Consider the following 127,713-nt stretch of genomic DNA (forward strand, 5'->3'; position numbering starts at 1 on the left):
GGGACACCCTGGATGACTTATTTATTGCGCCTATTGGTACGAGACACTGCTTCCCTCCAGTTTGACTCTGGACCCCCCTGGAGGATTTACCCCTTACTGTTTGGGCGGTCCCAGCCTCCCTCTGGTTGCTCTACACAGCCCCCGATGGCGATGCAGGAGAGATGCTAATTGGCGGGCCCCAGGACTGCTGCTCGAGTGAAGTCTCCCGTTGGATGGAGGGATGGTGGCCCCAGCCCCTTGCCTGCCGGATTCTCCATGCACCGACCAGGGCTGCTCATCTTTCATCTTGATGTGGTGACCATGGAGGGGAGGAGTTGAAACTTATGGGGTCCGGGTGGTTGCTGGTGTGGGTGCGCTAAAGGACTTGACCTTTCCGCATGTTTTTCCCCTCTCCCTTGCTGCCCCCTTCCCTCCCCCCTTCCCTCCCTTACCTCCTTCCCTTCCGTCCCCCCTTCAATCCCCCCTCCCCCCCTCTTTTCCCCCCTTCCCTCCCCCTTTTCCCCCGGGGTGTGGACGGAGGAGAGGGGGTAAGGAGAGGACAATCTGCCAAAGGGAGAAATGCATTTGTTCGGGGGCTGCATGTACTTTTGGGGTATGGGACGGGGGTGTTGGATCCCATTCTGTGATGCCTTTTCTGTTGTGACGGGCTCCCACATGCATGCCTACATTTAGGGCGAGCTAAGGAGACCCCTCAGCGCTGACAGTTATATGCTCTACCTCTGTTTTGATTATACTATTGTTTTTTGGTTCTATGATTTTACTGATTGTCTTTTATTTGCATACTGGTATCAGACGGGACATTTACCACTGCCGGGACTGGGGGGACTGGAATCCGGGGGCTCCCTCTCCGACCTGTCTACCCACCAACTCAAGTAGGACGGCGCTTTAAACCCAGTGTACATCTGGTAAATGCTATAGCATAATTGTGCTGTTTTAGTATACAATTCCTGTACTGTTGAGTGCGGACAACCCTTAATTTCCCTCTCCCCCTGGGGTTGAGGTGCCCGACCTCTTTTTCCCCTTACCTTTCCTTCCTTTCTCCCCCTTAGTTCCCGCCATCCATTACCTACCCAATACCTACCTTGGTTCAACTTTCTTTGCTTTTCTCTGACGTCCCCCTTCCCCTCCCCTAGGAGCGATGGCAGACTCAGTCAAGGTCACCTCTCTAAACGTTAAGGGACTGAACTCCTCTGAAAAATGGTGGATCCTCCTGTGAGGACTGAAGACTTCCTGTACTGATGTGGCCTTTATACAAGAAACACATTTTAAAAATTCTAGCCTCCCCTTTCTACGGTCAAGATCCTTCACTAAGGTCTGTGTGACCAGGGAATTGGACCTTTATTTCCAAGAAAACTAAACGCAGTACTGCGACTTGGGGATAATTTGGGAGGCTCACAAGTCAGTACTCCGCAGGGTACTTATCAGGCACGGGGGCGCATCAAACGAACACGGAAGGAACAGCTTGCTAATCTGTTTTGTGAACTTGCCTCTGTGGAAGCGAAACATAAACATGCCCCCTCACGGACCTTAGAGATTGAATTGGGGACACTCCGTACCCAGATTACTGACCTACTCCATTATAAAGCGAAAGCGGCACTCCAGTTTTGTCGTAAACTGACGTAGGAGTCAGGGGACAAATGCGGAAAAATCTTAGCCAGGTCGGTAAATGAGTTGAAATCTGCCTCTTACATACCACAGTTGATAGATGAGAATGGCCAGAGGGCCTCTACCCCAACCCAAATAGCCAAAGTCTTTGAAAAATGTTACTCTGATCTCTACAACCTGCCCGATTCGGGGTCCGGACAGGATAATATAGACAGATATGTAACCGGTTCTGGTCTACCAACCCTCTCATCGGAATCACGGGAGTACTTGGAGGACCCGATCACACTGGAAGAAGTCCAGATGGCCGTGGGACCTCCGAAGGTGGGTAAGGCTCCGGGCCCTGACGGATATACCGCACAATACTATAAGACCTTCCTCCCTATTCTCGGCCCGCGCTTGGTGACTTTATTGAATACTCTGAGCTCGAATGGGGATTTTCCTGAGGATACCCTTAGAGCCCACATCTCATTGATACCTAAGGAGGGCAAAGACCCGGGCCTATGAGGGAGCTACAGACCCATTTTCCTCCTAAGTTCGGTCCTAAAACTATTCTCTAAAATTCTCGCCACGTGATTGGCACAGCACTTGCAGTCCCTTATACATATTGACCAGTTAGGTTTTATTCCCACCAGGGAAGATAGGGGCAACACCATTAAGGTGCTTACCCTGGTCCATAAAGCAAAGTCATCTGGGACCCCTTGTCTTTTTGTGAGTACTGATGCCGAGAAGGCTTTTAATCGGGTCAAATGGACATTCATGTTCTCGGTCCTTCGCCATATAGGTCTGAGTGAACGGATGCTGGCATGGATAAGTAAGATATACTCACGCCCTTCAGCTCAACTCAAAGCGAATGGGGTGCTCTCATCTCCCCTTGACATCGGGAATGGGACCAGACAGGGTTGCCCCCTGTCGCCCCTATTATTCGCACTGTCATTGGAACCCTTTCTCTCCACAATTCGACAAAACTCAGACATAACGGGACTCCAAATGGGTACTATTGAGTGCAAGATATCTGCCTACGTGGATGACATGCTGTTCTCGTTGACGAATCTCAGAGTTTCCTTGCCAAATCTCCTTCGGGAATTCCAGATATACGGGATACGTCTTGAAATCAGAGGCCATGGGGGTCGAAGTCCCCCCGCAAACGTTACTAGACTTGCAGTCCAATTTTCGATTTAAATGGACCCATACAGCCCTTAAGTACTTAGGTACTTACATTCCACCGGACATCGCGCGTACGTTTAAGTTGAACTTCCCCCCACCCCTTGTCACTAAGATCTGCAGTTTGCTTCACGGGTGGCATTCTGGCCTCCATTACTGGTTCAGGAGATGCAATCTCATTAAAATGAACATACTGCCTAAATTTACCTATCTTTTCCAAGCTCTCCCGATCCAGATTCCAGTCCCGTTTTTTAAGCAAGCTCAATCCCTGCTCACTCAATTTAACTGGGCCCACAAAAATCCCAGACTTAAGTGGTCACAGCTGACATTGTCTAAACAACAGGGAGGGTTGGTTCTCCCTGACTTGCGACGCTACTACCTGGCCTCCCATCTGAGGCGTGTATTGGACTGGAATGGAAACAAACTTTCTAAGCTCTGGGTGCAACTAGGACAATCTCACTCCCGAATTCCGCTAAGAAGCGCCATGTGGTGCTATAAGGATTTACCCACAGAATTGACGTCACATCCCACTATAGGGGCTTCATTGAAAGTCAGTCACCTGATCGCTACCCAAAACACACTCACGTCTTTGACTTCCCTCCTATTCCCTATACGTGGCCATCCAAACTTTGAACCGGGGACCCACTTAGAAATTCCAACCTAGACCATGCGTCTAAATTCGTCATTGATGGAAAATGGCCTTCTTTCTCAACCCTAACAGATCCGACAGGGCTTTTCCAACTGCCTTTTTGGAGAGCGGCGCAACCACATCATTTTCTCCATTCCATCCCCAATACTCAAACTTTCGCCCGCCCTCAGACGGAGTTTGAGACTCTATGCAGGAGCGAAGGCCCTTTGGTCCACATTCTCTCTCAAACAGATCACCCACACTTAACCTGTCTGTCCAACTGGGAAAAGGACCTTAATTGCTCGTTTTCCCCAGCACAGAGACAACGCATTATCACTTTGGCTCTCAAAACCTTGCTGTGCACGAAGATACAGGAGACAAATTTTAAACTTCTCACCAGGTGGTATTTGACACCATCAAAGCTGCATAAATGTTTCCCCTCTTCCTTGAACATATGCTGGAGGTGTGGAGAAGAAGAGGGCACGTTGCTCCACATTTTTTGGTCCTGCCCCAGCTTGGTGGACTTCTGGACAGAGATCCGATGCATACCACAAAAATTCACAGACTTCTCCATCCCGGAAGAGGCTGCATTCTTTCTCTTGCACCATTCACAGATTCCCATTAAGAAGTACAAAAAATCAATTTTACGACATGTGATAAATGCGGCGAAATCCTGCATCCCTCTCAATTGCAAAAAATGTTCCCCCCCTTTCATTACTCACTGGCTTAGGAAAATAGAGGACATTAAAAAAAATAGAGGACTTGATCCTCACATCACAAGGTAAACAAGAATTTTTTAAACAAACCTGGGACATCTGGAATACCTTTACATTCTCTCTGGAAGGATGTCGCCTGCTATCGCCTTAGTGCTCTGAGCTTTCCTTGACTGGCCCCTTGGACAGTGGCTGCCATCGTATCTCATCCCCTCTTCTCCTTTCCTGATCTTTCACCCCTTCTCTTTTCTGCCTTCCTCCCCTATCTCTCACCCCCTCCACCCCCTCTCTCTTTTGGAAAAAGTGGAAAATTGGGAATGACGGCCCCACACGCCCCTCTGGATGGATTATGCCGGAGGGACCTGGGGTTTGTGTGACCCTGGATCTTGGTACAGTACTTTATCCGTGCCTTGAATCATTATGATTGATGGAAGGCAGACTCCCATTTGCGAATATACCTGGATCAAGTATTGTTCAGGTGCTTTTTGCTCTGTATTTCTCTGTTATATTATGTACTCGGGGGACCGTCTTCCCCTGTTTGGAGAAAAAAAAAAAGAAGCCTACGACACCTGGTATTCCCAGGCGGTCTCCCATCCAGGCATTAACCAGGCCTGACCCTGCTTAGACTCCAAGATCAGATGAAATGGAACAGATTCAGGGTGATGTGGCCGTAGCCAATATCTTCAGGCACTCTCAACTCTCTTGACAAATGCCAAGATGGTCACCTTGGGAACAAGCGGAAAAAAATAGGTCAACGGCAACAACATAACAAGAAGCCTACGGCATCTGGAAATCCCAGGCGGTCTCCCATCCAGGGATTAAACTGGTCCCAACCCTGCTTAGCCTCTGAGATCAGATGAGATTGGGCTCTTTCAGGGTGATGTGGCCGTAGGAGATTTCTTCAGGCACTCTCAACCCTCTTGACTAACGCCAAGATGGTCACTTTGGGAAACAAACAAAAAAAAACAAGTTAACGCCAACAACATAAGAAGAAGTCTACAGCACCTAGTATTCCCAGGTGGTCTCCCATCCAGGTATTAACAAGGCCCGACCCTGTTTAGTCTCTGAGATCAGACAAGGCCCGACCCTGTTTAGTCTCTGAGATCAGACGAGACCCTGTTAAGTCTCTGAGATCAGATGAGATCTGGTGCTTTCAGGGTTATGTGGCCATAGGCAAGCTGGACTCTCAACCCTCTTGACAAACACCAAGATGGTCACCTTGGTAAACAAACAAAACAAAAACAAGTCAACGCCAACAACATAAAAAGAATCCTACAGCACCTAGTATTCCCAGGTGGTCTCCAATCCAGGTACTAGCAAGGCCCAACCTTGGGAAAAAAGACAGGTCAATGTCAACAACATAAAAAGAAGAATACGGCACCTGGTATTCCAACGCCATCTCCCATACAGGTACTAACTAGGCCCAACCCTTCTTAGCCTCAGAGATGAGAAGAGATAGGGCTCTTTCAGGGTGATGCTGTTGTAAGCGATCTCTTTGGGCACTCTTAACCCTCTTGACAAATGCCAAGATGGTCACCTTGGGAAACAAGCGGAAAAAAAAACGAATCAACGCCAACAACATAAAAAGAAGCTTACAATAACTGGTATTCCCAGGTGGTCTCCCATCCAGGTACTAACCAGGCCTGACTCTTCTTAGCCTCCAAGATCAGACAAGATTGGGTGCTTTCAGAGTGATGTGGCCATAGGCAATCTCTTCAGGCACTCTCAACCCTCTTGACAAACACCAAGATGGTGACCATGGGAAACAAGCTAAAAAAAAACAGGTCAACGCCAACAACATAAAAAGAAGCCTACGACACCTGGTAATCCCAGGCGGTCTCCCATCCACGTACTAACAAGGCCCGACTCTTCTTAGCCTCCAACATTAAACGAGATCAGGTGCTTTCAGGGTGATGTGCCTGTAGGCAATCCCTTCAGGCACTTTCAACCCGCTTGACAAACGCCAAGATGGTCACCTTGGGAAACAAGCAAAAAAAAACTAAGTCAATGCCAACAAATTAAAAAAAAAAGCCTATGCCATTGAGAAATCCCAGGCAGTCTCCCATCCAGATACTAACCAGGTCCCAACCCTGCTTAGCCTCTGAGATCAAATGAGATTGGGCTCTTTCAGGGTGATGCGGCCATACTAGATTTTTTCAGGCACGCTCAACCCTCTTGACAAACGCCAAGATGGTCACCTTGGGAAGCAAACAAAAAATCAAGTCAACGCCAACAACATAAAAAGAAGCCTACAGCACCTAGTATTCCCAGGCGGTCTCCCATCCAGGTATTACCAAGCGCGACCCTTTCTAGCCTCTGAGATCAGAGGAGATTGGGTGCTTTCAGGGTGATGTGCCCATAGGCAATCTCTTTGGGCACTCTCATCCCTCTTGAAAAATGCCAAGATAGTCACCCTGGGAAACAAGCGAAAAAAAACAGGTCAACGCCAACAACATGAAATGAAGAATATGGCACCTGGTATTCCAAGGCCGTCTCCCATTCAAGTACTAACTAGGCCCAACCCTTCTTAGCCTCCAAGATCAGAAGAGATAGGGTGCTTTCAGGGTGATGCTGCTGTAAGCGATCTCTTTAGGCACTCTCAACCCTCTTGACAAATGCCAAGATGATCACTTTGGGAAACAAGCGAAAAAAAAACAGGTCAACACCAACAACATAAAAAGAAGCCTGCGGCATCTGGAAAACCCAGGTGGTCTCCCATCCAGGTACAAATCAGGCCCAACTCTGCTTAGCCTCTGAGACCAGACGAGATTGGGTGCTTTCAGGGTGTTGTGCCCATAGGCAATTTCTTTGTGCACTCTCAACCCTCTTGACAAATGGCAAGATGGTCACCTTGGGATAAAAGGGAAAAAAAACAGGTCAACGCCGACAACATAATGAGAAGCCTACGGCACCTGGTATTCCCAGGCTGTCTCCCATCCAGGTACTAACCAGGCCCATCGCTGCTTAGCCTCCGAGATCAGATGAGATTGGGCTCTCTCAGGGTGATTTGGCTGTAGGCACTCTCTTTGGGCACTCTGAAGCCTCTTGACAAAGGCCAAGATGCTCACCTTGGGAAACAAGCTAAAAAAAAACAGGTCAAAGCCAACAACATAAAAAGAAGCCTACGGCATCCGGTATTCCAAGGCGATCTCTCAATCAAGACACTAACCAGGCCAGATCCTTCTATGGCACCTGGTCTTCCCAGGCAGTCTCCCATCCAGGTACTAACCAGGCCTGACACTGCTTAGCCTCTGAAATCAGACGAGATCGGGTGCCTTCAGGGTGATGTGGCTGTAAGCGTTCTCTTCAAGACACACCCAACCCTCTTGACAAACGCCAAGATGGTCGCCTTGAGAAACAAGCGAAAAAAAAAAGGTCAAAGCCAACAACATAAAAAATAGGATTTTTATATACAGCTTACCTGTAAAATCCTTTTCTTGAGAGTACATCACGGGACACAGGAGCTTCATTACATAGTGGGTTATATAGGCACATCTGGTGATTGGACACTGGTTAACCCCCAATTAAGGAGAATTCCTCCCCTATATAACCCCTCCCATATGGGAGGCACCTCAGTTTTGTAGCAAAGCAATAGGAAACCACGTAAAACCCAAGAGGGGTGGGAGCACTGTGTCCCGTGATGTACTCTCAAGAAAAGGATTTTACAGGTAAGCTGTATATAAAAATCCTATTTTCTTGATCATACATCACGGGACACAGGAGCTTCATTACATAGTGGGATGACCCAAAGCAATGCTCAGATTGAGGGGAGGGAGACACAGATCATAATATATAGACCGCCAAGGACCGGAGGACCTAAACTGCAGCCTGCAGTACACTGCGCCCAAAGGCGATATCCTCTTGCCCTCTGACATCCACCTGATATAATCTGGTGAATGTGTGGACTGATGACCAAGTTGCAGCCTTACAGATCTGAGCCAGGGAGGCCTGGTGATGCACTGCCCAAGAAGCACTTACAGCCCTAGTTGAGTGCGCTTTCACTTGAAAAGGAGGGATCTTCCCTTTAACACTATAGGCCTGAGAAATAATCTGTCTAATCCACCTTGAGAGAGTGAATTTTGATGCCACCTGACCCTTCCTAGGGCCTTCCGGCAAAATAAATAAGCAATCAGTTTTCCTTATCTGAGCAGTTGCCTGAAGATAGATACCGATTGCCCTTACCACATCCAAAGTGTGCAAAGATTCTTCTTCTGCGGACTGTGGGTCCGGAAAAAAGGATGGTAGGCTTACATCTTGATTCAAATGGAATCCTGAAACCACCTTAGGCAGAAAGGAACTGTTGGGACGCATTACCACCAGGTCCTTATGAATAATTAGATATGGTTCTTTACTGGAGAGAGCTGCTAGTTCTGACACTCTTCTAGCCGTGGATATGGCTACCAAGAAAACCAATTTTTTAGTCAAAAGAACTAACGAAGCCTGATGCAAAGGTTCAAAAGGTTGCCCCTGCAAAGCTAAGAGAACCAAATTCAGATCCCATGGACATACCGGAGGTTTGACTGGCGGCCTTATCCGCATAGCCCCCTGGATGAAAGCCCGCACCAGGGAATGCGATGCAAGTGGTTTCTGAAAAAACACTGACAAGGCCGAAATATGCACCTTGATAGTGCTTACGGCCAAATTAATTTATAGGCCTGACTGGAGGAAGGCCAAGATCCTGCTAATGACATACTTTCTAGGATGACATTCCCTGAGTTCACAACAGGAAACATATGCCCTCCAGATTTTGTAGTAAATAAGCCTGGAGGCTGGCTTTCTGGCATTGACCAGAGTAGAAAGGACTGGCCCCGAAAGCCCACGGTCTCTCAGAATGTGGGTCTCAGCAGCCAAACCGTCAAATTCAGACTGTGTAAAGCAGGATGGTAAATTGGACCCTGTGAGAGCAGATCTGGCCGGAGAGGGAGGATCCACGGCCTGCCTACTGCCAACTTCATGATCTCTGCATACCACGGTCGCCTGGGCCAAGCCAGGGCTACCAAAAGAAGCGACTTTGTTTCCCTCTTGACTCTTCCCAGGAACCGCGACAGAAGCGGGCACGGGGGGAAGGCATGAATCAAATTGTACTGATCCCAGGGAACTGTCAGAGTATCCGACCCCTGAGCGAGTGTATCTCTTGTCCTTGACACAAATTTGTCCAGTTTTCTGTTGAACCTGGACGCAAACAGATCTACGTCTGGAGTACCCCACCTGCGACATATGTTCCAAAACACGTCGGGGTGCAGAGCCCATTCTCCTGGGCACAACTGCTGGCAGCACAGAAAATCTGCTTGCCAATTTTCCACTCCTGGAATGAAGACTGCAGAAAGTCATGAAACATGCCTTTCTGCCCAGACAAGGATGCGATTCACCTCTTTTTGTGCAACCAGACTCCTGGTACTGCCCTGGTGATTGATATTGGCCACTGCTGTGGCATTGTCGGACTGAACCCGAACAGGGAGACCCCGTAGTCTGAAAGACCAGTTTATGAGAGCCATATAAACTGCCCGGATCTCCAAGACATTTATGGGCAATAGCTTCTCGATCGCAGACCATTTCCACTGCGAGCATGTCTCCTCCAACACTGCTCCCCAGCCTGTCAGGCTGCCATTTGTCATAATAATCTTCCATGGAAGAGGAAGAAAAGTTTTGCCTTTCAGCAAATTCTCGGTTTGTAACCACCAGACGAGGCTCTTGCGTGTCCCTGGGGATAGACGCATAGGAAGATCCAAGGACTGGGGCTTCCTGTTCCAAGCGGCAAGGATGCATCTTTGCAGTTGGGCGAATGGAACGGTTTCGAAGGAGGCGACCATTTTCCCTAAAGCCGCGTACACACGACCAGAATTATGTCCGACAGACTTTCGAAGGAGTTCTGACGGAGTTCCGGCAGAGTTCTGACTGACTTTCCGAATGAGCGGACTTGGCCACACACAATCACACCAAACTCCGATGGATTCGAACGTGATGACGTACGACTCGACTCGAATAAGGAAGTTCATAGCCAGTAGCCAATAGCTGCACTAGCGTCGGTTTTAGTCCGTCGAAATAGCATACACACTAGCGAATTTCTCGGTAGGAACTGGGTCCGGCAGAGTTCTGTCGGAAGAATTTGAAGCATGTTCCATTTCTAAAGTCTGTCAGACTTTTGCGAATCAAAAGTCCGTTGCAGCCCACACACGATGGAATAGTCTGCCGGAATCATTCCGTCAGACTTTGGATGTTGAAAAGTCCGGTCGTGTGTACGGGGCATAACAGTCTCATGCACAACCGAATGGGGGAAGATCTTCTGCCCAGAATTAGGCGCACCAGATCCCCAATGGCCAAGGCTTTTGGCCTTGGTAGAAACACCTTGCCCTGAGCAGTGTCGATAACCATACCCAGGTATTCCAACCTGGTAGCAGGCTGTAGGGACGACTTTTCTAGGTTTATAATCCAACCTAGGCGTTCCAGGTGTTCTAGCGTTCTGGTAACACGGTGGTTCAGGAGCGCTACTGTTTTCTCTATGAGAAGCAAATAGTCTAGATAAGCCATGACGGATATACCCTGAGCTCTTAGGTTTGCCAAGAGAGGGTCCAGAATCTTTGTGAAGACTCGAGGGGCCGTAGCTAGCCCGAACGGCAAGGCCACAAATTGAAAATGGCGCCGCTCTACCGCGAACCTTAGATACTTTTGGTGTGCGGGAAAAATTGGCACATGGAGATATGCATCCTTGATGTCTATTGATGCCATAAACTCTCCCCCTTGCAGGGAGGAGACCACAGTGCAAATTGACTGTATTCGGAAGGACCGGATGCGTAAAAACTGGTTCAGATCCTTCAGATCCAGGATAGATCTGACACTTCCATTTGGCTTTGGAACGGTGAAGAGATTCGAGTAAAACCCTGAACCCTGTTCTTTTGGGTCCACTTCTACTATCACCCTCTGGGATAGTAGTGATCTAAGGCCAGAAATAGCGGTCTTTGCTTTACTGGGTCCCTGGGGATCCTTGACCTTAGAAAGCGAGAAGGTGGAATCTCCTGAAACTCCAGCTTGTAGCCCAGAGATACCGAAGAGACCACCCACTCGTCCCGGATCTCTTCCTGCCAGGCTTCTGCAAACTGCAGGAGCCTTCCCCCCACTTGGCCGAGCGGGGGCGCCCCTTCACAAGGAAGCTTTCGGGCTCTGCTTGGCAGGCTTTCGCCCCCAGGATTTCTTCTGCCCCTGGGCCCGGCCTTGAGCCTTTCTTGGAGAGGGGGGTTGAGAAGGCCGTCGCCACTGCTTAGAGCTTGATGCTCTGGGAGAAAGAGAACGCCTAAATAATGGACGTTTGCTCCTTTTGACTGGAAGGAGAGTAGATTTACCCCCTGAAATTTTTTGGACGAATTTGTCTAATTCTTCTCCAAACAAACATTCCCCTTTAAACGGGAACCCAATCAAATGCTTCTTGCATGATAGCTCAGCTGCCCAATTCTTTAGCCATAGGGCCCTTCGCATGTGTACCAACAGGAGAGACAAACGAGATGCTTGTTGGACAGAATCCAAAATCACATCAATCATGAAACACAGAATTTGAGGTATTTCTGCATAATTCTCCACTTCCTCACTGGGAAGGAGGCCAAGCATCTGCTTAACCTGTTCGTTGAGGAACTGATACAACCCCACAGCTGCGACTGTAGGTTGCACTACAGCGCCAGTCATGGAAAAGGAGGCTTTTTTTTTTTTTATTGAAAAACAAACTTTATTGAAAGGAGCAGAAAACAGGGTAAAAAGCAGACATAGCAAACATGCCATCGGTACAGAGGGTAACATAGGCCAACATGGCCAAGGCAGTATTGCCTATATGAGTACAGTAGATTATCTGTGCTGTAGAAAAATAAACACTCATCATTGGCAAAGTCATTATAGAGCCATTGTGTATCAGCCGGGGTAGGGGGAGCAAGCAGAGAAAAAAAAAAAGAGAAAATTAATACAAAAGTAACTGAAAAGGGGGGGGGAAGGAGGAGGAGAGGAAAATAATAAGAGGAGGCCCAATGGGTGGAAGATACACAGAAAGGGAGAGGCAGAGGGGGGAGGGGGGTAAGGGAGCAATATAGCAGCAAATCAGGTACATGTCTCCCCATCTTCCAACCATCTACCCCAGATCTGCTCATATTTAAGTGGACATCCTCTATGTGCATAAATCAATTTCTTATATGGAAGGGTATCGTTGATCTCCTTCTTCCAGCACTGGACCGTGGGGGGGAGGGCCTGCATCCAGCCACGAGCAATCCCTTTTCTCGCCAGGAACAGCGTTTCATGTAAAAAGGTGCGAAGAGGTTTGTCAGCGTCTAACTCCGGCAACAGACCAAGCAGGCACATCTTCGGGTCAAGGCTAGCAGGAGAGCCCATCCGATCATGGAGAAAGCGAATCACCTGTATCCAGTATGTTTGGATAACCGGACAGGACCATATGAGGTGATAGAAGGCGCCTGGGGTGTGGTCGCATAAGCGGCATCCCGGATTATACATTGGTTTAAACCGTGCTATCCTCTGGGGAGTCAAGTATGTCCTATGAATGATGTACAACTGCGTAAGGCGGTCCGACAGCTTGGGGGAAACTCTCTTCACATCCCCCAAGACTTCATCCCACTCCTCATCCTCAATTATTCCAAAATCCACCTCCCATCGGGTCTTAGCAGCATATGCCAATGTCACGGTGCCTGGGAGACGGATGGTGGAGTAGAGGGCGGAAATCAACCTGGTTGGCTCATCACCTTTAATTATATCAACTATAGGAGGGACTGTCAGGGTTGGGTTGGAGCCGGCGAATTGAGTCTATAAAGCATGTCGGAGCTGTAAGTACCTGAAAAGGACATGGTTAGGGAGTGAGAATTCTTCCTTTAATGTTTGAAATGATTTGAGCCCAGCGTTAGTCATAGTTTGGTGCACGTATAGGATCCCATAACGTATCCAGACCGCGGGGTCTGGAACGGACAACAGTTCGGGCAAATGAGTGTTGAACCAGAGAGGTGTATAGGAATGGACCTGCGGGGTCCCGATTTTTTTCAGGGCCGTCCGCCAGATCCTCCAGTGATGTGTGAGCATGTCTACTTTGTGATGGGGGGAATGTCCTGACAATGGGGCCCGAAGGACCGACTGAAGTGGGGTATGGGCCGGGTCGCCCGGACGTTGGCAAAGTAGTGTCTGGTATCTTGGTAGCTCGCTCTTGTCAAAATGATAAAAGTGGGACAATTAGGAGGCAAGATAGTAATCCTGGAAATCTGGAAGAGCAGCCCCTCCCAATATCGTTGGATTCTTCAGAATTTTCCAAGACAATTTGTGTCTGCTGTGACCCCATACAAATGAATTAAGAATTCATTTGATTGTTTTGAAAAACTTTTGTGGTATGTATAGGGGTGCATGCCACACCAAATAAAGTATCTTAGGTAGAAGTATCATTTTGACCAGAGTGATGTGTCCCATAACACCTAGAGGTAGTCTGGCCCAGGTTTGTGTCTTGTTCTTGATCAGGGTATACAGGGGTTCAATGTTTAGAGGCACGTAGTCTGACGTCTTCTCTGAAGGGTGCTTGGGGAGTAGGAGCCAAAAAGGTGTAACACCATCATGGCTGAGCAGGGGGTAGCTCCGCCCGCCATAGGGATGATTGCTTAAAGTATAGTAGAAAAGGTGTGGACGTCGCGTAGCCTACGGTCTTCCCCAGGCGCTCTGCAGGTATAAAGGAGGCAGGGAGCGCATGCCGGCAAGGTCGCCCGGAGTCGATAAGCATGCTGTAAGAGCCGGAACTAGCGTTAAAGGAATTTCCGGGTTAGCCCCCAGGTTCCGCAAAGGGCCGTCAGTTGTAATGGGCCCATCAACGGCTTAATCAAAAAGTCATGGGCGCCCAGGTAGGGTAGCATGTTCAGTCTCGGTGTTCCCTCTGGTCAATCCAGGTGGACGCCAGTGCAGGATCTTCAAAAAAGAGGGTTCGGCCCTCGTGTTCCACGCGAAGCTTCGCAGGATACAACATTGCGTATTTGAGGTGTAGAACACGAAGGCGTAGTTTAACATCCTGAAACCTGGAGCGCTGCCGCTGTACCTCACTGGAGAAGTCTGGAAATACTGCCACATGCGTATTGGTATGAGGGATATTACCCCTTTCTCTGGTCAGGCGGAGGATTTTGTCGCGGTCCCGGAAATTAAGAAATTTCGCTATCAAGGTGCGCGGTGGGGCTCCCTGGGGAGGAGGACGAGCAGGAATGCGATGGGCCCTCTCCACCGCGAACATCACTGAAAATGCCTCTCTGCCGAAGGTGGAGGTCAGGAGATTTTCAAGGAAAACCGCCAGGTCGCTGCCCTCAGCCGACTCAGGGAGGCCAATAAAGCGGAGATTGCACCTCCGAAGGCGGTTCTCCATGTCGTCCTGTTTTGCGCTAAGCTGTTGCAACTGGCGGCGTACCTCGTCAGTGGTGTGTTGCAGGGGATGTATGATGTCCTCAGCTCTACTGATGCGGGTCTCTGTCTCCGCCACGCGGTCCCGGAGGGTGGAGAGGTCTTGCCGGATGAGGGACACATCAATTTTAACCTCCTCAATTTTGGAGGTGAGCGTGCTCTGGCACAGGGCGATGGCATCGAAGACTTGGTTAGTGGCTGACGCAGAGTGGTCTGCGTCAGAGGGAGCTCTGGCGCCATCCCTGGCCCGGTGCTCCTCCTCATGGCGGCGGTACCTGGCAAGCTTGTCAGCGGCCTCGGCTGACTTTTTAGGAGGGGACATGGTCCAGAAGTGGTCCGAGGTGTTCCAATATGGCCGCTGTGTATTAGGCCAACCTCTTAAATTCCCCGCTCACAGCAGCTGTACAGTGCCGCAATTAAGGTTATGGACTGTGTTCAAAAGGATCAGCGGCTGCAGCGGGAATAAACCGGGGACAGGACGGTCAGGGGGTTACAGATCACTGGGCACAGTACCTCAGCGGGTATAGCAAGATGGCCACTGCTCCTAGGCCCAGGCCGGTCCCACAGGCTGTCCCACCAGTCGTAGGAAGATAAAGGGGCACTTCACAGGTGGTAGAAAGCAATCGGTGGCCACAGCAGAGAGATGCAAGTTTGCAGGCAGTCATAAATGTAGAGGCCGCCTCGGGTGTAGCAAGATGGCCGCCGGCAGAGGGACCAGGCCGAAGCCGCGGACTGTCCCACCGGTCTCCGTCCGAAAAATAGGTCCCACACCCGCGGCCGAGGGCGATCCGGCAGCCGGGAGTGCTGCGGGGCAGCTCTGGAGTAGCCTAGGGGGCTGGGGAGGCCGGAGAGCCGCCGCCGGGTGTAGCAAGATGGCCGCCGCTCCGGCGCCTAGGTTGAAGCCACGGACCTTCCTACAGGCCGTCCCCGAACGGGGAAATCCTACCAGAACGGCTCCGCGCAGCGCCCGAACGGGCGGATGGCTCCAGGAGTATTGCGGGGGAGAAGGCAGGGACGTCCAGGCACAGTACCAAGGCAGGATGTTGCAGGATGGAGGTTGCAGGAGTGTGGATGAGCGGAGCTCCTACTGCAGACGTCCAACTCCATTGCAGCTCAGGCCACGCCCCCCGGAAAGGAGGCTTTTAATAATGTTTCCAGCTTCTTATCAGTTGGATCTTTAAATACCTGAGCATTATCCAAAGGACAGGTCAGGTTTCTATTCACGCAAGAAACAGCCGCATCGACAGATGGGACCCCCCATATCTTTTTTTTTTTATCAGAAAAAGTTTTTATATGAAAACATAATGTCACAAGACATCCACAACAATGACCACACAGTGTACAAATTTTAAACTTCTCACCAGGTGGTATTTGACACCATCAAAGCTGCATAAATGTTTCCCCTCTTCCTCGAACATATGCTGGAGGTTTGGAGAAGAAGAGGGCACGTTGCTCCACATTTTTTGGTCCTGCCCCAGCTTGGTGGACTTCTGGACAGAGATCCGATGCATAACACAAAAATTCACAGACTTCTCCATCCCGGAAGAGGCTGCATTCTTTCTCTTGCACCATTCACAGATTCCCATTAAGAAGTACAAAAAAATCAATTTTACGACATGTGATAAATGCGGCGAAATCCTGCATCCCTCTCAATTGGAAAAAATGTTCCCCCCCTTTCATTACTCACTGGCTTAGGAAAATAGAGGACATTAAAAAAAATGGAGGACTTGATCCTCACATCACAAGGTAAACAAGAATTTTTTAAACAAACCTGGGACATCTGGAATACCTTTATATTCTCGCTGGAAGGATGTCGCCTGCTATCACCTTAGTGCTCTGAGCTTTCCTTGACTGGCCCCTTGGACAGTGGCTGCCATTGTGTCTCGTCCCCTCTTCTCCTTTCCTGATCTTTCACCCCTTCTCTTTTCTGCCTTCCTCCCCTATCTCTCACCCCCTCCACCCACTCTCTCTTTTGGAAAAAGTGGAAAATTGGGAATGACGGCCCCACCCCCCCTCTGGATGGATTAGTCTACAGCACCTAGTATTCCCAGGTGGTCTCTCATCCAGGTATTAACAAGGGCCGACCCTGTTTAGTCTCTGAGATCAGACGAGATCTGGTGCTTTCAGGGTTATGTGGCCATAGGCAAGCTCTTCAGGCACTCTCAACCCTCTTGACAAACACCAAGATGGTCACCTTGGTAAACAAACAAACCAAAAACAAGTCAATGCCAACAACATAAAAAGAAGCCTACAGCACCTAGTATTCCCAGGTTGTCTCCAATCCAGGTACTAGCAAGGCCCAACCCTGTTTAGCCTCTGAGATCAGAGGAGATCGGGCGCTTTCAGGGTTATGTGCCCATATGCAATCTCTTTGGGCACTCTCAACCCTCTTGACAAATGTCAAGATAGTCACCTTGAGATACAAGCGAAAAAAGACAGGTCAATGTCAACAACATAAAAAGAAGAATACGGCACCTGGTATTCCAACGCCATCTCCCATCCAGGTACTAACTAGGCCCAACGCTTCTTAGCCTCAGAGATGAGAAGAGATAGGGCTTTTTTTAGGGTGATGCTGCTGTAAGCGATCTCTTTGGGCACTCTCAACCCTCTTGACAAATGCCAAGATGGTCACCTTGGGAAACAAGCGGAAAAAAACAAACAAATCAATGCCAACAACATAAAAGAAGCCTACAATAACTGGTATTCCCAGGTGGTCTCCCATCCAGGTACTAACCAGGCCTGACTCTTCTTAGCCTCCAAGATCAGACAAGATTGGGTGCTTTCAGAGTGATGTGGCCATAGGCAATCTCTTCAAGCACTCTCAACCCTCTTGACAAACACCAAGATGGTGACCTTGGGAAACAAGCTAAAAAAAAAACAGGTCAACGCCAACAACATAAAAAGAAGCCTTCGACACCTGGTATTCCCAGGCGGTCTCCCATCCACGTACTAACAAGGCCCGACTCTTCTTAGCCTCCAACATCAAATGAGATCGGGTGCTTTCAGGGTGATGTGCCCGTAGGCAATCCCTTCAGGCACTTTCAACACTTTTGACAAACGCCAAGATGGTCACCTTGGGAATCAAGCAACAACTTAAAAAAAAAGCCTATGGCATTGAGAAATCCCAGGCGGTCTCCCATCCAGGTACTAACCAGGTCCCAACCCTGCTTAGCCTCTGAGATCAAATGAGATTGGGCTCTTTCATTGTGATGCAGCTATAGTAGATTTTTTTCAGGCACGCTCAACCCTCTTGACAAACGCCAAGATGGTCACCTTGGGAAGCAAACAAAAAATCAAGTCAACGCCAACAACATAAAAAGAAGCCTACAGCACCTAGTATTCCCAGGCGGTCTCCCATCCAGGTATTAACAAGGCACGACCCTTTCTAGCCTCTGAGATCAGAGGAGATTGGGTGCTTTCAGGGTGATGTGCCCATAGGCAATCTCTTTGAGCACTCTCATCCCTCTTGAAAAATGCCAAGATAGTCACCCTGGGAAACAAGCAAAAAAAAAACAGGTCAACGCCAACAACATGAAAAGAAGAATATGGCACCTGGTATTCCAAGGCCATCTCCCATTCAAGTACTAACTAGGCCCAACCCTTCTTAGCCTCCGAGATCAGAAGAGATAGGGTGCTTTCAGGGTGATGCTCTTTCAGGGTGATGCTGCTCTAAGCGATCTCTTTAAGCACTCTCTACCCTCTTGACAAATGCCAAGATAATCACTTTGGGAAACAAGCGAAAAAAAACAGGTCAACACCAACAACATAAAAAGAAGCCTGCGGCATCTGGAAAACCCAGGCGGTCTCCCATCCAGGTACAAACCAGGCCCAACCCTGCTTAGCCTCTGAGACCAGACGAGATTGGGTGCTTTCAGGGTGTTGTGCACGTAGGCAATTTCTTTGTGCACTCTCAACCCTCTTGACAAATGCCAAGATGGTCACCTTGGGAAAAAAGGGAAAAAAAACAGGTCAACGCCGACAACATAATGAGAAGCCTACGGCACCTTGTATTCCCAGGCTGTCTCCCGTCCAGGTACTAACCAGGCCCATCGCTGCTTAGCCTCCAAGATCAGATGAGATTGGGCTCTCTCAGGGTGATTTGGCCGTAGGCACTCTCTTTGAGCACTCTGAAGCCTCTTGACAAAGGCCAAGATGCTCACCTTGGGAAACAAGCTAAAAAAAACAGGTCAAAGCCAACAACATAAAACGAAGCCTACGGCATCCGGTATTCCCAGGCGATCTCCCAATCAAGACACTAACCAGGCCAGATCCTTCTATGGCACCTGGTCTTCCCAGGCAGTCTCCCATCCAGGTACTTACCAGGCCTGACACTGCTTAGTCTCTGAAATCAGATGAGATCGGGTGCTTTCAGGGTGATATGGCCGTAAGCATTCTCTTCAAGACACGCCCAACACTCTTGACAAACGCCAAGATGGTCGCCTTCAGAAACAAGCGAAAAAAACAGGTCAAAGCCAACAACATAAAAAGAAGCCTATGGCACCTGGTATTCCCAGGCAGTCTCCCATCCAGGTACTAACCAGGCCTGACACTGTTTAGCCTCCGAGAACAGACGAGATTGGGCGCTTTCAGGGTGATGGGGCCGTAGGTGATCTCTTCGGGCACTCTCAACCCTCTTGACAAATGCCAAGATGGTCACCTTGGGAAACAAGTGAAAAAAAAAAACAGGTCAAGGCCAATAACATAAAAAGAAGCCTACGGCACCTGTTATTCCCAGACGTTCTCCTATCCTGGTATTAACCAGGCCGTACACTGCTAGGCCTCTGAGATCAGATGAGATTGTGCGCTTTCAGGGTGATGTGGCCATAGGTGTTCTATTCAGACACTCTCAACCCTCTTGACAAATGCCAAGATGGTCATCTTGGGAAAAAAGTGAAAAAAAAACAGGTCAACGCCAACAGCATAGACCCTGGCGGTCTCCCATCTGACCCTGCTTAGCCTCTGAGATCGGGCACTTTCAGGGTGATGTGGCCTTAGGCGAACGCTTCGGGACATACTCAAAACTCTTGACAGATGCTAAAATGGTCACCTTGGGAAACAAGCGGAAAAAAAACAGGTCAAAGCCAACAATATAAAAACATTCCTACGGCACCTGTAATTAGGTACTATCCAGACCGGACCCTGCTTAGCCTCTGAGATCAGATGAGATCGGGCGCTTTCAGGGTGATGTGGCCGTAGGAGATTTCTTTGGGCTCTCTCAGCCCTCTTGACAAATACCAAGATGGTCACCTTGGGAAACAAGCGGAAAAAAAAAACATGTCAACGCCAACAGCATAAAAGGAAGCCTACGGCACCTGGTATTCCCAGTCGGTCTCCCATCCAGTTACTAATCAGGCCCGACAATGCTTAGCCTCCGAGATCAGACAACATCGGGCACTTTCAGGGTGATTTGGCCGTAGGCACTTTCTTTGGGCACTCTCACCCTCTTGACAAACGCCAAGATGGTCATCTTGGGAAACAAGCGAAAAAAAACAGGTCAACGCCAACAACATAAAAAATAGGATTTTTATATACAGCTTACCTGTAAAATCCTTTTCTTGAGAGTACATCACGGGACACAGGAGCTTCATTACATAGTGGGTTATATAGGCACCTCTGGTGATTGGACACTGGTTAACCCCAAATTAAGGACAATTCCTCCCCTATATAACCCCTCCCATATGGGGGGCACCTCAGTTTTGTAGCAAAGCAATAGGAAACCACGTAAAACCCAAGAGGGGTGGGAGCCCTGTGTCCCGTGATGTACTCTCAAGAAAAGGATTTTACAGGTAAGCTGTATATAAAAATCCTATTTTCTTGATCATACATCACGGGACACAGGAGCTTCATTACATAGTGGGATGACCCAAAGCAATGCTCAGATTGAGGGGAGGGAGACACAGATATATATATATATAGACCGCCAAGGACCGGAGGACCTAAACTGCAGCCTGCAGTACACTGCGCCCAAAGGCGATATCCTCTTGCCCTCTGACATCCACCTGATAGAATCTGGTGAATGTGTGGACTGATGACCAAGTTGCAGCCTTACAGATCTGAGCCAGGGAGGCCTGGTGATGCACTGCCCAAGAAGCACTTACAGCCCTAGTTGAGTGCGCTCTCACTTGAAAAGGAGGGATCTTCCCTTTAACACTATAGGCCTGAGAAATAATCTGTCTAATCCACCTTGAGAGAGTGGATTTTGATGCCGCCTGGCCCTTCCTAGGGCCTTTCGGCAAAATAAATAAGCAACCAGTTTTCCTTATCTGAGCAGTTGCCTGAAGATAGATACTGATTGCCCTTACCATATCCAAAGTGTGCAAAGATTCTTCTTCTGCGGACTGTGGGTCCGGAAAAAAGGATGGTAGGCTTACATCTTGATTCAAATGGAATCCTGAAACCACCTTAGGCAGAAAGGACCTGTTGGGACGCATTACCACCAGGTCCTTATGAATAATTAGATACGGTTCTTTACTGGAGAGAGCTGCTATTTCTGACACTCTTCTAGCCATGGATATGGCTACCAAGAAAACCAATTTTTTAGTCAAAAGAACTAACGAAGCCTGATGCAAAGGTTAAAAAGGTTGCCCCTGCAAAGCTGAGAGAACCAAATTCAGATCCCATGGGCATACCGGAGGTTTGACTGGCGGCCTTATCCGCATAGCCCCCTGGATGAAAGCCCGCAGCAGGGAATGTGATGCAAGTGGTTTCTGAAAAAACACTGACAAGGCCGAAATATGCACCTTGATAGTGCTTACGGCCAAATTCATTTCTAGGCCTGACTGGAGGAAAGCCAAGATCCTGCTAATGACATACTTTCTAGGATGACATTCCCTGAGTTCACAACAGGAAACATATGCCCTCCAGATTTTGTAGTAAATAAGCCTGGAGGCCGGCTTTCTGGCATTGACCAGAGTAGAAAGGACTGGCCCCGAAAGCCCACGGTCTCTCAGAATGTGGGTCTCTGCAGCAAAACCGTCAAATTCAGACTGTGTAAAGCAGGATGGTAAATTGGACCCTGTGAGAGCAGATCTGGCCGGAGAGGGAGGATCTACGGCCTGCCTACTGCCAACTTCATGATCTCTGCGTACCACGGTCGCCTGGGCCAAGCCGGGGCTACCAAAAGAAGTGACTTTGTTTCCCTCTAGACTCTTCCAAGGAACCGCGACAGAAGCGGGCACGGGGGGAAGGCATGAATCAAATTGTACTGATCCCAGGGAACTGTCAGAGCATTCGACCCCTGAGCGAGTGTATCTCTTGTCCTTGACACGAATTTGTCCAGTTTTCTGTTGAACCTGGACGCAAACAGATCTATGTCTGGAGTACCCCACCTGCGACATATGTTCCAAAACACGTCGGGGTGCAGAGCCCATTCTCCTAGGCACAACTGCTGGCGGCGCAGAAAATCTGCCTGCCAATTTTCCACTCCTGGAATGAAGACTGCAGAAAGGCATGTTCCATGCCTTTCTGCCCAGACAAGTATGCGATTCACCTCTTTTTGCGCAACCAGACTCCTGGTACCACCCTGGTGATTGATATAGGCCACTGCTGTGGCATTGTCGGACTGAACCCGAACAGGGAGACCCCGTAGTCTGAAAGACCAGTTTATGAGAGCCATATAAACTGCCCGGATCTCCAAGACATTTATGGGCAATAGCTTCTCGATCACAGACCATTTCCACTGTGAGCACGTCTCCTCCAACACTGCTCCCCAGCCTGTCAGGCTGCCATTTGTCATAATAATCTTCCATGGAAAAGGAAGAAAAGTTTTGCCTTTCAGCAAATTCTCGGTTTGTAACGAGACTCTTAGACTCGTTAGACGAGACTCTTGCGTGTCCCTGGGGATAGACGCATAGGAAGATCCAAGGACTGGGGCTTCCTGTTCCAAGCCGCAAGGATGAATCTTTGCAGAGGCCTTAAGTGGAACTGGGCGAATGGAGCGGCCTCGAAGGAGGCGACCATTTTCCCTAAGAGTTTCATGCACAACCGAATGGGGGAAGATCTTCTGCCCAGAATTAGGCGCACCAGATCCCCAATGGCCAAGGCTTTTGGCCTTGGTAGAAACACCTTGCCCTGAGCAGTGTCGATAACCATACCCAGGTATTCCAACCTGGTAGCAGGCTGTAGGGACGACTTTTCTAGGTTTATAATCCAACCTAGGCGTTCCAGCTGTTCTAGCGTTCTGGTAACACTGTGGTTCAGGAGCGCTACTGTTTTCTCTATGAGAAGCAAATCGTCTAGATAAGCCATGACGGCTATACCCTGAGCTCTTAGGTTTGCCAAGAGAGGGTCCAGAATCTTTGTGAAGACTCGAGGGGCCGTAGCTAGCCTAAACGGCAAGGCCACAAATTGAAAATGGCGCCGCTCTACCGCAAACCTTAGATTCTTTTGGTGTGCGGGTAAAATTGGCACATGGAGATATGCATCCTTGATGTCTATTGATGCCATAAACTCTCCCCCTTGCAGGGAGGAGACCACAGTGCGAATTGACTGTATTCAGAAGGACCGGATGCGTAAAAAACGGTTCAGATCCTTCAGATCCAGGATAGGTCTGACACTTCCATTTGGCTTTGGAACGGTGAAGAGATTCGAGTAAAACCCTGAACCCTGTTCTTTTGGGTCCACTTCTACTATCACCCCCTGGGATAGTAAGTGATCTAAGGCCAGGAATAGCGGTCTTTGCTTTACTGGGTCCCTGGGGATCCTTGACCTTAGAAAGCAAGAAGGTGGAATCTCCTGAAACTCCAGCTTGTAGCCCAGAGATACCGAAGAGACCACCCACTCATCCCGGATCTCTTCACGCCAGGCTTCTGCAAACTGCAAGAGCCTTCCCCCCACTTGGCCGAGCGGGGGCGCCCCTTCACAAGGAAGCTTTCGGGCTCTGCTTGGCAGGCTTTCGCCCCCAGGATTTCTTCTGCCCCTGGGCCCGGCCTTGAGCCTTTCCTGTAGAGGGGGGTTGAGAAGGCCGTCGCCACTGCTTTGAACTTGATGCTCCGGGAGAGAGAGAATGCCTAAATGATGGACGTTTGCTCCTTTTGACTGGAAGGGGAGTAGATTTACCCCCTGAAATTTTTTGGACGAATTTGTCTAATTCTTCTCCAAACAAACGTTCCCCTTTAAACGGAACCCAATCAAATGCTTCTTGCATGATAGCTCAGCTGCCCAATTCTTTAGCCATAGGGCCCTTCGCATGTGTACCAACAGGAGAGACAAACGAGATGCTTGTTGGACAGAATCCAAAATCGCATCAATCATGAAACACAGAATTTGAGGTATTTCTGCATAATTCTCCACTTCCTCATTGGAAAGGAGGCCAAGCATCTGCTTAACCTGTTCCTTGAGGAACTGACACAACCCCACAGCTGCGACTGTAAGTTTCACTACAGTGCCAGTCATGGAAAAGGAGGCTTTTAATAATGTTTCCAGCTTCTTATCAGTTGAATCTTTAAATACCTGAGCATTATCCAAAGGACAGGTCAGGTTTCTATTCACGCAAGAAACAGCCGCATCGACAGATGGGACCCCCCATTTCTTGGTGAAACTTTCCTCCAGAGGATAAAGCATAGAAAACCTTTTAGGAGGAGCAAACAGTTTATCGGGATGTCCCCAATCCTCATACAACAATTTATCCATTAAGGGATTAATTGGAAAGGAAAAGGCAGGTTGTGGCATTTTCCTGACTCCCAGGGAAGAAACAGAGGATGTAGCGATCTCAGCAGCAGGCATTCTGAATGTGGTACGCACCAATTCAGTATAATACTGCACCTGTTTTCTAAGTGCCAGGGAGGAGGGGACTCTCTCCTCTTCCTCTGATTCATCCAACTGCTCAAGATCCCTGCCCCAAGATAGGGATCTCTCCTCATTGTCAGAAGTGTCATCTGAAAGAGGAATCTCAGCAGAGGGAGGGGATCTACCCCTTTTCCTGCTATCTTTCAGGGAAGCTGAAATAAAATTCATGATTCTCCCTTCAAAACCCTCCAATGTAGCCCTAAGGGAGTCCTCAGTGATGTATACCGGGGCTGAAATATTAGGAGAGGCTGCAAATCCTGACAGGGGCACTGTGAGGCTGAATTCAGTCTTGCAGGGGGGGGATGGTAACCTACAGGCATTTTTAGAACCCCTAGACCTAGGCGGTGACTTACCAGTGTCCTTGTTATCTCCCCCTGAGACCCTCTTACGAGGAGACTTAGTCCTAAGCTACAAAGCAGAGGTACTAGTACAAAGTGCAATCACTGTTGTGCTTAAAGTCTCACAATAAATTTATATGCTTAAACTGCACAACCTGATGCTGAGTAGGTGTCTTAGGTTTGCCTGGATCGAATCCCTTGGGATGCTTACTGCCCACAGCTCCTGTGTCTCCACTTACAGCCCCCTGACGCTCTGGGCTGTAAAACTGCCACCTGGCGCCTGCGCAGTACAGCGCCGTGCACACCGAACGACGCGGCTCGCAAACACACTCCCGCCTCCTCCATTAGCACGGGAGCGTGCTTGGCGCGCATGCACGAGGACTGCCGGTATCCAGGGGGAAGGGAATTGCCATCGGAGCTGTCTGGGACCCCCAGACTACGTGGGACCCCTGTATTACCTTCATTGTGGCAGAGATTGCAGTGGAGACATGAGTCATCTGGGAGAACCAGGCTTCTCTGAGCGTGTGTATCTGAAAGGCATGTAAGTATGCATCAGGCTGCTCTTACTCCCCCTAGTTGTGAAAACCAGGTAAGACATACAACTACTCAATGAAGAAATCCATAATATAATTTATACAGGATTAACTTCCCTTACCTGTCCTTGCCGCAGGAATTGCTGAAAACAGACAGATTCCAGCCTTCACCCATCACGGCGGGCAGAGTTGTGCCAACCTTCAGTTTTTTTTGGGGGTTCCTTCTTAGAAGAACCTCCTACCTGGACCTTGTAAAAGACTCTGCCAGAAACTTTCGTGCCACTATGTAAATAGTACAGTAAGTCTGGTTTTCCCAGAGCCCAGTCTTCCAATAGGAGAGGACTTACAGGCAAAACCTCGTTTCTTCAGATGACGAGTCCCGGGTACCATATCATCTTGGGAGTCAAAATATCGGCCCGATATATGGATCCGGTTTGTTGTAGCCCTTAGGCCCCCGCAGGGACCTGCACAGAACTTTCTTCATAGCACATGTTTTACGTGACCAACCACCACTGGCGAAGGAATAAATGAGGTGCCTCCCATATGGGAGGGGTTATATAGGGAAGGAATTCTCCTTAATTGGGGGTTAACCAGTGTCCAATCACCAGAGGTGCCTATATAACCCTTTATGTACTGATCCTGTGTCCCGTGATGTATGATCAAGAAATAAGCATACAGCACCTGGTATTCCCAGTCGGTCTTCCATCCAGTTACTAATCAGGCCCGACAATGCTTAACCTCCGAGATCAGACACGATCGGGCACTTTCAAGGTGATGGGGCCATAGGCGATCTCTTTGGGCACTCTCAACCATCTTGACAAACGCCAACATGGTGATCTTGGGAAACAAGCTAAAAAAAACAAGTCATTGCCAACATTGGAGGCTAAGCAGGGTTGGGCAATCAGTTTCCTTGCCTGAAATAGGCATCTCAGAACTGCCATCTGGCTGCTTCCCGGGTTTCCAACTCAATCAACTAATCCCAGGAGACAATGCTTCGCCTCCATCCTGGTGGAGGTTCCAAACACCCGATCAATGGTTCCTGTCACCTCCGTCCAGTAGCAGATCAACTTCGGGCATCTCCAAAACATGTGCATCATGTCTCCCACCATGTTCCCGCACCGGGGGCAACTTGCGTGCGGCCGTTCGGCCAAATTGAAAAAGTTTACGAGGAGCATAATAAGTTCTATATAATAAGAACAGATGTGACATCCTCTGAGAGGAGAGCCACAATTGACCACAGGCAGTATTCCTGTGGCCAATTATATCTCAAGGGGGTTTAGTACACACCCCACACTATATAAGGCCGCCAGCGAGGCCGCCTTGTATAGTGTGTTTCGGCGGTCAGGGATAGAGGACGATAGGCAGGGACAGTGTCTTTACTGCTTGGGAACCTAGCACTGTTACAGTGGGTGTTATGTGCCTCCTGCACAGTACACACCTGAAGCTACCCTTTATTACTGGTGTTCAATTTTTGCAATACAGGCATCTGCAGTGCAGAAGTTAGAGTGGGTGTTGTGTGCCTCCTGCACAGTATACAGCTGAAGATACCCCTTATTGCTGGTGTTCTGTTTCTGTAATGCAGGAACCTAGCTCTGTTACAGTGGGTGTTGTGTGCCTCCCACGCTTGTCCTTATTTTCGGCAGCTGGACGTGTTGAGCCACATCATGCCGAACACTTTGTCGGATGTGAAAGACCAAGCCCTCCTAATGCTCCTCATCCTCTCTCACCCAGGCTCAGGGTACTAGCCTGTGTTCTGTATAAACTAGGCTTTCTTCTGTATAACCTATCCTCTCTTTATACTCTAGCCTGTCGTTTATGTACACTAGAATCTTTGTTTACCTCATAAATGGCAGTGTATATAGAAGGTAAGCTAGAGAATAAAGAAGACAGGCTAGTGTATACAGGACACATGCTAATGTATACAGAAAACAGGCTTGGTTATAGAGAGAGACTGAGACTATTATATTCAGAAGAAAGCGAGTGTATATAGAGAGGCAGGCTGCGGTATACAGAGAGGCTAGTGAATACAGATAGGGTGATGTATACAGAAATGCTAGTGTATACAGAGAGGCTAGAGTATACAGTTATTCTGGGGTATACAGAGAGGCTAGTTTAAAGAGAGGCTAGTGTATACAGAATACAGACTCGTGTATGCAGATAGGCTTGAGTATACAGAGATACTAGAGTAAACAGTGAGGCTGGGGTACACAGAGAGGCTTGTTTAAAGAGAGGCTAGTATATACAAAGATGTTAGTGTATAGAGAGAGTCGAGTGTATACAGATAGGACAGTGCATATAGAGAGACTAGTGTATACAGAAGACAGGCTTGGGTATACATCAAAGCTGATAGTGTATACAGAAGACTGGGTAGTGTATACAGAGAATCTAGTGGGTACAGAAGACAGGCTGGTGTATTCTAGCTAGTTTTTACAGTCTAGTGTATACAGAACACAGGCTGTGGTATACAGAGGGTTTAGTGTATTCAGAGAGTCTGGCGTATAGAGATGCCAGGGTTTACAGAGAAGCTAGTATATATAGAAGACTACAGCATACAGAAGAAAGGCTAGTGAATACAGAATAAAGGCTGGCTTCTATGGAGAGGTGTATGCAGAACACTATCTAGGGTATAAAGAGAGGCTAGATTATACAGAGAGGCTAGTGCATACAGTGAAGCTATTTTATATAGAAGCCTGCTTAGTGTATACAGAGAAGCTAGTGTGTACAGAACAAAGGCTAGACAGGCTATAACGAGAGACAATTGTTTACAGAGGACAGTTTGGGGTATAGAGAGATGCTAGTTTATACAGAGAGGGCATACAGAAGACAGAAGACGGGCTAGTGTATTCAGAACATAGGCTAGGTATTCAGACAGTCTAGTGTATACAGTCGGCGAGTGTATAAATAAGACTGGCTAGTTTACACAGTGTTTACAGAGATGCAAGGGTGTACAGAGAAGCTGGTATATAAAGAAGACTACAGCATACAGAAGAAACGCTAGTGAATACAGAATACAGACTCGTGCATGAAGATAGGCTTGAGTATACAGAGATGCTAGAGTAAACAGTGAGGCTGGGGTGCACAGAGAGGCTAGTTTAAAGAGAGGCTAGTATATACAAAGATGTTAGTGTATATAGAGAGATTAGTGTAAAGAGAGAGTCGAGTGTATACAGAAAGGACAGTGCATATACAGAAGATAGGCTTGGGTATACATCAAAGCTGATAGTGTATACAGAAGACTGGGTAGTTTATACAGAGAGTCTAGTGGGTACAGAAGACAGGCTGGTGTATTCTAGCTAATTTTTACAGTCTAGTGTATACAGAAGACAGGATGTAGAATACAGAGGGTTTAGTGTATTCAGAGAGTCTGGTGTATACAGTCGGCGAGTGTATACATAAGACTGGCTAGTTTACACAGGGTTTACAGAGATGCAAGGGTGTACAGAGAAGCTAGTATACATAGAAGACTACAGCATACAGAAGAAAGGCTAGTGAATACAGAATAAAGGCTGGCTTCTACGGAGAGGCTAGTGTATGCAGAACACTATCTAGGGTATAAAGAGAGGCTAGATTATACAGAGAGGCTAGTGCATACAGTGAAGCTATTTTATATAGAAGCCTGTTTAGTGTATACAGAGAAGCTAGTGTGTACAGAAGAAAGGCTAGAAAGGCTATAAAGAGAGACAAGTGTTTACAGAGGACAGTTTGGGGTATAGAGAGATGCTAGTTTATACAGAGAGGGCATACAGAAGACAGAAGACGGGCTAGTGTATTCAGAACATAGGCTAGGTATTCAGAGAGCCTAGTGTATACAGTCGGCGAGTGTATAAATAAGACTGGCTAGTTTACACAGTGTTTAAAGAGATGCAAGGGTGTACAGAGAAGCTGGTATATAAAGAAGACTACAGCATACAGAAGAAAGGCTAGTGAATACAGAATACAGACTCGTGCATGCAGATAGGCTTGAGTATACAGAGATGCTAGAGTAAACAGTGAGGCTGGGGTACACAGAGAGGCTAGTTTAAAGAGAGGCTAGTATATACAAAGATGTTAGTGTATATAGAGAGATTAGTGTATAGAGAGAGTCGAGTGTATACAGAAAGGACAGTGCATATACAGAAGATAGGCTTGGGTATACATCAAAGCTGATAGTGTATACAAAAGACTGGGTAGTTTATACAGAGAGTCTAGTGGATACAGAAGACAGGCTGGTGTATTCTAGCTAATTTTTACAGTCTAGTGTATACAGAAGACAGGATGTGGTATACAGAGGGTTTAGTGTATTCAGAGAGTCTGGTGTATACAGTCGGCGAGTGTATACATAAGACTGGCTAGTTTACACAGTGTTTATAGAGATGCAAGGGTGTACAGAGAAGCTAGTATATATAGAAGACTACAGCATACAGAAGAAAGGCTAGTGAATACAGAATAAAGGCTAGATTATACAGAGAGGCTAGTGCATACAGTGAAGCTATTTTATATAGAAGCCTGTTTAGTGTATACAGAGAAGCTAGTGTGTACAGATGAAAGGCTAGACAGGCTATAAAGAGAGACAAGTGTTTACAGAGGACAGTTTGGGACTGCTAGTTTATACAGAGAGACTAATGTATACAGAAGACAGGCTAGGGCATACAGAAGACGGGCTAGTGTATTCAGAAATTAAGCTAGTGTATACCGAAGACAGGCTATTGTATGCAGAAGACCGGCTAGTGTATACAGAGAAACTAGTGTATAACAGAGTGTATATAGAAGACAGGCCAGGGTGTAAAGAAGACAGAGTAATGTATACAGAAACAGAAAACATGCTCGTGTATATAGAGAGGCTAGTGAATTTAGAGGGTAGGCTAAGTGATAACAATAGACAATCTTGGATATACAGACACATTTCATCATTTCATCTAGTTCGCATCTCTAATGGAGTTTGTCTCATTGCCATGTTATGCCTTTTCATTCTTATGCTAAATATAGACTACACGATTTTAATCACCCACATCAAGCATGCAATAAAACTATCATACATCAAAATAAACCATGTACTGCCAAAACAATAACGGCCAATAACTTAAAAAATTACTTATCAGTCAATGACTTAACAAAATAAACTTTGCACTCTTTTGCTCTATTTTGCATATTTGTAATTCTCCACATCAACTGTCACTTTGATATCACCACTGACGACACACCATCCTGACTTATTTTGCTTTATTTATTATTAGAAATAGAGAGTACTATCTCAAAACCAGTTAAATCTATTCACTTCGATGAGGTCTACCGCTAATTGTACGGTAATGCAAAATGTTCACAAAACCATCCATTTGCTACCAGACATGCTGCACATATTATGAGTAATGTAACTATCGCTCGCTAACGATGTAAAAAGTTTTATTGCTTTTCTGACATTAACCGAGTATCTCTGACTTTAACTGAGTATCTCTCTACACTAGGATCATTGCACAGTTAAAACACAGTGACAAAACATTTCTTTTTACCGCAGCAAAATGTGAGAAAAGCAGTGTAAGCCGTCTTTCTGCCATATGCTTCAGAAAATTAATGTACCGCTTTTAAATCCATATCAATTCCACATCCTAATGTAAACTGTCTAAAATTTTAACATTTACTGATAGCAATTACTGATATTACATTATGATTATACCAGTGGAAATGGACCGCGTAATGGAATTGTCAAATTAATCATAATCTCAGAGTTAACTTAGCTGATAAATTTACGATTTACTCAACGATTTACTCAACGATTTAAACTTAGATTTTTTCAGGCTAAGTCAATTTAATCTTAAATAATTTATACTATATTCTACTGTACTCCTAAATAATGTACTGTTTTTCTGTATTTTAGCCGTGCTCATATTTCGTGTTATGTTGCTATTCCGACAATCGGCCTTAATGAGGATATTACTTTGCAACAATCTCTTGATCCCTTTTGTGTATTCACTTTATCTGTATTCATATTTACTGCCTCAATATACTTATTATTATTATATTATAGAGATTACTATCTCTAAATCATTGTAAACGTAACCATAGATATAATGTCTACAGCTAATTTTACGTTAAAGCAAAATTCACACAAAACCATCTTTTTAAAACCTTTTAAAGCCGGCACATTAAGAATAATGCAACCATCTCTCTACCTCTATGCAATAGGATTCTCTTTCTGACTCTATTTTGTATATTACTTCAACTGTCACACTGATAACCATTTGTAACACATAACACTGGCAACACATTTTTTAAAAGCAGCAAAATGCGAGAAAGTGGTTGCAGTAGCAAAGGATAGCAATAAAGTTTGATTACATTAATAACACATAATGCAACTATTTTACATTCACATCAAGCATACATCCTATTGTAAACTGTCTATCACTATTAATTTTCAGGGTTACTGATACATTATGCGGATAACCAGTGGAAACGGAGAAAAGTCAGTGTAAGCCGTCTTCGTGCGTAACAAAATTAATGGAACGATTTACACGTTGGAATTTACAAGCTACGTTAATTTACTCTTAAATAATGTATACCCTTTAGCTGCTTAGCTCACACTTTGCTGTATGTAGCCGCGTTAACTGTATTAATGGTTTCATGTAAGTAACCAATGGGGATTGACATTTCATGTCTATCTCACATCTCTAATGCAATTTGTCTCTTTAAAATTTCATACTTTTCCGGTTATTATACTTTCTCATCCTTAAAGACAAGTTGCTGATATTTTATGATTACAGCAATCATCTCATCTAATTGCTAGTCCGATATTCTAACTTGGTATTACTTTGCAAGGCTCTATTGAACAATGTAAAGGTAAGCTAGATATTTTGTGTATTTCCACTTAAACTCGACCTGTTTATACTGTCTCAATATTATCCTTTCTAATTTTGCTAAATTAGATTATAGGGTTTGCTATGTCTAAATCCACCTTTATTACGTATACTGCTACTTTTAGGATAATACAAAACCATCTTTTGCTTCTTTACACGCTTCACATATTAAGAGTAATGCAATGCTACCGATGTGAACAGTTCAATTGCTCTTCTTACATTTAGCTGGTATCTCTCTGCTATAGGAAACTGAATTTGTATTACAACGATAACTCATCTAATATCAGTCCACTCAGTGCTACCGGGATAACTTTTTCATTTAGAGTAATGAAATGATTTCTCAGTCATTTTGAAGCTACTGCAAAAAACGCTTCCGATCTCTTTTCAACTGCAATACTTAAGCTCTGCAATATAAAGGAATATTTAGCTGCTTAGCTCAAACTTTGCTGTACGTAGCCGTGTTAACTTTATTAATGGTTACCAATGGGGATTGACATTTCATCTCTAATTCACATTCACATTTCTAATGCAGTTTGTCTTTTTGCCATGTCATCCTCTGCCAGTTATTTTCCTTTCTTATCCTTATGCTATATTTGGGGTATATTTACTACATTATTAAAGACACGTAATGAACCCGATTGATAAAAACCTACACACGTCGTTGCTGTCATTTCCTGTATTTCCACTTAAACTCGACTTGTATATACTGTCTCAATATTAATCTGTGTTATTTTGCTATATTTATTATTAGAATAACCAGATTACGATCTCTATATCCTGGTAAACCAACTCACACAAAACCATCTTATTTCTACCTTACACGCAGCAATAAATATTAAGATATTAACATTTAACCGGTATCTCTCTGCAATAGTAAACGGAATGGGTAGATCACTCATCTAATATCAGTCTTCTCAGTGCTACCGGAACAACTTTTACATTTAGAGTAATGCAACGATTTCTCAGTTTTATGAAGCTACTGCAACTAACGCTTTGGATTTCTTTCCTGTTAAATTACGCTCTGCAATATTAAGCCATGTAAATTGTCCTATTGGTCTACTAACAATGCTATGTATAATAATACAAATCTTTCAAAAGCAATATCGTCTTACTACAATACTTACACTCTGCATAATAAATATGATTAATGCGTCTAATGCTAATAATAAAGTCGTCTAAAACTCGGCTATATTTAGAGAGTAAAACTATCTTACATCAAAATAAACCATGTACTGCCAAACCAATAACGGCCAATTACTTAACGTCTATCAGTCAATGACTTAACAAAATAAACTTAGCACTCTTTTGCTCTATTTTTTATATATGTAGCTCTCTACATTAACTGTCACATTTATATCACCACTGACAACACACTACTGACCTTTTAACAGCACCAAATATGAAAAAAGCACTGTAACTCTTTACATGATTTAGATGTAGTTGCATTAGCAAAAAATAAAGTCATGTCTTCTGTACACGCTAGCCTTTCTGTATACATTAATCTTTCTGTGTACACCAGTCCCTCTATATAGACTAGCCTCTCTGTCTTCTGTATACACGTGCCCGTAACCTATATACACTAGCCTGCCTTCTTTTTACAATAGTCTCGGTGTCCCAGCCTCTCTGCATACACTGGCCTCACTGAATTCCCCAGACTCTCTTCTGTATACACAAGCCTATCTGTAAACAATAGCTTGTCATCTGTACACACTAGCCTCTCTGTATACACTAGCCATTCTTCTGTATACACCAGGCTCAGGGGAATAACATTAGCCTATCTGTATTACCTTGTTTGACTTTTCTGATTTCTGTTTCTTTTCTAGGGTCTACCTCGCCGTATACCCAAGCCAATCTTATTACCCCAGCCTCATTCCAATTATAATAGCCTCACTGTATACCCCAGGCAGTCTTGTGTTGGGTTTTTTCAGTCTGCTCAGCCATCTTCTTGTAGGGTTCTTCGGGTCAGCCCTTGCTCCCTTTTCCCCACGTATCCTCTCATTCACAAGAAGTTCATTCTCATGTCTGGGTTACCTTGGGCATCAGGCTCATCCTATCCTTCACGGGACATTCATTTGGGTTTCCTTCTCATCTCCAGGTCAGGAGTCGGTGGGTTCTACTCTCACAGCGGTAACTTAAAGGTTACTTACAGTTGGCGTTTGGGCATATGTCATTTTATGGATGGGATCTTTACCTTCCCTTTTCCACCTATTCTTGTGTTTTTTTGCCCTCTTTTCAGGCATACTGACCATCCAGGCCATGACAATCCTCAGGCCTTGGTTCTTAACCACTACAATACAGGGCACTTTCGCCCCCTTCCTTCCCAGCCCAATTTTCAGCTTTCATCGCTCTAGCGCTTTTAGTGACAATTGCGCGGTCATGCTACACTGTACCCAAATGAAATTTTTATCATTTTGTTCGCACAAATAGAGATTTATTTTGGTGGTATTTATTCACGACTCCGTTTTTTATTTTTTGCGATATAAGCGCAAAAAAGCGGAAATTTGGAAAAAAAACAATATTTTCTTTTTTCTATTTTAAAAGAAATCCAATAAAATCAAATTTTGTCATAAATTTAAGCCAAAATGTATTCTGCTACATGTTTTTGGTAAAAAAAAATCCGTTAAGTGTATAATAATTGGTTTGTGTGATCACGGACATATGTACGCAAATGATCATGTACATATGTGTGCAGGTGATCACGTACATATGTGTGCACATAATCATTGGGACAAGTGATTTTAGTGGGACATATGTGGGGGACATGTTTTTATTATTAGGGACATGTGTTTTTATTTTTTGGGGACATGTATGTTTTGGGGACATGTGTGTTATGGGGACATATGTGGGGACTGTGTTTACACTGTGTGGTGTGTTGTGTGTTTACACTAGACTGAAGATCAGTGAGTAAAAAGCTGTAAAAAACAGCTCATACTCACTGATCATCAGCCGGCTGCAGCAATCTACTCTCCTCTCCTCAGCGATGACTTCTGTGTGAGGAGAGGAGGAGCCGATTGCCTAGCAACCGGCTGTTTGTTTACATCACATGATGGCCGTGATTGGACACGGCCGTCATGTGATCAGGAGGGCCAATCACAGAGCCCTGATTGACATTCCTGAACGTCCTATCAGAAGTAGACGGCTCCCACCCGGCCGTATATGTGCATTGGCCGGGTGGGAAGTGGTTAAGTAATATCGCATTTCCCACTTGAAGACTCCGATTACAAGTGGGAAGGCTGGCCGCAGGCCAACCCGTATTTGTGGGAGGTGTCTGAGGGACTATTAAACCCTCCTCCTCTGTCAGGGCCAGGGTTGGTGTTTTCTAGGGAGAGAGAGACCGGGTTACACAGACTTGCTAGTGTATACAGACGGAATAGTGTATACAGAAGACCAGCAAGTTTATACAGAGAGGCTAATGTGTACAAAAGACAGGCTAGATTATACAGAAGAACGTACTGGATATGCAGAGATGGAGGCGAGGTTATACAGAGGGAGAGGCTGTTTTACACAAAGAGGCTAGTGTGTGCAGACTTGCTAAAGTATACGGACAGACTAGTGTATACAGAGAGGCTATTTTAAACAGAGAGACTAGGGAAAACAGAGAGGCTAGTGTACAGAGACAAGCTGACAGTGAGGCCGGGGTATAATGAGAAGCTAAGTTATACAGTAGACAGGCTAGTTTATATAAAAGACAAAATTGGGTAAACAGAATACAGGCTGGGGTATAATGAGAGGCAAGATTATACATAGAGGCTAGGGTATAAAGATGTATACAGAAAGGCGGGGTATACCGAGAGACTATGTGTATAAAAGACAAGCTAGGGACGGACTAGTGTATACAGAAGACCGGCTAGTTGATACAGAGAGGCTAGATTATACAGAAGAACATCCTGGGTATGCAGAGAGCTCAGCTTCAAGGGATGGCCAACGTGAGTAATATGAGTGAGACTCCTCACCCCCCCCCCCACCTACCAGATCTGACTTTCATCCCCTTGCCCTCTCTGCCCCGGTCATCTGGTGGCAGTTTTATGCACTCCCTGGCCCCCACCCATTCATAATCCTTACCGACCTTTCCTTCCGCTGCTCACAGGAACACACTGGAATACTTGTCTAATTAACCAACTTGTACAAGACACCGCTATCCTCCTGTCTGACACCGGTCCCCATTGGAGGCGTTACCCCTCACTGTTTGGGTGGTCCCTGCCTCCCCCTGGATGCTCCACATATACCCCAAAGACATTGTCGGAGGGGCACCACTTGACAGGTGGCATCTCCCATTGGAGGAAGGGATGATGGCCCCAACCCCTTGGCAGCAGGTTCTTTCATGTACAGACCAGGGCGGCTCATCTTCCCTTCTGGAGTCTTGACCTTAGAGGGGGGAGTTGCACTTTGGGGGGTCTGAGTGATACCTAGTGCGCTGTACTGGAAGGGCTTGACATTCCCGCATATGTGTCCCCTCTCCCTGGTTGCGCCCCTCGTCCCCCCCTCTGGCCCCCACCTACTCTTTGCTGAGATTGCCTTCTGCAGTTTTCGGGGACACCCTGGATGACTTATTTATTGAGCCTATTGGTGCGAGACACTGCTTCCCTCCAGTTTGACTCTGGACCCCCCTGGAGGATTTACCCCTTACTGTTTTGGCGGTCCCAGCCTCCCTCTGGATGCTCTACACAGCCCCCGATGGTGATGCAGGAGAGACACTAATTGGCGGGCCCCAGAACTGCTGCTCGGGTGAAGTCTCCCGTTGGATGGAGGGATGGTGGCCCCAGCCCCTTGCCTGCCGGATTCTCCATGCACTGACCAGGGCTGCTCCTCTTTGATCTTCATGTGGTGACCATGGAGGGGAGGAGTTGAAACTTATGGGGTCCGGGTGGTTGCTGGTGTGAGCACGCTAAAGGACTTGACCTATCCGCATGTTTGTCCCCTCTCCTTTGCTGCCCCTCCTTCCCTCCCCCTTCCCTCCCTTACCTCCTTCCCTTCCCTCCCCCCTTCCCTCCCCCCTTTCACTCCCCCTTTCCCCCCTTACCCCCCTCTTTCCCCCCCTTCCCTCCCCCTTTTCCCCCGGGGCGTGGATGGAGGAGAGGGGGTAAGGAGAGGACAATCTGCCAAAGAGAGAAATACATTTGTTTGGGGGCTGCATGTACTTTTTGGGTATGGGACGGGGGGTGGTGGATCCCATTCTGTGATGCCTTTTCTGTTGTGACGGGCTCCCTCGTGCATGCCTACATTTAGGGCGAGCTGAGGAGACCCCTCAGTGCTGACAGTTCTATGCTCTACCTCTGTTTTAATTATACTATTGTTTTTTGGTTCTATGATGTTACTGATTGTCTTTTATTTGCATACCGGTATCAGACATGACATTTACCACTGCCGGGACTGGGGGGACTGGGATCCGGGGGCTCCCTCTCCGACCTGTCTACCCACCAACCCAAGTAGGACGGCGCTTTAAACCCAGTGTACATCTGGTAAACGCTATAGCATAATTGTGCTTTTTTAGTATACAATTCCTGTACTGTTGAGTGCGGACAACCCTTAATTTCCCTCTCCCCCTGGGGTTGAGGTGCCCGGCCTCTTTTTCCCCTTACCTTTCCTTCCATTTGCCCTTCCTTTTTCCCCCTTAGTTCCCGCCATCCATTACCTACCCAATACCTACCTTGGTTCAACTTTCTTTGCTTTTCTCGGACGTCCCCCTTCCCCTCCCCGAGGAGCGATGGCAGACTCAGTCAAGGTCACCTCTCTAAACGTTAAGGGACTGAACTCCTCTGAAAAACGGTGGATCCTCCTGTGAGAACTGAAGACTTCCTGTACTGATGTGGCCTTTATACAAGAAACACATTTTAAAAATACTAGCCTCCCCTTTCTACGGTAAAGATCCTTTGCTAAGGTCTACCACTCTACTAACCCCTCCTCTAAGACCAAGGGAATCTCCATTCTGATCTCTAGCAGGCTCCCCTCGGTTCTCCAGGATTCTCTGGTGGACCCTGGGGGCCGATATCTTTTTCTTAGGGGCCACATTGGAGAGCTCCTTTTTACATTTGCCACTGTGTACGCTCCCAATGATCACCAAGACACATTCCTCAGAACTACCCTGCACAGATGATGTGACTTTCGGGAGGGCCAGTTGATATTAGGTGGGGACTTTAATGTCCCCTTTCGCCATCGGTTGACACTTCTGCCTCTTGCTCCTCGCTCCTCATTTACTCTAGAAAGCGGATTACTAAGTGCTTACTGAATGACCAATTAGTTGATATCTGGTGTCTGCAACACTCCCGGGAAAGGGACTACTCTTTTTGCTCTTCCCCTCACAAATTATACTTGAGGATAGACTTCTTCTTGATTCCACATGACCAACTGCACTTGGTGAGCTCTTCCTCCATCGGCCATATTACTTGGTCTGACCACGCTCCTGTAGCCCTTACCTACACCCTCTCTAGGAACCCCTCACCTAGGACTCTATTCTGGCACCTTAATGAGAGCCTCCTCCAGATACCGGAAGTTTTAGCAGATGTGACCAGGGAATTGGACCTTTATTTCCAAGAAAACTAAACGCAGGACTGCGACCCGGGGATAATTTGGGAGGCTCACAAGTCAGTACTCCGCAGGGTACTTATCAGGCACGGGGCACGCATCAAACGAACACGGAAGGAACAAATTGCTAATCTGTTTTGTGAACTTGCCTCTGTGGAAGCGAAACATAAACATGCCCCCTCACGGACCTTAGAGATTGAATTGGGGACACTCCGTACCCAGATTACTGACCTACTCCATTATAAAGCGAAAGCAGTACTCCAGTTTTGTCGTAAACTGATGTAGGAATCAGGGGACAAATGCGGAAAAATCTTTGCCAGGTCAGTAAAGGAGTTGAAATCTGCCTCTTACATACAACAGTTGATAGATGAGAATGGCCAGAGGGGCTCTACCCCAACCCAAATAGCCAAAGTCTTTGAAAAATGCTACTCTGATCTCTACAACCTGCCCGATTCAGGGTCCGGACAGGACAATATAGACAGATATGTAACCGGTTCTGGTCTACCAACCCGATCACACTGGAAGAAGTCCAGATGGCCGTGGGACCTCCGAAGGTGGGTAAGGCTCCGGGCCCTGACGGATATACCGCACAATACTATAAGACCTTCCTCCCTATTCTCGGCCCGCGCTTGGTGAATTTATTGAATACTCTGAGCTTGAATGGGGATTTTCCTGAGCATACCCTTAGAGCCCACATCTCGTTGATACCTAAGGAGGGCAAAGACCCGGGCCTATGTGGGAGCTACAGACCAATTTCCCTCCTAAATTCGGTCCTAAAACGATTCTCTAAAATCCTCGCCACGTGATTGGCACAGCACTTGCAGTCCCTTATACATATTGACCAGTTAGGTTTTATTCCCACCAGGGAAGATAGGGACAACACCATTAAGGTGCTTACCCTGGTCCATAAAGCAAAGTCATCTGGGACCCCTTGTCTTTTCGTGAGTACTGATGCCGAGAAAGCTTTTGATCGGGTCAAATGGACATTCATGTTCTCGGTCCTTCGCCATATAGGTCTGAGTGAACGGATGTTGGCATGGATAAGTAAGATATACTCACGCCCTTCAGCTCAACTCAAAGCGAATGGGGTGCTCTCATCTCCCCTTGACATCGGGAATGGGACCAGACAGGGTTGCCCCCTGTCGCCCCAGTTATTCGCACTGTCATTGGAACCCTTTCTCTCCACAATTCGACAAAACTCAGACATAACGCGACTCCAAATCGGTACTATTGACATCTGCCTACGTAGATGACATGCTGTTCTCGTTGACGAATCCCAGAGTTTCCTTGCCAAATCTCCTTAGGGAATTCCAGATATACGGGATACTTCTTGAAATCAGAGGCCATGGGGGTCGAAGTCCGCCTGCAAACGTTACTAGACTTGTAGTCCAATTTTCGATTTAAATAGACCCATACAGCCCTTAAGTACTTAGGTACTTACATTCCACAGGACAACGCGCGTACGTTTATGTTGAACTTCCCCTCACCCCTTGTCACTAAGATCCGCAGTTTGCTTCACGGGTGGCATTCTGGCCTCCATTCCTGGTTCAGGAGATGCAATCTCATTAAAATGAACATACTCCCTAAATTTACCTATCTTTTCCAAGCTCTCCCGATCCAGATTCCAGTCCCGTTTTTTAAGCAAGCTCAATCCCTGCTCACTCAATTTAACTGGGCCCACAAAAATCCCAGACTTAAGTGGTCACAGCTGACATTGTCTAAACAACAGGGAGGGTTGGTTCTCCCTGACTTGCGATGCTACTACCTGGCCTCCCATCTGGGGCGTGTATTGGACTGGAATGGAAACAAACTTTCTAAGCTCTGGGTGCTACTAGGACAATCTCACTCCCAAATTCCGCTAAGAAGCACCATGTGGTGCTATAAGGATTTACCCACAGAATTGACGTCACATCCCACTATAGGGGCTTCATTGAAAGTCAGTCACCTGATCGCTACCCAAAACACACTCACGTCTTTGACTTCCCCCCTATTCCCTATACGTGGCCATCCGAACTTGGAACCGGGGACCCACTTAGAAATTCCAACCTAGACCATGCGTCTAAATTCGTCATTGATGGAAAATGACCTTCTTTCTCAACCCTAACAGATCCGACAGAGCTTTTCCAAATGCCTTTTTGGAGAGCGGCGCAACAACATCATTTTTTCCATTCCATCCCCAATACTCAAACTTTCGCACGCCCTCAGACGGAGTTTGAGACTCTATGCAGGAGCGAAGGCCCTTTGGTCCACATTCTCTCTCAAACAGATCACCCACACTTAACCTGTCTGTCCAACTGGGAAAAGGACCTTAATTGCTCGTTTTCCCCAGCACAGAGACAACGCATTATCACTTTGGCTCTCAAAACCTCGCTGTGCACGAAGATACAGGAGACAAATTTTAAACTTCTCACCAGGTGGTATTTGACACCATCAAAGCTGCATAAATAATTCCCCTCTTCCTCGAACATATGCTGGAGGTGTGGAGAAGAAGAGGGCACGTTGATCCACATTTTTTGGTCCTGCCCCAGCTTGGTGGACTTCTGGACAGAGATCCGATGCATAACACAAAAATTCACAGACTTCTCCATCCCGGAAGAGGCTGCATTCTTTCTCTTGCACCATTCACAGATTCCCATTAAGAAGTACAAAAAAAATAAATTTTACGGCATGTGATAAATGCGGCGAAATCCTGCATCCCTCTCTATTGGAAAAAATGTTCCCCCCCTTTCATTACTCACTGGCTTAGGAAAATAGAGGACATTAAAAAAATGGAGGACTTGATCCTCACATCACAAGGTAAACAAGAATTTTTTAAACAAACCTGGGACATCTGGAATACCTTTATATTCTCGCTGGAAGGATGTCGCCTGCTATCATCTTAATGCTCTGAGCTTTCCTTGACTGGCCCCTTGGACAGTGGCTGCCATTGTGTCTCGTCCCCTCTTCTCCTTTCCTGATCTTTCACCCCTTCTCTTTTCTGCCTTCCTCCCCTATCTCTCACCCCCTCCACCCACTCTCTCTTTTGGAAAAAGTGGAAAATTGGGAATGACGGCCCCACCCCCCCCCCTCTGGATGGATTATGCCGGAGGGACCTGGGGTTTGTGTGACCCTGGATCTTGGTACAGTACTTTATCCGTGCCTTGAATCATTATGATTGATGGAAGGCAGACTCACAGTTGCGAATATACCTGTATCAAGTATTGTTCAGCTGCTTTTTGCTCTGTATTTCTCTGTTGCATTATGTACTCGGGGGACCGTCTTCCCCTGTTTGGAGAAAAAATTATATTTGAAAAAAAAAAAGAAGCCTACGACACCTGGTATTCCCAGGCGGTCTCCCATCCAGGCATTAACCAGGCCCGACCCTGCTTAGCCTCCAAGATCAGACGAGATGGAACAGATTCACGGGGATGTGGCCGTAGCCAATAACTTCAGGCACTCTCAACTCTCTTGACAAACGCCAAGATGGTCACCTTGGGAAAGAAACAAAAAAAAAACAAGTCAACACCAACAACATAAAAAGAAGTCTACAGCACCTAGTATTCCCAGGTGGTCTCTCATCCAGGTATTAACAAGGCCCGACCCTGTTTATTCTCTGAGATCAGACGAGATCTGGTGCTTTCAGGGTTATGTGGCCATAGGCAAGCTCTTCAGGCACTCTCAACCCTCTTGACAAACACCAAGATGGTCACCTTGGTAAACAAACAAAACAAAAACAAGTCAACGCCAACAACATAAAAAGAAGCCTACAGCACCTAGTATTCCCAGGTTGTCTCCAATCCAGGTACTAGCAAGGCCCAACCCTGTTTAGCCTCTGAGATCAGAGGAGATCGGGCGCTTTCAGGGTTATGTGCCCATATGCAATCTCTTTGGGCACTCTCAACCCTCTTGACAAATGCCAAGATAGTCACCTTGCGATACAAGCGAAAAAAGACAGGTCAATGTCAACAACATAAAAAGAAGAATACGGCACCTGGTATTCCAACGCCATCTCCCATCCAGGTACTAACTAGGCCCAACCCTTCTTAGCCTCAGAGATAAGAAGAGCTAGGGCTTTTTCAGGGTTATGCTGCTGTAAGCGATCTCTTTGGGCACTCTCAACCCTCTTGACAAATGCCAAGATGGTCACCTTGGGAAACAAGCGGAAAAAAAAACAAACGAATCAACGCCAACAACATAAAAAGAAGCCTACAATAACTGGTATTCCCAGGTGGTCTCCCATCCAGGTACTAACCAGGCCTGACTATTCTTAGCCTCCAAGATCAGACAAGATTGGGTGCTTTCAGAGTGATGTGGCCATAGGCAATCTCTTCAGGCACTCTCAACCCTCTTGACAAACACCAAGATGGTGACCTTGGGAAACAAGCTAAAAAAAACAGGTCAACTCCAACAACATAAAAAGAAGCCTACGACACCTGGTATTCCCAGGCGGTCTCCCATCCGCGTACTAACAAGGCCTGACTCTTCTTAGCCTCCAACATCAAATGAGATCGGGTGCTTTCAGGGTGATGTGCCCGTAGGCAATCCCTTCAGGCACTTTCAACCCTCTTGACAAACGCCAAGATGGTCACCTTGGGAATCAAGCAACAACTTAAAAAAAAAGCCTATGGCATTGAGAAATCCCAGGCGGTCTCCCATCCAGGTACTAACCAGGTCCCAACCCTGCTTAGCCTCTGAGATCAAATGAGATTGGGCTCTTTCAGGGTGATGCAGCCATAGTAGATTTTTTTCAGGCACGCTCAACCCTCTTGACAAACGCCAAGATGGTCACCTTGGGAAGCAAACAAAAAATCAAGTCAACGCCAACAACATAAAAAGAAGCCTACAGCACCTAGTATTCCCAGGCGGTCTCCCATCCAGGTATTAACAAGGCACGACCCTTTCTAGCCTCTGAGATCAGAGGAGATTGGGTGCTTTCAGGGTGATGTGCCCATAGGCAATCTCTTTGGGCACTCTCATCCCTCTTGAAAAATGCCAAGATAGTCACCCTGGGAAACAAGCGAAAAAAAACAGGTCAACGCCAACAACATGAAAAGAAGAATACGGCACCTGGTATTCCAAGGCCGTCTCCCATTCAAGTACTAACTAGGCCCAACCCTTCTTAGCCTCCGAGATCAGAAGAGATAGGGTGCTTTCAGGGTGATGCTGCTGTAAGCGATCTCTTTAAGCACTCTCTACCCTCTTGACAAATGCCAAGATGATCACTTTGGGAAACAAGCGAAAAAAAACAGGTCAACACCAACAACATAAAAAGAAGCCTGCGGCATCTGGAAAACCCAGGCGGTCTCCCATCCAGGTACAAACCAGGCCCAACCCTGCTTAGCCTCTGAGACCAGACGAGATTGGGTGCTTTAAGGGTGTTGCGGCCGTAGGCAATTTCTTTGTGCACTCTCAACCCTCTTGACAAATGGCAAGATGGTCACCTTGGGAAAAAAGGGAAAAAACACAGGTCAACGCCGACAACATAATGAGAAGCCTACGGCACCTGGTATTCCCAGGCTGTCTCCCGTCCAGGTACTAACCAGGCCCATCGCTGCTTAGCCTCCAAGATCAGATGAGATTGGGCTCTCTCAGGGTGATTTGGCCGTAGGCACTCTCTTTGGGCACTCTGAAGCCTCTTGACAAAGGCCAAGATGCTCACCTTGGGAAAAAAGCTAAAAAAAACAGGTCAAAGCCAACAACATAAAAAGAAGTCGACGGCATCCGGTATTCCCAGGCGATCTCCCAATCAAGACACTAACCAGGCCAGATCCTTCTATGGCACCTGGTCTTCCCAGGCAGTCTCCCATCCAGGTACTAACCAGGCCTGACACTGCTTAGCCTCTGAAATCAGATGAGATTGGGTGCTTTCAGGGTGATGTGGCCGTAAGCATTCTCTTCAAGACACGCCCAACCCTCTTGACAAACGCCAAGATGGTCGCCTTCAGAAACAAGCGAAAAAAACAGGTCAAAGCCAACAACATAAAAAGAAGCCTATGGCACCTGGTATTCCCAGGCGGTCTCCAATCCAGGTACTAACCAGGCCTGACACTGTTTAGCCTCCGAGATCAGACGAGATTGGACGCTTTCAGGGTGATGGGGCCTTAGGTGATCTCTTCGGGCACTCTCAACCCTCTTGACAAATGCCAAGATGGTCACCTTTGGAAACAAGTGAAAAAAAAAACAGGTCAAGGCCAATAACATAAAAAGAAGCCTACGGCACCTGTTATTCCCAGACGTTCTCCTATCCTGGTATTAACCAGGCCCAACACTGCTTAGCTTCCGAGATCAGACAAGATCGGGTGTTTTCAGGGTGATGGGGCCGTAGGTGATCTCTTTAGGCACTCAAGACCCTCTTTTTAAAAGCCAAGATGGTCACCTTGGGAAACAAGCGAAAATAAACAGGTCAACACCAACAACATAAAAAGAAGCCTACGGCACCTGGTATTCACAGATGGTCTCCCATACAGGTATTAACCAGGCCGTACACTGCTAGGCCTCTGAGATCAGATGAGATTGTGCGCTTTCAGGGTGATGTGGCCATAGGTGTTCTATTCAGACACTCTCAACCCTCTTGACAAATGCCAAGATGGTCATCTTGGGAAAAAAGTGAAAAAAAAACAGGTCAACGCCAACAACATAGACCCTGGCGGTCTCCCATCTGACCCTGACCCTGACCCTGCTTAGCCTCTGAGATCGGGCGCTTTCAGGGTGATGTGGCCTTAGGCGAACGCTTCGGGACATACTCAAAACTCTTGACAGATGCTAAAATGGTCACCTTGGGAAACAAGCGAAAAAAAAACAGGTCAAAGCCAACAATATAAAAAGATTCCTACGGCACCTGTAATTAGGTATTATCCAGACCGGACCCTGCTTAGCCTCCGAGATCAGATGAGATCGGGCGCTTTCAGGGTGATGTGGCCGTAGGAGATTTCTTCTGGCTCTCTCAGCCCTCTTGACAAATGCCAAGATGGTCACCTTGGGAAACAAGCGGAAAAAAAAAAATGTCAACGCCAACAGCATAAAAAAAAGCCTACGGCACCTGGTATTCCCAGTCGGTCTCCCATCCAGTTACTAATCAGGCCCGACAATGCTTAACCTCCGAGATCAGACAAGATCGGGCACTTTCAGGGTGATTTGGCCGTAGGCACTTTCTTTGGGCACTCTCACCCTCTTGACAAACGCCAAGATGGTCATCTTGGGAAACAAGTGAAAAAAAACAGGTCAACGCCAACAACATAAAAAATAGAATTTTTATATACAGCTTACCTGTAAAATCCTTTTCTTGAGAGTACATCACGGGACACAGGAGCTTCATTACATAGTGGGTTATATAGGCACCTCTGGTGATTGGACACTGGTTAACCCCCAATTAAGGAGAATTCCTCCCCTATATAACCCCTCCCATATGGGAGGCACCTCAGTTTTGTAGCAAAGCAATAGGAAACCACGTAAAACCCAAGAGGGGTGAGAGCCCTGTGTCCCGTGATGTACTCTCAAGAAAAGGATTTTACAGGTAAGCTGTGTATAAAAATCCTATTTTCTTGATCATACATCAGGGGACACAGGAGCTTCATTACATAGTGGGATGTCCCAAAGCAATGCTCAGATTGAGGGGAGGGAGACACAGATCATAATATATAGACCGCCAAGGACCGGAGGACCTAAACTGCAGCCTGCAGTACACTGCACCCAAAGGCGATATCCTCTTGCCCTCTGACATCCACCTGATAGAATCTGGTGAATATGTGGACTGATGACCAAGTTGCAGCCTTACAGATCTGAGCCAGGGAGGCCTGGTGATGCACTGCCCAAGAAGCACTTACAGCCCTAGTTGAGTGCGCTTTCACTTGAAAAGGAGGGATCTTCCCTTTAACACTATAGGCCTGAGAAATAATCTGTCTAATCCACCATGAGAGAGTGGATTTTGATGCCACCTGACCCTTCCTAGGGCCTTCCGGCAAAATAAATAAGCAATCAGTTTTCCTTATCTGTGCAGTTGCCTGAAGATAGATACTGATTGCCCTTACCACATCCAAAGTGTGCAAAGATTTTTCTTCTGCAGACTGTGGGTCCGGAAAAAAGGATGGTAGGCTTACATCTTGATTCAAATGGAATCCTGAAACCACCTTAGGCAGAAAGGACCTGTTGGGACGCATTACCACCAGGTCCTTATGAATAATTAGATACGGTTCTTTACTGGAGAGAGCTGCTAGTTCTGACACTCTTCTAGCCGTGGATATGGCTACCAAGAAAACCAATTTTTTAGTCAAAAGAACTAACGAAGCCTGATGCAAAGGTTCAAAAGGTTGCCCCTGCAAAGCTGAGAGAACCAAATTCAGATCCCATGGGCATACCGGAGGTTTGACTGGCGGCCTTATCCGCATAGCCCCCTGGATGAAAGCCCGCACCAGGGAATGTGATGCAAGTGGTTTCTGAAAAAACACTGACAAGGCCGAAATATGCACCTTGATAGTGCTTACGGCCAAATTCATTTCTAGGCCTGACTGGAGGAAGGCCAAGATCCTGCTAATGACATACTTTCTAGGATGACATTCCCTGAGTTCACAACAGGAAACATATGCCCTCCAGATTTTGTAGTAAATAAGCCTGGAGGCCGGCTTTCTGGCATTGACCAGAGTAGAAAGGACTGGCCCCGAAAGCCCACGGTCTCTCAGAATGTGGGTCTCAGCAGCCAAACCGTCAAATTCAGACTGTGTAAAGCAGCATGGTAAATTGGACCCTGTGAGAGCAGATCTGGCCGGAGAGGGAGGATCCACGGCCTGCCTACTGCCAACTTCATGATCTCTGCGTACCACGGTCGCCTGGGCCAAGGCGGGGCTACCAAAAGAACCGACTTTGTTTCCCTCTTGACTCTTCCCAGGAACTGCGACAGAAGCAGGCACGTGGGGAAGGCAAAAATCAAATTGTACTGATCCCAGGGAACTGTCAGAGCATCCGACCCCTGAGCGAGTGTATCTCTTGTCTTTGACACAAATTTGTCCAGTTTTCTGTTGAACCTGGACGCAAACAGATCTACGTCTGGAGTACCCCACCTGCGACATATGTTCCAAAACACGTCGGGGTGCAGAGCCCATTCTCCTGGGCACAACTGCTGGTGGCGCAGAAAATCCGCCTGCCAATTTTCCACTCCTGGAATGAAGACTGCAGAAAGGCATGGAACATGCCTTTCTGCCCAGACAAGTATGCGATTCACCTCTTTTTGCGCAACCAGACTCCTGGTACCGCTCTGGTGATTGATATATGCCACTGCTGTGGCATTGTCGGACTGAACCCAAACAGGGAGACCCTGTAGTCTGAAAGACCAGTTTATGAGATCCATATAAACTGCCCGGATCTCCAAGACATTTATGGGCAATAGCTTCTCGATCGCAGACCATTTCCCCTGTGAGCACGTCTCCTCCAACACTGCTCCCCAGCCTGTCAGGCTGGCATCTGTCATAATAATCTTCCATTTAAGAGGAAGAAAAGTTTTGCCTTTCAGCAAATTCTCGGTTTGTAACCACCAGACGAGGCTCTTGGGTGTCCCTGGGGATAGACGCATAGGAAGATCCAAGGATTGGGGATTCCTGTTCCAAGCCGCAAGGATGCATCTTTGCAGAGGCCTTGAGTGGAACTGGGCGAATGGAACGGCCTCGAAGGAGGCGACCATTTCCCCTAACAGTCTCATGCACAACCCAATGGGGCAAGATCTTCTGCCCAGAATTAGGCGCACCAGATCCCCAATGGCCAAGGCTTTTGGCCTTGGTAGAAACACCTTGCCCTGAGCAGTGTCGATAACCATACCCAGGTATTCCAACCTGGTAGCAGGCTGTAGGGACGACTTTTCTAGGTTTATAATCCAACCTAGGCGTTCCAGGTATTCTAGCGTTCTGGTAACACTGTGGTTCAGGAGCGCTACTGTTTTCTCTATGAGAAGCAAATCGTCTAGATAAGCCATGATGGCTATACCCTGAGCTCTTAGGTTTGCCAAGAGAGGGTCCAGAATCTTTGTGAAGACTCGAGGGGCCGTAGCTAGCCCAAACGGCAAAGCCACAAATTGAAAATGGTGCTGCTCTACCTTCGAACCTTTAGATACTTTTGGTGTGCGGGAAAAATTGGCACATGGAGATATGCATCCTTGATGTCTATTGATGCCATAAACTCTCCCCCTTGCAGGGAGGAGACCACAGTGCGAATTGACTGTATTCGGAAGGACCGGATGCGTAAAAATCGGTTCAGATCCAGGATAGGTCTGACACTTTTATTTGGCTTTGGAACGGTAAAGAGATTCGAGTAAAACCCTGAAACCTGTTCTTTTGGGTCCACTTCTACTATCACTCCCTGGGATAGTAAGTGATCTAAGGCCAGAAATAGCGGTCTTTGCTTTACTGGGTCCCTGGGGATCCTTGACCTTAGAAAGCGAGAAGGTGGAATCTCCTGAAACTCCAGCTTGTAGCCCAGAGATACCGAAGAGACCACCCACTCGTCCCGGATCTCTTCCTGCCAGGCTTCTGCAAACTGCAGGAGCCTTCCCCCCACTTGGCCGAGCGGGGGCGCTCCTTCACAAGGAAGCTTTCGGGCTCTGCTTGGCAGGCTTTCGCCCCCAGGATTTCTTCTGCCCCTGGGCCCGGCCTTGAGCCTTTCTTGGAGAGGGGGGTTGAGAAGGCCGTCGCCACTGCTTAGAGCTTGATGCTCTGGGAGAAAGAGAACGCCTAAATGATGGACGTTTGCTCCTTTTGACTGGAAGGAGAGTAGACTTACTCCCTGAAATTTTTTGGACGAATTTGTCTAATTCTTCTCCAAACAAACGTTCCCCTTTAAACGGGAACCCAATCAAATGCTTCTTGCATGATAGCTCAGCTGCCCAATTCTTTAGCCATAGGGCCCTTCGCATGTGTACCAACAGGAGAGACAAACGAGATGCTTGTTGGACAGAAGCCAAAATCGCATCAATCATGAAACACAGAATTTGAGGTATTTCTGCATAATTCTCCACTTCCTCACTGGGAAGAAGGCCAAGCATCTGCTTAACCTGTTCATTGAGGAACTGACACAACCCCACAGCTGCGACTGTAGGTTGCACTACAGCGCCAGTCATGGAAAAGGAGGCTTTTAATAATGTTTCCAGCTTCTAATCAGTTGGATCTTAAAATATCTGAGCATTATCCAAAGGACAGGTCAAGTTTCTATTCACGCAAGAAACAGCCGCATCGACAGATGGGACCCCCCATTTCTTGGTGGAACTTTCCTCCAGAGGATAAAGCATAGAAAACCTTTTAGGAGGAGCAAACAGTTTATCGGGATGTCCCCAATACTCATACAACAATTTATCCATTAAGGGATGAATTGGAAAGGAAAAGGCAGGTTGTGGGATTTTCCTGACTCCCAGGGAAGAAACAGAGGATGTAGCGATCTCAGCAGCAGGCATTCTGAATGAGGTACGCACCAATTCAGTATAATACTGCACCTGTTTTCTGAGCACCTGGGAGGAGGGGACTCTCTCCTCTTCCTCTGATTCATCCGACTGCTCAAGATCCCTGTCCCAAGATAGGGATCTCTCCTCATTGTCAGAAGTGTCATCTGAAAGAGGAATCTCAGCAGAGGGAGGGGATCTACCCCTTTTCCTGCTATCTTTCAGGGAAGCTGAAATAAAATTCATGATTCTCCCTTCAAAACCCTCCAATGTAGCCCTAAGGGAGTCCTCAGTGATGTATACCGGGGCTGAAATTTTAGGAGAGGCTGCAAATCCTGACAGGGGCACTGACTCATCCTGTGAGGCTGACTCCAGTCTTGCAGGGGGGGATGGTAACCTACAGGCATTTTTAGAACCCCTAGACCTAGGCGGTGACTTACCAGTGTCCTTGTTATCTCCCCCTGAGACCCTCTTACGAGGAGACATAGTCCTAAGCTACAAGGCAGAGGTACTAGTACAAAGTGCAATCACTGTTGTGCTTAAAGTCTCACAATAAATATATATGCTTAAACTGCACAACCTGATGCTGAGTAGGTGTCTTAGGTATGCCTGGATCCAATCCCTTGGGATGCTTACTGCCCACAGCTCCTGTGTCTCCACTTACAGCCCCCTGACGCTCTGGGCTGTAAAACTGCCGTCTGGCGCCTGCGCAGTACAGCGCCGTGCACACCGAACGACGCGGCTCGCAAACACACTCCCGCCTCCTCCATTAGCACGGGAGCGTGCTTGGCGCGCATGCACGAGGACTGCCGGTGTCCAGGGGGGAAGGGAATTGCCATCGGATCTGTCTGGGACCCCCAGACTACGTGGGACCCCTGTATTACCTTCATTGTGGCAGAGATTGCAGTGGAGACGTGAGTCATCTGGGAGAACCAGGCTTCACTGAGCGTGTGTATCTGAAAGGCATGTAAGTATGCATCAGGCTGCTCTTACTCCCCCTAGTTGTGGAAACCAGGTAAGACATACAACTACTCAATGAAGAAATCCATAATATAATTTATACAGGATTAACTTCCCTTACCTGTCCTCGCCGCAGGAATTGCTGAAAACAGACAGATTCCAGCCTTCACCCATCACGGCGGGCAGAGTTGTGCCAACCTTCAGGTTTTTTTTGGGGTTCCTTCTCAGAAGAACCTCCTACCTGGACCTTGTAAAAGACTCTGCCAGAAACTTTCATGCCACTATGTAAATAGTACAGTAAGTCTGGTTTTCCCAGAGCCCAGTCTTCCAATAGGAGAGGACTTACAGGCAAAACCTTGTTTCTTCAGATGACGAGGCCCGGGTACCACATCATCTTGGGAGTCAAAATATCGGCCCGAGATATGGATCTGGTTTGTTGTAGCCCTTAGGCCCCTGCAAGGACCTACACAGAACTTTCTTCATAGCACATGTTTTACGTGACCAACCACCACTGGCGAAGGAAAAATTAGGTGCCTCCCATATGGGAGGGGTTATATAGGGAAGGAATTCTCCTTAATGGGGGGTTAACCAGTGTCCAATGACCAGAGGTGCCTATATAACCCATTATGTAATGATCCTGTGTCCCGTGATGTATGATCAAGAAATAAGCATACGGCACCTAGTATTCCCAGTCGGTCTTCCATCCAGTTACTAATCAGGCCCGACAATGCTTAACCTCCGAGATCAGACAAGATCGGGCACTTTCAAGGTGATGGGGCCATAGGCGATCTCTTTGGGCACTTTCAACCATCTTGACAAACGCCAACATGGTCATCTTGGGAAACAAGCTAAAAAAACCAAGTCATTGCCAACATTGGAGGCTAAGCAGGGTTGGGCAGTTTCCTTGCCTGAAATAGGCATCTCAGAACTGCCATCTGGCTGCTTCCCGGGTTTCCAACTCCTTCAACTAATCCCAGGAGACAATCCTTCGCCTCCATCCTGGTGGAGGTTCCAAACACCCGATCAATGGTTCCTGTCACCTCCGTCCAGTAGCAGATCAACTTCGGGCATCTCCAAAACATGTGCATCATGTCTCCCCCCATGTTCCCGCGCCGGGGGCAACTTGTGTCCGGCCGTTCGGCCAAATTGAAAAAGTTTACGAAGATACAGGAGACAAATTTTAAACTTCTCACCAGGTGGTATTTGACACCATCAAAGCTGCATAAATGTTTCCCCTCTTCCTCGAACATATGCTGGAGGTGTGGAGAAGAAGAGGGCACGTTGCTCCACATTTTTTGGTCCTGCCCCAGCTTGGTGGACTTCTGGACAGAGATCCGATGCATAACACAAAAATTCTTGTACTTTATCCGTGCCTTGAATCATTATGATTGATGGAAGGCAGACTCACATTTGCGAATATACCTGTATCAAGTATTGTTCAACTGCTTTTTGCTCTGTATTTCTCTGTTGCATTATGTACTCGGGGGAGCGTCTTCCCCTGTTTGGAGAAAAAAAAAAGAAGCCTACGACACCTGGTATTCCCAGGCGGTCTCCTATCCAGGCATTAACCAGGCCCGACCCTGCTTAGCCTCCAAGATCAGATGAGATGGAACAGATTCAGGGTGATGTGGCCATAGCCAATATCTTCAGGCACTCTCAACTCTCTTGACAAATGCCAAGATGGTCACCTTGGGAACAAGCGGAAAAAAATAGGTCAACGGCAACAACATAACAAGAAGCCTACAGCATCTGGAAATCCCAGGCGGTCTCCCATCCAGGGATTAAACTGGTCCCAACCCTGCTTAGCCTCTGAGATCAGATGAGATTGGGCTCTTTCAGGGTGATGTGGCCGTAGGAGATTTCTTCAGCCACTCTCAACCCTCTTGACTAACGCCAAGATGGTCACTTTGGGAAACAAACAAAAAAAAACAAGTTAACGCCAACAACATAAGAAGAAGTCTACAGCACCTAGTATTCCCAGGTGGTCTCCCATCCAGGTATTAACAAGGCCCGACCCTGTTTAGTCTCTGAGATCAGACGAGATCTGGTGCTTTCAGGGTTATGTGGCCATAGGCAAGCTCTTCAGGCACTCTCAACCCTCTTGACAAACACCAAGATGGTCACCTTGGTAAACAAACAAAACAAAAACAAGTCAACGCCAACAACATAAAAAGAAGCCTACAGCACCTAGTATTCCCAGGTGGTCTCCAATCCAGGTACTAGCAAGGCCCAACCTTGCGAAAAAAGACAGTTCAATGTCAACAACATAAAAAGAAGAATACGGCACCTGGTATTCCAACGCCATCTCCCATACAGGTTCTAACTAGGCCCAACCCTTCTTAGCCTCAGAGATGAGAAGAGATAGGGCTCTTTCAGGGTGATGCTGCTGTAAGCGATCTCTTTGTGCACTCTCAACCCTCTTGACAAATGCCAAGATGGTCACCTTGAGAGACAAGCGGAAAAAAAAAAAACGAATCAATGCCAACAACATAAAAAGAAGCTTACAATAACTGGTATTCCCAGGTGGTCTCCCATCCAGGTACTAACCAGGCCTGACTCTTCTTAGCCTCCAAGATCAGACAAGACTGGGTGCTTTCAGAGTGATGTGGCCATAGGCAATCTCTTCAGGCACTCTCAACCCTCTTGACAAACACCAAGATGGTGACCTTGGGAAACAAGCTAAAAAAAAACAGGTCAACGCCAACAACATAAAAAGAAGCCTACGACACCTGGTATTCCCAGGCAGTCTCCCATCCACGTACTAACAAGGCCAGACTCTTCTTAGCCTCCAACATCAAACGAGATCAGGTGCTTTGAGGGTGATGTGCCCGTAGGCAATCCCTTCAGGCACTTTCAACCCTCTTGACAAACGCCAAGATGGTCACCTTGGGAAACAAGCAAAAAAAAACGAAGTCAATGCCAACAACTTAAAAAAAAAGCCTATGGCATTGAGAAATCCCAGGCGGTCTCCCATCCAGGTACTAACCAGGTCCCAACCCTGCTTAGCCTCTGAGATCAAATGAGATTGGGCTCTTTCAGGGTGATGCAGTCATAGTAGATTTTTTTCAGGCACGTTCAACCCTCTTGACAAACGCCAAGATGGTCACCTTGGGAAGCAAACAAAAAATCAAGTCAACGCCAACAACATAAAAAGAAGCCTACAGCACCTAGTATTCCCAGGTGGTCTCCCATCCAGGTATTACCAAGCGCGACCCTTTCTAGCCTCTGAGATCAGAGGAGATTGGGTGCTTTCAGGGTGATGTGCCCATAGGCAATCTCTTTGGGCACTCTCATCCCTCTTGAAAAATGCCAAGTTAGTCACCCTGGGAAACAAGCGAAAAAAAACAGGTCAACGCCAACAACATGAAATGAAGAATACGGCACCTGGTATTCCAAGGCCGTCTCCCATTCAAGTACTAACTAGGCCCAACCCTTCTTAGCCTCCAAGATCAGAAGAGATAGGGTGCTTTCAGGGTGATGCTGCTGTAAGCGATCTCTTTAGGCGCTCTCAACCCTCTTGACAAATGCCAAGATGATCACTTTGGGAAACAAGCGAAAAAAAACAGGTCAACACCAACAACATAAAAAGAAGCCTGCGGCATCTGGAAAACCCAGGTGGTCTCCCATCCAGGTACAAATCAGGCCCAACCCTGCATAGCCTCTGAGACCAGACGAGATTGGGCGCTTTCAGGGTGTTGTGCCCGTAGGCAATTTCTTTGTGCACTCTCAACCCTCTTGACAAATGCCAAGATGGTCACCTTGGGAAAAAAGGGAAAAAAAACAGGTCAACGCCGACAACATAATGAGAAGCCTACAGCACCTGGTATTCCCAGGCTGTCTCCCACCCAGGTACTAACCAGGCCCATCGCTGCTTAGCCCACGAGATCAGATGAGATTGGGCTCTCTCAGGGTGATTTGGTCGTAGGCACTCTCTTTGGGCACTCTGAAGCCTCTTGACAAAGGCCAAGATGCTCACCTTGGGAAACAAGCTAAAAAAATCAGGTCAAAGCCAACAACATAAAAAGAAGCCTACGGTATCCGGTATTCCCAGGTGATCTCCCAATCAAGACACTAACCAGGCCAGATCCTTCTATGGTCTTTCCAGGCAGTCTCCCATCCAAGTACTAACCAGGCCTGACACTGCTTAGCCTCTGAAATCAGATGAGATCGGGTGCTTTCAGGGTGATGTGGCCGTAAGCGTTCTCTTCAAGACACGCCCAACCCTCTTGACAAACGCCAAGATGGTCGCCTTCAGAAACAAGCGAAAAAAAACAGGTCAAAGCCAACAACATAAAAAGAAGCCTTTGGCACCTGGTATTCCCAGGTGGTCTCCCATCCAGGTACTAACCAGGCCCGACACTGTTTAGCCTCCGAGATCAGACAAGATTGGGCGCTTTCAGGGTGATGGGGCCGTAGGTGATCTCTTCGGGCACTCTCAACCCTCTTGCCAAATGCCAAGATGGTCACCTTGGGAAACAAGTGAAAAAAAACACCAGGTCAAGGCCAATAACATAAAAAGAAGCCTACGGCACCTGTTATTCCCAGACGTTCTCCCATCCTGGTATTAACCAGGCCTGACACTGCTTAGCCTCCGAGATCAGACAAGATCGGGTGCTTTCAGGGTGATGGGGCCGTAGGTGATCTCTTTGGGCACTCTCGACCCTCTTGTTAAACGCCAAGATGGTCACCTTGGGAAACAAGCAAAAATAAACAGGTCAACACCAACAACATAAAAAGAAGCCTACAGCACCTAGTATTCCCAGGTGGTCTCCAATCCAGGTACTAGTGTTAAGTACAGCCTTGTAATAAAAGACATTCGAAGATTGCATTCGGTCTGAATATATGTTTACTCAGAAAATCTCCATACAGAGGACCACTCCTGGCAAAATGAGGAGTGATGATTATGACAGGGTACACAGCTTTTTATGAAAGGATGATCACATTACAGTTTATGACTGGCAACCAACCAGAATAGAAACTACGCAATACATTCCTGGATAATCTGTTTCATATTTCAAATGGTCATTTTGGCGCTAATACAATAACACAATAACAAATTTAAAGGTCATTCTGACAATTTGGCAATTTAGATATTAATTACGGGAAAACTTCGTAATAACATTTGGAAACAATCATTTCGGGGAAATATTGTGTTATCATGTCACTTGGCTGAACATTGTAAAAAGATATAAGTGAATAACAGGATATGTGTTGCAATATCAGAAGTACCCAAGAATTGAGAAACATTTTATAAAAAGAAATACTTTCATATATTGAAGGGGAACTCTAGACTATATACAGATATGTGTTGCATATGTCTTCATATCTTGACATCCCTCCTGTTGTTTCCAATTCTTTCAGGTACTTGCGCTCAAACTTCCTCTATATCCCTAGGTTGACCTCCAGGTATACGGGCCACCATCTCATGAGCGACTCTGACTCTTGACCTTCAGGGCTCAAAAGAACCAGTATTAGTACAAGCTTTCCAAATAGTGCTACAAGAAGTGGTAGCCATTTTCAAACAACACTTAAATAACATAGGTGCACATTTGATTACAAGGATTATAAGTACTATGATACCAACAATATAAAGGATAGCTTTCCCAGCTTCCTTCAACCCAAGCAGTTTCAGTATGCTCTTTCCGAAAATTAAGTTTAAGCTGCTGTACCTGTTCTACATGTGAAATGATAGCATCTTCTGCTTTAGTATCATTTCCAATGTAGTTACAACAGCCTGTTCCCACTATGGTGCATATTCCTCCTTGGCTTGCTGTAAGATAATCCAGCACCAGCCGGTGCTGCAAAATCTCCTTTTTAATCATTTTTAGTTCTGTGGCAAGGATAACAAAGTTCCTATCATATAATGCTGTAATATTATCGATTAAGTCAGCTAAATCAATAATAAAACTGAATGCCTTTTTGATACAACATCTATTTACCCATGGTATGGAGAATATTGGCTTTATCTCCCTGTCATGGGACTCTACATTAGTGTCAAAGTCACTGGTATAAGTATTATTAGTGTTTTCCTCAACATTAACTAGGGGTATCTCCATGTTAGTCTCCATGTTAGTCTCAATGTTAGTCTCAATGTTAGTCTCACCCTCCTTTTTCATATCTGGATCTTTAACCTCATCATGATTCTCTTCCTCCCTCCCAGGGTCTGACTGAGAATCTAAATCTCTTTTTAAAAGATGTATGGGGATTTTTCGGATTTGGGATTCCTTAAACTCATTGTTACTCATATACCAAGTAGCAGGTATTACTCTCCCAAAGTAACAAACCCCCATAGAATTCAAAGGGATCCAATTATATGCTTTCTTCCCACATATAAAGTAATAACCTGGGGGAGCTGCACAAGCCTTCTTGAAATTATACCCCTGCAAACACATTAATAATTTCATATTGTTTTGCCTGGAATGTTGTCGATGCGTGTAGTCATGTAGTTCCTGATATCGATCTGTGCTCCATGCGGTATCCTTACCATCAAACCAATATTTGATCTCAGCATTGTCCATACAGTTAGAGTTCCCAATAGGCCTGGTAGTGCTTTGAAACCCTTGAGTAAGCAGCTCAGATGAATATTCTCGAGTAAAGTTTATGCAGACAGAGGGGATTGTCATTGGAGCGTTAGTGAACAGCAGGAGTGAAACAACTCTGTCAACCATAGATCTGCTTACATCTTCAAAGTGTGCATTGTTCTCTATTTCAGTCAATGTACTGGGAACACCTAATAAGGGTATAGTCTTATGTGATATAGGTGCATGTGTGCATATCCAGCAATTAGAAATGTTCAGTTTCTTTGCTGCTTGTAGGTGCATGGACACAAAGGAGTTATGAAAGGGTTCACCCAATTTAACATGATACTCATGAGTGTCTCTTCTTGCTCTTTGATTGGGATTACGGCTCTCTTCAGGTTGCAATTTCTCACTTGTGACAGTGGCATTGAAAAGGTAGGTGTCATGTATCTTACCCTTTTCTTTATGGTATGTCCATTCGAATGCCATGACTGTAATCCACACCACCACTCCACCACAGAGGATAACGCTCCATAACGCCACATTCGGTCTAGGCCCCAGGAGATTCATTCTGGAGTCTTCTGGCTCTGGCACGAGTAATTGGCGGTGATGACCTGGAAGGCAAGGGTAAAGGAGAATACCTGCTAACAGCAGAATGATCTTTATGTTCCATTGGACCTATAGTCTTTTTACAATGGGAACCATGAACCCAGTACTTGTAGTCTTTCAGCTTCACTGCAGAAACGGACCTTTCCACCTAGGAGACAAAGTGGTCCGGGGTGTATGATTCTTGATGTACATGTGTTCCTTCACTTGTATCCACTGGTTGTCCTGCTTTGGCACTGGAAAAGTTATCAGAAAACACATTTGCCAATTTGCGTAAATAGTCTATCATGGCATCTTGACCTTTTAGCAAAGTCACTGTCTCTGGTGGCACAAGGGTTGCAGGAAGTCTCTTAGGCGGTCGCCCAAGTAGTATATCAAAGGGTGATAGTCCATGCTCCTCCTTAGGGGTGGTCCTAATGGTAGCTAAGGCTATTGGCAGTGCTTCTACACATGTGCTTTTCCCATTAACAGTTATCTTGGCCAGATACCCCTTTAAAGTTTGATTGCTGCACTCCACCATCCCGCTAGCTTGTGGCGTATATGGGGTGTGCAGCTGCTGTCTTATCCCCAGAATATTCACCACTTCTGCCATTAACTTGTTATCAAAGCGTGTACCTCTATCTGAGGAGAAAACAGCCCCTATACCAAATATTGGGATTAACTCTCTAATGAGACATTTTACTACTGTTCGGGCATTACTCCTGGCACATGCAAACTAAAAGATACTTGAGCCGACCACAAGGGGGCATATCTGAGAAGTCAATCTGCACAATTTGAAACGGCTCCTCAATATGTGGAATATGCTTCATATGAGTGGGCACTGGTTTTGCAATGTTATACATTTGACATATTGCACATTCATTAATCTATTTAGCAGCATATGTATGAAAGCCTGAAGCCCACCAGTGTTTGTTCGCTACCCAACACATCCCTCCTGTTTGAGACATGGCAAGGCCCATGGCTCAAAGCAAACAAATAAATAAATAGAGTTGGTGGAGCAACCATTTTACCCTTCATAGTCCACAGGCCATCCTCATCACAAACAGCCCCTTTGGAGCACCAGGATGGTCTGTGAGGTAAGTTTTCCTGTAAGGCAGACAAAATGTGTAAATCAACAGGTACATCAGTCAGAAACAACATAGGCATGGCAGTGGATGGCTATTTGTAGATTGCTCCTTTAGCATATTCATTGGCTTGTTACACAACATAGGTAGTAAGGTTTACTATAGTCAGGCAGCCCAAGATTTGGGGTTGTCAGTAACATTTCTTTAATTTCTTTCTTTATAGCTGGGGTTAATTTGTCCTCGACAAAACTTATAACTACCCTTTGTGTGTCGCTTTAATAATTCTTGTAAGAGACCTAATACTAGTGGAGGATTGGAGTCTCCTTCATCCAGTAAAATTTTCATTTTTTATTTATTTATTATCTATTCTTAATTACCGGGCAGCTTCCTCCGGTAACTTCTCTACTCAAGATACTGAAAAATTCTTGGTACTGACAGGGCTAAATCCCCATGACTTTTCACTGTGGCCACTTTCATATATTCTGGTGAGAATTTACAGTAATCCAGACTGCTGGATTCATAAGCCCCTTGTGGGCTTCTTGTAATCCCTGCTATTTAGGGTTAATAAAGTTCTGGCATAAGGAGCAAATTTAACATCTCCCTTTGCTTCAAGTATGTTTTACTCCCATCCCTTCAGGCATTAAAACTATAGTTACTATTATATTTTCTCTGTCTAGCAGACTGCTAAGGGAGTATGGCGATACACCAACTCTTACCTATAGAGGTTCAGTGACGTTGGCAGTAGTGATGGCCGAACGGTTCGCCCGGCGGTCGTTTCGCGGCGAATTTCCGACTTTCGCCGTCCGCGGGTTCGAACGCCTTTTTCCGTCGTTCGCCCCGGCGGACTTACGTGTTTAATGTATACAAGAACTTTAACCTTTCGTGACACGTTTATCATGTGTTACAGGACAACCAATTGAGACATGACAGCTCATGGACACTTGGACATTCCCCCTAACCTATAAATACACCCGATCCGGTGGCCATTTTACATTCTTTCTTCTGTCACTGTAGGGAAAGGATCCTGTGTGGAGTAGGGACAGAGAAAACGCTAGCTATTTGGTACACAAAAGTTCTTTTCAGGACTGGTATAGGTGTTAGGTCAGCAGCCTGAGTTTCTTTTGTCAGTTTAGATAAAGGGACAGAGCGCTGTATGCTGCTATTTTAGGGACAGCTCAGCCAGATTAGTCTTTCTTCATCATCATCATCATCATCATCATTAGCTGTTACTATCAGGTCCACAAAAGAGCTGTTCCAGCTAATCGTTCCAGCCTACTCTTTTTTGCCAATTTGTATAGGGACAGGCAGGAAGCAGTGTGTCAGGCAGTGAGGATAATTTTAAAGACTTGCTGTTACTATTAGTTCCACAAAGGTTCTTTTCAGGACTGGTATCAGTGGTACGGTAATAGGCTTGTACACGTATAATATTCTTTCTTCCAAATATAGAAAGAATATTATACTTGACTGCTGCCCTTCTGCTGCAGTCTGCTAATCATTCACAACTCACTTGTTCCACAAAGCTCTTTATCAGGACTGGTAACTTGGTCTGTCTAGGGTGCTACGGTACATAGGCTTGGGTGCGGTACAGTCTGCTGTTCTGTAAGGACCGCTATCGGTCCACAATAGATAGGGTTGCCGTGCACTACTGCTGACCGCTGCCCTATACTGCAGCAGTCCTTCAGCGGTATAGGGACTGACGCACAGTCTGCTAAACACTAATACACAACCTGCTTGGTCCACAAAAGTTCTTATAAGGACTGGTAACTTGGTATAGGGTGCTACGGTACATAGGCCTGAGTGCGTTACAGTCTGCTGTTCTGTAAGGACCGCTATCGGTCCACAATACATAGGGTTGACGTGCACTACTGCTGACCGCTGCCCTATACTGCAGCAGTCCTTCAGCGGTATAGGGACTGACGCACAGTCTGCTAAACACTAACACACAACCTGCTTGGTCCACAAAAGTTCTTATAAGGACTGGTAACTTGGTATAGGGTGCTACGGTACATAGGCCTGAGTGCAGTACAGTCTGCTGTTCTGTAAGGACTGCTATCGGTCCACAATACATAGGGTTGCCGTGCACTACTGCTGACCGCTGCCCTATACTGCAGCAGTCCTTCAGCGGTATAGGGACTGACGCACAGTCTGCTAAACACTAATACACAACCTGCTTGGTCCACAAAAGTTCTTATAAGGACTGGTAACTTGGTATAGGGTGCTACGGTACATAGGCCTGAGTGCGTTACAGTCTGCTGTTCTGTAAGGACCGCTATCGGTCCACAATACATAGGGTTGCCGTGCACTACTGCTGACCGCTGCCCTATACTGCAGCAGTCCTTCATTGGTATAGGGACTGACGTACAGTCTGCTAATCACTAACACACAACCTGCTTGGTCCACAAAAGTTCTTATAAGGACTGGTAACTTGGTATAGGGTGCTACGGTACATAGGCCTGAGTGCGTTACAGTCTGCTGTTCTGTAAGGACCGCTATCGGTCCACAATACATAGGGTTGCCGTGCACTACTGCTGACCGCTGCCCTATACTGCAGCAGTCCTTCATTGGTATAGGGACTGACGTACAGTCTGCTAATCACTAACACACAACCTGCTTGGTCCACAAAAGTTCTTATAAGGACTGGTAACTTGGTATAGGGTGCTACGGTACATAGGCCTGAGTGCGTTACAGTCTGCTGTTCTGTAAGGACCGCTATCGGTCCACAATACATAGGGTTGCCGTGCACTACTGCTGACCGCTGCCCTATACTGCAGCAGTCCTTCAGCGGTATAGGGACTGACGCACAGTCTGCTAAACACTAACACACAACCTGCTTGGTCCACAAAAGTTCTTATAAGGACTGGTAACTTGGTATAGGGTGCTACGGTACATAGGCCTGAGTGCAGTACAGTCTGCTGTTCTGTAAGGACCGCTATCGGTCCACAATACATAGGGTTGCCGTGCACTACTGCTGACCGCTGCCCTATACTGCAGCAGTCCTTCATTGGTATAGGGACTGACGTACAGTCTGCTAATCACTAACACACAACCTGCTTGGTCCACAAAAGTTCTTATAAGGACTGGTAACTTGGTATAGGGTGCTACGGTACATAGGCCTGAGTGCGTTACAGTCTGCTGTTCTGTAAGGACCGCTATCGGTCCACAATACATAGGGTTGCCGTGCACTACTGCTGACCGCTGCCCTATACTGCAGCAGTCCTTCAGCGGTATAGGGACTGACGCACAGTCTGCTAAACACTAACACACAACCTGCTTGGTCCACAAAAGTTCTTATAAGGACTGGTAACTTGGTATAGGGTGCTACGGTACATAGGCCTGAGTGCAGTACAGTCTGCTGTTCTGTAAGGACCGCTATCGGTCCACAATACATAGGGTTGACGTGCACTACTGCTGACCGCTGCCCTATACTGCAGCAGTCCTTCAGCGGTATAGGGACTGACGCACAGTCTGCTAAACACTAACACACAACCTGCTTGGTCCACAAAAGTTCTTATAAGGACTGGTAACTTGGTATAGGGTGCTACGGTACATAGGCCTGAGTGCAGTACAGTCTGCTGTTCTGTAAGGACTGCTATCGGTCCACAATACATAGGGTTGCCGTGCACTACTGCTGACCGCTGCCCTATACTGCAGCAGTCCTTCATTGGTATAGGGACTGACGTACAGTCTGCTAATCACTAACACACAACCTGCTTGGTCCACAAAAGTTCTTATAAGGACTGGTAACTTGGTATAGGGTGCTACGGTACATAGGCCTGAGTGCGTTACAGTCTGCTGTTCTGTAAGGACCGCTATCGGTCCACAATACATAGGGTTGCCGTGCACTACTGCTGACCGCTGCCCTATACTGCAGCAGTCCTTCAGCGGTATAGGGACTGACGCACAGTCTGCTAAACACTAACACACAACCTGCTTGGTCCACAAAAGTTCTTATAAGGACTGGTAACTTGGTATAGGGTGCTACGGTACATAGGCCTGAGTGCAGTACAGTCTGCTGTTCTGTAAGGACCGCTATCGGTCCACAATACATAGGGTTGCCGTGCACTACTGCTGACCGCTGCCCTATACTGCAGCAGTCCTTCATTGGTATAGGGACTGACGTACAGTCTGCTAATCACTAACACACAACCTGCTTGGTCCACAAAAGTTTTTATAAGGACTGGTAACTTGGTATAGGGTGCTACGGTACATAGGCCTGAGTGCAGTACAGTCTGCTGTTCTGTAAGGACCGCTATCGGTCCACAATACATAGGGTTGACGTGCACTACTGCTGACCGCTGCCCTATACTGCAGCAGTCCTTCAGCGGTATAGGGACTAAGAGTTTTGTCACAGGGTGATTTAAAAAATGACAGGCAGAGGAAGAGGCAGGCCCTTCCGCAGGGGTGGTAGGGGTAGGGCAGGAGCAACAGCCTTGAGCCAAAGTGGGAAGTTGCAGAAGGTGCGTTCAATTACTTTAAAGGACGCACCAGACTTGGTTGAGTGGCTCACTCAGCCTTATTCTTCTGCACCCTCCTCATCCTCTCGATCTGCACCCTCTTCTTCACTCTCTGCTATGTGCACCCCCAAAGACACTACCACCAACAACACCACCACCACCACATACCTTCCGCTTGAGTGCAAATGGGGGCCTTCATGCTCCAGTGTTTTAATAGGGACCCCCGTATAAAAAGCATGAGGGTCAAGGACCAGTACTGGGTGGCAACGTACTTAGATCCCCGGTACAAACACAAAATGGCGGAAATGTTACCGCCGTCGCAGAGGGCTGTCAGAATGCAGCACTTCCAGGCCTTGCTTCGAGAAATGCTGCATTCTGCTTTTGCGTGCGCTGGCAGAGGAGCAATTCCCACTCCCAGAGAAGGATTTGCGGGTACCAATCCAACAGCGCCTGCAAGAAGAGGCCGGTTTGAAGATGTGTTGGTGACTTCGGATATGAGGTCATTCTTTCAGCCGACCCATCGACAGGTGTCATCCGGATCCAGCATCAGGGAACGCCTAGACCGTCAGGTGTCCGACTACATTGGGTTAACGGCCGATGTGGACGCTCTGAGGAGTGATGAACCCCTAGACTACTGGGTGGGCAGGCTTGACCTCTGGCCAGAGCTTGCCCAATTTGCAATCGAACTGTTGGCTTGCCCCTCATCCAGTGTCCTGTCCGAAAGGACGTTCAGCGCAGCAGGGGGGATTGTGACCGATAAGCGTACTCGCCTAGCTCACGACAGTGTTAACTACCTCACATTTCTAAAAATGAATGAGGCATGGATCTCGGAGGAATTCAACACATGTGATCAGTAGACCATGTATATGTCTATAAACAATTTTTGGAATCAAGCACACAGACCTTCTTAATTCATTTGGCTCACTTCCCTGACCCAAAAAAGCACACCGTACTATATGCCCCTACCCTCCTCTTTGAAGAGGTTGAGCGGTGTCATATTTCTACTGGGGCTGCTTATTATGAGGGGTTCCCACCATCCCTGTGCTGTGCTGACTTCCTCCTGGGTGTTCTTATTATGAGGGGCTCCCACCATCCCTGTGCTGTGCTGACTTCCTCCTGGGGGTTCTTATTATGAGGGGCTCCCACCATCCCTGTGCTGTGCTGACTTCCTCCTGGGGGTTCTTATTATGAGGGGATCACACCATCCCTGTGCTGTGCTGACTTCCTCCTGGGGCTGCTTACGGTGCTGCTGTCAGCGCTGTATGTCACGGAGCTGCTGTCAGCGCTGTATGTCACGGAGCTGCTGTCAGCGCTGTATGTCACGGAGCTGCTGTCAGCGCTGTATGTCACGGAGCTGCTGTCAGCGCTGTATGTCACGGAGCTGCTGTCAGCGCTGTATGTCACGGAGCTGCTGTCAGCGCTGTATGTCACGGAGCTGCTGTCAGCGCTGTATGTCACGGAGCTGCTGTCAGCGCTGTATGTCACGGTGCTGCTGTCAGCGCTGTATGTCACGGAGCTGCTGTCAGCGCTGTATGTCACGGAGCTGCTGTCAGTGCTGTATGTCACGGAGCTGCTGTCAGCGCTGTATGTCACGGAGCTGCTGTCAGCGCTGTATGTCACGGAGCTGCTGTCAGCGCTGTATGTCACGGTGCTGATGTCAGTGCTCTGTATTACGGTGCTGCTGTCAGTGCTCTGTATCTCCTGCACCCTCTTGTTTGCCTACCCTGGTCCCTGACCTTCCCTCTCCTCCATTGCCTTCATTAGCTCCATAGTCCTGAATTGTCAGAACAATTTCCCAAATAAAAAAAAAATGCTTGTAGTTATCGATCCCAAATTCACCTCATACATGTATTATGCTATTGTCCAGGTGGTGGGACTACGTGCTACCCCCTAATAATTACCCCGTGGCCGCAAATTCGACCTAAAGGTTTGCGAAATTCGCCTCCCATTGAAGTCAATGGAGCCCGCGGCGAACGGTCGTTTTCGCGAACGTTTGTGCCCGTTCGCGTTTCGCGTTCGCGAAACGTCCCGTCGGAAGTTCGTCCATCACTAGTTGGCAGTAATTATATCACTACTTATCTTAACCAAGAAAATACCTGCCGATTTAAAGTAGGAAAATTGGCATCACATATATTTAACAAAGTGTTTTTTGTCTTTTCGTTTAATTTGAAGAGCTACAACCTGCACTTCAATACTTTCCATATGCAGTGCTGTTTTATATAGTGTATAAGGCCACTTTCACATACATTTACTATTTTTATCGCTATCCTTATTAATCTCTTAGATTCTATAAGATCCACTATTTATTAATTCTAGCGCTGGCTTCCTTTTCCATTCTTTAACTTCCTATAACAATCCTCCCATGAAACTGTTAACCAGTCTTTACACTTTCTTTTAATTCTTCTTAAATTCTTATTGCTGAGTCAGAATCTGTAGCAGCAGGCGTCTGGTCTGACCGCACTGCTCCCTCACTGACACGGAGCCTGTTGACCCCTCCCTTTCAGGAAATCCTAAGCACAGCTGCAATTTGCTAGCTGTCTCGTGTACACAGATAGGGAGAGATTAACCCATTTGCTAACTCATCACTTACTTTTCTCTAACATTTTATTGTTCACAAACACCCTTATTCTTTGCAAATACGTTCCATACATCCATATACTTTTCCTATACCATTTCTTAGGACATTTTTCCATATTGGGCAGTTCTGCTACTATAGCTCTTATTTTACTAGGCTTCCACGAGACATAAACCTGAGCCATATTAGCTACATATTGATCTCCCACTATCCCCCCTAGCAGGGCTACTTCCCTTAGGGGCATCTGCTCTAGTGGCTTTTCCTTTAATAGAGACCTAAGTAACTCTCTTGTCTCTTTTTCTTTCTGGAGTATGTAGTACCCCCAGAGTTTTTTGTTTTGCTGCCTTTTGCCTCGTAGTTACTGGGCTACATTTTTGATTTATCTGTCTTAGGGGGCTATGTGATTGATCTACCTTTGTAAATTTCGCTAAAGCATTTGGCCTTGATGGAGTATATTGCCAAATTTGTCCATCTTTATCAAATATTACCCCCTCACTTCTATCTAAGGAAGATCCCAAACTACTCCTTCCCTGCGAAGTCCCTTGGGCTCCCTCCAGCCTTCGACTCCTTCCCTCCTGTGGGAAGCTAGAAACAGCTTGCTGCTGCTGAGGGGTAACCTGGAAAGGCGAATGGGAAGCACTTTGTTCTCCCGTGTTTTCTTCCCTTTCCTCTACAGGATCAACTTCACCTATAGGGGCAGACGCTGCCCTAGATGCTACTGCTAAATCCCTTCTTGCGGACTCATACGGGGATGCCAAAGCATTTAGGAAGCTCCTCTTCATCTTCCAGATGCAGAGCAGTTTTTTCAGTACACATCTTATAAGGGGGTGGTTTTAAATTCTTTCGGGACTCTTCTTCCCAAGCAGCCAAACATTCAATCCCCCCACAATCAGACATTTTGAAGAGTAAATTAAATAACACATCAATTGTTGGGGTGTCAAGTGCAATTTTACAGCATTTTACATGATGTTTTAAAGCATCCGGCTCTCCACTTACCATCATCTTGATGATAGGAGCGCTTGGATGCAACTTTGCTACATTTAACCCTGTTTTTTTTTTCTTTTTTTAATAATTTCTTTGCCCTTTGTTTTGTTAACCCAAAAGTATTCATTACCGGTAAAATATTTTTCTCAAGCAAATTTCCCATTTTCTTTATATTTTATGTTTTTCCTGTTACTCTTTTCAGAAATGACAACAGTTCAGAGCTCCGGGACTAAGAGCTCTACTTTTTACTTCTTCCGGCTGTGTACCAGCAGCCCAGTACATATATTGAGATATCTCACTTCGTTCTACTCTCAGAAGGACGTCTCCTTTCTGAGTGGTAATAGGCTAGTCTCTCTCAACTCCCTATTCCAGAGAACATACAGCAGGTCATTCACCCATTTGTGGCTATCCGCTGAAGGCAAACCTATCCGCCTTAGGACCACAAACGTTTCTCAAAAAATCACACAAAAAATTCAACATTCACCACCTTCTATTCACTCATAGAAATTGTGGTACCTGCATTTTACACATCCCTTAATAACACAACTATATACATTGTCATTTCTGAGAGTAAGAAGTACGTACTTTTGCATGCATCAACTATAATTGGTACCATTATTTTTTCAGTAATCATACACAGACAGAATGCATTGAAATCAAAAAGGAACGTGTTACCTTCTGTATTCCACAAGCCTCACCCGGCTCCTCAAAACCGCACAGAAAGACAGTACTTTATAATAATGAGAAATAAAAATTTTCTCACCTGAGGCCTCTTTGTTGTCCCTCCTGTTGCGGGTTGAGAGCCGGTGGTGGAGAAGCAGATAACAAGAACGTTGTAGGGTCACCAAATGTTAAGTACAGCCTTGTAATAAAAGACATTCGAAGATTGCATTCGGTCTGAATATATGTTTACTCAGAAAATCTCCATACAGAGGACCACTCCTGGCAAAATGAGGAGTGATGATTATGACAGGGTACACAGCTTTTTATGAAAGGATGATCACATTACAGTTTATGACTGGCAACCAACCAGAATAGAAACTACGCAATACATTCCTGGATAATCTGTTTCATATTTCAAATGGTCATTTTGGCGCTAATACAATAACACAATAACAAATTTAAAGGTCATTCTGACAATTTGGCAATTTAGATATTAATTACGGGAAAACTTCGTAATAACATTTGGAAACAATCATTTCGGGGAAATATTGTGTTATCATGTCACTTGGCTGAACATTGTAAAAAGATATAAGTGAATAACAGGATATGTGTTGCAATATCAGAAGTACCCAAGAATTGAGAAACATTTTATAAAAAGAAATACTTTCATATATTGAAGGGGAACTCTAGACTATATACAGATATGTGTTGCATATGTCTTCATATCTTGACACTAGCAAGGCCCAACCTTGCGAAAAAAGACAGTTCAATGTCAACAACATAAAAAGAAGAATACGGCACCTGGTATTCCAACGCCATCTCCGCCATCTCCCCTACGGCACCTGTTATTCCCAGACGTTCTCCCATCCTGGTATTAACCAGGCCTGACACTGCTTAGCCTCCGAGATCAGACAAGATCGGGTGCTTTCAGGGTGATGGGGCCGTAGGTGATCTCTTTGGGCACTCTCGACCCTCTTGTTAAACGCCAAGATGGTCACCTTGGGAAACAAGCAAAAATAAACAGGTCAACACCAACAACATAAAAAGAAGCCTACAGCACCTAGTATTCCCAGGTGGTCTCCAATCCAGGTACTAGCAAGGCCCAACCTTGCGAAAAAAGACAGTTCAATGTCAACAACATAAAAAGAAGAATACGGCACCTGGTATTCCAACGCCATCTCCCATACAGGTTCTAACTAGGCCCAACCCTTCTTAGCCTCAGAGATGAGAAGAGATAGGGCTCTTTCAGGGTGATGCTGCTGTAAGCGATCTCTTTGTGCACTCTCAACCCTCTTGACAAATGCCAAGATGGTCACCTTGAGAGACAAGCGGAAAAAAAAAAAACGAATCAACGCCAACAACATAAAAAGAAGCTTACAATAACTGGTATTCCCAGGTGGTCTCCCATCCAGGTACTAACCAGGCCTGACTCTTCTTAGCCTCCAAGATCAGACAAGATTGGGTGCTTTCAGAGTGATGTGGCCATAGGCAATCTCTTCAGGCACTCTCAACCCTCTTGACAAACACCAAGATGGTGACCTTGGGAAACAAGCTAAAAAAAAACAGGTCAACGCCAACAACATAAAAAGAAGCCTACGACACCTGGTATTCCCAGGCAGTCTCCCATCCACGTACTAACAAGGCCAGACTCTTCTTAGCCTCCAACATCAAACGAGATCAGGTGCTTTGAGGGTGATGTGCCCGTAGGCAATCCCTTCAGGCACTTTCAACCCTCTTGACAAACGCCAAGATGGTCACCTTGGGAAACAAGCAAAAAAAAACGAAGTCAATGCCAACAACTTAAAAAAAAAGCCTATGGCATTGAGAAATCCCAGGCGGTCTCCCATCCAGGTACTAACCAGGTCCCAACCCTGCTTAGCCTCTGAGATCAAATGAGATTGGGCTCTTTCAGGGTGATGCAGTCATAGTAGATTTTTTTCAGGCACGTTCAACCCTCTTGACAAACGCCAAGATGGTCACCTTGGGAAGCAAACAAAAAATCAAGTCAACGCCAACAACATAAAAAGAAGCCTACAGCACCTAGTATTCCCAGGTGGTCTCCCATCCAGGTATTACCAAGCGTGACCCTTTCTAGCCTCTGAGATCAGAGGAGATTGGGTGCTTTCAGGGTGATGTGCCCATAGGCAATCTCTTTGGGCACTGTCATCCCTCTTGAAAAATGCCAAGATAGTCACCCTGGGAAACAAGCGGAAAAAAACAGGTTAATGCCACTAACATGAAAAGAAGAATACGGCACCTGGTATTCCAAGGCCGTCTCCCATTCAAGTACTAACTAGGCCCAACCCTTCTTAGCCTCCGAGATCAGAAGAGATATGGTGCTTTCAGGGTGATGCTGCTGTAAGCGATCTATTTAGGCACTCTCAACCCTCTTGACAAATGCCAAGGTGATCACTTTGGGAAACAAGCGAAAAAAAACAGGTCAACACCAACAACATAAAAAGAAGCCTGCGGCATGTGGAAAACCCAGGTGGTCTCCCATCCAGGTACAAATCAGGCCCAACCCTGCATAGCCTCTGAGACCAGACGAGATTGGGCGCTTTCAGGGTGTTATGCCCGTAGGCAATTTCTTTGTGCACTCTCAACCCTCTTGACAAATGCCAAGATGGTCACCTTGGGAAAAAAGGGAAAAAAAACAGGTCAACGCCGACAACATAATGAGAAGCCTACAGCACCTGGTATTCCCAGGCTGTCTCCCACCCAGGTACTAACCAGGCCCATCGCTGCTTAGCCCACGAGATCAGATGAGATTGGGCTCTCTCAGGGTGATTTGGTCGTAGGCACTCTCTTTGGGCACTCTGAAGCCTCTTGACAAAGGCCAAGATGCTCACCTTGGGAAACAAGCTAAAAAAACCAGGTCAAAGCCAACAACATAAAAAGAAGCCTACGGTATCCGGTATTCCCAGGTGATCTCCCAATCAAGACACTAACCAGGCCAGATCCTTCTATGGTCTTTCCAGGCAGTCTCCCATCCAAGTACAAACCAGGCCTGACACTGCTTAGCCTCTGAAATCAGATGAGATCGGGTGCTTTCAGGGTGATGTGGCCGTAAGCGTTCTCTTCAAGACACGCCCAACCCTCTTGACAAACGCCAAGATGGTCGCCTTCAGAAACAAGCGAAAAAAAACAGGTCAAAGCCAACAACATAAAAAGAAGCCTTTGGCACCTGGTGTTCCCAGGCGGTCTCCCATCCAGGTACTAACCAGGCCCGACACTGTTTAGCCTCCGAGATCAGACAAGATTGGGCGCTTTCAGGGTGATGGGGCCGTAGGTGATCTCTTCGGGCACTCTCAACCCTCTTGCCAAATGCCAAGATGGTCACCTTGGGAAACAAGTGAAAAAAAACACCAGGTCAAGGCCAATAACATAAAAAGAAGCCTACGGCACCTGTTATTCCCAGACGTTCTCCCATCCTGGTATTAACCAGGCCTGACACTGCTTAGCCTCCGAGATCAGACAAGATCGGGTGCTTTCAGGGTGATGGGGCCGTAGGTGATCTCTTTAGGCACTCTCGACCCTCTTGTTAAACGCCAAGATGGTCACCTTGGGAAACAAGCAAAAATAAACAGGTCAACACCAACAACATAAAAAGAAGCCTACAGCACCTAGTATTCCCAGGTGGTCTCCAATCCAGGTACTAGCAAGGCCCAACCTTGCGAAAAAAGACAGTTCAATGTCAACAACATAAAAAGAGGAATACGGCACCTGGTATTCCAACGCCATCTCCGCCATCTCCCCTACGGCACCTGTTATTCCCAGACGTTCTCCCATCCTGGTATTAACCAGGCCTGACACTGCTTAGCCTCCGAGATCAGACAAGATCGGGTGCTTTCAGGGTGATGGGGCCGTAGGTGATCTCTTTGGGCACTCTCGACCCTCTTGTTAAACGCCAAGATGGTCACCTTGGGAAACAAGCAAAAATAAACAGGTCAACACCAACAACATAAAAAGAAGCCTACGGCACCTGGTATTCACAGATGGCCTCCCATACAGGTATTAACCAGGCCGTACACTGCTAGGCCTCTGAGATCAGATGAGATTGTGCGCTTTCAGGGTGATGTGGCCATAGGTGTTCTATTCAGACACTCTCAACCCTCTTAACAAATGCCAAGATGGTCATCTTGGGAAAAAAGTGAAAAAAAACAGGTCAACGCCAACAACATAGACCCTGGCGGTCTCCCATCTGACCCTGACCCTTCTCAGCCTCTGAGATCGGGCTCTTTCAGGGTGATGGGGCCTTAGGCGAACGCTTCGGGACATACTCAAAACTCTTGACAGATGCTAAAATAGTCACCTTGGGAAACAAGTGAAAAAAAAACAGGTCAAAGCCAACAATATAAAAAGATTCCTACGGCACCTGTAATTAGGTACTATCCAGGACGGACCCTGCTTAGCCTCTGAGATCAGATAAGATCGGGCACTTTCAGGGTGATGTGGCCATAGGAGATTTCTTTGGGCTCTCTCAGCCCTCTTGACAAATGCCAAGATGGTCACCTTGGGAAACAAGCGGAAAAAAAAACATGTCAACGCCAACAACATAAAAAGAAGCCTACGGCACCTGGTATTCCCAGTCAGTCTCCCTTCCAGTTACTAATCAGGCCCGACAATGCTTAGCCCCCGAGATCAGACAAGATCGGGCACTTTCAGGGTGATTTGGCCGTAGGCACTTTCTTTGGGCACTCTCACCCTCTTGACAAACGCCAAGATGGTCATCTTGGGAAACAAGCGAAAGAAAACAGGTCAACGCCAACAACATAAAAAATAGGATTTTTATATACAGCTTACCTGTAAAATCCTTTTCTTGAGAGTACATCATGGGACACAGGAGCTTCATTACATAGTGGGTTATATAGGCACCTCTGGTGATTGGACACTGGTTAACCCCAAATTAAGGACAATTCCTCCCCTATATAACCCCTCCCATATGGGGGGCACCTCAGTTTTGTAGCAAAGCAATAGGAAACCATGTAAAACCCAAGAGGGGTGGGAGCCCTGTGTCCCGTGATGTACTCTCAAGAAAAGATGCTCAGATTGAGGGGAGGGAGACACAGATCATAATATATAGACCGCCAAGGACCGGAGGACCTAAACTGCAGCCTGCAGTACACTGCGCCCAAAGGCGATATCCTCTTGCCCTCTGACATCCACCTGATAGAATCTGGTGAATGTGTGGACTGATGACCAAGTTGCAGCCTTACAGATCTGAGCCAGGGAGGCCTGGTGATGCACTGCCCAAGAAGCACTTACAGCCCTAGTTGATTGCGCTCTCACTTGAAAAGGAGGGATCTTCCCTTTAACACTATAGGCCTGAGAAATAATCTGTCTAATCCACCTTGAGAGAGTGGATTTTTTTTTTTGTTTTCAAAAGTATTTATTAGGAAATAATAAACAGAATCAGAAATACACAGTGGTAGAGCATGTCTAAACATACAGAACAAAAGACGCAGATAACATAGTGAGCATAACATATGATCAAAATTGAGTGAATATGGCAATACAAACAAAAAAGGAACTGTGAAATCCGCATGGATAACATGAGTATTAACATATGAGATAAAAGATACCACATGGTTCAAAAAGAACAGAATATTTCTGAAGAACTGAAAGAGACAAAAGGAGGAAAAAAAGAAAAAAGAGGGGGGGAGCACCCAAAGATAAAGAAAAGAAGAGGAAATAACAGGATAGCAAAGTAAAGAGAGAGGAGAGACCAGCACAGTTAATGTAGGAGTCTAAAGATAGACCACGGTTTCCATTTTGCATCGTACAATGGGATTTGAGAGAGTGGATTTTGATGCCGCCTGGCCCTTCCTAGGGCCTTTCGGCAAAATAAATAAGCAACCAGTTTTCCTTATCTGAGCAGTTGCCTGAAGATAGATACTGATTGCCCTTACCACATCCAAAGTGTGCAAAGATTCTTCTTCTGCGGACTGTGGGTCCGGAAAAAAGGATGGTAGGCTTACATCTTGATTCAAATGGAATCCTGAAACCACCTTAGGCAGAAAGGACCTGTTGGGACGCATTACCACCAGGTCCTTATGAATAATTAGATACGGTTCTTTACTGGAGAGAGCTGCTATTTCTGACACTCTTCTAGCCATGGATATGGCTACCAAGAAAACCAATTTTTTAGTCAAAAGAACTAACAAAGCCTGATGCAAAGGTTCAAAAGGTTGCCCCTGCAAAGCTGAGAGAACCAAATTCAGATCCCATGGGCATACCGGAGGTTTGACTGGCGGCCTTATCCGCATAGCCCCCTGGATGAAAGCCCGCACCAGGGAATGTGATGCAAGTGGTTTCTGAAAAAACACTGACAAGGCCGAAATATGCACCTTGATAGTGCTTACGGCCAAATTCATTTCTAGGCCTGACTGGAGGAAGGCCAAGATCCTGCTAATGACATACTTTCTAGGATGACATTCCCTGAGTTCACAACAGGAAACATATGCCCTCCAGATTTTGTAGTAAATAAGCCTGGAGGCCGGCTTTCTGGCATTGACCAGAGTAGAAAGGAATGGCCCCGAAAGCCCACGGTCTCTCAGAATGTGGGTCTCTGCAGCCAAACCGTCAAATTCAGACTGTGTAAAGCAGGATGGTAAATTGGACCCTGTGAGAGCAGATCTGGCCAGAGAGGGAGGATCCACGGCCTGCCTACTGCCAACTTCATGATCTCTGCGTACCACGGTCGCCTGGGCCAAGCCGGGGCTACCAAAAGAAGTGACTTTGTTTCCCTCTAGACTCTTCCCAGGAACCGCGACAGAAGCGGGCACAGGGGGGAAGGCATAAATCAAATTGTACTGATCCCAGGGAACTGTCAGAGCATCCGACCCCTGAGCGAGTGTATCTCTTGTCCTTGACACGAATTTGTCCAGTTTTCTGTTGAACCTGGACGCAAACAGATCTACGTCTGGAGTACCCCACCTGCGACATATGTTCCAAAACACGTCGGGGTGCAGAGCCCATTCTCCTAGGCACAACTGCTGGCGGCGCAGAAAATCTGCCTGCCAATTTTCCACTCCTGGAATGAAGACTGCAAAAAGGCATGTTCCATGCCTTTCTGCCGAGACAAGTATGCGATTCACCTCTTTTTGCGCAACCAGACTCCTGGTACCACCCTGGTGATTGATATAGGCCACTGCTGTGGCATTGTCGGACTGAACCCGAACAGGGAGACCCCGTAGTCTGAAAGACCAGTTTATGAGAGCCATATAAACTGCCCGGATCTCCAAGACATTTATGGGCAATAGCTTCTCGATCACAGACCATTTCCACTGCGAGCACATCTCTTCCAACACTGCTCCCCAGCCTGTCAGGCTGCCATTTGTCATAATAATCTTCCATGGAAGAGGAAGAAAAGTTTTGCCTTTCAGCAAATTCTCGGTTTGTAACGAGACTCTTAGACTCATTAGACGAGACTCTTGCGTTTCCCTGGGGATAGAGGCATAGGAAGATCCAAGGACTGGGGCTTCCTGTTCCAAGCCGCAAGGATGAATTTTGCAGAGGCCTTGAGTGGAACTGGGCGAATGGAGCGGCCTCGAAGGAGGCGACCATTTTCCCTAAGAGTCTCATGCACAACCGAATGGGGGAAGATCTTCTGCCCAGAATTAGGCGCACCAGATCCCCAATGGCCAAGGCTTTTGGCCTTGGTAGAAACACCTTGCCCTGAGCAGTGTCGATAACCATACCCAGGTATTCCAACCTGGTAGCAGGCTGTAGGGACGACTTTTCTAGGTTTATAATCCAACCTAGGCGTTCCAGCTGTTCTAGCGTTCTGGTAACACTGTGGTTCAGGAGCGCTACTGTTTTCTCTATGAGAAGCAAATCGTCTAGATAAGCCATGACGGCTATACCCTGAGCTCTTAGGTTTGCCAAGAGAGGGTCCAGAATATTTGTACTCGAGGGGCCGTAGCTAGCCTGAACGGCAAGGCCACAAATTGAAAATGGCGCCGCTCTACCGCAAACCTTAGATTCTTTTGGTGTGTGGGAAAAATTGGCAGATGGAGATATGCATCCTTGATGTCTATTGATGCCATAAACTCTCCCCCTTGCAGGGAGGAGACCACAGTGCGAATTGACTGTATTCAGATGGACCGGATGCGTAAAAAACGGTTCAGATCCTTCAGATCCAGGATAGGTCTGACACTACCATTTGGCTTTGGAACGGTGAAGAGATTCGAGTAAAACCCTGAACCCTGTTCTTTTGGGTTCACTTCTACTATCACCCCCTGGGATAGTAAGTGATCTAAGGCCAGAAATAGCGGTCTTTGCTTTACTGAGTCCCTGGGGATCCTTGACCTTAGCAAGCAAGAAGGTGGAATCTCCTGAAACTCCAGCTTGTAGCCCAGAGATACCGAAGAGACCACCCACTCATCCCGGATCTCTTCCCGCCAGGCTTCTGCAAACTGCAAGAGCCTTCCCCCCACTTGGCCGAGCGGGGGCACCCCTTCACAAGGAAGCTTTCAGGCTCTGCTTGGCAGGCTTTTGCCCCCAGGATTTCTTCTGCCCCTGGGCCCGACCTTGAGCCTTTCCTGTAGAGGGGGGTTGAGAAGGCCGTCGCCACTGCTTAGAGCTTGATGCTCCGGGAGAGAGAGCACGCCTAAATGATGGACGTTTGCTCCTTTTGACTGGAAGGAGAGTAGATTTACCCCCTGAAATTTTTTGGACGAATTTTTCTAATTCTTCTCCAAATAAACGTTCCCCTTTAAACGGGAACCCAATCAAATGCTTCTTGCATGATAGCTCAGCTGCCCAATTCTTTAGCCATAGGGCCCTTCGCATGTGTACCAACAGGAGAGACAAACGAGATGCTTGTTGGACAGAATCCAAAATCGCATCAATCATGAAACACAGAATTTGAGGTATTTCTGCATAATTCTCCACTTCCTCATTGGGAAGGAGGCCAAGCATCTGCTTAACCTGTTCCTTGAGGAACTGACACAACCCCACAGCTGCGACTGTAAGTTTCACTACAGTGCCAGTCATGGAAAAGGAGGCTTTTAATAATGTTTCCAGCTTCTTATCAGTTGGATCTTTAAATGCCTGAGCATTATCAAAAGGACAGGTCAAGTTTCTATTCATGCAAGAAACAGCCGCATCAACAGATGGGACCCCCCATTTCTTGGTGAAACTTTCCTCCAAAGGCTAAAGCATAGAAAACCTTTTAGGAGGAGCAAACAGTTTATCAGGATGTCCCCAATCCTCATACAACAATTTATCCATTAAGGGATTAATTGGAAAGGAAAAGGCAGGTTGTGGGATTTTCCTGACTCCCAGGGAAGAAACAGAGGACGTAGCGATCTCAGCAGCAGGCATTCTGAATGTGGTATGCACCAATTCAGTATAATACTGCACCTGTTTTCTGAGTGCCAGGGAGGAGGGGACTCTCTCCTCTTTCTCTGATTCATCCGACTGCTCAAGATCCCTGTCCCAAGATAGGGATCTCTCCTCATTGTCAGAAGTGTCATCTGAAAGAGGAATCTCAGCAGAGGGAGGGGATCTACCCCTTTTCCTGCTATCTTTCAGGGAAGCTGAAATAAAATTCATGATTCTCCCTTCAAAACCCTCCAATGTAGCCCTAAGGGAGTCCTCAATGATGTATACCGGGGCTGAAATATTAGGAGAGGCTGCAAATCCTGACAGGGGCACTGACTCATCCTGTGAGGCTGACTTCAGTCTTGCAGGGGGGGGGATGGTAACCTACAGGCGTTTTAAAACCCCTAGACGTAGGCGGTGACTTACCAGTGTCCTTGTTATCTCCCCCTGAGACCCTCTTACGAGGAGACATAGTCCTAAGCTACAAAGCAGAGGTACTAGTACAAAGTGCAATCACTGTTGTGCTTAAAGTCTCACAATAAATATATATGCTTAAACTGCACAACCTGATGCTGAGTAGGTGTCTTAGGTTTGCCTGGATCCAATCCCGTGGGATGCTTACTGCCCACAGCTCCCGTGTCTCCACTTACAGCCCCCTGACGCTCTGGGCTGTAAAACTGCCGCCTGGCGCCTGCGCAGTACAGCGCCGTGCACACCGAACGACGCGGCTTGCAAACACACTCCCGCCTCCTCCATTAGCATGGGAGCGTGCTTGGCGCGCATGCACGAGGACTGCCGGTATCCAGGGGGGAAGGGAATTGCCATCGGAGCTGTCTGGGACCCCCAGACTACGTGGGACCCCTGTATTACCTTCATTGTGGCAGAGATTGCAGTGGAGACATGAGTCATCTGGGAGAACCAGGCTTCACTGAGCGTGTGTATCTGAAAGGCATGTAAGTATGCATCAGGCTGCTCTTACTCCCCCTAGTTGTGAAAACCAGGTAAGACATACAACTACTCAATGAAGAAATCCATAATATAATTTATACAGGATTAACTTCCCTTACCTGTCCTTGCCGCAGGAATTGCTGAAAACAGACAGATTCCAGCCTTCACCCATCACGGCGGGCAGAGTTGTGCCAACCTTCAGGTTTTTTTTGGGTTCCTTCTCAGAAGAACCTCCTACCTGGACCTTGTAAAAGACTCTGCCAGAAACTTTCGTGCCACTATGTAAATAGTACAGTAAGTCTGTTTTTCCCAGAGCCCAGTCTTCCAATAGGAGAGGACTTACAGGCAAAACCTCGTTTCTTCAGATGACGAGTCCCGGGTACCATATCATCTTGGGAGTCAAAATATCGGCCTGAGATATGGATCCTGTTTGTTGTAGCCCTTAGGCCCCCGCAGGGACCTGCACAGAACTTTCTTCATAGCACATGTTTTACGTGACCAACCACCACTGGCGAAGGAAAAAATGAGGTGCCTCCCATATGGGAGGGGTTATATAGGGAAGGAATTCTCCTTAATTGGGGGTTAACCAGTGTCCAATCACCAGAGGTGCCTATATAACCCATTATGTACTGATCCTGTGTCCCGTGATGTATGATCAAGAAATAAGCATACGGCACCTGGTATTCCCAGTCGGTCTTCCATCCAGTTACTAATCAGGGCCGACAATGCTTAACCTCCGAGATCAGACAAGATCGGGCACTTTCAAGGTGATGGGGCCATAGGCGATCTCTTTGGGCACTCTCAACCATCTTGACAAACGCCAACATGGTCATCTTGGGAAACAAGCTAAAAAAAACAAGTCATTGCCAACATTGGAGGCTAAGCAGGGTTGGGCAATCAGTTTCCTTGCCTGAAATAGGCATCTCAGAACTGCCATCTGGCTGCTTCCCGGGTTTCCAACTCAATCAACTAATCCCAGGAGACAATACTTCGCCTCCATCCTTGTGGAGGTTCCAAACACCCGATCAATGGTTCCTGTCACCTCCGTCCAGTAGCAGATCAACTTCGGGCATCTCCAAAACATGTGCATCATGTCTCCCACCATGTTCCCGCACCGGGGGGCAACTTGCGTGCGGCCGTTCGGCCAAATTGAAAAAGTTTACGAGGAGCATAATAAGTTCTATATAATGAGAACAGATGTGACATCCTCTGAGAGGAGAGCCACAATTGACCACAGGCAGTATTCCTGTGGCCAATTATATCTCAAGGGGGGTTTAGTACACACCCCACACTATATAAGGCCGCCAGCGCGGCCGCCTTGTATAGTGTGTTGCGGCGGTCAGGGATAGAGGACGATAGGCAGGGACAGTGTCTTTACTGCTTGGGAACCTAGCACTGTTACAGTGGGTGTTATGTGCCTCCTGCACAGTACACACCTGAAGCTACCCTTTATTACTGGTGTTCAATTTTTGCAATACAGGCATCTGCAGTGCAGAAGTTAGAGTGGGTGTTGTGTGCCTCCTGCACAGTATACACCTGAAGATACCCCTTATTGCTGGTGTTCTGTTTCTGTAATGCAGGAACCTAGCACTGTTACAGTGGGTGTTGTGTGCCTCCCACGCTTGTCTTTATTTTCGGCAGCTGGACGTGTTGAGCCACATCCTGCCGAACACTTTGTCGGATGTGAAAGACCAAGCCCTCCTAATGCTCCTCATCCTCTCTCACCCAGGCTCAGGGTACTAGCCTGTGTTCTGTATACACTAGGCTTTCTTCTGTATACCCTATCCTCTCTTTATACTCTAGCCTGTCGTTTATGTACACTAGAATCTTTGTTTACCTCATAAATGGCTGTGTATATAGAAGGTAGGCTAGAGAATAAAGAAGACAGGCTAGTGTATACAGGACACATGCTAATGTATACAGAAAACAGGCTTGGTTATAGAGAGAGACTGAGACTATTATATTCAGAAGAAAGCTAGTGTATATAGAGAGGCAGGCTGGGGTATACAGAGAGGCTAGTGAATACAGATAGGGTGATGTATACAGAAATGCTAGTGTATACAGAGAGGCTAGAGTATACAGTTATTCTGGGGTATACAGAGAGGCTAGTTTAAAGAGAGGCTAGTGTATACAGAATACAGACTCGTGTATGCAGATAGGCTTGAGTATACAGAGATGCTAGAGTAAACAGTGAGGCTGGGGTACACAGAGAGGCTAGTTTAAAGAGAGGCTAGTATATACAAAGATGTTAGTGTATAGAGAGAGTCGAGTGTATACAGATAGGACAGTGCATATAGAGAGACTAGTGTATACAGAAGACAGGCTTGGGTATACATCCAAGCTGACAGTGTATACAGAAGACTGGGTGGTGTATACAGAGAATCTAGTGGGTACAGAAGACAGGCTGGTGTATTCTAGCTAGTTTTTACAGTCTAGTGTATACAGAACACAGGCTGTGGTATACAGAGGGTTTAGTGTATTCAGAGAGTCTGGTGTATAGAGATGCAAGGGTGTACAGAGAAGCTAGTATATATAGAAGACTACAGCATGCAGAAGAAAGGCTAGTGAATACAGATTAAAGGCTGGCTTCTACGGAGAGGCTAGTGTATGCAGAACACTATCTAGGGTATAAAGAGAGGCTAGATTATACAGAGAGGCTAGTGCATACAGTGAAGCTATTTTATATAGAAGCCTGCTTAGTGTATACAGAGAAGCTAGTGTGTACAGAACAAAGGCTAGACAGGCTATAACGAGAGACAAGTGTTTACAGAGGACAGTTTGGGGTATAGAGAAATGCTAGTTTATACAGAGAGGGCATACAGAAGACAGAAGACGGGCTAGTGTATTCAGAACATAGGCTAGGTATTCAGACAGTCTAGTGTATACAGTCGGCGAGTGTATAAATAAGACTGGCTAGTTTACACAGTGTTTACAGAGATGCAAGGGTGTACAGAGAAGCTGGTATATAAAGAAGACTACAGCATACAGAAGAAACGCTAGTGAATACAGAATACAGACTCGTGCATGAAGATAGGCTTGAGTATACAGAGATGCTCGAGTAAACAGTGAGGCTGGGGTACACAGAGAGGCTAGTTTAAAGAGAGGCTAGTATATACAAAGATGTTAGTGGATATAGAGAGATTAGTGTATAGAGAGAGTCGAGTGTATACAGAAAGGACAGTGCATATACAGAAGACAGGCTTGGGTATACATCAAAGCTGACAGTGTATACAGAAGACTGGGTAGTGTATACAGAGAATTTAGTGGGTACAGAAGACAGGCTGGTGTATCCTAGCTAATTTTTACAGTCTAGTGTATACAGAAGACAGGATGTGGTATACAGAGAGTTTAGTGTATTCAGAGAGTCTGGTGTATACATTCGGCGAGTGTATACATAAGACTGGCTAGTTTACACAGGGTTTACAGAGATGCAAGGGTGTACAGAGAAGCTAGTATATATAGAAGACTAGGCTAGTGCATACAGAAGAAAGGCTAGTGAATACAGAATAAAGGCTGGCTTCTACAGAGAGGCTAGTGTATGCAGAACACTATCTAGGGTATAAAGAGAGGCTAGATTATACAGAGAGGCTAGTGCATACAGTGAAGCTATTTTATATAGAAGCCTGTTTAGTGTATATAGAGAAGCTAGCGTGTACAGAAGAAAGGCTAGACAGGCTATAAAGAGAGACAAGTGTTTACAGAGGACAGTTTGGGGTATAGAGAGATGCTAGTTTATACAGAGAGACTAATGTATACAGAAGACAGGCTAGGGCATACAGAAGACGGGCTAGTGTATTCAGAAAATAGGCTAGTGTATACTGAAGACAGGCTATTGTATGCAGAAGACCGGCTAGTGTATACAGAGAAACTAGTGTATAACAGAGTGTATATAAAAGACAGGCCAGGGTATAAAGAAGGCAGAGTAATGTATACAGAAACAGAAAACATGCTCGTGTATATAGAGAGGCTAGTGAATTTAGAGGGTAGGCTAAGTGATAACAGAAGACAATCGTGGATATACAGACACATTTCATCATTTCATCTAGCTCGCATCTCTAATGGAGTTTGTCTCATAGCCACGTTATGCCTTTTCATTCGTATGCTAAATATAGATTATACTCACTACACGATTTTAATCACCCAAATCAAGCATGCAATAAAACTATCATACATCAAAATAAACCATGTACTGCCAAAACAATAACGGCCAATAATTTAAAAAATGACTTATCAGTCAATGACTTAACAAAATAAACTTTGCACTCTTTTGCTCTATTTTGCATATTTGTAATTCTCCACATCAACTGTCACTTTGATATCACCACTGACGACACACCATCCTGACTTATTTTGCTTTATTTATTATGAGAAATAGAGAGTACTATCTCAAAACCAGTTAAATCTATTCACTTCGATGAGGTCTACCGCTAATTGTACGGTAATGCAAAATGTTCACAAAACCATCCATTTGCTACCAGACATGCTGCACATATTATTAGTAATGTAACTATCGCTCGCTAACGATGTAAACAGGTTTATTGCTTTTCTAACATTAACCGAGTATCTTTGACATTAACTGAGTATCTCTCTGCATTAGAATCTTAATAATAATAATAGGATTGTGTAAGGCAAAGATCAACTAGTCGAATATAAGCTTTCTCACTGGTACCGGCATATCATTTAAAATTAGACTATCAAGCTAATTTTTCAATCTCTTACCGTTGAACAGCGATACTTCCTCCCTTCAATATTAAGCCATTTAAATGTCTTATTGGTCGCCTATATTATACAACTCTCTGAAAAGCATATATGTAGAGAATAAAACTAGTCTTACATCTTAATAAAACTGTTTTATTGCTCAACCAGTATCAAGCTGTCATGACATAAGCAAATAAGTCACAGTTAAAACACAGTGACAAAACATTTCTTTTTACCGCAGCAAAATGTGAGAAAAGCAGTGTAAGTCGTCTTTCTGCCATATGCTTCAGAAAATTAATGTACCGCTTTTAAATCCATATCAATTCCACATCCTAATGTAAACCGTCTAAAATTTTAACATTTACTGATAGCAATTACTGATATTACATTATGATTATACCAGTGGAATTGGACCGCGTAATGGAATTGTCAAATTAGTCATAATCTCAGAGTTAACTTAGCTGATAAATTTACGATTTACTCAACGATTTAAACTTAGATTTTTTCAAGCTAAGTCAATTTAATCTTAAATAATTTATACTATATTCTACTGTACTCTTAAATAATGTACTGTTTTTCTGTATTTTAGCCGTGCTCATATTTCGTGTTATGTTGCAACCATCTGATCTCATTGCTATTCCGACTTTCTGCCCTAATGAGGATATTACTTTGCAACTATCCCTTGATCCCTTTTGTGTATTCACTTTATCTCGACCTATATATACTGCCTCAATATACTTATTATTATTATATTATAGAGATTACTATCTCTAAATCATTGTAAACGTAACCATAGTTATTATGTCTACAGCTAATTTTACGATAAAGCAAAATTCACACAAAACCATCTTTTTAAAACCTTTTACAGCCGGCACATTAAGAATAATGCAACCATCTCTCTACCTCTATGCAATAGGATTCTCTTTCTGACTTTATTTTATGTATTACTTCTTCTCCACATTAATTGTCACACTGATAACCATTTGTAACACATAACACTGGTAACACATTTTTTAACAGCAGCAAAATGCGAGAAAAGCAGTGGGACGGTTTACTTGATTGAGAATTGGTTGCAGTAGCAAAGGATAGCAATAAAGTTTGATTACATTAATAACACATAATGCAACTATTTTACATTCACATCAAGCATACATCCTATTGTAAACTGTCTATCACTATTAATGTTCAGGGTTACTGATACATTATGCGGATAACCAGTGGAAACGGAAAAAAGTCAGTGTAAGCCGTCTTCGTGCGTAACAAAATTAATGGAACGATTTACACGTTGGAATTTACAAGCTACGTCAATTTACTCTTAAATAATGTATACCCTTTAGCTGCTTAGCTCACACTTTGCTGTATGTAGCCGCGTTAACTGTATTAATGGTTACATGTAAGTAACCAATGGGGATTGATATTTCATGTCTATCTCACATCTCTAATGCAAATTGTCTCTTTGAAATGTCATACTTTTCCAGTTATACTTTCTCATCCTTAAAGACAAGTTGCTGATATTTTATGATTACAGCAATCATCTCATCTAATTGCTAGTCCGATATTCTGCCTTGGTATTACTTTGCAAGGCTCTATTGAACAATGTAAAGGTTAGCTAGATATTTTGTGTATTTCCACTTAAACTCGACCTGTATATACTGTCTCAATATTATCCTTTCTAATTTTGCTAAATTAGATTATAGGGTTTTCTATGACTAAATCCCGGTAACCTACTCAACTTTATTACGTATACTGCTACTTTTAGGATAATACAAAACCATCTTTTGCTTCTTTACACGCTTCACACATTAAGAGTAATGCAATGCTACCGATGTGAACAGTTTAATTGCACTTCTTACATTTAGCTGGTATCTCTCTGCTATAGGAAACTGAATTTGTACTACAACGATAACTCATCTAATATCAGTCCTCTCAGTGCTACCGGGATAACTTTTGCATTTAGAGTAATGAAATAATTTCTCAGTCATTTTGAAGCTACTGCAACAAACGCTTCCGATCTCTTTTCAACTGCAATACTTAAGCTCTGCAATATAACGGAATATTTAGCTGCTTAGCTCAAACTTTGCTGTACGTAGCCGTGTTACCTTTATTAATGGTTACTTATGGGGATTGAAATTTCATCTCTAATTCACATTCACATTTCTATTGCAGTTTGTCTTTTTGCCATGTCATCCTCTGCTAGTTATTTTCCTTTCTCATCCTTTGCTATATTTGGGGTATATTCACTGCATGATTAAAGACACGTAGTGAACCTGATTGATAAAAACCTACACTCGTCGTTGCTCTTATTTCGTGTATTGCCACCTAAACTCGACCTGTATATACTGTCTCAATATTAATCTGAGTTATTTTGCTATATTTATTATTAGAATAATCAGACTACGATCTCTAAATCCTGGTAAACCAACTCACACAAAACCATCTTATTTCTACCTTACACGCAGCCACAAATATTAAGATATTAACATTTAACCGGTATCTCTCTGCAATAGTAAACGGAATGGGTAGATCACTCATCTAATATCAGTCTTCTCAGTGCTACCGGAACAACTTTTACATTTAGAGTAATGCAACGATTTCTCAGTTTTATGAAGCTATTGCAACTAACGCTTTGGATTTCTTTCCTGTTAAATTACGCTCTGCAATATTAAGCCATGTAAATTGTCCTATTGGTCTACTAACAATGCTATGTATAATAATACAAATCTTTCAAAAGCAATATCATCTCACTACAATACTTACACTCTGCAAAAATAAATATGATTAATGTGACTAATGCTAATAATTAAAGTCGTCTAAAACTCGGCTATAGCAAGAGAATAAAACTATCTTACATCAAAATAAACCATGTACTGCCAAACCAATAACGGCCAATTACTTAACGTCTATCAGTCAATGACTTAACAAAATAAACTTAGCACTTTTTTGCTCTATTTTGTATATATGTAGTTCTCCACATTAACTGTCACATTGATATCACCACTGACAACACACCATTGACCTTTTAACAGCACCAAAATATGAAAAAAGCACTGTAATTCTTTACATGATTTAGAAGTAGTTGCATTAGCAAAAAATAAAGTCCTGTCTTCTGTACACGCTAGCCTTTCTGTATACATTAATCTTTCTGTGTACACCAGTCCCTCCATATAGACTAGCCTCTCTGTCTTCTGTATACACGTGCCCGTAACCTATATACACTAGCCTGCCTTCTTTTTACAATAGTCTCGGTGTCCCAGCCTCTCTGCATACACTAGCCTCACTGAATTCCCCAGACTCTCTTCTGTATACACAAGCCTATCTGTAAACAATAGCTTGTCATCTGTACACACTAGCCCCTCTGTATACACTAGCCATTCTTCTGTATACACTAGGCTCAGGGGAATAACATTAGCATATCTGTATTACCTTGTTTGACTTTTCTGATTTCTGTTTCTTTTCTAGGGTGTACCTCGCCATATACCCAAGCCAATCTTATTACCCCAGCCTCATTCCAATTATAATAGCCTCACTGTATACCCCAGGCGGTCTTGTGTTGGGTTTTTTCAGTCTGCTCAGCCATCTTCTTGCAGGGGTTCTTCGGGTCAGCCCTTGCTCCCTTTTCCCCACGTATCCTCTCATTCACAAGAAGTTCATTCTCATGTCTGGGTTACCTTGGGCATCAGGCTCATCCTATCCTTCACGGGACATTAATTTGGGTTTGCGTAGCTTGCAGACTCTTAGGGGGTTCCTTCTCATCTTCAGGTCAAGAGTCGGTGGATTCTACTCTCACAGCGGTAACTTACCGGTTACTTACAGTTGGCGTTTGGGCATACGTCATTTTATGGATGGGATATTTACCTTTCCTTTTCCACCTATACTTGTGTCTTTTTGCCCTCTTTTCAAGCATACTGACCATCCAGGCCTTGGGTCTTAAGTAATATCGCATTTCCCACTTGAAGACTCCGATTACAAGTGGGAAGGCTGGCCGTAGGCCAGCCCATATTTGTTGGAGGAGTCTGAGGGACTATTTAACCCTCCTCCTCTGTCAGGGCCAGGGTTGGTGTTTTCTAGGGAGAGAGAGACTGGGTTACACAGGCTTGCTAGTGTATACAGACGGAATAGTGTATACAGAAGACCAGCTAGTTTATACAGAGAGGCTAATGTGTACAAAAGACAGGCTAGATTATACAGAAGAACGTACTGGATATGCAGAGATGGAGGCGAGGTTATACAGAGGGAGAGGCTGTTTTACACAAAGAGGCTAGTGTATGCAGACTTGCTAGAGTATACGGACAGACTAGTGTATACAGAGAGGCTATTTTATACAGAGAGACTAGGGAAAACAGAGAGGCTAGTGTACAGAGACAAGCTGACAGTGAGGCCGGGGTATAATGAGAAGCTAAGTTATACAGTAGACATATATAAAGTAGACATTATATAAAAGACAAAATTGGGTAAACAGAATACAGGCTGGGGTATAATGAGAGGCAAGATTATACAGAGAGGCTAGGGTACACAGAGAGGCTAGTGTATAAAGATGTATACAGAAAGGCGGGGTATTCCGAGAGACTAGGTGTATAAAAGACAAGCTAGGGACGGACTAGTGTATACAGAGGACCGGCTAGTTGATACAGAGAGGCTAATGTGTACAAAAGACAGGCTAATGTATACAGATATACTAGATTATACAGAAGAACATCCTGGGTATGCAGAGCGCTCAGCTTCAAGGGATGGCCAACGTGAGTAATATGAATGACACTCCTCACCCCCCCCACCTACCAGATCTGACTTTCATCCCTTTGCCCTCTCTGCCCCGGTCATCTGGTGGCAGTTTTATGCACTCCCTGGCCCCCACCCATTCATAATCCTTACCGACCTTTCCTTCCGCTGCTCACAGGAACACACTGGATGACTTGTCTAATTAACCAACTTGTACAAGACACTGCTATCCTCCTGTCTGACACCGGTCCCCATTGGAGGCTTTACCCCTCACTGTTTGGGTGGTCCCTGCCTCCCCCTGGATGCTCCACATATACCCCGACGACATTGTCGGAGGGGCACCACTTGACAGGACACGGGGCTGTCATGCTGGTGGCATCTCCCATTGGAGGAAGGGATGATGGCCCCAACCCCTTGGCAGCAGGTTCTTTCATGTACAGACCAGGGCGGCTCATCTTCCCTTCTGGAGTCTTGACCTTAGAGGGGGGAGTTGCACTTTGGGGGGTCTGAGTGATACCTAGTGCGCTGTACTGGAAGGGCTTGACATTTCCGCATATGTGTCCCCTCCCCCTGGTTGTGCCCCTCGTCCCCCGCTCTGGCCCCCACCTACTCTTTGCCGACATTGCCTTCTGCAGCTTTCGGGGACACCCTGGATGACTTATTTATTGCGCCTATTGGTACGAGACACTGCTTCCCTCCAGTTTGACTCTGGACCCCCCTGGAGGATTTACCCCTTACTGTTTGGGCGGTCCCAGCCTCCCTCTGGTTGCTCTACACAGCCCCCGATGGCGATGCAGGAGAGATGCTAATTGGCGGGCCCCAGGACTGCTGCTCGAGTGAAGTCTCCCGTTGGATGGAGGGATGGTGGCCCCAGCCCCTTGCCTGCCGGATTCTCCATGCACCGACCAGGGCTGCTCATCTTTCATCTTGATGTGGTGACCATGGAGGGGAGGAGTTGAAACTTATGGGGTCCGGGTGGTTGCTGGTGTGGGTGCGCTAAAGGACTTGACCTTTCCGCATGTTTTTCCCCTCTCCCTTGCTGCCCCCTTCCCTCCCCCCTTCCCTCCCTTACCTCCTTCCCTTCCGTCCCCCCTTCAATCCCCCCTCCCCCCCTCTTTTCCCCCCTTCCCTCCCCCTTTTCCCCCGGGGTGTGGACGGAGGAGAGGGGGTAAGGAGAGGACAATCTGCCAAAGGGAGAAATGCATTTGTTCGGGGGCTGCATGTACATTTGGGGTATGGGACGGGGGTGTTGGATCCCATTCCGTGATGCCTTTTCTGTTGTGACGGGCTCCCACATGCATGCCTACATTTAGGGCGAGCTAAGGAGACCCCTCAGCGCTGACAGTTATATGCTCTACCTCTGTTTTGATTATACTATTGTTTTTTGGTTCTATGATTTTACTGATTGTCTTTTATTTGCATACTGGTATCAGACGGGACATTTACCACTGCCGGGACTGGGGGGACTGGAATCCGGGGGCTCCCTCTCCGACCTGTCTACCCACCAACCCAAGTAGGACGGCGCTTTAAACCCAGTGTACATCTGGTAAATGCTATAGCATAATTGTGCTGTTTTAGTATACAATTCCTGTACTGTTGAGTGCGGACAACCCTTAATTTCCCTCTCCCCCTGGGGTTGAGGTGCCCGACCTCTTTTTCCCCTTACCTTTCCTTCCTTTCTCCCCCTTAGTTCCCGCCATCCATTACCTACCCAATACCTACCTTGGTTCAACTTTCTTTGCTTTTCTCTGACGTCCCCCTTCCCCTCCCCTAGGAGCGATGGCAGACTCAGTCAAGGTCACCTCTCTAAACGTTAAGGGACTGAACTCCTCTGAAAAATGGTGGATCCTCCTGTGAGGACTGAAGACTTCCTGTACTGATGTGGCCTTTATACAAGAAACACATTTTAAAAATTCTAGCCTCCCCTTTCTACGGTCAAGATCCTTCACTAAGGTCTGTGTGACCAGGGAATTGGACCTTTATTTCCAAGAAAACTAAACGCAGTACTGCGACTTGGGGATAATTTGGGAGGCTCACAAGTCAGTACTCCGCAGGGTACTTATCAGGCACGGGGGCGCATCAAACGAACACGGAAGGAACAGCTTGCTAATCTGTTTTGTGAACTTGCCTCTGTGGAAGCGAAACATAAACATGCCCCCTCACGGACCTTAGAGATTGAATTGGGGACACTCCGTACCCAGATTACTGACCTACTCCATTATAAAGCGAAAGCGGCACTCCAGTTTTGTCGTAAACTGACGTAGGAGTCAGGGGACAAATGCGGAAAAATCTTAGCCAGGTCGGTAAATGAGTTGAAATCTGCCTCTTACATACCACAGTTGATAGATGAGAATGGCCAGAGGGCCTCTACCCCAACCCAAATAGCCAAAGTCTTTGAAAAATGTTACTCTGATCTCTACAACCTGCCCGATTCGGGGTCCGGACAGGATAATATAGACAGATATGTAACCGGTTCTGGTCTACCAACCCTCTCATCGGAATCACGGGAGTACTTGGAGGACCCGATCACACTGGAAGAAGTCCAGATGGCCGTGGGACCTCCGAAGGTGGGTAAGGCTCCGGGCCCTGACGGATATACCGCACAATACTATAAGACCTTCCTCCCTATTCTCGGCCCGCGCTTGGTGACTTTATTGAATACTCTGAGCTCGAATGGGGATTTTCCTGAGGATACCCTTAGAGCCCACATCTCATTGATACCTAAGGAGGGCAAAGACCCGGGCCTATGAGGGAGCTACAGACCCATTTCCCTCCTAAGTTCGGTCCTAAAACTATTCTCTAAAATTCTCGCCACGTGATTGGCACAGCACTTGCAGTCCCTTATACATATTGACCAGTTAGGTTTTATTCCCACCAGGGAAGATAGGGGCAACACCATTAAGGTGCTTACCCTGGTCCATAAAGCAAAGTCATCTGGGACCCCTTGTCTTTTTGTGAGTACTGATGCCGAGAAGGCTTTTAATCGGGTCAAATGGACATTCATGTTCTCGGTCCTTCGCCATATAGGTCTGAGTGAACGGATGCTGGCATGGATAAGTAAGATATACTCACGCCCTTCAGCTCAACTCAAAGCGAATGGGGTGCTCTCATCTCCCCTTGACATCGGGAATGGGACCAGACAGGGTTGCCCCCTGTCGCCCCTATTATTCGCACTGTCATTGGAACCCTTTCTCTCCACAATTCGACAAAACTCAGACATAACGGGACTCCAAATGGGTACTATTGAGTGCAAGATATCTGCCTACGTGGATGACATGCTGTTCTCGTTGACGAATCTCAGAGTTTCCTTGCCAAATCTCCTTCGGGAATTCCAGATATACGGGATACGTCTTGAAATCAGAGGCCATGGGGGTCGAAGTCCCCCCGCAAACGTTACTAGACTTGCAGTCCAATTTTCGATTTAAATGGACCCATACAGCCCTTAAGTACTTAGGTACTTACATTCCACCGGACATCGCGCGTACGTTTAAGTTGAACTTCCCCCCACCCCTTGTCACTAAGATCTGCAGTTTGCTTCACGGGTGGCATTCTGGCCTCCATTACTGGTTCAGGAGATGCAATCTCATTAAAATGAACATACTGCCTAAATTTACCTATCTTTTCCAAGCTCTCCCGATCCAGATTCCAGTCCCGTTTTTTAAGCAAGCTCAATCCCTGCTCACTCAATTTAACTGGGCCCACAAAAATCCCAGACTTAAGTGGTCACAGCTGACATTGTCTAAACAACAGGGAGGGTTGGTTCTCCCTGACTTGCGACGCTACTACCTGGCCTCCCATCTGAGGCGTGTATTGGACTGGAATGGAAACAAACTTTCTAAGCTCTGGGTGCAACTAGGACAATCTCACTCCCGAATTCCGCTAAGAAGCGCCATGTGGTGCTATAAGGATTTACCCACAGAATTGACGTCACATCCCACTATAGAAAGTCATTGAAAGTCAGTCACCTGATCGCTACCCAAAACACACTCACGTCTTTGACTTCCCTCCTATTCCCTATACGTGGCCATCCAAACTTTGAACCGGGGACCCACTTAGAAATTCCAACCTAGACCATGCGTCTAAATTCGTCATTGATGGAAAATGGCCTTCTTTCTCAACCCTAACAGATCCGACAGGGCTTTTCCAACTGCCTTTTTGGAGAGCGGCGCAACCACATCATTTTCTCCATTCCATCCCCAATACTCAAACTTTCGCCCGCCCTCAGACGGAGTTTGAGACTCTATGCAGGAGCGAAGGCCCTTTGGTCCACATTCTCTCTCAAACAGATCACCCACACTTAACCTGTCTGTCCAACTGGGAAAAGGACCTTAATTGCTCGTTTTCCCCAGCACAGAGACAACGCATTATCACTTTGGCTCTCAAAACCTTGCTGTGCACGAAGATACAGGAGACAAATTTTAAACTTCTCACCAGGTGGTATTTGACACCATCAAAGCTGCATAAATGTTTCCCCTCTTCCTTGAACATATGCTGGAGGTGTGGAGAAGAAGAGGGCACGTTGCTCCACATTTTTTGGTCCTGCCCCAGCTTGGTGGACTTCTGGACAGAGATCCGATGCATACCACAAAAATTCACAGACTTCTCCATCCCGGAAGAGGCTGCATTCTTTCTCTTGCACCATTCACAGATTCCCATTAAGAAGTACAAAAAAATCAATTTTACGACATGTGATAAATGCGGCGAAATCCTGCATCCCTCTCAATTGCAAAAAATGTTCCCCCCCTTTCATTACTCACTGGCTTAGGAAAATAGAGGACATTAAAAAAAATAGAGGACTTGTTCCTCACATCACAAGGTAAACAAGAATTTTTTAAACAAACCTGGGACATCTGGAATACCTTTATATTCTCTCTGGAAGGATGTCGCCTGCTATCGCCTTAGTGCTCTGAGCTTTCCTTGACTGGCCCCTTGGACAGTGGCTGCCATCGTATCTCATCCCCTCTTCTCCTTTCCTGATCTTTCACCCCTTCTCTTTTCTGCCTTCCTCCCCTATCTCTCACCCCCTCCACCCCCTCTCTCTTTTGGAAAAAGTGGAAAATTGGGAATGACGGCCCCACACGCCCCTCTGGATGGATTATGCCAGAGGGACCTGGGGTTTGTGTGACCCTGGATCTTGGTACAGTACTTTATCCGTGCCTTGAATCATTATGATTGATGGAAGGCAGACTCCCATTTGCGAATATACCTGGATCAAGTATTGTTCAGGTGCTTTTTGCTCTGTATTTCTCTGTTATATTATGTACTCGGGGGACCGTCTTCCCCTGTTTGGAGAAAAAAAAAAAAAAAGCCTACGACACCTGGTATTCCCAGGCGGTCTCCCATCCAGGCATTAACCAGGCCTGACCCTGCTTAGCCTCCAAGATCAGATGAAATGGAACAGATTCAGGGTGATGTGGCCGTAGCCAATATCTTCAGGCACTCTCAACTCTCTTGACAAATGCCAAGATGGTCACCTTGGGAACAAGCGGAAAAAAATAGGTCAACGGCAACAACATAACAAGAAGCCTACGGCATCTGGAAATCCCAGGCGGTCTCCCATCCAGGGATTAAACTGGTCCCAACCCTGCTTAGCCTCTGAGATCAGATGAGATTGGGCTCTTTCAGGGTGATGTGGCCGTAGGAGATTTCTTCAGGCACTCTCAACCCTCTTGACTAACGCCAAGATGGTCACCTTGGGAAGCAAACAAAAAATCAAGTCAACGCCAACAACATAAAAAGAAGCCTACAGCACCTAGTATTCCCAGGCGGTCTCCCATCCAGGAATTACCAAGCGCGACCCTTTCTAGCCTCTGAGATCAGAGGAGATTGGGTGCTTTCAGGGTGATGTGCCCATAGGCAATCTCTTTGGGCACTCTCATCCCTCTTGAAAAATGCCAAGATAGTCACCCTGGGAAACAAGCGAAAAAAAACAGGTCAACGCCAACAACATGAAATGAAGAATATGGCACCTGGTATTCCAAGGCCGTCTCCCATTCAAGTACTAACTAGGCCCAACCCTTCTTAGCCTCCAAGATCAGAAGAGATAGGGTGCTTTCAGGGTGATGCTGCTGTAAGCGATCTCTTTAGGCACTCTCAACCCTCTTGACAAATGCCAAGATGATCACTTTGGGAAACAAGCGAAAAAAAAACAGGTCAACACCAACAACATAAAAAGAAGCCTGCGGCATCTGGAAAACCCAGGTGGTCTCCCATCCAGGTACAAATCAGGCCCAACCCTGCTTAGCCTCTGAGACCAGACGAGATTGGGTGCTTTCAGGGTGTTGTGCCCATAGGCAATTTCTTTGTGCACTCTCAACCCTCTTGACAAATGGCAAGATGGTCACCTTGGGATAAAAGGGAAAAAAAAACAGGTCAACGCCGACAACATAATGAGAAGCCTACGGCACCTGGTATTCCCAGGCTGTCTCCCATCCAGGTACTAACCAGGCCCATCGCTGCTTAGCCTCCGAGATCAGATGAGATTGGGCTCTCTCAGGGTGATTTGGCTGTAGGCACTCTCTTTGGGCACTCTGAAGCCTCTTGACAAAGGCCAAGATGCTCACCTTGGGAAACAAGCTAAAAAAAACAGGTCAAAGCCAACAACATAAAAAGAAGCCTACGGCATCCGGTATTCCAAGGCGATCTCTCAATCAAGACACTAACCAGGCCAGATCCTTCTATGGCACCTGGTCTTCCCAGGCAGTCTCCCATCCAGGTACTAACCAGGCCTGACACTGCTTAGCCTCTGAAATCAGACGAGATCGGGTGCTTTCAGGGTGATGTGGCTGTAAGCGTTCTCTTCAAGACACGCCCAACCCTCTTGACAAACGCCAAGATGGTCGCCTTGAGAAACAAGCGAAAAAAAAAAGGTCAAAGCCAACAACATAAAAAATAGGATTTTTATATACAGCTTACCTGTAAAATCCTTTTCTTGAGAGTACATCACGGGACACAGGAGCTTCATTACATAGTGGGTTATATAGGCACATCTGGTGATTGGACACTGGTTAACCCCCAATTAAGGAGAATTCCTCCCCTATATAACCCCTCCCATATGGGAGGCACCTCAGTTTTGTAGCAAAGCAATAGGAAACCACGTAAAACCCAAGAGGGGTGGGAGCTCTGTGTCCTGTGATGTACTCTCAAGAAAAGGATTTTACAGGTAAGCTGTATATAAAAATCCTATTTTCTTGATCATACATCAGGGGACACAGGAGCTTCATTACATAGTGGGATGACCCAAAGCAATGCTCAGATTGAGGGGAGGGAGACACAGATCATAATATATAGACCGCCAAGGACCGGAGGACCTAAACTGCAGCCTGCAGTACACTGCGCCCAAAGGCGATATCCTCTTGCCCTCTGACATCCACCTGATATAATCTGGTGAATGTGTGGACTGATGACCAAGTTGCAGCCTTACAGATCTGAGCCAGGGAGGCCTGGTGATGCACTGCCCAAGAAGCACTTACAGCCCTAGTTGAGTGCGCTTTCACTTGAAAAGGAGGGATCTTCCCTTTAACACTATAGGCCTGAGAAATAATCTGTCTAATCCACCTTGAGAGAGTGAATTTTGATGCCACCTGACCCTTCCTAGGGCCTTCCGGCAAAATAAATAAGCAATCAGTTTTCCTTATCTGAGCAGTTGCCTGAAGATAGATACCGATTGCCCTTACCACATCCAAAGTGTGCAAAGATTCTTATTCTGCGGACTGTGGGTCCGGAAAAAAGGATGGTAGGCTTACATCTTGATTCAAATGGAATCCTGAAACCACCTTAGGCAGAAAGGAACTGTTGGGACGCATTACCACCAGGTCCTTATGAATAATTAGATACGGTTCTTTACTGGAGAGAGCTGCTAGTTCTGACACTCTTCTAGCCGTGGATATGGCTACCAAGAAAACCATTTTTTTAGTCAAAAGAACTAACGAAGCCTGATGCAAAGGTTCAAAAGGTTGCCCCTGCAATGCTAAGAGAACCAAATTCAGATCCCATGGACATACCGGAGGTTTGACTGGCGGCCTTATCCGCATAGCCCCCTGGATGAAAGCCCGCACCAGGGAATGCGATGCAAGTGGTTTCTGAAAAAACACTGACAAGGCCGAAATATGCACCTTGATAGTGCTTACGGCCAAATTAATTTATAGGCCTGACTGGAGGAAGGCCAAGATCCTGCTAATGACATACTTTCTAGGATGACATTCCCTGAGTTCACAACAGGAAACATATGCCCTCCAGATTTTGTAATAAATAAGCCTGGAGGCTGGCTTTCTGGCATTGACCAGAGTAGAAAGGACTGGCCCCGAAAGCCCACGGTCTCTCAGAATGTGGGTCTCAGCAGCCAAACCGTCAAATTCAGACTGTGTAAAGCAGGATGGTAAATTGGACCCTGTGAGAGCAGATCTGGCCGGAGAGGGAGGATCCACGGCCTGCCTACTGCCAACTTCATGATCTCTGCATACCACGGTCGCCTGGGCCAAGCCAGGGCTACCAAAAGAAGCGACTTTGTTTCCCTCTTGACTCTTCCCAGGAACCGCGACAGAAGCGGGCACGGGGGGAAGGCATGAATCAAATTGTACTGATCCCAGGGAACTGTCAGAGTATCCGACCCCTGAGCGAGTGTATCTCTTGTCCTTGACACAAATTTGTCCAGTTTTCTGTTGAACCTGGACGCAAACAGATCTACGTCTGGAGTACCCCACCTGCGACATATGTTCCAAAACACGTCGGGGTGCAGAGCCCATTCTCCTGGGCACAACTGCTGGCAGCACAGAAAATCTGCTTGCCAATTTTACACTCCTGGAATGAAGACTGCAGAAAGGCATGAAACATGCCTTTCTGCCCAGACAAGTATGCGATTCACCTCTTTTTGCGCAACCAGACTCCTGGTACTGCCCTGGTGATTGATATTGGCCACTGCTGTGGCATTGTCGGACTGAACCCGAACAGGGAGACCCCGTAGTCTGAAAGACCAGTTTATGAGAGCCATATAAACTGCCCGGATCTCCAAGACATTTATGGGCAATAGCTTCTCGATCGCAGACCATTTCCACTGCGAGCATGTCTCCTCCAACACTGCTCCCCAGCCTGTCAGGCTGCCATTTGTCATAATAATCTTCCATGGAAGAGGAAGAAAAGTTTTGCCTTTCAGCAAATTCTCGGTTTGTAACCACCAGACGAGGCTCTTGCGTGTCCCTGGGGATAGACGCATAGGAAGATCCAAGGACTGGGGCTTCCTGTTCCAAGCGGCAAGGATGCATCTTTGCAGTTGGGCGAATGGAACGGTTTCGAAGGAGGCGACCATTTTCCCTAAAGCCGCGTACACACGACCAGACTTATGTCCGACAGACTTTCGAAGGAGTTCTGACGGAGTTCCGGCAGAGTTCTGACTGACTTTCCGAATGAGCGGACTTGGCCACACACAATCACACCAAACTCCGATGGATTCGAACGTGATGACGTACGACTCGACTCGAATAAGGAAGTTCATAGCCAGTAGCCAATAGCTGCACTAGCGTCGGTTTTAGTCCGTCGAAATAGCATACACACTAGCGAATTTCTCGGTAGGAACTGGGTCCGGCAGAGTTCTGTCGGAAGAATTTGAAGCATGTTCCATTTCTAAAGTCTGTCAGACTTTTGCGAATCAAAAGTCCGTTGCAGCCCACAAACGATGGAATAGTCTGCCGGAATCATTCCGTCAGACTTTGGATGTTGAAAAGTCCGGTCGTGTGTACGGGGCATAACAGTCTCATGCACAACCGAATGGGGGAAGATCTTCTGCCCAGAATTAGGCGCACCAGATCCCCAATGGCCAAGGCTTTTGGCCTTGGTAGAAACACCTTGCCCTGAGCAGTGTCGATAACCATACCCAGGTATTCCAACCTGGTAGCAGGCTGTAGGGACGACTTTTCTAGGTTTATAATCCAACCTAGGCGTTCCAGGTGTTCTAGCGTTCTGGTAACACGGTGGTTCAGGAGCGCTACTGTTTTCTCTATGAGAAGCAAATAGTCTAGATAAGCCATGACGGATATACCCTGAGCTCTTAGGTTTGCCAAGAGAGGGTCCAGAATCTTTGTGAAGACTCGAGGGGCCGTAGCTAGCCCGAACGGCAAGGCCACAAATTGAAAATGGCGCCGCTCTACCGCGAACCTTAGATACTTTTGGTGTGCGGGAAAAATTGGCACATGGAGATATGCATCCTTGATGTCTATTGATGCCATAAACTCTCCCCCTTGCAGGGAGGAGACCACAGTGCAAATTGACTGTATTCGGAAGGACCGGATGCGTAAAAACTGGTTCAGATCCTTCAGATCCAGGATAGATCTGACACTTCCATTTGGCTTTGGAACGGTGAAGAGATTCGAGTAAAACCCTGAACCCTGTTCTTTTGGGTCCACTTCTACTATCACCCTCTGGGATAGTAGTGATCTAAGGCCAGAAATAGCGGTCTTTGCTTTACTGGGTCCCTGGGGATCCTTGACCTTAGAAAGCGAGAAGGTGGAATCTCCTGAAACTCCAGCTTGTAGCCCAGAGATACCGAAGAGACCACCCACTCGTCCCGGATCTCTTCCTGCCAGGCTTCTGCAAACTGCAGGAGCCTTCCCCCCACTTGGCCGAGCGGGGGCGTCCCTTCACAAGGAAGCTTTCGGGCTCTGCTTGGCAGGCTTTCGCCCCCAGGATTTCTTCTGCCCCTGGGCCCGGCCTTGAGCCTTTCTTGGAGAGGGGGGTTGAGAAGGCCGTCGCCACTGCTTAGAGCTTGATGCTCTGGGAGAAAGAGAACGCCTAAATGATGGACGTTTGCTCCTTTTGACTGGAAGGAGAGTAGATTTACCCCCTGAAATTTTTTGGACGAATTTGTCTAATTCTTCTCCAAACAAACATTCCCCTTTAAACGGGAACCCAATCAAATGCTTCTTGCATGATAGCTCAGCTGCCCAATTCTTTAGCCATAGGGCCCTTCGCATGTGTACCAACAGGAGAGACAAACGAGATGCTTGTTGGACAGAATCCAAAATCGCATCAATCATGAAACACAGAATTTGAGGTATTTCTGCATAATTCTCCACTTCCTCACTGGGAAGGAGGCCAAGCATCTGCTTAACCTGTTCGTTGAGGAACTGACACAACCCCACAGCTGCGACTGTAGGTTGCACTACAGCGTCAGTCATGGAAAAGGAGGCTTTTTTTTTATTATTGAAAAACAAACTTTATTGAAAGGAGCAGAAAACAGGGTAAAAAGCAGACATAGCAAACATGCCATCGGTACAGAGGGTAACATAGGCCAACATGGCCAAGGCAGTATTGCCTATATGAGTACAGTAGATTATCTGTGCTGTAGAAAAATAAACACTCATCATTGGCAAAGTCATTATAGAGCCATTGTGTATCAGCCGGGGTAGGGGGAGCAAGCAGAGAAAAAAAAAAAGAGAAAATTAATACAAAAGTAACTGAAAAGGGGGGGGGAAGGAGGAGGAGAGGAAAATAATAAGAGGAGGCCCAATGGGTGGAAGATACACAGAAAGGGAGAGGCAGAGGGGGGAGGGGGGTAAGGGAGCAATATAGCAGCAAATCAGGTACATGTCTCCCCATCTTCCAACCATCTACCCCAGATCTGCTCATATTTAAGTGGACATCCTCTATGTGCATAAATCAATTTCTTATATGGAAGGGTATCGTTGATCTCCTTCTTCCAGCACTGGACCGTGGGGGGGAGGGCCTGCATCCAGCCACGAGCAATCCCTTTTCTCGCCAGGAACAGCGTTTCATGTAAAAAGGTGCGAAGAGGTTTGTCAGCGTCTAACTCCGGCAACAGACCAAGCAGGCACATCTTCGGGTCAAGGCTAGCAGGAGAGCCCATCCGATCATGGAGAAAGCGAATCACCTGTATCCAGTATGTTTGGATAACCGGACAGGACCATATGAGGTGATAGAAGGCGCCTGGGGTGTGGTCGCATAAGCGGCATCCTGGATTATACATTGGTTTAAACCGTGCTATCCTCTGGGGAGTCAAGTATGTCCTATGAATGATGTACAACTGCGTAAGGCGGTCCGACAGCTTGGGGGAAACTCTCTTCACATCCCCCAAGACTTCATCCCACTCCTCATCCTCAATTATTCCAAAATCCACCTCCCATCGGGTCTTAGCAGCATATGCCAATGTCACGGTGCCTGGGAGACGGATGGTGGAGTAGAGGGCGGAAATCAACCTGGTTGGCTCATCACCTTTAATTATATCAACTATAGGAGGGACTGTCAGGGTTGGGTTGGAGCCGGCGAATTGAGTCTATAAAGCATGTCGGAGCTGTAAGTACCTGAAAAGGACATGGTTAGGGAGTGAGAATTCTTCCTTTAATGTTTGAAATGATTTGAGCCCAGCGTTAGTCATAGTTTGGTGCACGTATAGGATCCCATAACGTATCCAGACCGCGGGGTCTGGAACGGACAACAGTTCGGGCAAATGAGTGTTGAACCAGAGAGGTGTATAGGAATGGACCTGCGGGGTCCCGATTTTTTTCAGGGCCGTCCGCCAGATCCTCCAGTGATGTGTGAGCATGTCTACTTTGTGATGGGGGGAATGTCCTGACAATGGGGCCCGAAGGACCGACTGAAGTGGGGTATGGGCCGGGTCGCCCGGACGTTGGCAAAGTAGTGTCTGGTATCTTGGTAGCTCGCTCTTGTCAAAATGATAAAAGTGGGACAATTGGGAGGCAAGATAGTAATCCTGGAAATCTGGAAGAGCAGCCCCTCCCAATATCGTTGGATTCTTCAGAATTTTCCAAGACAATTTGTGTCTGCTGTGACCCCATACAAATGAATTAAGAATTCATTCGATTGTTTTGAAAAACTTTTGTGGTATGTATAGGGGTGCATGCCACACCAAATAAAGTATCTTAGGTAGAAGTATCATTTTGACCAGACTGATGTGTCCCATAACACCTAGAGGTAGTCTGGCCCAGGTTTGTGTCTTGTTCTTGATCAGGGTATACAGGGGTTCAATGTTTAGAGGCACGTAGTCTGACGTCTTCTCTGAAGGGTGCTTGGGGAGTAGGAGCCAAAAAGGTGTAACACCATCATGGCTGAGCAGGGGGTAGCTCCGCCCGCCATAGGGATGATTGCTTAAAGTATAGTAGAAAAGGTGTGGACGTCGCGTAGCCTACGGTCTTCCCCAGGCGCTCTGCAGGTATAAAGGAGGCAGGGAGCGCATGCCGGCAAGGTCGCCCGGAGTCGATAAGCATGCTGTAAGAGCCGGAACTAGCGTTAAAGGAATTTCCGGGTTAGCCCCCAGGTTCCGCAAAGGGCCGTCAGTTGTAATGGGCCCATCAACGGCTTAATCAAAAAGTCATGGGCGCCCAGGTAGGGTAGCATGTTCAGTCTCGGTGTTCCCTCTGGTCAATCCAGGTGGACGCCAGTGCAGGATCTTCAAAAAAGAGGGTTCGGCCCTCGTGTTCCACGCGAAGCTTCGCAGGATACAACATTGCGTATTTGAGGTGTAGAACACGAAGGCGTAGTTTAACATCCTGAAACCTGGAGCGCTGCCGCTGTACCTCACTGGAGAAGTCTGGAAATACTGCCACATGCGTATTGGTATGAGGGATATTACCCCTTTCTCTGGTCAGGCGGAGGATTTTGTCGCGGTCCCGGAAATTAAGAAATGTCGCTATCAAGGTGCGCGGTGGGGCTCCCTGGGGAGGAGGACGAGCAGGAATGCGATGGGCCCTCTCCACCGCGAACATCACTGAAAATGCCTCTCTGCCGAAGGTGGAGGTCAGGAGATTTTCAAGGAAACCCGCCGGGTCGCTGCCCTCAGCCGACTCAGGGAGGCCAATAAAGCGGAGATTGCACCTCCGAAGGCGGTTCTCCATGTCGTCCTGTTTTGCGCTAAGCTGTTGCAACTGGCGGCGTACCTCGTCAGTGGTGTGTTGCAGGGGATGTATGATGTCCTCAGCTCTACTGATGCGGGTCTCTGTCTCCGCCACGCGGTCCCGGAGGGTGGAGAGGTCTTGCCGGATGAGGGACACATCAATTTTAACCTCCTCAATTTTGGAGGTGAGCGTGCTCTGGCACAGGGCGATGGCATCGAAGACTTGGTTAGTGGCTGACGCAGAGTGGTCTGCGTCAGAGGGAGCTCTGGCGCCATCCCTGGCCCGGTGCTCCTCCTCATGGCGGCGGTACCTGGCAAGCTTGTCAGCGGCCTCGGCTGACTTTTTAGGAGGGGACATGGTCCAGAAGTGGTCCGAGGTGTTCCAATATGGCCGCTGTGTATTAGGCCAACCTCTTAAATTCCCCGCTCACAACAGCTGTACAGTGCCGCAATTAAGGTTATGGACTGTGTTCAAAAGGATCAGCGGCTGCAGCGGGAATAAACCGGGGACAGGACGGTCAGGGGGTTACAGATCACTGGGCACAGTACCTCAGCGGGTATAGCAAGATGGCCACTGCTCCTAGGCCCAGGCCGGTCCCACAGGCTGTCCCACCAGTCGCAGGAAGATAAAGGGGCACTTCACAGGTGGTAGAAAGCAATCGGTGGCCACAGCAGAGAGATGCAAGTTTGCAGGCAGTCATAAATGTAGAGGCCGCCTCGGGTGTGTAGCAAGATGGCCGCCGGCAGAGGGACCAGGCCGAAGCCGCGGACTGTCCCACCGGTCTCCGTCCGAAAAATAGGTCCCACACCCGCGGCCGAGGGCGATCCGGCAGCCGGGAGTGCTGCGGGGCAGCTCTGGAGTAGCCTAGGGGGCTGGGGAGGCCGGAGAGCCGCCGCCGGGTGTAGCAAGATGGCCGCCGCTCCGGCGCCTAGGTCGAAGCCACGGACCTTCCTACAGGCCGTCCCCGAACGGGGAAATCCTACCGGAACGGCTCCGCGCAGCGCCCGAACGGGCGGATGGCTCCAGGAGTATTGCGGGGGAGAAGGCAGGGACGTCCAGGCACAGTACCAAGGCAGGATGTTGCAGGATGGAGGTTGCAGGAGTGTGGACGAGCGGAGCTCCTACTGCAGACGTCCAACTCCATTGCAGCTCAGGCCACGCCCCCCGGAAAGGAGGCTTTTAATAATGTTTCCAGCTTCTTATCAGTTGGATCTTTAAATACCTGAGCATTATCCAAAGGACAGGTCAGGTTTCTATTCACGCAAGAAACAGCCGCATCGACAGATGGGACCCCCCATATCTTTTTTTTTTTATCAGAAAAAGTTTTTATATGAAAACATAATGTCACAAGACATCCACAACAATGACCACACAGTGTACAAATTTTAAACTTCTCACCAGGTGGTATTTGACACCATCAAAGCTGCATAAATGTTTCCCCTCTTCCTCGAACATATGCTGGAGGTTTGGAGAAGAAGAGGGCACGTTGCTCCACATTTTTTGGTCCTGCCCCAGCTTGGTGGACTTCTGGACAGAGATCCGATGCATAACACAAAAATTCACAGACTTCTCCATCCCGGAAGAGGCTGCATTTTTTCTCTTGCACCATTGACAGATTCCCATTAAGAAGTACAAAAAAATAAATTTTACGGCATGTGATAAATGCGGCGAAATCCTGCATCCCTCTCTATTGGAAAAAATGTTCCCCCCCTTTCATTACTCACTGGCTTAGGAAAATAGAGGACATTAAAAAAAATGGAGGACTTGATCCTCACATCACAAGGTAAACAAGAATTTTTTAAACAAACCTGGGACATCTGGAATACCTTTATATTCTCGCTGGAAGGATGTCGCCTGCTATCACCTTAATGCTCTGAGCTTTCCTTGACTGGCCCCTTGGACAGTGGCTGCCATTGTGTCTCGTCCCCTCTTCTCCTTTCCTGATCTTTCACCCCTTCTCTTTTCTTCCTTCCTCCCCTATCTCTCACCCCCTCCACCCACTCTCTCCTTTGGAAAAAGTGGAAAATTGGGAATGACGGCCCCACCCCCCCCCTCTGGATGGATTATGCCGGAGGGACCTGGGGTTTGTGTGACCCTGGATCTTGGTACAGTACTTTATCCGTGCCTTGAATCATTATGATTGATGGAAGGCAGACTCACAGTTGCGAATATACCTGTATCAAGTATTGTTCAGCTGCTTTTTGCTCTGTATTTCTCTGTTGCATTATGTACTCGGGGGACCGTCTTCCCCTGTTTGTAGAAAAAATTATATTTGAAAAAAAAAAAGAAGCCTACGACACCTGGTATTCCCAGGCGGTCTCCCATCCAGGCATTAACCAGGCCCGACCCTGCTTAGCCTCCAAGATCAGACGAGATGGAACAGATTCAGGGGGATGTGGCCGTAGCCAATAACTTCAGGCACTCTTAACTCTCATGACAAACGCCAAGATGGTCACCTTGGGAAAGAAACAAAAAAAAAACAAGTCAACACCAACAACATAAAAAGAAGTCTACAGCACCTAGTATTCCCAGGTGGTCTCTCATCCAGGTATTAACAAGGCCCGATCCTGTTTAGTCTCTGAGATCAGACGAGATCTGGTGCTTTCAGGGTTATGTGGCCATAGGCAAGCTCTTCAGGCACTCTCAACCCTCTTGACAAACACCAAGATGGTCACCTTGGTAAACAAACAAAACAAAAACAAGTCAACGCCAACAACATAAAAAGAAGCCTACAGCACCTAGTATTCCCAGGTTGTCTCCAATCCAGGTACTAGCAAGGCCCAACCCTGTTTAGCCTCTGAGATCAGAGGAGATCGGGCGCTTTCAGGGTTATGTGCCCATATGCAATCTCTTTGGGCACTCTCAACCCTCTTGACAAATGCCAAGATAGTCACCTTGAGATACAAGCGAAAAAAGACAGGTCAATGTCAACAACATAAAAAGAAGAATACGGCACCTGGTATTCCAACGCCATCTCCCATCCAGGTACTAACTAGGCCCAACCCTTCTTAGCCTCAGAGATAAGAAGAGCTAGGGCTTTTTCAGGGTGATGCTGCTGTAAGCGATCTCTTTGGGCACTCTCAACCCTCTTGACAAATGCCAAGATGGTCACCTTGGGAAACAAGCGGAAAAAAACAAACGAATCAACGCCAACAACATAAAAAGAAGCCTACAATAACTGGTATTCCCAGGGGGTCTCCCATCCAGGTACTAACCAGGCCTGACTATTCTTAGCCTCCAAGATCAGACAAGATTGGGTGCTTTCAGAGTGATGTGGCCATAGGCAATCTCTTCAGGCACTCTCAACCCTCTTGACAAACACCAAGATGGTGACCTTGGGAAACAAGCTAAAAAAAACAGGTCAACGCCAACAACATAAAAAGAAGCCTACGACACCTGGTATTCCCAGGCGGTCTCCCATCCACGTACTAACAAGGCCTGACTCTTCTTAGCCTCCAACATCAAGTGAGATCGGGTGCTTTCAGGGTGATGTGCCCGTAGGCAATCCCTTCAGGCACTTTCAACCCTCTTGACAAACGCCAAGATGGTCACCTTGGGAATCAAGCAACAACTTAAAAAAAAAGCCTATGGCATTGAGAAATCCCAGGCGGTCTCCCATCCAGGTACTAACCAGGTCCCAACCCTGCTTAGCCTCTGAGATCAAATGAGATTGGGCTCCTTCAGGGTGATGCAGCCATAGTAGATTTTTTTCAGGCACGCTCAACCCTCTTGACAAACGCCAAGATGGTCACCTTGGGAAGCAAACAAAAAATCAAGTCAACGCCAACAACATAAAAAGAAGCCTACAGCACCTAGTATTCCCAGGCAGTCTCCCATCCAGGTACAAACCAGGCCCAACCCTGCTTAGCCTCTGAGACCAGATGAGATTGGGTGCTTTAAGGGTGTTGTGGCCGTAGGCAATTTCTTTGTGCACTCTCAACCCTCTTGACAAATGGCAAGGTGGTCACCTTGGGAAAAAAGGGAAAAAACACAGGTCAACGCCGACAACATAATGAGAAGCCTACGGCACCTGGTATTCCCAGGCTGTCTCCCGTCCAGGTACTAACCAGGCCCATCGCTGCTTAGCCTCCAAGATCAGATGAGATTGGGCTCTCTCAGGGTGATTTGGCCGTAGGCACTCTCTTTGGGCACTCTGAAGCCTCTTGACAAAGGCCAAGATGCTCACCTTGGGAAAAAAGCTAAAAAAAACAGGTCAAAGCCAACAACATAAAAAGAAGTCTACGGCATCCGGTATTCCCAGGCGATCTCCCAATCAAGACACTAACCAGGCCAGATCCTTCTATGGCACCTGGTCTTCCCAGGCAGTCTCCCATCCAGGTACTAACCAGGCCTGACACTGCTTAGCCTCTGAAATCAGACGAGATCGGGTGCTTTCAGGGTGATGTGGCCGTAAGCATTCTCTTCAAGACACGCCCAACCCTCTTGACAAACGCCAAGATGGTCGCCTTCAGAAACAAGCGAAAAAAACAGGTCAAAGCCAACAACATAAAAAGAAGCCTATGGCACCTGGTATTCCCAGGCAGTCTCCCATCCAGGTACTAACCAGGCCTGACACTGTTTAGCCTCCGAGATCAGACGAGATTGGACGCTTTCAGGGTGATGGGGCCGTAGGTGATCTCTTCGGCCACTCTCAACCCTCTTGACAAATGCCAAGATGGTCACCTTGGGAAACAAGTGAAAAAAAAAAACAGGTCAAGGTCAATAACATAAAAAGAAGCCTACGGCACCTGTTATTCCCAGACGTTCTCCTATCCTGGTATTAACCAGGCCCAACACGGCTTAGCCTCCGAGATCAGACAAGATCGGGTGTTTTCAGGGTGATGGGGCCGTAGGTGATCTCTTTAGGCACTCTCGACCCTCTTTTTAAAAGCCAAGATGGTCACCTTGGGAAACAAGCGAAAATAAACAGGTCAACACCAACAACATAAAAAGAAGCCTACGGCACCTGGTATTCACAGATGGTCTCCCATACAGGTATTAACCAGGCCGTACACTGCTAGGCCTCTGAGATCAGATGAGATTGTGCGCTTTCAGGGTGATGTGGCCATAGGTGTTCTATTCAGACACTCTCAACCCTCTTGACAAATGCCAAGATGGTCATCTTGGGAAAAAAGTGAAAAAAAAACAGGTCAACGCCAACAACATAGACCCTGGCGGTCTCCCATCTGACCCTGACCCTGACCCTGCTTAGCCTCTGAGATCGGGCGCTTTCAGGGTGATGTGGCCTTAGGCGAACGCTTCGGGACATACTCAAAACTCTTGACAGATGCTAAAATGGTCACCTTGGGAAACAAGCGAAAAAAAAACAGGTCAAAGCCAACAATATAAAAAGATTCCTACGGCACCTGTAATTAGGTACTATCCAGACCGGACCCTGCTTAGCCTCCGAGATCAGATGAGATTGGGCGCTTTCAGGGTGATGTGGCCGTAGGAGATTTCTTCGGGCTCTCTCAGCCCTCTTGACAAATGCCAAGATGGTCACCTTGGGAAACAAGCGGAAAAAAAAAAAAATGTCAACGCCAACAGCATAAAAAGAAGCCTACGGCACCTGGTATTCCCAGTCGGTCTCCCATCCAGTTACTAATCAGGCCCGACAATGCTTAACCTCCGAGATCAGACAAGATCGGGCACTTTCAGGGTGATTTGGCCGTAGGCACTTTCTTTGGGCACTCTCACCCTCTTGACAAACGCCAAGATGGTCATCTTGGGAAACAAGTGAAAAAAAACAGGTCAACGCCAACAACATAAAAAATAGAATTTTTATATACAGCTTACCTGTAAAATCCTTTTCTTGAGAGTACATCACGGGACACAGGAGCTTCATTACATAGTGGGTTATATAGGCACCTCTGGTGATTGGACACTGGTTAACCCCCAATTAAGGAGAATTCCTCCCCTATATAACCCCTCCCATATGGGAGGCACCTCAGTTTTGTAGCAAAGCAATAGGAAACCACGTAAAACCCAAGAGGGGTGGGAGCACTGTGTCCCGTGATGTACTCTCAAGAAAAGGATTTTACAGGTAAGCTGTGTATAAAAATCCTATTTTCTTGATCATACATCAGGGGACACAGGAGCTTCATTACATAGTGGGATGTCCCAAAGCAATGCTCAGATTGAGGGGAGGGAGACACAGATCATAATATATAGACCGCCAAGGACCGGAGGACCTAAACTGCAGCCTGCAGTACACTGCGCCCAAAGGCGATATCCTCTTGCCCTCTGACATCCACCTGATAGAATCTGGTGAATATGTGGACTGATGACCAAGTTGCAGCCTTACAGATCTGAGCCAGGGAGGCCTGGTGATGCACTGCCCAAGAAGCACTTACAGCCCTAGTTGAGTGCGCTTTCACTTGAAAAGGAGGGATCTTCCCTTTAACACTATAGGCCTGAGAAATAATCTGTCTAATCCACCATGAGAGAGTGGATTTTGATGCCACCTGACCCTTCCTAGGGCCTTCCGGCAAAATAAATAAGCAATCAGTTTTCCTTATCTGTGCAGTTGCCTGAAGATAGATACTGATTGCCCTTACCACATCCAAAGTGTGCAAAGATTCTTCTTCTGCAGACTGTGGGTCCAGAAAAAAGGATGGTAGGCTTACATCTTGATTCAAATGGAATCCTGAAACCACCTTAGGCAGAAAGGACCTGTTGGGACGCATTACCACCAGGTCCTTATGAATAATTAGATACGGTTCTTTACTGGAGAGAGCTGCTAGTTCTGACACTCTTCTAGCCGTGGATATGGCTACCAAGAAAACCAATTTTTTAGTCAAAAGAACTAACGAAGCCTGATGCAAAGGTTCAAAAGGTTGCCCCTGCAAAGCTGAGAGAACCAAATTCAGATCCCATGGGCATACCGGAGGTTTGACTGGCGGCCTTATCCGCATCGCCCCCTGGATGAAAGCCCGCACCAGGGAATGTGATGCAAGTGGTTTCTGAAAAAACACTGACAAGGCCGAAATATGCACCTTGATAGTGCTTATGGCCAAATTCATTTCTAGGCCTGACTGGAGGAAGGCCAAGATCCTGCTAATGACATACTTTCTAGGATGACATTCCCTGAGTTCACAACAGGAAACATATGCCCTCCAGATTTTGTAGTAAATAAGCCTGGAGGCCGGCTTTCTGGCATTGACCAGAGTAGAAAGGACTGGCCCCGAAAGCCCACGGTCTCTCAGAATGTGGGTCTCAGCAGCCAAACCGTCAAATTCAGACTGTGTAAAGCAGCATGGTAAATTGGACCCTGTGAGAGCAGATCTGGCCGGAGAGGGAGGATCCACGGCCTGCCTACTGCCAACTTCATGATCTCTGCGTACCACGGTCGCCTGGGCCAAGCCGGGGCTACCAAAAGAAGCGACTTTGTTTCCCTCTAGACTCTTCCCAGGAACCGCGACAGAAGCGGGCACGGGGGGAAGGCATAAATCAAATTGTACTGATCCCAGGGAACTGTCAGAGCATCCGACCCCTGAGCGAGTGTATCTCTTGTCCTTGACACGAATTTGTCCAGTTTTCTGTTGAACCTGGACGCAAACAGATCTACGTCTGGAGTACCCCACCTGCGACATATGTTCCAAAACACGTCGGGGTGCAAAGCCCATTCTCCTAGGCACAACTGCTGGCGGCGCAGAAAATCTGTCTGCCAATTTTCCACTCCTGGAATGAAGACTGCAGAAAGGCATGGAACATGCCTTTCTGCCCAGACAAGTATACGATTCACCTCTTTTTGCGCAACCAGACTTCTGGTACCGCCCTGGTGATTGATATAGGCCACTGCTGTGGCATTGTCGGACTGAACCCGAACAGGTCTGAAAGACCAGTTTATGAGAGCCATATAAACTGCCCGGATCTCCAAGACATTTATGGGCAATAGCTTCTCGATCGCAGACCATTTCCACTGCGAGCACGTCTCCTCCAACACTGCTCCCCAGCCTGTCAGGCTGCCATTTGTCATAATAATCTTCCATGGAAGAGGAAGAAAAGTTTTGCCTTTCAGCAAATTCTCGGTTTGTAACGAGACTCTTAGACTCGTTAGACGAGACTCTTGCGTGTCCCTGGGGATAGACGCATAGGAAGATCCAAGGACTGGGGCTTCCTGTTCCAAGCCGCAAGGATGAATCTTTGCAGAGGCCTTGAGTGGAACTGGGCGAATGGAACGGCCTCGAAGGAGGCGACCATTTCCCCTAACAGTCTCATGCACAACCGAATGGGGGAAGATCTTCTGCCCAGAATTAGACGCACCAGATCCCCAATGGCCAAGGCTTTTGGCCTTGGTAGAAACACCTTGCCCTGAGCAGTGTCGATAACCATACCCAGGTATTCCAACCTGGTAACAGGCTGTAGGGACGACTTTTCTAGGTTTATAATCCAACCTAGGCGTTCCAGCTGTTCTAGCGTTCTGGTAACACTGTGGTTCAGGAGTGCTACTGTTTTCTCTATGAGAAGCAAATCGTCTAGATAAGCCATGACGGCTATACCCTGAGCTCTTAGGTTTGCCAAGAGAGGGTCCAGAATCTTTGTGAAGACTCGAGGGGCCGTAGCTATCCCGAACCGGAAGGCCACAAATTGAAAATGGCGCCGCTCTACCGCAAACCTTAGATTCTTTTGGTGTGCGGGAAAAATTGGCACATGGAGATATGCATCCTTGATGTCTATTGATGCCATAAACTCTCCCCCTTGCAGGGAGGAGACCACAGTGTGAATTGACTGTATTCAGAAGGACCGGATGCGTAAAAAACGGTTCAGATCCTTCAGATCCAGGATAGGTCTGACACTTCCATTTGGCTTTGGAACGGTGAAGAGATTCGAGTAAAACCCTGAACCCTGTTCTTTTGGGTCCACTTCTACTATCACCCCCTGGGATAGTAAGTGATCTAAGGCCAGAAATAGCGGTCTTTGCTTTACTGGGTCCCTGGGGATCCTTGACCTTAGAAAGCGAGAAGGTGGAATCTCCTGAAACTCCAGCTTGTAGCCCAGAGATACCGAAGAGACCACCCACTCATCCCGGATCTCTTCCCGCCAGGCTTCTGCAAACTGCAAGAGCCTTCCCCCCACTTGGCCGAGCGGGGGCGCTCCTTCACAAGGAAGCTTTCGGGCTCTGCTTGGCAGGCTTTCGCCCTCAGGATTTCTTCTGCCCCTGGGCCCGGCCTTGAGCCTTTCCTGTAGAGGGGGGTTGAGAAGGCCGTCGCCACTGCTTAGAGCTTGATGCTCCGGGAGAGAGAGAACGCCTAAATGATGGACGTTTGCTCCTTTTGACTGGAAGGAGAGTAGATTTACCCCCTGAAATTTTTTGGACGAATTTGTCTAATTCTTCTACAAACAAACGTTCCCCTTTAAACGGGAACCCAATCAAATGCTTCTTGCATGATAGCTCAGCTTGCCCAATTCTTTAGCCATAGGGCCCTTCGCATGTGTACCAACAGGAGAGACAAACGAGATGCTTGTTGGACAGAATCCGAAATCGCATCAATCAGGAAACACAGAATTTGAGGTATTTCTGCATAATTCTCCACTTCCTCACTGGGAAGGAGGCCAAGCATCTGCTTAACCTGTTCCTTGAGGAACTGACACAACCCCACAGCTGCGACTGTAAGTTGCACTACAGTGCCAGTCATGGAAAAGGAGGCTTTTTTTTTTTTTTGTAAAATCTTTATTTTGAGATATTTTGACATTGAAACACACTTAAGTATACATTAGACAGGTGTGTCAGGACCAAACAAAGAACAAATAAACTGTAGGAAACAATGACACCCATAAAAACTGACCCAGTGGCCAAGAGTTGGCGGCTCAAACCAGACACATGAATTAGGCAAACGGGTGGAGGTGAACGTCTGGAGTGTCTTCTAGCTCATACACATCAAGTCCGGCCTCCGTGGGCTAGGGCCCCGCTCCAAGGTGCCTCTGAGCGGAAAGGAGAGGACGGGCCGGAGCCCAGTCCCCCACCTCCCGTCATACAAAAGGCCGGGGAGGCATGGGACCACCCCCAGGGGCCGCCCAGGAGAGGGGGGCACAATCACCTCCAGCAACCTCTCCCGAGCGTCCCCCGGGGGTAGGACAGGCCCACAGCAACCCCCCCGCCCAGGAGGGACGTCCCAGCATGGACCCCTCCGGACAGAGGGATTCCCCCCGTCAGCCAAACAAAGTGGCCGCAGGGCCAGCCAGCCCACAGGAAGCCTAACGCACCACCACAGCTCAATACCACGTAGGTCAATAAAAGGAAACATCTTATAGTGTGGAATACAGAGAAAGAAGGTAAAAAAGAACAGTAGGAAGGGTGAGAGAGAGGCAAGAAGGGGTAGAGAGGGGATTGGGGGATAGGGTAAGGGAGGAGGGTGGAGCCTACTTGACATCCCTGCGAAGTGCAGCGGTCCAGCACCAGGCGAGTCTCAGCAGCAAAGTCGTCTCTCCGTCCATGGGGCAAGAAGGTGAAAAACAGCCACTAGGTGGGAACATCATTGTGTGTGCGGGATCTCAAAGAGGGTTCCGCTAGCTCCAGTAGAGCCAAGTCCAGACTGGAGGTAGCGTATATAGTTTCGGACATGTAGACTGTCCATGATTGCCATATGCTGTCACACTTAGCCCGTGTACCCCTACAGGTTGCCACCCAATATTCCGCTTCTCTGATGTCATTCACTTTTTTGACCCAGTCCTCCACTGTGGGAGTCCTAGTTTGTTTCCAGTAAATCGGTATAAGACGTCTGGCCGCGTTCAACAGATGCGGCAGAGGGCTTTTTTTGTATCTACCAATCGGGATCGGAGGAATGTGCAAAAGATAGTTGGCCGGAGACAGTGGCACATCAAGATGCAAAACTGCCTCTATGCGGGATCGGATGTCCTCCCAGAATGGCTTGATTCGTGGGCAATCCCACCAAATATGAAGGAGGGTGCCCAATTGGCCACATTCCCTCCAGCACCGGTCCGATACCGAAGGGTAGATACGTGCTAAGTCTGCCGGCACTCTGTACCAGCGAGACAGTACTTTAAAATTAGTTTCTTGGGTTTTGGACTCCATGGAGCTAGCGTACGTGAGTTTGTAGAGGTGGGACAGTTGGGCCGCGGAAAAGTCAAGTTGTAGCTCCCTCTCCCAGACCCGTATGTATGTCGGTCTAGCGACCTCGGTAACACAGCCCAGCAAGTGATATAATTCGGAGATCAGGTGGGGAGTGGGTTCATCTGCTCCAAAAAAACGCTCAAATGGTGTAAGGAGCGCTTCGTCCCTGATTAAGTGGCCATGGGCTTCAAAAAAGTGGTGCAATTGCCTGTATCGCCAAAAATTCATAGCTGTCTGCGCATGCCCGGTCTGCAGGGATTCATAGCTGACCATTTGGCCACCGCTGAGAAACTGTCCACAACTGGCATTCCCGTCAGCTGCCCAGGAGACAAAAAAGGCCCTCCGCTCCCCTGGCGGGAACCATAGGAACCCTCCCAGCAGGGCAAGCGGAGAAACAGGGGGGGATAGGCCCAGCGTCTTGTTCAGTTTGTCCCAAATCAAAAGAGACTGTACAGTGAGCGGGGAGACATCCACCGATAACCCCCTATATTCCGGGGAGAACCAGGGCGCATAAGCCAAATCTCTCCCAGCTAGCCATTTTTACAGAGAGACCCACACTTTTGACTTAGTATGAAATTTCCAATTAAGTATCCTCTGTAGAACAATAGCCCTGTGGTACCTCTGGATATCCGGAACCCCCAGACCCCCCGTCAGCTTCGAGCGTTTCAGCAAGGCCATGGCTATTCTAGGTTTCTTTGTGTTCCACACAAATGTCGACAGAATGCTATTCAATTGGGTAAAAAACAGTTTAGGGAGGGAGATGGGTATCATTTGTAAAAAGAATAATACTCGGGGCAGGATATTCATTTTAATAATATTAATGCGGCCGAACCACGTAAAAGCGGTTTTGGTCCACTGCAACAAATCCGCCTTGATCGCATGTAATAAGGGGGGGAAATTAGCGGCATATAAGGCATCAAAGCAGTTGGTCAACTGGATGCCCAGGTATTTAATAGAAGACGTGGCCCAGGTAAAGGGGAATGCTAATTGCAGGTGGTCCGCTTGAGGCGGGGCGAGGTGAATAGGCAAAATCTCCGATTTGGAAAGGTTTATCTTGAAATTGGATAACTCACCAAAAGTCCTCAGCTCCTTCAACAGAACCGGCAACGAGATCAGGGGTTCAGAGAGATAAAGGAGCACATCGTCCGCATACGCCGACAGTTTGTGCTCCGTCATCCCAACCTTCAGGCCTCTAATGTCTGCGTTCGCCCTCACCCTGCAGAGCAGTGGTTCCAGTACCAAGGCAAAAAGGAGAGGAGACAGTGGACACCCCTGTCTCGTGCCGTTTCGAATCGGGAACCGGGAGGAAAGCACCCCATTCACCTTCACCTGTGCACACGGAGTGGAGTACAAGGCCATAATCGAGGACATCATACGCGTCCCCAACCCCTGAGCCTCCAGTACCGCCCATAAGTACCCCCAGTCGACGCGGTCAAACACCTTTTCGGCGTCCGTCGAAAGGACGATACAAGGTTTAGGATCAGGACTGTTACGTGCCCAATGAATGAGTTGGATTGCCCTGATGGAGTTATCTCTCGCCTCCCTGCCACGAATAAACCCTGCTTGGTCTGGGTGAATAATTTGGGGCATAAGACTCCAAAGTCTGTTTGCCAGGACTTTTGCTAGAATCTTAATATCGACGTTAAGAAGGGAAATCGGTCGATAGCTCTGGGGGACGGTAGGATCTTTGCCCTCTTTTGGCAGCACCGTAATGTGTGCCAACAGTGCTTCGGTTGGGATAGGCTTCCCCTCCGCGATGGAATTAAAGTAGGTGCACATATGTGGCGTTAAGAGGGGCAGGAAGATCTTATAGTAGGAACCTGAAAAACCATCCGATCCCGGGCTCTTGCCCTTGGGCAGGGATTTCACCGTTAGCGCAATTTCCTCCGGCGAAATCGGCCGCTCCAAGTTGACGCATTGTTCCGCCGTAAGTGTAGGGACTCTCGCCGACGCTAAAAATTCTTGAATGGCAGCAGACTTGGGAGGCTGAGCGTGTGCGGGCGAGGCCGGGGAAAGGTTATAAAGTTGGGCGTAAAATTCCTGGAACCCCGAGGCAATCTTGTTGGATTGGACCCAAACGGCACCCGAGGGGGAACGGAGCTTCTGTACATAAGCTTGAGCATGTTTCTTGCGAAGGGCCCTGGCCAGCATACGGCCGCATTTGTTTCCATGTTCATAGTACCTGTGTGAAAGATGCCTGGCCTGCCTACATGTGTGGCGATCTAATAAACGTAAAAACAGGTCACGCAATTCAAAAAGCTTCTGCTTAGCCTCTGGGCTCCCCCCCTGCTTATGGGAGAGTTCTGCCGCCTGTAAGGCGGCCAGAACCCTGTTGAAATCCTCTTGACGTGCTTTCTTGATTTGGGAACCCAATGATATCAGTTCCCCTCTAATCACGGCTTTGTGCCCCTCCCAAAGCACACCCGCACTTATCTCATCCGAGGCGTTTTCCCTAAAATAGTGGGAGATGGTCTCCGACACCTTGGCAACCGCAGCAGAGTCATCCAAGAGATTTTCGTTCAGTCTCCACGTCCAGGCCCTGTGGGGACCAGATGGTAATTGAATGGTCACGCCAACCGGTGCATGGTCCGAAAGGGTGATGCTGCCAATGGATGCCGTCTACAGACGCTCAAGCGTGGGGCGGTCAACATAGACATGGTCTACGCGCGTGTATACGTCATGGACGGATGAGTAATAGCTAAAGTCTCGTCCCGAGGGATGCAAAATCCTCCAGATATCAAGTAAAAGGTGTGCCTGCAGTGATTTGCGAAAGTGTTTGAAAAAGGCATGGGAGTGTGAGGGTCGGGTGCTCGAAGTGTCGAGCAGATGGTCCGGGCAGACATTAAAGTCCCCGCCTAAAATTAAATACCCGGCTTTAAAGTCTGTCAATAGGTCAAGGGTAGCGTCCAGGAAGGTAAGCTGATCAGAGTTGGGGGCGTATAAGGAGGCGAATGTGTACATGCACCCAGCTATGGTGCCCTTTAGGAAAACAAATCGGCCCTGAGGGTCAATTTTGCTATCCACTGGCTGAAAAGGGCACGTCTTATGGAACGCTATGGCAGTCCCTCTGGACTTGGCCTTAGGAGATGTACTGTGAAACCACTGATTAAACATATGGGTGGGCAACCTGGGTAGGGAATGGCTGGTGAAATGTGTTTCCTGCAGGAAGACCACTTGGGCCTTCAAATTTTTAAGTTCCCACCACAATTTGTTCCTCTTCCCCGGAGAGCAGAGACCCCGTAAATTGTAGGAAATTACCTGGAGTGTAGACATGGGAGAGTTGGAGGGTGGAGGACTGGGCAAGCGTCCCAACCCGCCTGGTGTAAGGACCGCAGCAACAGCAGGCTCCTAGGAAAAGGGGGGAGTGAAAAAAGAGGGAGAAGAAAAGGGGAGAGATAGGGAGATAAAAAACACAAAAAAATAGTACAAAAATACCAACAACATAAAAACAAAACAGCTACATCAAAATTAGACAATGCAGCAGTTTGGGGGGAGATGGGACCCACCCCACTATCCGGGGGGGCTCCTAGCCCCCTCCTAAAGTCCCAACAGGGAACTAAACCCATGGATGGATGGCCTATGTGGGGAACGTAAACCAAAACAAGGGGGAAAAGGAAGGTCCCCGCCCCGCCCACCACATCTGAGAGCAGAATAGCCTCAATTCGGGAGAAAAACCGATCCAAAAAAGCAACAAAAGTAAAAAATCAAAGAGGAGGAAAAAAGGGGTGAAGCCCAGTGTGGGCTGATTGCATTCGGGGACGTGGAGTCTGGCCGATCCCTGGCAGAGGCCCCCCCACCACGGTAGCCGCACAGCAAACTGCAGACCGCGGAGGGGGGGGGCACGGAGGTAGCTACGATGACAAAAGAAAAGGGGGAAATAAAAACAGAAACCAAAACACATTAAAAACCCCCCCTCCCCTCACCCCTGGTGCCCCGCAAAGGGAAAAAAAGGGGGCGCCGTGGCAGACCACCTTCCAACATTGGGAATGTAAACATTCTCCGCCCTGTAGGCCTAATCTGATAGTCAAACAGTAACAAGGGCTGGAGAGAAGTCACCAAAAATTCTTGCGGCCACGGCAGCCACAGTCTTCGGCCGCATAGGGCACATCCAGGTCCCTGGAACACCCGGGGGGGGGGGGGGGGTACAGGGTCAAAACATCCCATTTACAATTCCCGTGGGGGGAGGCCCAGACACCAGCAATCATAGTAGAAAAAGTCCGCAATCAGCCGTCTATCACACAGCCCAGGCTCGGTATCAGTCTCGGGTGGTAGAAGGAACCACTGAAGAGTTGCGGGTTGAACTATGTCTGTCCCTCCGTCGATGCTTGCGTGTGACTGTAGACCATCTGTGAGGAAGGGGGGGGGACAAGCAAGTCGCTCGGGGGTCCTCTCCAATCCAGAAAGTCCACGGGATTCAGCCCCAGAGAGGATAGAAAATGTGGAAGATCGTCTTTTGTGCACAGGGTCACCTGCCTGCCATCCTTAAGCACATGCAGAGAGAAGGGGAAGCCCCAGCGGTAGGACAGTCCTGCAGCCTGGAGCACAGAAAGGAGCAGGCGAAGGGCTCTCCGCCGCATGAGGGTGCGCCGCGAGAGATCCTGATAGAAAGTCAGTCGAGCACCATCAAAATCATAATCCGGTCCTTGATAGTATATTTGTGAAGTTTACAGATTATATCCCTGGGATTGTCAGCGTCTTGAGACGGGGGGCGCAGTGCTCTGTGGGCTCGGTCTATTTCAATAGGAGCAGTGGCTTGGAGTCCCAATATGTCCCTAAAGATATCAGTCAGAGTGGGGACAATATCCCTGGGTCCAGTAGCCTCCGGGAGCCCCCTGCTGCGGTTTTCAACATCATCCAATTGCCCCAGCAGTACCTCAAGCTGATGGTCTTGTGTTTGGCACCTAGATTGCAGCAGAGCAATAGCGGGGAGAGTCTCTTCTAGTTTTTCCACCAGGGCCTCCACTCTGTGACCCAGATGTGTAGTATCAGCTTTAAGCTGGGCAATATCAGCGGTGAAAGCCTTCTCCACTCTGCTAGTGAACTTTTCTAGGTCCTCTCTGGTGGGGAGAGACATAATATGGCGGCGTATTGTGTCATCTCCCATGAGGTCTGAGACCTCTGAGCGGCCATCCAGGGACCCGGGGGATGCAGGGGGGGCCGAATCGCTTACCGATCTAGGGGAGGGCACCGGAGAAGCCAGGGGAGACGGTCCGGTCGACTGGGAAGGCGTCGCTGTAGCAGGCTGTGAGGATTTCCCAGCTTTCTGAAGTTTCCCGGTCGATATTGGGTCCATCGCGGCCCTGTCTGTGGGGGCCCGGGAAGAACTGATCCAGCTGTCCCTGCCGCTTCTTGTTACCCTGCGGCGGTCGGGAAGACTGCCGGGATCGTTGGGACATTGAGCCCGGTGATGTGGATCGGATTTCCCCGCTGAGGGCAGCTGATATGTGCGGCGATGGAGCGGAGCTGAGGTGAAGCACTTCCTCACTCCTCCATGGTCAGGACACGTCCCCCCAAAAGGAGGCTTTTAATAATGTTTCCAGCTTCTTATCAGTTGGATCTTTAAATACCTGAGCATTATCCAAAGGACAGGTCCGATTTCTATTCACGCAAGAAACAGCCGCATCGACAGATGGGACCCCCCATTTCTTGGTGAAACTTTCCTCCAGAGGATAAAGCATAGAAAACCTTTTAGGAGGAGCAAACAGTTTATCGGGATGTCCCCAATCCTCATACAACAATTTATCCATTAAGGGATTAATTGGAAAGGAAAAGGCAGGTTGTGGGATTTTCCTGACTCCCAGGGAAGAAACAGAGGACGTAGCGATCTCAGCAGCAGGCATTCTGAATGTGGTACGCACCAATTCAGTATAATACTGCACCTGTTTTCTGAGCGCCTGGGAGGAGGGGACTCTCTCCTCTTCCTCTGATTCATCCAACTGCTCAAGATACCTGTCCCAAGATAGGGATCTCTCCTCATTGTCAGAAGTGTCATCTGAAAGAGGAATCTCAGCAGAGGGAGGGGATCTACCCCTTTTCCTGCTTTCTTTCAGGGAAGCTGAAATAAAATTCATGATTCTCCCTTCAAAACCTTCCAATGTAGCCCTAAGGGAGTCCTCAGTGATGTATACCGGGGCTGAAATATCAGGAGAGGCTGCAAATCCTGACAGGGGCACTGACTCATCCTGTGAGGCTGACTCCAGTCTTGCAGGGGGGGATGGTAACCTACAGGCATTTTTAGAACCCCTAGACCTAGCCGGTGACTTGCCAGTGTCCTTGTTATCTCCCCCTGAGACCCTCTTACAAGGAGACATAGTCCTAAGCTACAAAGCAGAGGTACTAGTACAAAGTGCAATCACTGTTGTGCTTAAAGTCTCACAATAAATATATATGCTTAAACTGCACAACCTGATGCTGAGTAGGTGTCTTAGGTTTGCCTGGATCCAATCCCTTGGGATGCTTACTGCCCACAGCTCCTGTGTCTCCACTTACAGCCCCCTGACGCTCTGGGCTGTAAAACTGCGCAGTACAGCGCTGTGCACACCGAACGATGCGGCTCGCAAACACACTCCCGCCTCCTCCATTAGCACGGAAGCGTGCTTGGTGTGCGTGCACGAGGACTGCCGGTATCCAGGGGGGAAGGGAGTTGCCATCGGAGCTGTCTGGGACCCCCAGACTACGTATTACCTTCATTGTGGCTGAGATTGCAGTGGAGACATGAGTCATCTGGGAGAACCAGGCTTCACTGAGCGTGTGTATCTGAAAGGCATGTAAGTATGCATCAGGCTGCTCTTACTCACCCTAGTGGTGGAAACCAAGTAAGACATACAACTACTCAATGAAGAAATCCATAATATAATTTATACAGGATTAACTTCCCTTACCTGTCCTCGCCGCAGGAATTGCTGAAAACAGACAGATTCCCGCCTTCACCCATCACGGCGGGCAGAGTTGTGCCAACCTTCAGGTTTTTTTTGGGGTTCCTTCTCAGAAGAACCTCCTACCTGGACCTTGTAAAAGACTCTGCCAGAAACTTTCGTGCCACTATGTAAATAGTACAGTAAGTCTGGTTTTCCCAGAGCCCAGTCTTCCAATAGGAGAGGACTTACAGGCAAAACCTTGTTTCTTCAGATGACGAGGCCCGGGTACCATATCATCTTGGGAGTCAAAATATCGGCCCAAGATATGGATCCGGTTTGTTGTAGCCCTTAGGCCCCCGCAGGGACCTGCACAGAACTTTCTTCATAGCACATGTTTTACGTGACCAACCACCACTGGCAAAGGGAAAAATTAGGTGCCTCCCATATGGGAGGGGTTATATAGGGAAGGAATTCTCCTTAATTGGGGGTTAACCAGTGTCCCATCACCAGAGGTGCCTATATAACCCATTATGTAATGATCCTGTGTCCCGTGATGTATGATCAAGAAATAAGCATACGGCACCTGGTATTCCCAGTCGGTCTTCCATCCAGTTACTAATCAGGCCCGACAATGCTTAACCTCCGAGATCAGACAAGATCGGGCACTTTCAAGGGGATGGGGCCATAGGCGATCTCTTTGGGCACTCTCAACCATCTTGACAAACGCCAACATGGTGATCTTGGGAAACAAGCTAAGAAAACCAAGTCAATGCCAACATTGGAGGCTAAGCAGGGTTGGGCAATCAGTTTACTTGCCTGAAATAGGCATCTCAGAACTGCCATCTGGCTGCTTCCCGGGTTTCCAACTCCTTCAACTAATCCCAGGAGACAATACTTCGCCTCCATCCTGGTGGAGGTTCCAAACACCCGATCAATGGTTCCTGTCACCTCCGTCCAGTAGCAGATCAACTTCGGGCATCTCCAAAACATGTGCATCATGTCTCCCCCCATGTTCCCGCACCGGGGGCAACTTGCGTCCGGCAGTTCGGCCAAATTGAAAAAGTTTACGAGGAGCATAATAAGTTCTATATAATAAGAACAGATGTGACATCCTCTGAGAGGAGAGCCACAATTGACCACAGGCAGTATTCCTGTGGCCAATTATAGCTCAAGGGGGTTTAGTACACACCCCACACTATATAAGGCAGCCAGCGCGGCGGCCTTGTATAGTGTGTTGCGGCGGTCAGGGAAAGAGGACGATAGGCAGGGACAGTGTCTTTACTGCTTGGGAACCTAGCACTGTTACAGTGGGTGTTATGTGCCTCCTGCACAGTACACACCTGAAGCTACCCTTTATTACTGGTGTTCAATTTTTGCAATACAGGCATCGGCAGTGCAGAAGTTAGAGTGGGTGTTGTGTGCCTCCTGCACAGTATACACCTGAAGATACCCCTTATTGCTGGTGTTCTGTTTCTGTAATGCAGGAACCTAGCACTGTTACAGTGGGTGTTGTGTGCCTCCCACGCTTGTCCTTATTTTCGGCAGCTGGACGTGTTGAGCCACATCATGGCTTGGTCGGATGTGAAAGACCAAGCCCTCCTAATGCTCCTCATCCTCTCTCACCCAGGCTCAGGGTACTAGCCTGTGTTCTGTATACACTAGGCTTTCTTCTGTATACCCTATCCTCTCTTTATACTCTAGCCTGTCGTTTATGTACACTAGACTCTTTGTTTACCTCATAAATGGCAGTGTATATAGAAGGAAGGCTAGTTTATACAGAAAGGCTAAGGTATACAGAAGGTAGGCTAGAGAATAAAGAAGACAGGCTAGTGTATACAGGACACATGCTAATGTATAGAGAAAACAGGCTTGGTTATAGAGAGAGACTGAGACTATTATATTCAGAAGAAAAGCTAGTGTATAGAGAGAGGCAGGCTGGGGTATACAGAGAGGCTAGTGAATACAGATAGGGTGATGTGTACAGAAATGCTAGTGTATACTGAGAGGCTAGAGTATACAGTTATTCTGGGGTATACAGAGAGGCTAGTTTAAAGAGAGGCTAGTGTATACAGAATACAGACTCGTGTATGCAGATAGGCTTGAGTATACAGAGATGCTAGAGTAAACAGTGAGGCTGGGGTACACAGAAAGGCTAGTTTAAAGAGAGGCTAGTATATACAAAGATGTTAGTGTATAGAGAGAGTCGAGTGTATACAGATAGGACAGTGCATATAGAGAGACTAGTGTATACAGAAGACAGGCTTGGGTATACATCCAAGCTGACAGTCTATACAGAAGCCTGGGTAGTGTATACAGAGACTCTAGTGGATACAGAAGACAGGCTGGTGTATTCTAGCTAGTTTTTAAAGTCTAGTGTATACAGAAGACAGGCTGTGGTATACAGAGGGTTTAGTGTATTCAGAGAGTCTGGTGTATAGAGATGCAAGGGTGTACAGAGAAGCTAGTATATATAGAAGACTACAGCATACAGAAGAAAGGCTAGTGAATACAGAATAAAGGCTGGCTTCTACGGAGAGGCTAGTGTATGCAGAACACTATCTAGGGTATAAAGAGAGGCTAGATTATACAGAGAGGCTAGTGCATACAGTGAAGCTATTTTATATAGAAGCCTGGTTAGTGTATACAGAGAAGCTAGTGTGTACAGAAGAAAAGCTAAACAGGCTATAAAGAGAGACAAGTGTTTACAGAGGACAGTTTGGGGTATAGAAAGATGCTAGTTTATACAGAGAGGGCATACAGAAGACAGAAGACGGGCTAGTGTATTCAGAACATAGGCTAGGTATTCAGAGAGTCTAGTGTATACAGTCGGCGAGTGTATAAATAAGACTGGCTAGTTTACACAGTGTTTACAGAGATGCAAGGGTGTACAGAGAAGCTGGTATATAAAGAAGACTACAGCATACAGAAGAAAGGCTAGTGAATACAGAATACAGACTCGTGCATGCAGATAGGCTTGAGTATACAGAGATGCTAGAGTAAACAGTGAGGCTGGGGTACACAGAGAGGCTAGTTTAAAGAGAGGCTAGTATATACAAAGATGTTAGTGTATATAGAGAGATTAGTGTATAGAGAGAGTCGAGTGTATACAGAAAGGACAGTGCATATACAGAAGACAGGCTTGGGTATACATCAAAGCTGACAGACTGGGTAGTGTATACAGAAGACTGGGTAGTGTATACAGAGTGTCTAGTGGGTACAGAAGACAGGCTGGTGTATTCTAGCTAATTTTTACAGTCTAGTGTATACAGAAGACAGGATGTGGTATACAGAGGGTTTAGTGTATTCAGAGAGTCTGGTGTATACAGTCGGCGAGTGTATACATAAGACTGGCTAGTTTACACAGTGTTTATAGAGATGCAAGGGTGTACAGAGAAGCTAGTATATATAGAAGACTACAGCATACAGAAGAAAGGCTAGTGAATACAGAATAAAGGCTAGATTATACAGAGAGGCTAGTGCATACAGTGAAGCTATTTTATATAGAAGGCTGTTTAGTGTATACAGAGAAGATAGTGTGTACAGAAGAAAGGCTAGACAGGCTATAAAGAGAGACAGGTGTTTACAGAGGACAGTTTGGGGTATAGAGAGATGCTAGTTTATACAGAGAGACTAATGTATACAGAAGACAGGCTAGGGCATACAGAAGACGGGCTAGTGTATTCAGAAAATAGGCTAGTGTATACCGAAGACAGGCTTTTGTATGCAGAAGACCGGCTAGTGTATACAGAGAAACTAGTGTATAACAGAGTGTATATAGAAGACAGGCCAGGGTGTAAAGAAGACAGAGTAATGTATACAGAAACAGAAAACATGCTCGTGTATATAGAGAGGCTAGTGAATTTAGAGGGTAGGCTAACAATAGACAATCTTGGATATACAGACACATTTCATCATTTCATCTAGTTCGCATCTCTAATGGAGTTTGTCTCATTGCCATGTTATGCCTTTTCATTCTTATGCTAAATATAGACTACACGATTTTAATCACCCACATCAAGCATGCAATAAAACTATCATACATCAAAATAAACCATGTACTGCCAAAACAATAACGGCCAATAACTTAAAAAATTACTTATCAGTCAATGACTTAACAAAATAAACTTTGCACTCTTCTGCTCTATTTTGCATATTTGTAATTCTCCACATCAACTGTAACTTTGATATCACCACTGACGACACACCATACTGACTTATTTTGCTTTATTTATTATTAGAAATAGAGAGTACTATCTCAAAACCAGTTAAATCTATTCACTTCGATGAGGTCTACCGCTAATTGTACGGTAATGCAAAATGTTCACAAAACCATCCATTTGCTACCAGACATGCTGCACATATTATGAGTAATGTAACTATCGCTCGCTAACGATGTAAAAAGTTTTATTGCTTTTCTGACATTAACCGAGTATCTCTGACATTAACTGAGTATCTCTCTGCACTAGGATCATTGCACAGTTAAAACACAGTGACAAAACATTTCTTTTTACCGCAGCAAAATGTGAGAAAAGCAGTGTAAGCCGTCTTTCTGCCATATGCTTCAGAAAATTAATGTACCGCTTTTAAATCCATATCAATTCCACATCCTAATGTAAACTGTCTAAAATTTTAACATTTACTGATAGCAATTACTGATATTACATTATGATTATACCAGTGGAAATGGACCGCGTAATGGAATTGTCAAATTAATCATAATCTCAGAGTTAACTTAGCTGATAAATTTACGATTTACTCAACGATTTACTCAACGATTTAAACTTAGATTTTTTCAGGCTAAGTCAATTTAATCTTAAATAATTTATACTATATTCTACTGTACTCCTAAATAATGTACTGTTTTTCTGTATTTTAGCCGTGCTCATATTTCGTGTTATGTTGCTATTCCAACAATCGGCCTTAATGAGGATATTACTTTGCAACAATCTCTTGATCCCTTTTGTGTATTCACTTTATCTGTATTTATATTTACTGCCTCAATATACTTATTATTATTATATTATAGAGATTACTATCTCTAAATCATTGTAAACGTAACCATAGTTATAATGTCTACAGCTAATTTTACGTTAAAGCAAAATTCACACAAAACCATCTTTTTAAAACCTTTTAAAGCCGGCACATTAAGAATAATGCAACCATCTCTCTACCTCTATGCAATAGGATTCTCTTTCTGACTCTATTTTGTATATTACTTCAACTGTCACACTGATAACCATTTGTAACACATAACACTGGCAACACATTTTTTAAAAGCAGCAAAATGCGAGAAAGTGGTTGCAGTAGCAAAGGATAGCAATAAAGTTTGATTACATTAATAACACATAATGCAACTATTTTACATTCACATCAAGCATACATCCTATTGTAAACTGTCTATCACTATTAATTTTCAGGGTTACTGATACATTATGCGGATAACCAGTGGAAACGGAGAAAAGTCAGTGTAAGCCGTCTTCGTGCGTAACAAAATTAATGGAACGATTTACACGTTGGAATTTACAAGCTACGTTAATTTACTCTTAAATAATGTATACCCTTTAGCTGCTTAGCTCACACTTTGCTGTATGTAGCCGCGTTAACTGTATTAATGGTTTCATGTAAGTAACCAATGGGGATTGACATTTCATGTCTATCTCACATCTCTAATGCAATTTGTCTCTTTAAAATTTCATACTTTTCCGGTTATTATACTTTCTCATCCTTAAAGACAAGTTGCTGATATTTTATGATTACAGCAATCATCTCATCTAATTGCTAGTCCGATATTCTAACTTGGTATTACGTTGCAAGGCTCTATTGAACAATGTAAAGGTAAGCTAGATATTTTGTGTATTTCCACTTAAACTCGACCTGTTTATACTGTCTCAATATTATCCTTTCTAATTTTGCTAAATTAGATTATAGGGTTTGCTATGTCTAAATCCACCTTTATTACGTATACTGCTACTTTTAGGATAATACAAAACCATCTTTTGCTTCTTTACACGCTTCACATATTAAGAGTAATGCAATGCTACCGATGTGAACAGTTCAATTGCTCTTCTTACGCCCCCTCTCTGCTATAGGAAACTGAATTTGTACTACAACGATAACTCATCTAATATCAGTCCACTCAGTGCTACCGGGATAACTTTTTCATTTAGAGTAATGAAATGATTTCTCAGTCATTTTGAAGCTACTGCAAAAAACGCTTCCGATCTCTTTTCAACTGCAATACTTAAGCTCTGCAATATAAAGGAATATTTAGCTGCTTAGCTCAAACTTTGCTGTACGTAGCCGTGTTAACTTTATTAATGGTTACCAATGGGGATTGACATTTCATCTCTAATTCACATTCACATTTCTAATGCAGTTTGTCTTTTTGCCATGTCATCCTCTGCCAGTTATTTTCCTTTCTTATCCTTATGCTATATTTGGGGTATATTTACTACATTATTAAAGACACGTAATGAACCCGATTGATAAAAACCTACACACGTCGTTGCTGTCATCTCGTGTATTTCCACTTAAACTCGACTTGTATATACTGTCTCAATATTAATCTGTGTTATTTTGCTATATTTATTATTAGAATAACCAGATTACGATCTCTATATCCTGGTAAACCAACTCACACAAAACCATCTTATTTCTACCTTACATTTAACCGGTATCTCTCTGCAATAGTAAACGGAATGGGTAGATCACTCATCTAATATCAGTCTTCTCAGTGCTACCGGAACAACTTTTACATTTAGAGTAATGCAACGATTTCTCAGTTTTATGAAGCTACTGCAACTAACGCTTTGGATTTCTTTCCTGTTAAATTACGCTCTGCAATATTAAGCCATGTAAATTGTCCTATTGGTCTACTAACAATGCTATGTATAATACTACAAATCTTTCAAAAGCAATATCAACTCACTACAATACTTACACTCTGCATAATAAATATGATTAATGCGACTAATGCTAATAATAAAGTCGTCTAAAACTCGGCTATAGGTACAGAATAAAACTATCTTACATCAAGATAAACCATGTACTGCCAAACCAATAACGGCCAATTACTTAACGTCTATCAGTCAATGACTTAACAAAATAAACTTAGCACTCTTTTGCTCTATTTTTTATATATGTAGTTCTCTACATTAACTGTCACATTGATATCACCACTGACAACACACCACTGACCTTTTAACAGCACCAAATATGAAAAAAGCACTGTAACTCTTTACATGATTTAGATGTAGTTGCATTAGCAAAAAATAAAGTCCTGTCTTCTGTACACGCTAGCCTTTCTGTATACATTAATCTTTCTGTGTACACCAGTCCCTCTATATAGACTAGCCTCTCTGTCTTCTGTATACACGTGCCCGTAACCTATATACACTAGCCTGCCTTCTTTTTACAATAGTCTCGGTGTCCCAGCCTCTCTGCATACACTAGCCTCACTGAATTCCCCAGACTCTCTTCTGTATACACAAGCCTATCTGTAAACAATAGCTTGTCATCTGTACACACTAGCCTCTCTGTATACACTAGCCATTCTTCTGTATACACCAGGCTCAGGGGAATAACATTAGCCTATCTGTATTACCTTGTTTGACTTTTCTGATTTCTGTTTCTTTTCTAGGGTCTACCTCGCCGTATACCCAAGCCAATCTTATTACCCCAGCCTCATTCCAATTATAATAGCCTCACTGTATACCCCAGGCAGTCTTGTGTTGGGTTTTTTCAGTCTGCTCAGCCATCTTCTTGTAGGGTTCTTCGGGTCAGCCCTTGCTCCCTTTTCCCCACGTATCCTCTCATTCACAAGAAGTTCATTCTCATGTCTGGGTTACCTTGGGCATCAGGCTCATCCTATCCTTCACGGGACATTCATTTGGGTTTGCGTAGCTTGCAGGCTCTTAGGGGGTTCCTTCTCATCTTCAGGTCAAGAGTCGGTGGGTTCTACTCTCACAGCGGTAACTTACAGTTGGCGTTTGGGCATATGTCATTTTATGGATGGGATCTTTACCTTTCCTTTTCCACCTATACTTGTGTCTTTTTGCCCTCTTTTCAAGCATACTGACCATCCAGGCCATGGCACACCTCAGGCCTTGGTTCTTAACCACTACAATACAGGGCACTTTCGCCCCCTTCCTTCCCAGCCCAATTTTCAGCTTTCATCGCTCTAGCGCTTTCAGTGACAATTGCGCGGTCATGCTACACTGTACCCAAATGAAATTTTTATAATTTTGTTCGCACAAATAGAGATTTATTTTGGTGGTATTTATTCACGACTCCGTTTTTTATTTTTTGCGATATAAGCGCAAAAAAACGGAAATTTGGAAAAAAAACTATATTTTCTTTTTTCTATTTTAAAAGAAATCCAATAAAATCAAATTTTGTCATAAATTTAAGCCAAAATGTATTCTGCTACATGTTTTTGGTAAAAAAAAATCCGTTAAGTGTATAATAATTGGTTTGTGTGATCACGGACATATGTACGC

General features: G+C 46.6%; 41 pseudogenes; all 41 read right to left on the bottom strand.

Annotated features, from left to right (window-relative positions):
• Positions 1 to 5,696: 5,696 nt before the first annotated feature.
• Positions 5,697 to 5,815, bottom strand: LOC143998762 (5S ribosomal RNA; annotated as a pseudogene).
• Positions 5,816 to 7,007: 1,192 nt separating this feature from the next.
• LOC143998513 (5S ribosomal RNA) lies at positions 7,008 to 7,126 on the bottom strand (annotated as a pseudogene).
• Positions 7,127 to 16,756: 9,630 nt separating this feature from the next.
• LOC143998953 (5S ribosomal RNA) lies at positions 16,757 to 16,875 on the bottom strand (annotated as a pseudogene).
• Positions 16,876 to 17,196: 321 nt separating this feature from the next.
• Positions 17,197 to 17,315, bottom strand: LOC143998489 (5S ribosomal RNA; annotated as a pseudogene).
• Positions 17,316 to 17,416: 101 nt separating this feature from the next.
• On the bottom strand, positions 17,417 to 17,535 carry LOC143999454 (5S ribosomal RNA; annotated as a pseudogene).
• A 968-nt stretch (positions 17,536 to 18,503) lies between these two features.
• On the bottom strand, positions 18,504 to 18,622 carry LOC143998605 (5S ribosomal RNA; annotated as a pseudogene).
• A 160-nt stretch (positions 18,623 to 18,782) lies between these two features.
• Positions 18,783 to 18,901, bottom strand: LOC143999245 (5S ribosomal RNA; annotated as a pseudogene).
• Positions 18,902 to 19,000: 99 nt separating this feature from the next.
• Positions 19,001 to 19,119, bottom strand: LOC143999146 (5S ribosomal RNA; annotated as a pseudogene).
• Positions 19,120 to 19,811: 692 nt separating this feature from the next.
• Positions 19,812 to 19,930, bottom strand: LOC143998738 (5S ribosomal RNA; annotated as a pseudogene).
• Positions 19,931 to 25,837: 5,907 nt separating this feature from the next.
• LOC143999377 (5S ribosomal RNA) lies at positions 25,838 to 25,956 on the bottom strand (annotated as a pseudogene).
• Positions 25,957 to 42,257: 16,301 nt separating this feature from the next.
• LOC143998954 (5S ribosomal RNA) lies at positions 42,258 to 42,376 on the bottom strand (annotated as a pseudogene).
• A 323-nt stretch (positions 42,377 to 42,699) lies between these two features.
• Positions 42,700 to 42,818, bottom strand: LOC143998832 (5S ribosomal RNA; annotated as a pseudogene).
• A 99-nt stretch (positions 42,819 to 42,917) lies between these two features.
• Positions 42,918 to 43,036, bottom strand: LOC143999509 (5S ribosomal RNA; annotated as a pseudogene).
• A 951-nt stretch (positions 43,037 to 43,987) lies between these two features.
• LOC143999996 (5S ribosomal RNA) lies at positions 43,988 to 44,106 on the bottom strand (annotated as a pseudogene).
• A 160-nt stretch (positions 44,107 to 44,266) lies between these two features.
• Positions 44,267 to 44,385, bottom strand: LOC143999533 (5S ribosomal RNA; annotated as a pseudogene).
• Positions 44,386 to 44,704: 319 nt separating this feature from the next.
• On the bottom strand, positions 44,705 to 44,823 carry LOC143998432 (5S ribosomal RNA; annotated as a pseudogene).
• A 700-nt stretch (positions 44,824 to 45,523) lies between these two features.
• LOC143999944 (5S ribosomal RNA) lies at positions 45,524 to 45,642 on the bottom strand (annotated as a pseudogene).
• A 5,894-nt stretch (positions 45,643 to 51,536) lies between these two features.
• LOC143999392 (5S ribosomal RNA) lies at positions 51,537 to 51,655 on the bottom strand (annotated as a pseudogene).
• A 1,170-nt stretch (positions 51,656 to 52,825) lies between these two features.
• On the bottom strand, positions 52,826 to 52,944 carry LOC143998617 (5S ribosomal RNA; annotated as a pseudogene).
• A 423-nt stretch (positions 52,945 to 53,367) lies between these two features.
• LOC143999178 (5S ribosomal RNA) lies at positions 53,368 to 53,486 on the bottom strand (annotated as a pseudogene).
• Positions 53,487 to 54,677: 1,191 nt separating this feature from the next.
• Positions 54,678 to 54,796, bottom strand: LOC143999478 (5S ribosomal RNA; annotated as a pseudogene).
• A 372-nt stretch (positions 54,797 to 55,168) lies between these two features.
• On the bottom strand, positions 55,169 to 55,287 carry LOC143998677 (5S ribosomal RNA; annotated as a pseudogene).
• A 102-nt stretch (positions 55,288 to 55,389) lies between these two features.
• On the bottom strand, positions 55,390 to 55,508 carry LOC143998809 (5S ribosomal RNA; annotated as a pseudogene).
• A 13,055-nt stretch (positions 55,509 to 68,563) lies between these two features.
• On the bottom strand, positions 68,564 to 68,682 carry LOC143999158 (5S ribosomal RNA; annotated as a pseudogene).
• Positions 68,683 to 69,104: 422 nt separating this feature from the next.
• LOC143998763 (5S ribosomal RNA) lies at positions 69,105 to 69,223 on the bottom strand (annotated as a pseudogene).
• Positions 69,224 to 70,414: 1,191 nt separating this feature from the next.
• LOC143999479 (5S ribosomal RNA) lies at positions 70,415 to 70,533 on the bottom strand (annotated as a pseudogene).
• Positions 70,534 to 70,905: 372 nt separating this feature from the next.
• On the bottom strand, positions 70,906 to 71,024 carry LOC143998815 (5S ribosomal RNA; annotated as a pseudogene).
• Positions 71,025 to 71,126: 102 nt separating this feature from the next.
• LOC143998810 (5S ribosomal RNA) lies at positions 71,127 to 71,245 on the bottom strand (annotated as a pseudogene).
• A 240-nt stretch (positions 71,246 to 71,485) lies between these two features.
• On the bottom strand, positions 71,486 to 71,604 carry LOC143999159 (5S ribosomal RNA; annotated as a pseudogene).
• A 693-nt stretch (positions 71,605 to 72,297) lies between these two features.
• On the bottom strand, positions 72,298 to 72,416 carry LOC143999080 (5S ribosomal RNA; annotated as a pseudogene).
• Positions 72,417 to 93,817: 21,401 nt separating this feature from the next.
• Positions 93,818 to 93,936, bottom strand: LOC143998514 (5S ribosomal RNA; annotated as a pseudogene).
• Positions 93,937 to 103,572: 9,636 nt separating this feature from the next.
• On the bottom strand, positions 103,573 to 103,691 carry LOC143999409 (5S ribosomal RNA; annotated as a pseudogene).
• A 319-nt stretch (positions 103,692 to 104,010) lies between these two features.
• On the bottom strand, positions 104,011 to 104,129 carry LOC143998955 (5S ribosomal RNA; annotated as a pseudogene).
• A 321-nt stretch (positions 104,130 to 104,450) lies between these two features.
• Positions 104,451 to 104,569, bottom strand: LOC143998899 (5S ribosomal RNA; annotated as a pseudogene).
• Positions 104,570 to 105,084: 515 nt separating this feature from the next.
• LOC143999979 (5S ribosomal RNA) lies at positions 105,085 to 105,203 on the bottom strand (annotated as a pseudogene).
• Positions 105,204 to 105,302: 99 nt separating this feature from the next.
• Positions 105,303 to 105,421, bottom strand: LOC143999997 (5S ribosomal RNA; annotated as a pseudogene).
• A 160-nt stretch (positions 105,422 to 105,581) lies between these two features.
• On the bottom strand, positions 105,582 to 105,700 carry LOC143999017 (5S ribosomal RNA; annotated as a pseudogene).
• A 99-nt stretch (positions 105,701 to 105,799) lies between these two features.
• LOC143999112 (5S ribosomal RNA) lies at positions 105,800 to 105,918 on the bottom strand (annotated as a pseudogene).
• Positions 105,919 to 106,020: 102 nt separating this feature from the next.
• Positions 106,021 to 106,139, bottom strand: LOC143999267 (5S ribosomal RNA; annotated as a pseudogene).
• A 702-nt stretch (positions 106,140 to 106,841) lies between these two features.
• On the bottom strand, positions 106,842 to 106,960 carry LOC143999946 (5S ribosomal RNA; annotated as a pseudogene).
• A 12,826-nt stretch (positions 106,961 to 119,786) lies between these two features.
• LOC143999192 (5S ribosomal RNA) lies at positions 119,787 to 119,905 on the bottom strand (annotated as a pseudogene).
• Between the last annotated feature and the right edge of the window lie 7,808 nt (positions 119,906 to 127,713).

Source organism: Lithobates pipiens, unplaced genomic scaffold (assembly GCF_037356315.1).
Source record: "Lithobates pipiens isolate NorthernLeopardFrog02 unplaced genomic scaffold, aLitPip1_a1.2 Scaffold_19, whole genome shotgun sequence".
NCBI lineage: Eukaryota > Metazoa > Chordata > Amphibia > Anura > Ranidae > Lithobates > Lithobates pipiens.